The 144,179-nt window shown below is 41.6% G+C and overlaps 2 protein-coding genes, 1 long non-coding RNA gene and 2 pseudogenes across 7 annotated transcripts; 2 read left to right on the top strand and 3 right to left on the bottom strand.

Moving 5' to 3' along the window:
- Positions 1-3,221: 3,221 nt before the first annotated feature.
- On the top strand, positions 3,222-45,756 carry CHMP3 (charged multivesicular body protein 3). Of its 2 annotated transcripts, XM_070429652.1 has the most exons (6): positions 3,222-3,363; positions 20,574-20,634; positions 27,167-27,346; positions 37,321-37,442; positions 38,719-38,833; positions 45,240-45,756. In XM_070429652.1, exons 1-6 carry the CDS (start codon positions 3,319-3,321, stop codon positions 45,383-45,385), a joined length of 669 nt encoding a protein of 222 aa, XP_070285753.1. In that variant the 5' UTR covers positions 3,222-3,318; the 3' UTR covers positions 45,386-45,756. The 2 variants fall into 2 exon arrangements, with proteins under 2 accessions (XP_070285753.1, XP_070285754.1); XM_070429653.1 differs by lacking the exon at positions 20,574-20,634 and having other exon boundaries at positions 3,262-3,363.
- On the bottom strand, positions 11,179-14,060 carry LOC139019582 (zinc finger CCHC-type and RNA-binding motif-containing protein 1 pseudogene; annotated as a pseudogene).
- Positions 19,340-19,690, bottom strand: LOC139019494 (small ribosomal subunit protein uS9-like; annotated as a pseudogene).
- Positions 45,757-52,782: 7,026 nt separating the features above from the next.
- On the top strand, positions 52,783-100,509 carry LOC139020070 (uncharacterized). 2 transcript variants are annotated; one of them, XR_011473185.1, is made up of 4 exons: positions 52,783-52,860; positions 93,025-93,097; positions 96,683-96,795; positions 99,099-100,509. It is a non-coding gene; the product is annotated as an uncharacterized lncRNA (long non-coding RNA). The 2 variants fall into 2 exon arrangements; XR_011473186.1 differs by lacking the exon at positions 52,783-52,860 and adding an exon at positions 92,246-92,386.
- Positions 78,628-139,122, bottom strand: KDM3A (lysine demethylase 3A). Of its 3 annotated transcripts, none has more exons than XM_070429646.1 (26): positions 139,031-139,122; positions 138,309-138,524; positions 131,494-131,649; positions 129,953-130,063; positions 125,904-126,006; positions 124,821-124,945; positions 124,505-124,577; positions 124,306-124,394; positions 117,262-117,425; positions 115,124-115,641; positions 111,102-111,306; positions 107,320-107,534; positions 103,444-103,596; positions 103,212-103,307; positions 102,721-102,848; positions 98,832-99,027; positions 96,714-96,886; positions 96,109-96,345; positions 93,955-94,126; positions 90,655-90,742; positions 89,869-89,999; positions 82,515-82,634; positions 82,297-82,436; positions 80,263-80,439; positions 80,046-80,180; positions 78,628-79,325 (listed from the first exon to the last, which is right to left on the bottom strand). In XM_070429646.1, exons 2-26 carry the CDS (start codon positions 138,492-138,494, stop codon positions 79,227-79,229), a joined length of 3,990 nt encoding a protein of 1,329 aa, XP_070285747.1. In that variant the 5' UTR covers positions 138,495-138,524; positions 139,031-139,122; the 3' UTR covers positions 78,628-79,226. The 3 variants fall into 3 exon arrangements, with proteins under 3 accessions (XP_070285747.1, XP_070285748.1, XP_070285750.1); XM_070429647.1 differs by having other exon boundaries at positions 103,444-103,591; positions 107,363-107,534; XM_070429649.1 differs by lacking the exons at positions 78,628-79,325; positions 80,046-80,180; positions 80,263-80,439; positions 82,297-82,436; positions 82,515-82,634 and adding an exon at positions 83,886-84,034.
- Positions 139,123-144,179: the final 5,057 nt, after the last annotated feature.

Raw genomic sequence — 144,179 nt, 5'->3', positions numbered from 1 at the left:
GTTCTTCTTCTTAATATTTAGAGTTTTGTACATTTGTAGTAATTTGTAGTTTTGTTTATTACCATCATTTTTATTTATCACCACTGTTTTTCTCACTGGATTGTATGAGTTTCTTTTTTGTTCACTGAAGTTTCCCTAGTCTGAAACATAGTAGACATTCAATAAATACCACTGACTAACTGGAAGTCCAGTGTTCTCCTACCTGAAAAATTGCTGATTTATAGTTCATTCTCAAAAAAACAGAACCCTCAAGAGAGAGAAGGTAGGAAGGGAGAAAGGAAGGAAGGTGGGGAAGTAGCAGGAAGAGAGACAATTGTATGGAAAATGAACAAAGGATACAAAGAGGCAATTCATAGAACAAATTAAAATAGCCAACAAATATACAAAAAGATGCTCATTTAGAAATGAAAATTAAAAATAATATTTTTAATAATCATTGTTAGCAAGGATTTAGGTAAGAGGGTGCTCTTATACACTGTTGGTAGTTCAAAACTGTGTCTATACTTATAATTTAATAGGAAAAAAATTGAAACCACTTAACATCATCCAGTAGAGAAATTATTACATTTTACTACATTCCTGCTATGGAATCCTTTAGCTATAGACATTAACAACAATGAAAATCCACGTAAAAAATTTTTTTAAAAAGGAGATTGCAGCCCTAACCGGTTTGGCTCAGTGGATAGAGCGTCGGCCTGTGGACTGAAGGGTCCCAGGTTCGATTCCGGTCAAGGGCACCAAAAAAAAAAAAAAAAAAAGGAGATTGCAGAACAATATGTATAATCATCCAATTAAATAAAAGTATATTCTCCAAAGAAAAAGGTTTCAAAGGATTCACACCAACCATTTATAATCATAATATATAATATTTTTTAAAGGTAAGAGTTCCTTCTTATATTTTTATTGATTTCAGAAAGGAAGGGAGGAGAGAGATATAGAAACATCAGTGAGAGAGAATCATTGATTTGCTGCCTCCTGCAGCCACCTATTGGGAATCCCTGCAATCTGGGCATGTGCCTTTGACAGGAACCAAACCCAGGACCCTTCAGTCCACAGGCCAAAACTCTATCCACAGAGTCAAACCAGCTAGGGCATCATCCTTACAAATAAAAGCCTAAACGGTCATCGTGCCGTGATGCCCTCATACTGTCACAAGATGGCTGCGCACACAGCGGGTGTATGCAGGTGGGTGGGGCTGGGCTTGACGCTGTCAGGGAGCCTGCCTGGGAGTCCCACCTCCTCCCGGCTCCCCGTGGCAGGGAGGCAGGACCCCTGGCTCCAGCCTACTTCTTTGGGGCAATCCATTGAGGAGCCCCGGATGGGTGGGTGGGGCCTACCTCTTTGGGGCGATCGATCATGGGGCTCGTGCATTGTGACAGGGCACAGGCCAGGCTGGGGGACCCTCCCCCCGAGTGCACAAATTTTGTGCACCAGGCCTCTAGTAATATATAATACTAGAGGCCCGGTGCATGGATTCATGCACCAGTGGGGTCCTTTGGCCTGGCCTGTGGGGAATGGGGCACAACTGGCTCTCCAAAATACCCCAAGGGGTCCCAGATTGCAAGAGGGCAGAGGCCGGGCAAGGAGCCCCACCATTGCATGATCAGGGCCGGGGAGGGACCACAGGAGGGCTCCAGGGTGTGTCCACCCCATCTCCCCCAGTCCCGATCAGCCGGACCCTAGCAGCAAGCTAACCTACTGGTCGGAGCATCTGCCCCCTGGTGGTTAGTACGTGTCATAGCGACTGGTCGAACGGTTGGAGGGACAATTAGCATATTAGGCTTTTATATGTATAGATATTAACTAGTTGGTGTGAATCCTTTGAGACCTTTACCTGTGAGGAAGTATAAATGGGGGGGTTTACTTTTTACAATAAATATATACTGCTATTTTGAAAAGAACTTTATTGAGTATGATTGACATAAACTGGACGTATTAAGTGTCCAGTTTGTTTTGACATCATATACATCTGTGAAACCAACACCACAGTTAAGATAATGTTTATCATCCGTAAAAGCTTCCTTTTGTCTCATTGCAATTCCTCCTCCTTTTCCAAGCCAACTCATCTCCTAGCAACCACTGATTTACTTTCTGTCACTATAGTTTCCATTTTCTGGAATACTATATAAATGAAATCACATACATTATAGACTTTTTTTTCAGGCTTCTTTCACTCAACATAATTATTTTGAGGTTCATCCATGTTGATGCATGTATCAAAAGCTTGGTCTTTTTACTGCTGAGTTGTATTCCATTGTATGAATCTATCATAATTGGTTTTATCCATTCACCTGTTGATGGACATTTGAATTATTTTTAGTTCTTGTCTACTACAAATAAAGAAGCTATGAACACTGTGTACAAGTCTTTGTAAGGCCATATAATTTTTCTCCTCTTGGGTAAATAGCTAGCAGTGGAATGACTTAAGATAGGTTTATGTTTAGTATTTTAAGAAGTTCCAAAGTGCTTTCAAAGTGGTTGTACCGTATTGTATTTCCATGAGATGGTATGGGGTTGCCGCACTAAATGAGTGGTCTCTTCACCATCATGAAGTGAGGTAATGACTAACCATCAGCTTACCCGTGTAGTTCAACCAGAGACTGGCCAACTAGAAGGGGTCTAGACCTTTTTAGTCTCGGATTCTTCTGAGAATCTGGTAAAGGTCACAGTAGGAACACACACACGTTATCATCCACGTTTGAAATGGCTACGGCCTGAGTAAAAGCTGGGATACTTGGGATGGAAAGCAAAAGGCTGGAGTTCAGTGTGTTGGAAAGCTTACAATCGCTGGGAACTGGTAAGAAGGGGAAAGAGAAGATGATGCCCAGGTTTTAGGGACCAGGTGATGGAGGTGACTACAGAGGGGAGGAGTAGCTCTGCAGGTCGCTGCCTGTGAGTTGCCTACGGGACACAAGGAGAAGATGTTTGGAAAGTGGTGGTCATTGTACCTTGTCTGGGCGGAGATCCAGATTTCCGTCACAACATCCAGGTGCAGGTGAACTACTGGGAGCAGCTGTAATCACCAGGTGTGGTCAATAAATTCCTACCTTTCAGATGACTCCCTTCTACAACGCACGGAAAAACACCTCCTTCGCCGCCTCCCTTAAGAAAGCCCCGCCCAGAATTGCGCAATCGCGTCAATCTTCTGGACAAAGCGCCGCCTGACCGTGTTGCGCATGCGCACTGCCCTAACTGCGGCCGCTCCCTTCTCTGGGCGTCGGTCTCCTTCCCTCTCACGGCCCCGCCCAGGCGGCTGCCCGTGACCTGCCTGGGCGCAGGGAACGAAAAGCCTGAAGGGGCAAGACGAGTTCATTAACCATGGGGCTGTTTGGAAAAACCCAGGAGAAGCCGCCCAAAGAGCTGGTAAGGGCCACGGTGGCGGCAAAGGAAGGGGTGGATTTGCGTGGGGCGCAGTGGAGTTGGTACAGCGACTGGACACTCTGCCACCCCGAATGGCCAGGTACCACTGGGCCGCCATTTCCGGGGCTTCCCACTCGACTGAGGGGCGGGAGGAAGCGTCTCTAAGGAGACGGCTGTGGCCTAAGAGAGCCCGCTACTCAGCACTCACAACTCAAGGGCGCCGAGGGCCGGAGTGAGTGTCGCTCAGCCTCGGCACAGGGCGCGGAGGCAGCCGCGTAGCCCTCACCCTGAAACCCCTTCCCGGCTCTCGTTGGTTCAGTCCCGCCCGGACCCTTTCCCGGGCGCAGGCCCCGCCCTCCTACTTCCGCCGGCAGCCAGCCCTCGGACCTCTCGCGCGAAGATCCCGGACACTGCCGACCCTTCCCCGCCTGCTCTGCTTCGAGGAGGGCTATGTTTTCCCCTTCCCCTGCCCGATGGCATCACGTTGTCCCGACACAACCATTACAGCAGAACTGGGCCCGGAAGGTTGGTCCCGAAGATCGCTGACCCTGGCTTTGAATTCTGATCTGCCTGTTCACTTAGATACAGGGTACTGGGTAACAGTGCCCTGCAGGGTCCAGTCCACCTCAGTGTGAATCCTGCTTCCCCACGTATCAGACTTGCCGATCTGTTCAAAGGTCACTGTTCTGTGCCTTCGTCTTGAGAGTCATTGAAGGTGAGAGGATGTGAGAGGCCCGCTACCTCCGCACTCTAATGCTTGTTACTTTAGTCGTGCTGGCGAGGGTTCATTCTTTATAAACGTTACAGCTTACTGTTATCTAAGTGCAGACCAGTAGCACCAACGTCACCCAAGAGCTTCTTGGGAAACTCGAGTCCTACCCAAGACCTGATGAGTAATCATTTGAATTCTGACAAGATCCCTAAAGTCCTTTATTTAATAAATCATCTCACCCGTTCCTCTCTGGCAGGCACATTTTTTAAAATATATATATTTTATTGAATTTTTTACAGAGAGGAAGGGAAAGGATAGAGAGTTAGGAACATCGTTGAGAGAGAAACATCGATCAGCTGCCTCCTGCACATCTCCTACTGGGGATGTGACCGCAACCAAGGTACATGCCCTTGACCGGGATCGAACCCGGGACCCTTCAGTCCGCCGAGGCTCTCTCCGCTGAGCCAAGCCGGTCAGGGCTGGCAGGCACATTTTAAAAACCAATGTGCATCATGAAGTTGCTGGCGTGTGGTGTGTTCATTTTTGTTATATATTTTAATCACCGATCATAGAACAGTAGGTACTCAATAAATATTAATTTCCTCAGGAATTACTCCTTGTAAATACTGTTTTACTCCCTGTGAAATAAAAATTGTGGAGCTTACATGAGGTAAGAGTGTATTGCACTTGCCAGTATAGAGCACTACCAGTATATAGATGCACATTTTGTGGCATGTCTGTATTATAAGACACTTGTTATTTTAGAAGTGTATTTTTGATTTTAGGAAAAGGTCATTAACCTTCATTGTTTGGCCTTAGCTTTGCCATTATAAAATGAGATACGATTCTGGGGAAACAGACTCATTACTATTAAACTGATCTTTAGCTTATGCATTATTTGCATAACACTTAGGCTATTTTTAGGTGATAAATGTAATTGCTGAGAACATGATGTCAGTAAACTGTTCCAGTGAGTTAACCTACCTTGAAAAATAAGTTAACACTAGAAAAATATCAAAATTGATGCAAATTTTTAAAAAATTTGCATGCCAAAGGGCGATTATAAAGATGAAATAGACAGCCACGGAAATTACCAAGCAAGTAAGATAAGCATTACAAGAACAAGTCTGGATTGGGTACCACATATATAGTTACAGGAATTCAAGAATTGGAGTGATCACCCCCACACTGGGGTAATCAGAAATGATTTGGCCCTCCACTGTCATGTTTTCCACACACCTCTGGCCTGTGTGAGTTGGTTCTTGACTATTTAGTATTAGATTTTTTACTTTAACTGGTGCTGGACATAGTCTGCCCAGCATTTTCTTCAAATTCCTCTTCACAATACTCCAAGCTTCCCTTTCAGTTCTGATTATATCTTGTTCGAATTTGTCAGAAGAGTGCCTGTGTTTACTTTAGGTTCAGCTTCTACTAAGCCCTCTTTATGCCTTATGACTTATGACCAAGCAAAGTGTTTTGTCACCTGCCGCAGTTATTCAGCATAGAGTTTGTAATTCCAGAAAGTGCCAGTAGAGCAGGGATGAGAAACGCTTTTTTCTCTGTAGAGCTGCTGACACACAGACACTGTACTGGGAGCTGTATATGAATAAGAAAACAGGTAATGTCTGATATTTTAGTTTTTGGTTGTTGGTGTTTTTTTTAAGAGGGAGAAGGAAAAAAATCATACGTTCAACTTTATAAAAGAAGCTAGGTGCCCGACCGGTGTGGCTCAGTGGTTGAGCATTGACCTATGAACCAGGAAGGCACGGTTCGATTCCCGGTGTGGGCCATGTAGGAGGCAGACGATCAATGATTCTCTCTCATTGATGTTTCTATGTCTCTATCCTTCTCCCTTCCTCTCTGAAATCAATAAAAAAAATATTTAAAAAATAAAATAAAAGAAGGTAGGTAAAAATTTTAAAACAAAATAAGAATATTGACAGAGAAGAAAAGTTAGAGAAAAAAGGAGATAATTTACTAAAGGCTATAGTCTCAACTGGGCACCTTTTGAGTTAGTATAAATTCATGGTACCCTTTCCACTGGGGACTGGAAGATGCGGGCATGCGATCTTGGTCCTAGCACAGGAAAAACAGGCAAGGTGTAGTCATGCCACACCATCATGGTTTTCATTTAGGTCTTAAGTCAGGTAACAAGTTAGGTCAGGCAAGTAAGAAAATTATGGGTGATGGTCCCAGAGCTCTGATACAGTGTGCAGCTCAGAGTAGGTGCTAAGTACTAGTAAATATTGAGTGATGAATGAGTATCAGAATAAGAGTAAGTAAGGTTTAAAGTCAAGCAATCCTAAAATGAGTAGTGTTCAAGGGACACTCGGAGGAACATTAGCTACACAAGAAGCCTTACAGACTAAAGTCTTTTTCCCCAGGCATCTCAGACACTTTGATGAAGACATCCTCGTAGTGAAACTTGTCCTGTCTTAAAAAAGTGTTCAAGCTGACTAGATTGGGCCTGCTGAGGATGAAGGAACCTTGTAATTCATTTAGAAACCAGTCACTCTTGTGGGATGGGAAGCAAGAAGACATGAGATTGTACTGGAAAGAGATACTTCTTGGAGTTGAGGTTCTGTTGGAAAATTGCTGTTTTTACTCGGGGGCTTCACTGATTTAGCCTTTGGGTAGAGTTGTCTCCTTCCATGGCATCAGAATTCTGAAATCGTATTATTAACTTATGACTTAGACTGGGTCGTGATTCGTGGTTGTGGGGCACTAATCATAAAAGGGAAGAAAATGAGAAGGGAATATGGAGAAAAAGATAAAGTTTCACTCAGTTTATACAACAAACATTTTGTTTGTTTTTCCTCCTTTTTAAATGTTTATTTTGGTATGCATTGGGTGGGTACCAGGTTTATAAAACTGTATGAGAACTTCAAAGAATACCACATTAACTTATATTTTAGGTTAAATACAGCAACAAGGAATAATAGAAGTATAAGATCTGTGATGTCACAGTGGAGGGAGTGATTAACTGTTCAGAGTGGGGAAGTGATTAACTGGTCAGGCAGGGTATCAGGTCTTGTCATAAGAGGTGTAGCTAGGTGGATGGGTTGGTGTAGGATAGGAAAGGGGAGGCAGTCCAAGCAAAGTTAACTGCATATATAAGGAGGAACCAGAAAAAACGTTTGGAGTGGTTGGAAGAAGAGATACTGTTATATGGAGTGGGATGCAGGAGTGAGGGAGAGGTAAGTTAGAGGGCAGGTTAGCAAAGGGCCGTGTGCCGTGCCTATGGGGAGCATTCAGTGATTTGGAGTAAGAATTGGAGGGAAGAGACTTAGGTATGGAGGCCAGTTAATGACCCTGCTGAGAGATGATGCGGATTTACAACTAAGTGAAAATGGGGATAGAGAGGATAAGGATGAGTTTTAGAAATATTTAGGATATACAGTTAGAATTTGCTCATCTATTGGATGTGGGATGAGTGCAAAAATTACTGTTAGGTTTCTATTTAATCCCACCCTTAATCAAACCTACCTTCCCTCTGAGTGTCCGTACCATGAACTGAACTTGAGATAATTCAGGAAAAGAGCAGGTTTCATGGAATGGTGATGGGTGGAGGGGGAGGAGCCACAAAGCTCAGTTTTAGGCAGAATTCAGGAGATGAGGGAAGACATTAGAGAGTGGGTTATCCTGGGAAAATATATTTCTTTTCTACTTTGCCTACTCGGCAAAAGTGTAAGCTTGAGAGAAAGGATCATGTTTTTCTTTGTTGTCCACTGGGTCAGCATAGTGTTGAACTCTCTTAATAAGAATAAAGTGCCTATCAAATATTGGTTTGATGAACTGAAGTGCAGCTGGGGAGAGAATATGTGTACACATTTGAAGTACAGCCTAGTTGACCATCTCCTGTGTACCCATCTGAGAGTGATCAGAATAGGCAAACTCTGGCCTGAATTCACTTGTATTTGTTGCTTTCGGCTAATTTCTAGTTTTACATATGTTTTAAATCTTGAAGGATACACAAAATCCTAGTTTATAGAGATTGCCTTTAGGGAGAGGAGCTGGATAAGTGAGGGTCAAAAGTGGGAGAACAACTTAATTGTCACTATATATTCTCTTGGTCCCCTGCTGTAACAAAATACCATAGGCTGGGTAGTTTATTCACAGCGTACATTTATCACAGTTCTGGAGGCTAGGAAGCCCAGGATCAAGGCACCCACAGATTTGGTGTCTATCGAAGACCGCATTCCTAGTTCATAGACCGCCATCTTTTCACGGTATCCTCACATGGCAGGAGGAGGAGTCAAGCTTCTGGGGTCTCTTTCATAAGGGCACTAAACCTTTTCATGAGGGTTCTACTGTTGTGACCTAATTACTTCCCAAAGGCCCTCCTCCAAATACCATCACATATGGGGATTAAGTTTCTTTTTTTCTATTTTAAAACAATTTTTTATTTTTCAACTAGAGGCCCAGTACACGAAATTTGTGCACTCGGGGAGGGGGGCGGTCCCTCAGCCCAGCCTGCACCCGCTCGCAGTCTGGGAACCCTCGGGGGATGTCCAGCTGACAGCATAGGCCCACTCGTCAGTTGAACATCCTTAGCGCTGCTGCGGAGGTGGGACAGCCACTGCCACTGCGCTCACCAGCCGTGAACCCAGCTTCTGGCTCACTGACCACCATGGGGCAGCTTTGGCATTGAGCGTCTGCCCGCTGGTGGTCAGTGCATGTCATAGCGACCAGTCATTCTGCCGTTCGTTCGATTTGCATATTAGCCTTTTATTATATAGGATTATAGTTGACATCTGTACTCATAAAAGGGTAATGTGCTAATTAGACCAGACATCCTTCCAGACAAAGCCATAGTGGCGGGTGCTAAGGCAGAGGCAGTTAGGGGCTATCAGGCCAGCAGGGGAGAGCATTTAGGGGGCGATCAGGCCGGCAGGGGAACAGTTAGGGGGCGATCAGGCAGGCAGGCAGAGAGGGTTAGGGATGATCAGGCAGGCAGGCAGAGGCGGTCAGGGGTGATCAAGCAAGCAGGCAGAGGCGGTTAGGGGCGATCAAACCAGCAGGCAGAGGCAATTAGGGGCGATCAGACCAGCAGGCAGAGGCAGTTAGGGGCGATCAGACCAGCAGGCAGAGGCAGTTAGGGGCGATCAGGCCAACAGGGGAGCAGTTAGGGGTAACAGGCTGGCAGGCAGGCAAGAGGTTAGGAGCCAGCTCCCAGATTGCGAGAGGGATGTCTGACTGAAGTTGGACATCCCCCGAGGGGTCCCAGATTGGAGAGGGTGCAGGCTGGGCTGAGGGACAAGTGTGCAGTAAACCAGATTCGGGCCAACAGTGCCCCAGCAACAACATAACCCACACCCGAAGTGGAATCGTGCAGCCCCCATGAGGAATCGGGCTCTCTCCTCTTTGGTTCTGGGGTTTGTCACTGGTTCAGGTCTGCTGCCAAGTCACTGAGTTCGCAGCTCCTCTGTTGAGTGTCTGCTCTCTGGTGGTCAATGCGCGTCATATCTGTCGGCCGGTCAGCCAGTCGCTTAGCCTTTGATATATATAGATTACGTGTAACAGGATATTGTAAAAACTAAGTTATGAAATTTTTATTAAAATGTTTCTTACATTCCGTTATATTGGCTGGGCCACAAAAATATTCATCATGGGCCACATGTGGCCCTGGGCCACGAGTTTGACATGCTTGCCCTAAAGAGATCCTCTAATTCCTAATGCAGTGGTTGAGAAACTGAGAATTTGAGTAGAGCTTTTGACAAATGCTGTGGTTAGAAGATTCAAAAATTAGAGTTCACCAAGGATAAGGGACTCAGGTAAATCTCAGGGTTTTGGTTGAGACTGTGATACACCTTAGCAGTAACAGTGAGCAGGAAATAAACCGACCTTCACAGACTGAAGTCCAGTTTCAAATTATCTCTATCCTTGATTGGATTCATTAAGCTTAATTAAGAACCTGTTGCCAGTGCTCTTAGGTTAGATGTTTACCAGAAGCAAATGTAAGTCTTGTTTGGAAGAAGAATGACGTCATCCAGAGACAGATTAGCCAGCCAATTTTCATATACAATGTTCAGAATTCAACTTTAAAGAAAAAAAGATGTTGATTGATAGGAAGTCTTTATATATTCTGGATACTATTAGGGTTGCTGAAGGAGGAACGCATGAGGCCAAAGTGGTAAGGGTTCTAAGTTTATTAGGTCCTCTTGATACCAGATGGGCTGAGCCCCCCAAATGGTGCCAGCACCCAGGGATGGGGAGTCAGAGGTTTTTAAAGGACTCTACACGGGCTTTTTCTGGGCGGAGAACTCTGCAGGTCCGGATCCTGGGAAGGTCTGGAGAGGAGAGATAATGGTATAGCAAGTGGCATATGGTTTTAGCAAGTGGAATGTGGTCTAAGCAAAAGAGAATGTCTGTTGTGAAGTAGCTTAAAGGTCTGTTCCCTTGGGAGAGGGTATTGATTCAATTATTTAGTCAGACCTATGAACCAGAAGGCCACGGTTTGATTGCTGATTCTAGTCAGGGCACATGCCCAGGTTGTGGGCTCTATCCCCATTGGGTGTGTGCAGGAGGCAGCCAGTCAATGATTCTCCCTCATCAGAGATGTTTCTCTCTCTCCCATTTGGGGGTCCGTCCCTAGGGGATCGCCTTTGGGGACACCTCTGCCCAGATGGAGTTGTATATGCTTCCAATAAACTTGCACATTTTTATTAAAGAAGCCTTTAGTCTGCGAGTTTAATCTTCAAACTTCATAGGGCAAGGACCCACTGAGGAAAAGTCTGTACCCCAAACCCCACATTTCAAGATGTAAATAAACTTTTATAATGAATTCTCAAATCTTTTTAATACCTTTTTCTTGGTATGAAAATAGCATTACTATGATAGTATTGTTTTTTATTTTTATTTAAATCAACTTGAATATTAATGGTTATTAGCAAATCTTGATTTTTATTACTCTGTTAAAGCAAGATAGAAATGTGATACTTTAAATATTCTTTTCAATTTCCTATGAGCTAATTTATAGTAAAAAATTATTTGGTACTAGGTGTTTTTACACTCAGATTCTAAAAGTAATCTTTAGTCCCAACCAAACTTCGTACTCCAAAATTTTAAAAATTTCTTGTATTGATATTTATACAATAAATATAATTTTAATCACTAAGTTCTTTCTCATTCCTGAAATATGTGCTTTTCTTTATCCTTGGGCATCTTGAATCATCTGATGAATAATTTCTTCTTCTAGTTCAGGAATTTTTTCTTTCTTTTTTTTCTTTATTCTTTGGAGGTACATGTTCTCCAAGCATATTTTTAGGACAGGCATAATTTAAGTGTCTACTTTCCTCACACTTAAAACACTTCGATTTATAAAAAATAGTTTTGTCTTTGGATCAGCTCAGCTGCTCTTCCATTGTCAATAGCAAATCTTGCTTTTATCACTCCTCCAAATAACTGTTTGTTTGATTATTGCCCTGGTACAATTTTGTGCAGAATCTTTTTCTAAACAAAATAAAGGCAACCCTTTACTCTTCCTGGTGTCTTTGCTTCATTATAGTAACCTTTATAACTTTGCCAAACTTGAAAAATTCGGGGTATAAGACATTGTTTGTCAGGGAAAAGGGCAAGTAGATACATTGTGATTTTTCTTGGAGCCCATCCACCACTGTTTCTTCAGGTGGGGCTGGCAGAGAGATCAGAAGAGCTGGAGTCCTCAGCTCAGTGGGGGCTCAGCCCTGCCTATTCCTTGCCCCTACAGTGGCCTTGGCATCACCAACACTGGAAGGGCTTGGGCACTGCAGATGAAAAGGTAGCAGCAACAATGCCTTTTCCTGGCTCTTCTGGCAATTTTGTTGTTGTTGTTTTTATTGATTTCAGAGAAAGGAATGGAGAAGGAAAGAGAGATAAAAACATCAATGATGAGAAAGAATCATTGGTCGGCTGCCTTCTGCATGCTCCCTACTGGGGATTGAGCCCACAATCCGGGCATGTGCCCTGACTCGGAATTGAACCATGACCTCTTGGTTCATGGGTCAACACTCAACCACTGAGCCACACTGGCCAGACTCTCCTGGTAGTTTGTTATTGTTTTTTGTACCTTTGTGAGGAACTCCAGAACTGTTTTTTATAGTAGCGTCACCATTTTATAGTCCCACCAGAAATATACAAGTGTTCAGTTATAAAACTGAAACAATTTGGGTTCACCATTGAACCCAAATTGTTTTGAAGTTTGGGGTGATTGTCTAACAGAGGAGAGAATATGAATGTTCCAAATATTTCAAGATAGAGTTTAATGAAAATATTTCTTCCCAACAAGGATGATTTAAAGCAGCTTATGAACCTGGATTTTTCATAATCCTTTTAAAAATGTATTTAAATATTTGTACATAATATAAAATTCAAAAAGCAGCAGATTTAATATAGAGTAAAAAGTAAATCTTGCCCAGCTGGTGTGGCTCGGAGGTTGAGCGTCAATCTATGAACCAGGAGGTCATGGTTCGATTCCTGGTCAGGGCACATGCCCAGGCTGTGGGCTACCGATCAATGATTCTCTCTCATCATTGATGTTTCTGACTCTCCCTCTTTCTTCCTCTCTGAAATCAATAAAAATATATATATTTTAAAAAATGAATCTTGTCCTGGCCAGTGTGGCTCAGTTGGTTGGAGCATTGTTTCGTACACCAAAAGGTCGCAGCTTTGAAATCCCATTGGGAGGCAACTGATTGATATTTCTCTCTTACATCAATGTGTGTGTGTGTGTCTCCTCCCTCTCACTAAAATCAATAAAAACATATTCTCGGGTGAAGATTAAAAAGTAAATCTCCCTTTCACTCCTATTTACAAATTATTTAATTTCCATTCTTGAAAGCAGCCTAATTTCTTATGTATTCTTCCATTGATATTCTGTAATACATGAACATATTAATATCTTTATATCTCTTCTACCTCCTGCTCTTCCTCTCCTTCCCTCTTTCTTTTCTCCTCTTCCTTTCTTTCCTCATTTTCTCCTTTTAACATAAGTAATGTCATTCATTACACGTTCATTACTTTGCTATTTTCACTTATATTTTGAGAATTAATTCCATTGGTAGTCCTTATTGTATTGCCTTTTTCTCTTTAGAACATATTTTCATTTATGGAAATTCTCTAATATGTTTAATAATCTCCTGTTGACATACACACTTTGAATATAATTATAAAGGCAGTGTTTATTAAAATACATTTTATTTTCATTGACAGTTATTTATTAGCTGTTAAAGTGTAAACATTTTTTTGGGACACCCTGTATATTTGGGTAATTTCTTGTCTTGCTATTGCATTTTTATAAAAGTAATTTCACCTTTGTCATCTATTAGATTGAATACTCACCTCTTAAGGAGTATGAGCAGTTAAATAGTATAATGATTAATTTTAAGACAAGCATTTCTCTATGAATTTTCTTTTAAGCTTCTGGATTCATTTAATCTCATAACCTCAAATTAAAAGGCAAACTGTTGTCCCTGGCCAGTTTCTCAGTGGTTAGAGTGCCAGCCCTCGGACCAAAGGGGTTTCGGGTTTGATTCCCGGTGAAGGGCATGTACCTGGGTTGCAGGTTTGATCCCCAGCCCTGGTTAGGGTGCATGTGGGAGGTAACCAAACGATGTGTCTCTCTCACATAGATGTTTCTCTCTCTCCCTCTCCTTCCCTCCTTCCCTCCCACTGTCTAAAAAATTAATGGAAAAAGTATCCTCAGGTGAGGGTTAACAACAACAACAAAAAAAGGCAAACTGTTAAGTAGCTATAATCATAAACAGATGCAATAAGGTAGTTTCTTATTTCTTTGAATTAGACTTTTCTCAATACTGGTAAACATGTAAAACCAAATATGGAAATACATTGGATGCTAAGGTTGATATAACATTATAACAACTAATTTAAAGTTTTATCTTTCGTGAGGACAGATTATTCTCATTTATTAATATTAGTAAAAGTTTTAATACAAATCTACATGATTAAATGTGGTATTAACATAATACTTCTTATATCTGTAGAGTACCATGTTAGACATATTTGAAAGATTCTGCTACTGAAAACATGCTTAAGGGCACTAGTTCATTCTGTCTCATTTTAAGATTTAAATTTCAATTGTGAAACTTACCCTAGGCATTGTTCCTAGAATTCTAGTAGCTGCTACTACAGTTTGGTGCCTTGCTTCCAGTAGATTCGCTATCCTTAGCAATTGAAAGTAGAAGCAATGGAGCCAATCGGTTTTTTTTCCATGAAAAAAAATCTAAACTACACTTATATTTAGCTGTATAAGAAACAAGATTAGGAGTACTAGTAACTCAGTGCCTTATAATTCACTGCCTTATATGTGAGGATTACTGGAATTTAAGTAGCTTTACCCATCAAAGTTACTTGTTCAGTCAAAAATTATTTAACCAAATCCATTTTTTGTACTCCATCCATTAGTCTGTAACTTCATTGCACTCTTTTATTTAGTCCCTTAGTGGCTTTTGTTTTCACTCAACATAAAATGACACAGCGCCTCCTCCACCTACATAGTGGATAGCCATATTGCTCCCTTAGACTTCTTCAGGTTTCTGCTCAAAAGTCACCTTAGCAGTTGATCTTTCATCACCCTATATAGAATAGCAATCCTCCCCCAACTGCCCTCCTCTTATTTTTCTTGCTTTATTTTCTCCCTAACCCTCATTTTCTGGCATAGTACATACATTTACATGTTTATTTGCTTATTGTCTTTATTTTCTTCTCATCAGAATGTAAGTTCTTAAGGTGAACTCTTTCTTTTGTCTTCTATTATATCACTAACACAACAGTGCCTGGCACATAGCAATTGCTCAGTAAACATTTGAATGAATGTATGAACCTTGGATTTCCTTTCCTGCCATTTCTGAAAGTTCTACTTAGATCATAACATTGTCTTTAAATGTCTTCATATATCAGCTGAAAGAATTTTGAGTACTCGTGTGCTGTCTCATACAGTTGTAAATTAGTATTTTATATTTTTTATTATAAGTTTAAATAGAGTTACATAACATGTCATTTTTGACATGCTATAAATATGCTGTTTAAATAAAATTGTTGCGTCAATCTGTTAAAAGTATCTTGGCAATTTGATTCCCATCAATACTTATTGAAAATATATAGGGTGTCCCAAAATTCATGCAAGATTTGAATTTTGTGTGAGCAATAACCAACAACAACAGCAACAAATAAAAGCCTAATTTTACTTGGTTTATTGAATCAGATTCTAATATCTGTTGCCCTTTGATTTAAATCCCTTCAATTTGATAAGCATTACCAAGTACCAGTTATTGCCCAGGATCAGGGACAATGAAGACTACGGCTTTGCGTATGTGCCAGCAAAGCCGTGGAGGCCATTTACCTGATGTGCTATTCCATACATAACCCTATACTGTATACTTTATGAATCAATAAAAAATTTACAATTTTTCATTATAAACCTGTGTTTTCTATCGAAATTACTTCTTGCATGAATTTTGGGACACCCTATACATGCACAAGTTTTTATTTATAGTTAGACATTTTATATTATTCTTTTTCTCCTTGAAAGGAGACTTTCCATTTATTTCCATTCTACTTTCACCACATAGGTTTCTTCTAATGTAATACTTTTATGCTTGAAATAAGGTAGTAATTCTATTATTCTTGTAATAAAGATATGTACATTTCTTTAATGATAAAAGCACTCAAAATAGGAAAAAGGGGACCTTTTTAACATAATAAAAAACATTTATGAAAAACTATAGCTAACATTTTACTAAATTGTAAAAGACTGAAAGCTTTTTTCTAAAATTAGGAACAAGACAGAGATATCTGTTTTTGCCACTACTATTCAACATTGTACTAGAAGTCCTAGCCAGAGCAATTGGGCAAGAAAAATAAAAGGCATTCATTTTGAAAAGGAAGAAGTAAAACTATGTATTTGCAGATGACATGATTCCATATATAGAAAACTTCAGAAATTCTAGTGATAAGTGAATTAAGAGAAGTTGCAGGTTTCACAATATCAGGGTTTGTTTGTTTTTTAACACTAGCAATAAACATTTCTAAAAGAAAATAAGGAATACATTTAACCTAGAAAGCAAAGCATTTGTACACTGATAACTGGAAGAAAATTCAAATTTTTGGATTGCAAGACTTAGTATTGCTAAGATAGAAGTACCAGCCAAAGTGATCTTTAGATTCAGTGTCATGCCTATCAAAATTCCAAGTCTGTTTCTTGCAGAAATAGGAAAGTGTAATCTTTAAATTTATATGGAATACAACAGACTCCGAATAACCACAACAGTAATGAAAATGAAAATGAAAAACAAATTTGGACAGCTCCATCATAAAGACCCATAGACTAGAATTGAGATTTCAGAAGTGAACCCATACACCTACAGCCATTTGATTTTCTACAAGAGTGCGAGACCATCCAATGGAGGTAGAATAGTAAATGGTGCTGAGACAAGTGGATATCCATGTGCAAAGGAATGGAGCTGGATCCCTACCTCACTCCAAATATAAAAACTTAAAATGGATCAAAAACCTAAATTAAAGTCTTTGACATAAAACCATAAAGCTCTTAGAAGAAAATATAGGGGTAGATCTTCATGACCTCCTCCTATCTGACAATGGATTCTTAGCTATGACACCAAAAGCACAAACCACAAAAGAAAAAACATACAAATTAGTATTCATAATTAAAAGCTTTTGTGCATAAAAGAGCATTATCAAGTAAGTGAAAAGATAACTTACAGAATGGGAGAGAATATTTGCAAATTATATATCTGATAAAATTCTAATATATAAAGAAGCTAATAACAAAAAGACAACTGAACTTTAAAAAATATAGAAGACATGAATAGTCTTTTCTCCATAGGAGATACTAGTACACAACTGGTCAACAAGCACACAAAGAGATACTCAACTTCCTTGGTCATTAAGGAAATGAAAATCAAACCACATTGAGGTACTGCTTAACAGGTCCAGCAGTTTGACTATAGTAAAAAATATTGGAAGATAAGTGTCAGCAAGGATATGGAGAAATAAGAGCCCTTGCATATTGTTGGAGGGACTGTAAAATGATGAAGACCCTTTAAAAAACAGCGTTGGCGTTCCTAGAAAAGATAAACATAGAATAATCATATGACCCAGCAATTTCACCCATAGGTATATACCCCCCAAAATTGAAAATAGGCACTCAAATACTTGTACAAAATGTTCATAGTGGCATTATTTACAGTAACCAAAAGATGGAAGCAACCCAAATGTCTATCAACAGATGAATGGATAAACAAGTTGTAGTATATACATACGTCAGTCATAGAAGAGAACTGAAGTATTGGTACATCCTATCTAAGAATAGACAAACATGGTAATTGACCATACCTTCGCTACGCCTCCCATTGGCTAATCAGCACGATATGCAAATTAACCCAACCAAGATGGCAGCCGGCAGCCATGCAGCTGAAGCGAGCAGGAGGCTTGCTTGCTCCAGTGATGGAGGAAGCCAAGGTTCCCCACCTGCCGCGGCCTGGCTCTGCGCGGCCTGGCTCTGAGCTCTGAAAGCAACAAAGTTTCAATTATAGAAGCTAAACAAACCCCAGATACCTGCTTTCAGCAGGCCGTGGCCACAGAGCTGGAGCAAGCAGGAGCCTCTCGGCTCTCAGCTCCAGTGACAGCAACAAAGTTTCAACTATAGGAGGTAAATAAATCCCAGAATTAAAAAAAAAAAAAAAAAAGGAGAGGCTGGGAGCTTCAGTCGCCAGCCAGCCTGAAAATGGCCCTCAGCCCCTAACCCAGACTGACCAGGCACCCCAGTGGGGACCCCCACCCTAAAGGGGGTGTGGCCATCCTGAAAACAGCCATCAGTCCCTCATCCAGGCTGGCCAGGCACCCCAGTGGGGACCCCCACCCTGAAGGGGGTGTGACCAGCTGCAAACAGCCATCATCCCCTCATCCAGGCTGGCCAGGCACCCAAGCGGGACCCTCACCCTGATCCGGGACACCCTTCAGGGCAAACCAGCCGGCCCCCACCTGTGCACCAGGCCTCTATCCTATATAGTAAAAGGGTAATATGCAAACTGACCCTAACAACAGAAAAACTGGAATGGCTGGTCACTATGATACACACTGACTACCTGGGGGCAGATGTTCAATGCAGGAGCTGCCCTCTGGTGGTCAGTGCACTCCCACATGGGGGAGCTCTGCTCAGCCACAAGCCAGGCTGATGGCTGCCAGTACAGCGGTGGTGGTGGGAGCCTCTCCTGCCTCCTCAGCAGCGCTAAGGATGTCCGACTGCAGCTTAGGCCTGCTCCCCACTGGCAAGTGGACATCCCCCGAGGGCTGCCAGGCTGCCAGAGGAATGTCTGATTGCCATCTTAGGCCCAATCCCCCAGGGAGCAGGCCTAAGCCAGCAGGTGGTCATCCCCCGAGGGGTCCCAGACTGCGAGAAGGCACAGGCTGGGCTGAGGGACCCCCCCCCCAGTGCACAAATTTTTGTGCGCCAGGCCTCTAGTGTTATATATGACATGGATGAGCCTCAAAAACAGTATATTGAATGCAAGAAGCCAGGTATAAAAGGTTACAAATGGTATGATTCCTTTAAATAAAATACTCAAAATAAGCAGATCAAAAGAGATAAAAAGCCAGTTAGTGGTTGCAAAGGAATGGGGGAAAGGGGACATAGGAAGAGATTATTTAAAGGGCTTTAAAAAATATAGAAGAAAAATGTAGAAATGTTTTCTTTAGACATGTTGAAAAAGTTTTGAGACTGGGGAGAGTTGGTAATTGCACAACATTGTGAAGGCACGAAATACCGCTGAATTGTACTCTTTAAAATAGCTAATTGTGATATGTGAATTTCACTTAAAAACGTATATATAAACCTAATGTTAAAGTTTCTTATATTGTATAACCAAACAGCTTTAAGTGCTTTAATATTTCTTATGGGTGGAGTTACTATCATTGTTGTATAATGAATGTTTTACAGATTTTGTTAAATAATGATTTTAATTAAATCATTAAGAGTCAAATTTATTGGAAATACATCTTCTCTTAATAGTATGGATTTTTTTAGTGCCATGTAGTTCATGTATCCATGGATGAAGGCTGAAGAGTTCAACATCAATTTTATTCCTGTTTATTTCATTATTATTGTTATTATTTTTAACCTTAACTCTCACAACCATTTTTATTAGAAAGGTGAATCCTGATCTTCATGATGGGCTTTTTGATAGAATTTCTGGTAGTGATCATGGGCACCAGGGTTCCTGAACTCTTGGGGTTTGCTGTGGAGGCAGGCAGCTACCAGAATGGTCTGGTCGTACTGGATGAGAATGTCTTTGATCTCCTTCTTGGAAGCCTATCCACATGTTTTTGGTAATAGGCCACCAGGGCTTTGGAGGTGGACTGGCCGATTGCATAAGTCTGGGCCACGTGACCACCACCCTTCCCCTGGACACAGCCAGCTCATTGTTCCTTGCCCAGAGGCAGAGCAGGCTCCAGTAGCTTGTGTTGCAGGGTGTGGTTGGATCATGTTCAGGGAGCACCCATTCATCTAACGAGGCAGGTGCCCTGTTTGCCATGTGCCAGGGCTCTGGCAGTTTTCTTGTGTCCTAAGACCTGCCCCAACTGCAGAGGACCCTCGGATGGCATGGCTGCAGGTGTACATGAGATATCCTCATTGTGAGGCGCTGCAAGCAGAAAAAAAGTCCTATTTCATGTTTTGTTAGACATAAGATCTGAGAAACATTGTTAATATAAATAAGTAGATGGTAATGGACATTTTGTTACGTCTGTGTCACTCAGTTCTTTGAATTTCTATGTCATATGCCAAAAAAACCAAACACACATAGTGTGATTTACTGTAAAATTTAGTTGTAGTGATTTATCAGTTTATAATTCAAATTTTCCTTCAATTTTTTTGAAACTGAAGAATTGGAAAACACTAAGCTTGCATAAGAATTTGATAATCATTAGAGTCAGTCATTTTCACTACTGCCTCAACACTTATACCAGTATTTCCAGTTGCCCTTATATTTACTGCTTTAGGGATTTTGCCTCTCAGGGAAATATATCAAGGTAATAAGACACATAGGCTAGAGGACTATCTTTCTTTTGTGAAATGAAAAGGCATTGTTAAAAGGGAAAAGGAGAAGGTGAACTCCGTGACACAGGCAGAGCAGTGTTTGAAATAATTATCTGTAGGAGTTGAAAATCTGATACCCTTAAAACCTATCTATACCCATGCAACTCTTGCAAAATCTTTATGTACCTGCAGGGTACTGAACTCTCTCTGCGATTTTGTATAAAATGCTTTTTACTGCCTACCTTCAGATAGGAATCTTTGAATAGCTTGGGACTTCTATGTACTGTGATTAAATAGATGAAAAATGGAATTTGCCCTAAAACTCTTTTTTGAAAATGGCTTTATTTATTTTGTACTGGAATAAATGTAGAATTAATATAAAATTCTTTAAAATTTGGTGAATTAGGAGGTTGGCTTCTCTTATAATTCCTTTTCTAAAATCTTTCCCAGGTCAATGAGTGGTCATTGAAGATAAGAAAGGAAATAAGAGTTGTTGACAGGCAAATAAGAGGTAAATTATCATTTTATGTCTCCTGTTCCCTCACTCCCTTAGTGTATTTTGCATTAGTTCATAAAAATAAGCTGCTTCAAAACATAGTTGATTCTTATATTATTTATAATTATTCTATTTTGCTTTCTAATAATTATAAGAAAAACTAATCCTAATGAACTCAAAGAAACTTCCTATTTTGTTAGAACTAAATCTTTCTCTGGCCTGGAATTCAGCTATTCAAGGGAGAGGGGTCATGTTCATTCATTTCTGATTTTCTAGAGCTCAGTGTTGGAAACAAAGCAGGTGCTCACATACTGTGGTAGACAGAATAATGTCCTCCCAAAGATGTCCACAGTTTAATCCCCACAGCCTGGGAATATGTTACTTTACGTGGCAAAAGAGAATGTGCAGATGCGATTAAATTAAGGCTCTTGAAGTAGGGAGATAATCCTGGGTTATCTGGGTGGGCCCAATTTAATCACCAAGTCCTTATAAGACGGAAGCAGTATGTTGAGGAAAGTGAGAGGAAAAGAGATGTGACCACAGTACCAGGTATTGGAGTGATGTATTTTGAACATGGAGGAACAGGCCATGCGCCAAAGAACACAGTTGGCCTCTGGAAGCTAGAAAAGACAGGGAAGTACACAGTCCTTCCAACACATTGATTTTTCAGACTCCTAACCACCAGAATTATAGAAGAATAAATGTGTTGTTTTGAGCCATCTTATCTAATAAAAAAGAAACATGCAAATTGACCATACCTCAGCTACACACAAGCCACACCCACAAGCCAATCAGGAGCAACTATGCAAATAAACCCAACCAAGATGGCAGTGGCCATGGAGCTGGAGCAAACAGGAGGCTTGCGTTGCCCCTGGCGATGGAGGAAGCCAAGTTTCCCGCCTGCCCTGGCTGGCTGTGGGCTCCGCTCAAAGCTACAAAGTTTCAATTATAGAAGATAAACAAATCTCAGATACCTGCTTCCAGCCGCTGTGGCCTCCGCTCAAGAAGAGTCTGGGAGCCTGGGTTGCCCAGGGCCGTGGCCAGCCTGCAAACAGCCATCAGCCCCTCACCTGGGGTGGCCAGGACCCCAGCGGGACCCCCACCCTGAAGGGGGTGTGTCCAGCCTGAAAATGGCCCTCAGCCCCTCACCCAGGCTGGCCACACCCTCATGGGGTGAGGGTCCACGCTGGGGGTTTGGCCAGCCTGCAAACAGCCATCAGCCCCTCACCAAGGCTGGCCAGGCACCCCAGCGGGACCCCCCATCCTAAAGGGGTGTGGCCAGCCTGAACACAGCCCTCAGCCCCTCACCTAGGCTGGCCAGGCACCTCAGTGGGGACCCCCACCTTGAAGGGGGTTTGGCCAGCCTACAGACAGCCCTCAGCCCCTCACCCTGGATGACCACGCCCCCCCAGTGGGGACCCTCACCCCATGGGGGCGTGGCCAGCCTGCAAACCACCACAGGCCCCTTGCCCAGGCCGCCCCACGCCCCACAGGAACTCCCACCCTGATCCGGGACACCCTCAGGGCAAACTAGCTGACCCCCACCTGTGCACCAGGCCTCTATCTAAACTAATAAAAAGGGTAATATGTTAATTAGACTGGGAGACCTTCAAGGAGACCTTCTGGACATTCTTCTGGACAAAGCCATGGTGGCGGGGCTGAGGTAGAGGCAGTTAGAGGCCAAGAGGGGAGGGCAGTTGTGGGTGATCAGGCTGGTGGAGGGCGGGGCCATTGGGGGTAAGCAGACCAGCAGGGGGGCCAGTTGGGGGCAAGCAGACCATCAGTGGGGGTCAGTTGGAGGTGATCAGGACAGTGGGGGGTGCAGTTTGGAGTGAGCAGGCCAGCAGGGGGGCAAATGGGGGCGAGCAGGCCAGTGGGGAGGGGAGGTGGGAGTGAGCAGGCCAGCAGGGGGTGCAGTTGGGGGTGATCAGGCTGGCAGGGGGCATTTGGGGGCAAGCAGGCCGGCGGCGGGGGGCAGTTGGGGGTGAGCAGGCCGGCAGGCAGGCAGGTGAGTGGTTAGGAGCCAGCAGCCCCCAGATTGCGAGAGGGATGTCCGACTGCCTGTTAAGGCCTGATCCCTGTAAACCAGCAGTGGGACATTCTTCGAGGGGTCCCAGATTGGAGAGGGTGCAGGCCAGGCTGAGAACACCCCCTCCCCCATGCATGAATTTTGTGCACCAGGCCACTAGTTAATAATAAAGAACTAAAGAAAACTCTACTTATAAAGGAACTAGAGGCCTGGTGCACGAAATTCGTGCATGGAGGGGGTGTCCCTCAGCCCAGCCTGCACTCTCTCCAATCTGAGACCCCTCAAGGGATGTCCAACTGCCCGTTTAGGCCCGATCCTGGTGGGATCGGGCCTAAACGGGCAGTTGGACATCCCTCTCACAATCCAGGACTACTGACTTCCAACCGCATGCCTGCCTGCCTGCCTGATCATTCCCTAACCACTCCCCTGCCAGCCTGATCGACGCCTAACTGCACCCCTGCCGGCCCAATTCTGCCCTCCACTGCCAGCCTGGTCACCCCTAACTGCCCTCCCTGCCGGCCTGGTCGCCCCTAACTGTCCTCCCCTGCAGGCCTGGTTGTTCCCAACTGCCCTCCCCTGCTAGCCAGGTTGCCCCCAACTGCCTTCCCCTGCAGGCCTGGTCCCTCCCAACTGCCCTCCCCTGCAGGCCTGATCACCCACAACCACCCTCCCCTGCTGGCCATCTTGTGTGTTGGAGTGATGGTCAATTTGCACATTACTTCTTTATTAGATAGGATGATTTTATGGAATGCAAATTAAATAAACTGTTAAATAAGTAAGGAATGTAATTCCATTTTCACTACTCTAAGCATGGCTGTAAATTGAGAAAATATATTTATAAGTAAATTGTTGTCGGGTACCACTTAAAATTAAGGTGACTTGCAAAGAGATAATGACATTTAAAACTTTTATGATTTTTAACACTTTCATGATTGGAGTAAAATTAATACCATAAAAATATCCCAATGTCACCTTCTTAAAAAAAGAATTGGAGAGGGGAATTCCATTCCCAGCCACAATGGAGTGAGGGATTCAGACTTGCACTCTCATTGTAAGTAAAGAATTGGACAAAGTCTATGAAACCCAAGTTTGCAAACATTGGACAACTGGCAATGCAGAATTTTGATCACTGAGAGAAGGGAAACAAAGGGAGAGAGCCCTAATATGTATGTCCCTGATTTTCTGCCTGGAGCAACTTTCTGGACCATACATAGTACGTGGAAGGGGATTCTAAGCAGAGCATGGTGGTCTCACTGAGTTGGGGAAACAGATCGGGGATCAGGGAGGCTGCAGTGGCTGGACTTTGTGTATCAGAAAGAAGGGCATTGCCCAGATAAAGAGCCCCACACATCTGCATGGGGTCTCATTGAGTCTCTGGCTGAATACTGTGCCCTGTATACTTAGAATGAGATTTCAAGTGGTTGGGCAAAGAACAATTACTGAGGACGGAACAAACTACTAGGAAGCTATAGGCTAAACAAGTCCCAGCACTAACAAGGAATTGAGAGATGGTAGACTTCTGATCCCTCACAGTAATAAGACCTTTTTGAACATCTGGTACAGTTCATAGAGACCCCAGAAGGGCTATGTCTTGATATTAAGGCTACATAGCCCTAGATTAAAGGCCGCCATAAGTCCATAGCAACAGCTTAAATTCAAGTCTTGAAACCTGATCTGCAGGCAATTTAACTGTCTTCCAAATAAAGCTGCTCTTTACAAGAAGAACAAAAAATTTAGACACTTAGCAATTACTGGGAAGAAGCAGGACAGTGGGAATCAAAATCAGGAAATATAAATAGACTAAAAAAAAACACAATGATCTAAAGCAGACAAGAATTTTAGACAGCTTGATCCCCAGTGGGGGGTGTTCAGGAGGCAGCCAATCAATGATTCTCTCTCTCATCATTGATGCTTCGGTCTCTCTTTCCTTCTCCCTTTCTCTCTGAAATAAATAAAAAAAATATATATATATATATATATAAAGTTAAAAAAAAAAGAGCAAACTGGAACTTCTAGAAATAAAAGATCTGAAATAAAAATAAAATAAAAATGTCACTGAATGGGTTTAATAAGCAGATTAGACACTACAGAAAACAAGATCAGTGAATTGAAGATACCAATGCAAACTTTTAAAACTATAGTACAGAGAGGAAAAAAATTTTAAATATATTTTTATTGAATTCAGAGAGGAAAGGAGAGGGAGAGAGAGATAGAGGGAGAATTGTCGACCAGCTACCTCCTACAAACCCCACACTGGGGACCAAGCCTGCAACCCAGGCATGTGCCCTGACCAGGAATCATACCATGACCTGGTTCATAGATTGATGCTTAACCATTGAGCTACACTGGCCAGGCGAGAGGAAAAAGTTTTTTTTTTAAAGAATGAACCTGTGGAACAATATCAAGTGGTCCAACATGTAATTTGAGTCTCAGAAGGAGAGGAGTCAGATAAAATGATAACTGATGAATACTGCAAACACAGAGATACAAACAATTCTTCAAACAGGCTCAACACAAAACCATACCAAGGCATATCACAATTTAGATCATTCATGTTGCCTCTCTGAGATGAACACAGCCTGCCCCCCCCCCCAACTATAAAGGAAATAATATACATATTGAGGCAGAAAAGTATAAATAAGAAAGTTAAAATCACCCTGAAATCCTATCAGCGGTTCTCAACCTGTGGGTCGTGACCCCTGAAAATACATCCTGCATATCAGATATTTACATTACGATTCATAACAGTAGCAAAATTACAGTTATGAAGTAGCAACAAAAATAATTTTATGGTTGGGGGTCACCACAACATGAGGAACTGTATTAAAGGGTCGCGGCATTAGGAAGGTTGAGAACCATTGAGAGAGAGCATGTTGGTGATCATCCCTTCCAGATATATGTCTGTCTATAGTTGCAGTTATACACAAGCATTTGTTTATAAATGGATTATAATATTCTTGTTGCTGCTTTATTTATTTCTTACAGTAAAATATAACAAAATTGACAATTTTAACTATTAAGTGTACAGTTCAGTAACATTAAGTCTATTCACATTGCTATGTAACCATCAGCACTCTTTATCTCCAGAACTAATCTTTCATCCCATACTGAACTCTGTACCATTAAGCAGTAACTCTCCATTTCCCCCTCTCCCATATTCCCTGGTAACCACTGTTCTACCTTCTGTCTCTATAATTTGACTGTTATGTTACCTCATAAGAGTGGAATCAAACAATATTTTTCTTTGAATTTGGGTTATTTTACTTACCATAATGCTTTTAAGATTCATCCATGTAATAACATATATCAGAATTTCCTTTTTAAAACTGAATAATATTCTATTGTATGTATGTACTTCATTTTGTTTATTGATCTATCAATGGACATCTGGGTTATTTCACCTTTTGGCTGTTGTGAATATGCTGTTATGAACATGAGTGTACAATTATCTGTTTGAGTCCCTGCTTTAAATTCTTTTGTGTATATACCCCAAAAATGGATCAAATAGTAATTCTGTATTTAAATTTTGAAAAACTGTAGTGTTTTCCACAGGACTGTACCATTTTACATTTTTAACATCCAGGACTAAGATTCAAAGCAACCACATAAAAAGAATATAGAAGAAAGTCACTGTGCATGCCCAGGGAAAGATGCAGACTCTGAAAAGACCTGAGAAGTCTAAGTTTACACCTCAAGCTGATTCTCAGCACAGATATCCTATGACAATAAAAGTTTTAAAGATAGCAAATTCGGGGGAAGTGATAGAATTTCAGGAGTTATGTGATGATTCAAATGTCCCATTTTCAACAACAACAACAAAAAATCACAAGGCATACAAAGAAACCTAAAGTATTGTCCATTCAACAGTAAGTAAATCAGCAGAAATTGTTCCTGAGAAAGACTAGATGACAGATTTACTAAACAAAGACTTTAACACAGCCATCTTAAAGAGGTGTAAAGTAAGATGTGGACAAAATTAAGAAAAGTATGTATGAACAAAATGGGAATATCACTAAATGATAGAAAACATGAAAAGAAACCAAAAAGAAATGCAGCAGCTTAAAGGAATAATAATTGAAATGAAAAATTTGCTAGACTTATTTTTTTTTTTAAATATGTTTTTATTGATTTCAGAGAGGAAGGGAGAGGGAGAAGGAAACACTAATGATGAGAGAAAATTATTGATCAGCTGCCTCCTGCATGCCCCACATTGGGGATTGAACCCACAACCTGGGCATGTGCCCTGACTGGGAATTGAACCATGACCTCTGGTTCATAGGTTGACACTCAACTACTGAGCCACACTGGCCAGGCAACTTTTGCTTTTACTCTTAAATTACTTTAACATTGTATCTGGAAATAACAAATACCCATCACATTAATTAGCTTACTTTTGTTTATATTCTCCTAACTGTTTTCCTATTTAACATACATTTTTAGATCTCAATAAGAACAGATTTGAGAACCAATAATTAAGGGGTTTACCTTTAATTTTTTGTTGTTTTGCTTTAAATTTAGATATTCAAAGAGAAGAAGAAAAAGTGAAACGATCTGTGAAAGATGCTGCCAAGAAGGGTCAGAAAGATGTATGTGTGGTCCTGGCCAAGGAAATGATCAGGTCAAGGAAGGCTGTAAGCAAGCTCTATGCATCCAAAGCTCACATGAACTCTGTACTCATGGGGATGAAGAACCAGCTGGGTAAGAAGGCCATTGCCTAGCCGAAACCGGTTTGGCTCAGTGGATAGAGCGTCGGCCTGCGGACTGAAAGGTCCCAGGTTCGATTCCGGCCAAGGGCATGTACCTGGGTTGCGGGCACATCCCCAGTGGGAGATGTGCAGGAGGCAGCTGATCGATGTTTCTCACTCATCGATATTTCTAACTCTCTATCTCTCTCCCTTCCTCTCTGTAAAAAATCAATAAAATATATTTTTTTAAAAAAAGAAGGCCATTGCCTTACCACCACCTAGTCAAAACAAGAAGCGAGAAAGAGAGAAACATTTGTTTCCTCCTGTATACCTCCCCAACTGGGATCGAACCCACAACCCAGGCATGTACCCTGACTGGGAATTGAACCTGCAACCTTTTGGTGCATGGGATGACGCTCCAACCAACTGAGCCACCTGGCCAGGGCTTTAATTTTTATTTTATTTTTATCATTGTCTTAGTTTGGGTGTTATATAAAATGCAAAATATTACTATCATTAGTTTTATTGTTACTTTTCTTTTTGCCAGTGTTGTTGAAGTAATGGCAGTCTACACATAAAACTGCTTTGTTTAAAAGTTAGAATGTGCCTGGCTGGTGTGGCTCAGTGGTTGAGCATCGACCTATGAACCAGGAGGTCAGGGTTCGATTCCTGGTCAGGGCACATGCTTGTGTTTTAGGCTCAGCTCCCGGTAGAGGGAGTGCAGGAGGCAGCCAATCAATGATTTTCTCTCATCATTGATGTGTCTATCTTTCCCTTTCTCTCTGAAATCAATAAAGATAATATTTTTTAAAAAGTCAGAATGTAGGAGGGGATAAGGACATATTTGTAATACCTTAACTAATAAAGAATTAAAAAAAAAAAGTCAGAATGTATTTCCTCATGTCAGTGGTTCCCAAACTTATTTGGCCTACCGCCCCCTTTCCAGAAAAAATATTACTCAGCCCCTGGAAATTAATTTTTTTAAAATTTTAATAGCAGTTACTCATCACCCCCAAATGCACCTGTGGCCATCACCACCCCCCTGGATCGCTGCAGCGCCCACCGAGGGGCGGTAGCGCCCACTTTGGGAATCACTGCCTCAAGTGAACAGTGTTATAGAGTGACCTGAGAGTTGAGTCATAGTTAAACTTTGCATCCAGTTGGTTTCTGTTCTTACTTAATTTCTGTTAAGTGAAGACATCCTAATGCAGAACTATAGTTGCTCAGAATGGCAGCAAGTGACTGTCAGAAATCTATACTTAGTATGGGCTCAGAAATTATGGAGAAATTTTTCTCTAAAGAGTATTGTCAACTCTCTGTCAGATACTACATTGATGAGCACATCACACTCAAAAGTTAGAAGACTGAATTTTCATTTTAAAGGCTGGTTCCAAATTAGTACCTAATCCATTATTTGATTGTATTTAGCTCTGAAGGTATTTCTTTACATTCAGTTTTAATTTAACACTTTGATGTAGCTTTTAAATACTACTATGTTTAATGACTACCTCATCAGTTTCTTTCTCCAGATACTGGCGAAAATAATCATGGGTTGGGAAAGAGTAAAAATATGACAAACTCTTTGTACCACATCTTTTTAACTTTTTTTAAAAATATATTTTATTGATTTTTTACAAAGAGGAAGGGAGAGGGACAGAGAGTTAGAAACATCGATCAGCTGCGTCCTGCACACTTCCTACTGGGTATGTGCCCGCAACCAAGGTACATGCTCTTGGCCGGAATCGAACCTGGGACCCTTGAGTCTGCAGGCCGACGCTCTACCCACTGAGCCAAACCGTCCAGGGCCACATCTTTTTAACTTTTAAAAACTGTTATTTCAGCCCTAGAGTAATGTATTTAGGCTTGTTCAATACCAGATATATCACTTATCTCTATGCCTTTGAACAAACCAAGTGTTCAGTACCGTGAAGAAATAGTTTAATCTTATGTCATTTAAAAATATATATATTTTTATTGATTTCAGAGAGAAAGGGAGAGGGAGAGAGAGATAGAAACATCAATCAATGATGAGAGAAAATCATCGATTGGCTGCCTCCTACAACCCCTTATTGGGGATTGAGCCCATAAACTAGGCATGTACCCTGGCCAGGAATTGAACTGTGACCTCCTGGTTTATAGGTCAGTGCTCACCACTGAGCCACACAGGTTGGGCTTATCTGTCATTTTGAAAGCTCAAGTAAAATACTCTTGCCTTTTACAGCCAGCTTTGAACGTTTCATGTTTATTCCCTATTTTCATATTCCCTATTTTTATGCAACATGCTGAAAAGATGCATGTTCAGTTGACCATGAGAAACTTATTTTAAATTTTTTCATTATTTTTGTTACTGAATCAATATCAGAAAACATTTTGCTTATTGTGCCTTCTCTTCCCTACCCCACCTAGGAATTCAGCACTGTATGCATAGTCTCTTTTTTTCCCCAATTGCAAAGTAAAAGTATACAGGATAGTATAGTAGATACTATGTACCTATTGCCTAGAACCAATAAAATTTGATATTTTGTTATATTTGCCCCTTTAATATACCTTTCCAATTCCATTCCCTTCTCTCTCAACCTCCCTAGAGGAAACCAGTATCATGAATCTTAAAACTTGTATAAATGGTATTATACTATATATACCATTCGGTATCTTTGTACCATGTACCATTGTACTTTTGAAATATACTCAATGATAAATACGTACTTTAACTAGTGGATGGTATTCCATTATATGGGTGTATCATATTTTATTTTTGTTTCCCCCATTGATGAGCATTTAGGCTATTTCCAGTTTTTGCTGTTACTAACAGTGCTGCTGTGAATGTCTTTTCACTCTTGCGCACGTCAAGTGGTTTCTTTAGGACAGTTATATACGCAGAGTGGAATAGCTGGATTTAAGTTATTCTAGAATTGCAAAATTACTCTCTACAGAGGTTTTACTAATATATATATCCACTGAGCCAAACCGGCTAGGGCAGGGGTGGGCAAACTTTTTGACTCGAGGGCCACAATGGGTTCTTAAACTGGACCGGAGGGCCGGAACAAAAGCATGGATGGAGTGTTTGTGTGAACTAATATAAATTCCAAGTAAACATCATTACATAAAAGGGTACGGTCTTTTTTTTTTTTTAGTTTTATTCATTTCAAACGGGCCGGATCCGGCCCGCGGGCAGTAGTTTGCCCACGGCTGGGCTAGGGTAAGAAGGCAGTTTTTATAGCTATTAAAAGCAAGAGTTCTTAGAGACACGTTCAAATTGAGATGCGCTGTGGCTACGGAGCAGATAAAATGCAGTGGGAGTTCATAGGAAAAGTATTTGGGGGAGAATCAGGGAGGCAGCTGAGTAGAGGAACTAGGGTGCAGGTGAAGTATTTCAAGCTGTGTTCAGCCAACAGCACTTGATTCAGTTTGATGAGAGTGCATTAAGGGGAGCAGTGGGAGGTAACGCTGCAAAGGTAATTTGGAGTCAAGCTGAGAGTTAAGCTGAGGAATTGTGATTTCATTTCCTAGGCAGTGGAGAGCCTTGGCACACGTAAGCACAGGCTGCAGATGCAGCAGGTGGGGCAGTGGGACCTGGGAGGTAGTGGGCAGAGCCTGAGTAGTCAGTCCACTGGGATGGCCTGGAAGAGAGGGCGAGAGGAGGAACCGTTCTGCATGCAGGGTAAACGGACTTGGTGAAGGTGTAAACAAGCCGGAGATGCGCCAAACCCCTGAACTTGGAAAGACTGCAGGGCCATTAAGACACTGGAAACCTAGGGAGAGTGAGAGGCCTGGGAGGAAAGGAGATTCTGTTGGGCTGTTCAGATCACTGGATGAGGGTCACCTGGCTTCCCCAGCACCAATGTGCTGCCTGGTGAGAGGAACCCCCAGGGAGAGAATTGAGAGGGTTTATAATAGGGTGTTGCTTGTTGATGAATTAAATACAGCAGAGAAGGTACGTGAGGGTAGGACTTGGGACAGGCAAGAGGGAGGAGTCTACATTTAGGGAGTGAGAAAGGAGGAAACCAGAAATGGTGTAATGAGAGTTCCTGAGCGGTCTTGCTTCAAATGTGCCCTCCCCCCTCCCCCCAGGCCTGTTGCTGCTTTGAAAACCCACCATTTGATGCAGTCGTTCCTTTTCCTAAAATGCAGTTGTTAAAATGCAGATGTCCCTGGGAGGGTGATATGCTAAGCCTTGTCAGCTATGAATACGTTGTCATGATCAGATGCTTTCCAGGTGAAGCTTTCTGACAGCAGCTTCCCACAGAATAAGACAGATGATGAGTGTGTTTTGATTGAGAGGAGAAAGTGAAGAGAGATGTTCAAAGGTGGGGCAAGAAATAGAATTACCATATCATCTGGCAATTCCACTGCTGGGTGTCCACTCAAAAGGATTGAAAGCAGGGATTCAGACAGGTAATTGTGCACCCATGTTCCTAGCAGCGTATTCACAATGTGCAAAAGGTAAAGGCAGCCTGATGTCCACTGAAGAATGAAGAGATAAAATGTGATTTATACAAAAAATTGAATATTCTTCATCTTTAACACACATTACAAATGGCTACACCTTGAAGGCATGTGAAGTGAAATACACCTGTCACAAAAGGACAGATATAGCGGCATAGATAAACACCTGAAATTGCTGCCTCGCACAACCACTTCAAAAATACAACTTAAAGACAAACGGACATCATCCAGAACCACAGGAAGGCTGGCTGAGAGGAAATTCTACAACTAGAAGGAAAGAGAAAAGCACACTGAGACTCAGAGGAGGTGCGGAAGTAAAGTGCAGAGGTACGGAGGCGCACGAGGCAAGGGCTGGCAACTGAGGACGTGGCGCATGCGGACAGGGCTGGCAGCTGAGGATATGGTTGTCTTTTTCATTCGGGAGGGAGGCACAAGCTCTCGACTGCTCTGAACTCCAGTTCCAGGCGAGTCTCTGGGGACCCAGACTCATACGGGGAGAAACTGGACTGTCTGGCGGGCAGAACTCAAGGGCAGCCTTTTTTTTTAGCGAGGGACACTGAGATCCGGGACCTCTTAGGGCAGGACTGAGGATCAGCTATAGTTGTTTGCTCCACCCTGTTGATTCCCTGAGACCCAGCCCCACCCAAGCTGTGCACAGAGGCTTTTGCATATGAATGGTCTGGCCCTTTGCAATCTAAAAGTACCTAACAAACATCAGCTGGATCAGAGAGACCCAGAACATCCAAAAGAAGGCCCAAGGCCCCACAGCAGCTTGCATTGCTTCACAGCTGGGCCTCATTTGGGCACCTCCAAATCCCAAACAAATAAGAGGAATCTGCAGATCTCTCCATAGCTCCTGCTGGGTAACCTCAGGCAGAGGCTAAATTAGCACCTCCTTAGAGATCCAAGAACCAGTGTACCCAGTGGTCAGAGTGGGACCATCCAGATTACAACTCCTCAGATCAATAAGGGACACACTCAGGAGGAAGACTCAGTGAGCACCAAAGCCCCACTGAAGCAAGTCTTGCCCCAGAAGGGTGTCTCCAGCACAGAAGTTCTCCCACCGCAGACACAGCTGATTCTCACAGCCAATTGGCCTGGAGGTCAATTCCTCCCAGTGATACCTACAGCAATCAAAGCTTAACTACAACAAGACTGTGCACAAAGCCCACAAAGGGGTGCACCAAGAGTGTCCACCTCAGGTAATTTGGGAGGCTGAGCCACTGGGCCCTATAGGACACCTAGCACAGAAAGCCACTCTACCAACACAGGGAAGCATAAAAAATGCAGAGACAAAGAAACAGGACACAAATGACAGAAATGGAGGAAAGCAAATGACTGGATATAGAGTTCAAAACCACGGTTATAAGGTTTTTCAAGAATTTTCTAGAAACCGCCAATAAATTTAGTGAGACCCTCGATAAATCTAGTGAGACCCTCGAGGATATGAAAAAGGACCAACTAGACATTAAGCATACACTGACTGAAATAAAGAATATTATACAGAGATCCAACAGCAGACTAGAGGATCGCAAGAATCAAGTCAAAGATTTGAAATACGAAGAAGCAAAAAACACCCAACCAGAAAAACAAAAAGAAAAAAGGATCCAAAAATATGAAGATAGTGTAAGGAGCCTCTGGGACAACTTCAAGCATACCAACATCTGAATTATGGGGGTGCCAGAAGAAGAGAGAGAGCAAGATACTGAAAACCTATTTGAAGAAATAATGACAGAAAACTTCCCCTACCTGGTGAAAGAAATAGACTTACAAGTCCTGGAAGCGCAGAGAACCCCAAACAAAAGGAATCCAAAGAGGACCACACCAAGACACATCATCATTAAAATGCCAAGAGCAAAAGACAAAGAGAAAATCTTAAAAGCAGCAAGAGAAAAACAGTCAGTTACCTACAAGGGAGTACCCATAAGATTGTCAGCTGATTTCTCAACAGAAACTATGCAGGCCAGAAGGGAGTGGCAAGAAATATTCAAAGTGATGAATACCAAGAACCTACAACCAAGATTACTTTATCCAGCAAAGCTATCATTCAGAATTGAAGGTCAGATAAAGAGCTTCACAGATAAGAAAAAGCTAAAGGAGTTCATCACCACCAAACCAGTATTATATGAAATGCTGAAAGGTATTCTTTAAGAAGAAGAAGGAGAAGGAGAAGGAGAAGGAGAGGGAGGGGGAGGGGGGAGGGGGAGGGGGAGGAGGAGGAGGTAAAGATAAAAATTATGAACAAGAAATACATATCTATCAACAAGTGAATCTAAAAATCAAGTGAATAAATAATCTGATGAACAGAATAAACTGGTGAATATAATAGAATAAGGGGCATAGAAAGGGAGTGGACTGACAATTCTAGGGGGGGAAGGGGTGTGGGAGGTGCGGGAAGAGACTGGACAAAAATTGTACACCTATGGATGAGGACAGGATTGGGGGGGGCGTTTAAAGGCAGAGTGTGGGCTGGGAACCGGGTGGAGGGGAGCTATGGGGAGAAAAAGAGGAACAACTGTAATCTGAACAATGAAGATTTTTTTTAAAAAAAGGACAAATACTATGATTCCATTCCTATCAGGTACCTAAAATACTCAAATTCATAAAGAGAGAAAGTGTAATGGTGGCGCCAGGAGTTGGAGGGAGGAGGGAGATAGGAAGTTAAAAGTTAATGGTACAGAATTTCTGTTTGGGAAGTTTGAGGAAAGTTCTGGAGAGATAGTGGTGATGGTGTACAACGTGAATGTACTTAATGTCATCAAACTGTACAGTTAAAACAGTAAAAGTTATGCTATAAATGTTTTGCCACTAAGCCCTTGAGTGCTGGGGGCAGAGTGTCTAGAGGGGCAGTAAAGGGAGGGCCAGACAGGGCAGCACCTCTCCTAGGCACCTGTTGTGATTTTCTTCTCTCTTGCTTTGTTTCATTCCATGCTTTGATTGGAGTACTTGAAAGTGAGTGTACAAAGTGTGGATCTTTGAGGTGAAACATCACATTTGTGAAATTTAAACTGATTTGTTGATCAAAGCACATTTTTAATAATTTATTAGTATTTTTAACTTAAAAGTTACGTAGGCTTGCTGTAACTTTAATTCCAGTTGCAGTAGCTCTTCTGGCTTAGTCAGTGATTCCCAGTGGGCGGCAGGTTTGCCCTTCAGGGGACGTTGGGCAGATTTGAGACATTTTTGGTTGTCAGAACTGGGGAAGGAGGAATGTTGCTATTGGCATTTAGAGGGTAGAAGCCAGGGATGCTGCTAAACATCCTAGAATGTATAAAGCAGCCAATACAATAAACAAATACACAAAATAAAAAGTGAATGTTCACCAATTCCCCTGTCTCTGCCTCAGCCCTCTTACCCACCAGTAACCACAGGGACTGTTATGCAGCTTGCTTTTTTCAGTCTAACAGTTTGTCATTTTAACAGGAACAGACTTTTCTCTTTATTTGGCATTAAACATTTAACTGTCTTCTAGCATATGAAAGATTAAAATTCAGTTTTTTTAAGGCTTGCTGAGCAATAATCTTCTAAAATAAATATGTATCTATGTTATGTATTGTCCATTGTCCATAGTAGTGTTTATTTAGTGGTTTTAAATGTTTTTCTTCAAAAGTTTTACAAATTCAAATTTTATAGTGCATAATAATTATCTTTTTCCAATAAAATTATTTTCCCTTGAACAAACAAAATACAACACTGAAATGTTTTAAAGGGTTAGAAACAACCACCTCCCTAACAAATTGATGGTTTCCATTTGTTTCATATTCAGTTTTAGTTGTTAATCTTATGAATGCTGCTTTTATGCAGCTGTAAATAGTGTGTAAGAACACACAGCTGGCATTGAAGTGAGAGTGGCACAAGGGGGTCGTTCCTCTAAAAGGTTAAAGTCCTGTCCCTTTAGCACCTAGATAATCAGAAAGCTACATTCTCACACTCCTCCCACCTTAGCTTTGATTCCCATAGAAATGCCTTTACTGAGCTATGTTTTGATAGTATTCCTTTGCTTTATTTAATGGAAAATAATCAGCCATATTAAGAATATTTCTATAACCTCTATACAGTTACCTATACAGTCAGTAAAGATCGTGATCATGTCATCATTTTAGAACCTACTGGTGGGAAAAAAATTATCTTTCTCATCATTGATGTCCTTCCTCTCTGAAATCAATAAAAATATATATTAAAATTTTTTTTAAATCAACAAATAAATGCTGAGGAGGATGTGGAGAAAAGCAAACTCTTGTGCAGCCACTGTGGTTAACTGTGGAAGTCCCTCAAAATACTAAAAATAGACTGTCATACCACCCAGCAATTACACTTCTGGATATATATATACACACAAAGAAAACAAAAACACTAATTCGAAGAAAAGATATACACAGCCCTGTGTTCATTGCAGTATTATTTATAACTAGAGGCCCAGTGCACGAAATTCGTGCACGGGGGGGGGGGGGGGGGGGTCCCTCAGCCTGGCCTGCACCCTCTCCAATCTGGGATCCCTCTCGCAATCCAGAACCACTGGCTCCTAAGCGCTCACCTGCCCGCCTGCCTGATGGCCCTAACTGCTCTCCCCTGCTGGCCTGATCCCCCTAACTGCTCTCCCCTCCTGGCCTGATCCCACTAACTGCCTAACTGCTCTCCCCTGCTGGCCTGATCCCCCTAACTGCTCTCCCCTCCTGGCCTGATCCCCCTAACTGCCTATCTGCTCTCCCCTCCTGGCATGATCCCCCTAACTGCCCATCTGCTCTCCCTTCCTCTCCGCACCTTCAGACCCAGGGCGGGCAGTGCAGTGTGCCTGGTGCGCCTCCACTGGGGGCACGGGGAGGAAGGGACACCCCCCCCCCCCCCCCCCCCCCCGCACAGGGGCAGCCTCATGTCCCGGTGGCGCAAGTCCCTGCCCCCATTCCCACCCACCAGCTCCACTGTGCTCGAAGCCTGTTGAACGGTCTTGACTGGGACATCATTAGCAACCTAGGTATCAGTAGGTGAATGGATAAAAAAGAATTGGTATGTGATACATAGATATGCATATGATCTCAGAATACAGACAGTTTTTCCCTAGCAAGGAACTGTAACCATCTTACGTTGACACGCACATATACTCACTGTCTCTTTTCCTGATTTCTCTCATTTTCCTGACATCCAGCAGCAGGTTCCTCACAGAGCGGCTGTAGTCCACATGCTGGTTTGTAAAGAGCACTACGTGGGTAGCCTAAAGCCTTGTTTTCCAGTGTGACCCTGGCCAGGTCCAGAGCTATTCCTCACATGTGTGACTCACCTGGATGCCGTGGTCACTCCTGGCCGGCTTCCTTCCCTAAGGTCAGCTGCAGGCCTTCGGGTCCCTCTCCGCACTGGCCAGTTGATGTGCATGCTCAGTGTTAGCAAGGTAGCACACAGCTTAGGAAAGTCAGTTCCTTGTGTATTCCGCAGATACATTAATGGCTTTGGAAATTCACATACTACTGTTTCCTTAGAATGGCTTGTCATTTTACTCTCTTTTTTTCATCCTGTGGTCCCTTCTATTGAGTAGTCCTTCTCTTTCAGCGGTTTTGCGAGTGGCTGGTTCCCTGCAGAAGAGCACAGAAGTGATGAAGGCCATGCAGACTCTCGTGAAGATCCCAGAAATCCAGGCCACCATGCGGGAGCTGTCCAAAGAGATGATGAAGGTGACCTGGGGCTAACCCTGCATCCCGAGAAGTGTCATGCTCAGCAGGTGGCAGAGGCTTGGGCTGGGTTGGGCAGGAATGGGCAGACCACTGTGGCCAGATACTGAGGACAGAGGAACAGCAGTTAATATCAGTTGAAACCACCTGAGCTGAGCATGGCAGAGGCTGGGTCAGATTGCCAGAGTGCCCCTTAGAGGAAGTGAAAGTGTACCCAGACCTCAGGGGAGGTTGGGACCCAGGGAACGGGAACCTGGGGTTTACAGGCTCCGACAGGAATACAGAGACAAGAAGAGCCCAGGTTCCTCCATCTGCTCCAGGGGAATGTTAGAGAAGCTGGCATGGGGGGTCGTTCCTCCCTCGCCAGCAAACTTTTGGTAATTTTTTTTCTGTGAAGGGCCAGATATTAAATGTAATTTCTATTTTGTGGGCCATATATCTTTGTTACAACTACTCAACACTGCTTTGTAGTGTAAAAGCAGCCATACATAATATGTAAACAACTGAGAGTTACTGTGTTCCAATAAAACTTTATTTACAAAAGCAGAGAGTACACTGATTGCAATCTGAGGGCTGTGGTTGGCTGGTGCCCGTTAGACTAGAGAAGGAGAGGCTGAAAACCAATTAGAAAGCAGTGAACACCTGCCATCCCAGGACTGGGGCCTTGCAAGGACCTTGCTGCTGGACAGGGCTCAGGAGGGTGTTGTTACTGAGCCCTCTGCCAGCCATTGGTGCATCCCACATTCTGTCCTCTCAAGCCCACCCAGCGACCCTGTGAGGTAGGTGTTTTATCCCCTTTTACACAGGAGGAACCTGAATCTTGAAGTTGCCAAGTAACTTACAAGTAATGTTGGTAGTAAGTGGCAGATCTGGGCTTGTCTGACCTTATCACCTGAGCTGCCTCAGAGGAAGTGGTGTAGGAAGTGTCTTGTGCAGGTGTTTGCCAAGACAGGTCGGGACACTCAGGCATCTGTCTGCAAGTTGTTCCCCAAGCACCGCCGTTGTAGTGTGGGGTGCTTTGTGAAGCTCTGCCGATAGCAGTGAGAGGCCCACCTCCAAGCTTAGTGCTAAATTTGGAGAAGAGGTTCCTTTTCGCCCTTTGCCTTTTGGCAGAGAGGGCAGCATCCAGGGTTTCCTGTGGCCAACAGTCTTGTGTGTTAGCCCGCAGAAGGGTGGACTGGCCTGGGAGACACTGAAGTTCACTGGGCACTTGCCCTTAAAGGTATCTTTTGAGAACAGATTTAACTGTTGGAAGTGACCTGGTTTATTCTGTGTTTAGGCAGGGATCATAGAAGAGATGTTGGAGGACACTTTTGAAAGCATGGAAGACCAGGAAGAAATGGAAGAAGAAGCAGAAATGGAAATTGACAAAATTCTGTTTGAAATTACAGCAGGTATGACCCTGACATTCATCCCTTCTCACCTCGTTTTATGGCCATTCTTCCTGCATTCACTAAATTAGCTAATAGCTTTTTCTTTAGGCTATAACTTCCTTACTTCTACATTTTTAATTTTAGATTGTGCAAGTTATTTCTTGAAAAATAAGCACATTATCTATAAACATCTTTTTTAAGACACAGAAATAAAGAGTTCTTTTAATTCCTAGAGTTTTCAAAGGTGAAAGGTGAAGTATTGGTGTCAAAAACTGCATTTGGGAGTTTGAATTGGTATAGAATTTCTAACTAACTGACCTAGATTGACTTCTGGTAGTTTACTCTAGTAATTAAAGATGGCTGAATGATTTAACTCAAGGATGTCTGTAGTAGTCTTGTTTATAATATTGAAAAGTTCTAAACAAGTTAAATGCCTAATAACAGAATATTGGTTAAGTCAAGTATGTTATATATGTTTTAATGGAATACATTATAGTTGTGATAGGTAATGTAGAAATAAATATATTAGTGACATGTAAATATGTTCACTATGCTTTATGTGAGAAAAACCTATGGAAATACACATTTTTATGTAAAAGTCACATCTATAGAAAAATAATAGTTATCTCTGAGTGATGGTTAATGAGGTTTATTTGGTTTTTTTCCCTGTTCTTTTTTAAAGTTATTTTTCTTTTTTTTTTTTTTTTCTTTTTTTTTCATTTAAATAATCTGTTTTTATTTATTTTTTTTTTTAATTAAATCTTTATTGTTCAGATTATTACATTTGTTCCTCTTTTTTCCCCCCATAACTCCCCTCCTTCCAGCTCCCACCCCACCCTCCACCCTCACTCCCCACCCACTGTGTTCATCCATAGGTGCATGATTTTTGTCCAGTCACTTCCCGCATCTCCCACACCCCTTTTTCCCCCAAGAATAGTCAGTCTATTCCCTTTCTATGTCCCTGATTCTATTATAATCACCAGTTCATTCTGTACATCAGGTTATTTATTCACTTGATTCTTAGATTCATTTGTTGATAGATGCATGTTTGTTGTTCATAATTTGTATCTTTACCTTTTTCTTCTTCTTCCTCTTCTTAAAGGATACCTTTCAGCATTTCATATAATACTGGTTTGGCGGTGATGAACTCCTTTAGCTTTTCCTTATCTGTGAAGCTCTTTATCTGACCTTCAATTCTGAATGATAGCTTTGCTGGATAAAGTAATCTTGGTTGTAGGTTCTTGGTATTCAGCACTTTGAAAATTTCTTGCCATTCCCTTCTGGCCTGCAAAGTTTCTGTTGAGAAATCAGCTGACAGTCGTATGGGTACTCCCTTGTAGGTAATTGAGCCTCTTTCTCTTGCTGCTTTTAAGATTTTCTCTTTGTCTTTTGCTCTTGGCATTTTAATGATGATGTGTCTTGGTGTGGTCCTCTTTGGATTCCTTTTGTTTGGGGTTCTCTGCGCTTCTTGGACCTGTAAGTCCATTTCTTTCACCAGGTGGGGGAAGTTTTCTGCCATTATTTCTTGAAATAGGTTTTCAATATCTTGCTGTCTCTCATCTTCTGGCACTCCAATGACTCTGATATTAGACCGCTTAAAGCTGTCCCAGAGGCTCCTTACACTATCTTCACACTTTCGGATTCTTTTTTCATTTTGCTTTTCCAATTGGGTGTTTTTTGTCGAATCTTTGGTTTGATTATTGTACTCCTCTGGTCTGCTATTGGGTATAATATTCTTTATTTCAGTCCGTGTATGCTTACTTTCTAATTTCTTTATCGTAGCATCGAGGGTCTCATTAGTTTTCGTGAGGTTCTGCACAAATTTATGGCAAGCCCTCAAAATTGCGATTCTTAGCTCCATATCCTCCATTTCTGTCATGTTTTTTTGTCTCCGCATCTTTTATGCTTTCTTGGTGCACCCCCTTGTGGTCTCTGTGCGCAGTCTTGTTCTAGCCAAGCCTTAATTGTTGTAGTTAACACTAGAGGGATTTGACCCTCAGGCCGACTGGCTATAGGAATCAGCTGTGCGGAAAAGTCTGTCTTCTGGGGAGGCGCTAATCCAGCCTTTGCCTGAGGCGATCGGCAAATGGCTGTGCGCAGGCTTTGGGCGGGGCGGGATCAACAGGGCGGGCGGAGGGAGCAGTTATGGCCACGCTCAGTCCCGTTCCCAGAGGCTCTGCTTCTCAGAACCCCGGCAGCCGCTGCAAACCTCGGAGAGAAAGCTGCCCTCAGGTTCCAACTGATGCCGGGTAATCCCGCTTCTCCCGTTTGAGTCTGGGTCCCTAGAGACTCGCCCGGATCTGGAGCCCAGAGTCTGAGACTCACTCCCGACAGAAAACGACAACCGTGCCCTCAGCCACCAGCCCGCTTTCGCGCGCACCTCGGTACCTTTGTATTTTCCACACTGCGCCGCCTCTGAGCCTCGATTTGCTGTTCTCTTTCCTTCTAGTTGTAGAGTCTCTCTTCAGCCAGCCTTCCTGTGGTTCTGGGTGATGTCCGTTCAGTCTTTTAGTTGTATTTTTGAAATGGTTGTTTGCGGCAGCGGTCTCCGGTGTTTACCTACGCCGCCATCTTGGTCGACTCCTAAAGTTATTTTTCACTTACAGTTGACATATAATATTATATTAGTTTCAGGTATACAACATAGTGATTAGACAATTGTATCCCTTTGAAGTGATTACCCTGATAAGTCTAGTACCCACCTGACACAATACATACATATATACATTTTTTAAAATTTCACTTATTGATATTGTTAGTGAGAAGGGAAAGGAGAAAGAGAAACATTGATTTGTTGTTCCATCTATTTAGGCATTCATTGATTAATTCTTGTATGTGTCCTGATTAGAGATCAAACCCATAACCTTGGTGTATTGGGATAACTCGCTAACTAACTGAGCTGCCCGGCCAGGGCACATATATAGTATTAACTATATTCCCTATGCTGTACTTTATATTCCTGTGACTATTTTTATAACTGGTAGTTTATACTTTATAATGACTTTCACCCATCTGCCCAACCCTTCTCTCATCTGTATCTATGAGTTTGTTTCTGTTTTGTTTGTTCATGTACTTTGTTTTTTACATTCCACGCATAAATGGAATCATGTGGTATTTGTCTTTCTCTGTATGACTTATTTCACTTAGTATAATACCCTCCAGGTCCATCCATGTTGTTGTGAATAGTAAGATTTCATTCTTTTTTATGGCCATTGTATGTATGTACCACATCTTCTTTATCCAGTCATGTATTGATGGACACTTAGGTGGCTTCCATATCTCGCCTGTTGTGTGTGAAATGACCTCTTTGTCTTTTATGATAGCCTTGGTTTTAAAGTCTTACTTTGTCTGATATAAGTATTGCTACTCCCAGCTTTTTTTAAATTTACATGAAATACCTTTTTCCATCTCTTTATTTGCAGTCTGTGTGTGTCTTTCCATCTAAAGTGGGTCTCTGTTGGCAGCATATATTGCCTTGTTTTCCAGATCACTGATTTGATCCTCTGCTTCATTTAATCTGCTATAGATTCTCACTAGTATATTCTTTCCCTGCTTCATCTAATCTGCTGTAGATTCCCTCTAGTATATTCGTTCCAGTTACTGTATTTTTCAGTTCTGACTTTTTATTTATTTTTTATTTTATTTTAATTTTTTATTGACTTTTTAAATATATTTTCAATCTATATCCTTTTTTCTGTTTTTATCTCTTTGTTGAAGTTCTCAGTGAGTTCATCTATTTTTCTCCCAAATTCATTGAGCATTTTTATAACCAATGTTTTGTGCTCTGTGTCTTGTAGATTGCTTGTCTCCATTTCTTTTAATTCTTTTTCTGAAGTTTTGTCCTAGTGTTTCCTTGGGGGCATGTTTTTTGTCTCCTCATTTTGGCTGACTCCCTGTGTTTGTTTCTGTGTATTATGTAGATCTGCTAGGTCTCCCAGTCTTGACAGAGTGAAGTTACATAGAAAGTGTCCTGTGTGGCTCATTGACACAGTCTCCTTGGTCATCTAAGCCAGGTGCTTCAGGTCCCCTTCGTGGGTTGTAGTTGAGGCCCGAATGCTGCCAGCATGTCCGCGGTTTGGTTTGACCCTCAGGCTGACTGGCTGTGAGTGCTGCCGCCAGTATAATGGACGAGGTGTGGTGCAGGGCTGACCCCACAGAGCTGGAGTCACTTTGGTGGGCTCTGGGGCCAGCCAAGTCTGACCCTAGGGTGTGTCAGTGGTGGAGCCGTTTGGTTCGGACTCTGGTCTGATCTGAAGCTGGCCACTAGGTTTGTTGGGTGTGAGGCCTCTTAGGAGTGGCTCTGGTGCAGGCCAAGGTCAGCCACCACTTGTGCTGGGCTTGGGACGACTTGGTAGGAGCTAAAGTGATCTGCACTTGTGTTGGTTTGGGAGGTGTTTGAGAGAGGCCACACTGAACCAAGGCTGGCTGCCACTTGTGCCAGGCTTGTGACCCTATGCTGGGCACTACGAGGTGAGCTCAGCCAGCTGCGACGCGTGCCTGCCTGGCTATGGCTGCTTAGTTGGAGCTACTCCATAGGCCACAACTGGCTCCACTTATGTCAGGCTTGGGGCCACCTGATAGGAGTTACAGTGTATGTGGAGACTCTTACCACTTGTGCTGGTCTTAGGAGACAATGCATGCTGAGCCAGCCATCACATGTGTGGGGTTTGTGGACCTTTGAAAAAGTCTGCAGTGCAAGTCTGTGGCGCCCACTACTCATGTGAGGTGTGCAGATTTAGGGGAAAGTCTGTAAATAGAGCTTAGGTGGGCTGCTTGTGTGAAAGAGCTGCTGGAAGGGGCTCAGACCAGGCAAGGGACTTGGGTGGGGCAGGGTTTTGGTATCACCAAGGCAGGGTGAGCGGTGTTGTTATTCAATTTAAACGAGAGAACAAATTTGGTACCTTCCAGTATCAACCCCTGGGGAGAGTTGCCTTCTCCCCTATCCCTCCAGCTCTTTCCCTGAAATGAGTCAGTTTAGTTCCTTCCCACATGCCCCTCCTCCCCATATGTCCCTGACGCTTTTCCAGCCACTGCCCCTGTGCTGGAACTTAGAGCCAGTGAGTTTGTGAACGAGTCAGTCTGTGTGGGCCCCACACAATCAGTACCTCAGTCTCTAGTGGCCCTTCGTGTTTCTCAGAAGCAACCCCTGCTCATCTTCACAGCCAGATATTATGGGCACTTCCCTTCCCAGCACTGGAAAGTCTGGTTTGTGGCTGAGTTCCCTCACTCTCCAGGGGGACCTCTGCAGCCGAGATACCCCTCCCATTTCTTTTCTTTTTTAAAAATATGTTTTGAGAGAGAGAGAGAGGGATAGAAACATCGATGAGAGAGAAACATCAACATCAATCAGCAGCTGCCTCTTGCAAGCTCCACACTGGGGATCAAGCCTGCAACCTGGGCATGTGCCCTGACTGGGAATCAAACCGGTCACCTCTTGCTGCATGGGTCGACGCTCAACCTCTGAGCCACACTGGCTAGCGGTTCCCTCCGTTTCTTAATTGCCACACCGTGCTTGTGAGATCCGCCCATTTCACATCAGTTCAGCTGGGTGTGAATTCTGTTCAGCTAGTCTTCAGGGGGTTCTCAGTGATGGTTCTATAATTCTCTTGTAGTTTTGATGTGATTGTGGGAGGAGGTGAGTACAGCATCTACTCTGCCATCTTGATCAGAAGTTGAGTTTTTAATCTTTTTTTTTACTTCTGGATTTTCTGAGTTTTATGTTTGATAAATATATATAAAATTGGTGAGATTTAATTTTTGTTTATTAATTTGTTTTAATTTGTTGGGGGAGAGAGGAGTAGTTACTCCATATTCCAGAAAAACATTTTTTGAAGATTTAGAAATAATTTAGTTAGATTTGAAATCTTCATGAATCTTGAAAATTAAGTATTCAATAGTGTTTAGGAATTTAGATCAAGAGCTTCAGAACCAAAATTCTTTTATTTTATTTTATTTTATTTTTTTCATCATCATTTATCTCCTCTGTGCCCTCTTCCACCTCTCCTACCCCCTCCCCCACAATCACTATCACCACACTGGTGTCCATGTCCATGAGGTGTCTCTCTCTCTCTCTCTCTCTCTCTCTCTCTCTCTCTCTCTCTCTCTCTCTCTCCCTTAGTCCCTCCATCGCCTCTGCCCCTGCCACCAGATCTGTTTGCCTGCTTTTATGAGTCTGTCCCTATTGTGCTTGGTAGTTCAGTTTGTTCATTCAGAACCAAAATTTTTAAAATCAAAATCTTTATGGTTATTACGACTTTGGTGTCATTACAGTTGGTATTTGCACATTTGTCATCATGAGCCAAACCTCACCAAAACAGCTTGTTTCATTGCCCCTTCTCTGTCAGACTGACCCTGGCATGAAAAGCGGGAAGAGGATGGACCATGGCTAAGCCAATGTGTTGTTGATCTGCTCCCTGTTTCTTTTCAGGGGCCTTGGGCAAAGCACCTAGTAAAGTGACTGATGCCCTTCCAGAGCCTGAACCTCCAGGAGCCACGGCTGCCTCAGAGGAGGAGGAGGAAGAGGAGGAGGTGCTGGAGGCCATGCAGTCGCGGCTGGCCACACTCCGCAGCTAGGGCCGCCCAGCTGTGCCCGAAGCTCTTCCATGGACCGCCCGCCAGGTGTGCGCACACTCCGCTGAACGGCCGCTATTTATGTATCTCTTGCACTACACCTCTGTGAGGAAGCTTTGCATTCTGGAGAAGGTTTTCTTCACTCTCTGCAGAGGTTTTGGGGTCTCAAAGGATTGTTCTGGGGACGTGCTATAATAAATGCATCATTTACAGGAGTAGAAACAGAAGAATCCTTTCGGAGGTAGGGCAAAGAATTTGGTCTCCTCGCAAAACACTTCTGAGAATAGAGTTCATTGCCTGATATGGAGGACTCTACATTTTTTTTGTCTGTAAAACACTATATGAATGGATTTTAATAAATGTCTGCTTTAACACTTGGTCTCCTTTTAGGTTGTCATGTGCAATGAACTTTCCAGGTGTTTGCTCTTCCAAATTATTTCATAATGGAAGTAATTTGGAAAGAGAGCATAAGACTTGGAAGCTCAGGAGAAGGGCTTCTCCCCTGTAGATGCTTCTCCCCAGCCTTCACAGACGTAGCGTGGGAGCCACTGTGCGCTTTTTGCCATCTGTTTAACTAAAAAGATGCTTGGAGATTATGACCCTTTGTCCTGTTTCAGTGGCTGTTTAACGTCCTGAAGGATATGTAGAGGGAGGGAAGGTGGGCTTTTCTTCCCTTCCTTCCCATTGCAAGTTGTATCCAGTGCAAAGAGCGATGAGATTAGGACTTTTTCAGATTGCCTGATCCTGCTTTGAGCTGATTGTCTTGGGTGCATGGGATATGGGTCTACCCATAAGTGCTTTCTCTAAGCCAGGGCTGACCAGGGAGAGACATGGTGTGGCCATGCATTATAATCAACTCTCACACATCTGAAATATTCCTGTGTTACATGTATAAATAATTCAGGAGCAGTTTATATTTGTGTTTGACAGTTTATAAAGCTCTTCGTTTGACACGTGATCTCACTCAGTCTTCACAAATAAGAAAAAGAGCTCACCTTGCACAGGATGCAACCCAGATCCCTGTGGTCCAGTCCTATGTATAGTAAACCAGACGGGAAGAAACCCAACCACTCATCACAGGTTGGTTTTTGTAGATTGTATAGAGAAATCCTGAAGTTTCAGATGTCGCTGCAGTGAGGCCGTAGTCTCGTCATGCAAAATGGAAATGTTGAATCCAGGGACCATCCTATTACTCTTGATTTTATCTTCAGGATCCACTTTGTTTTTTAAGTAAACATTTTTTAGAGCAGTTTCAGGTTCATATCACAATGACTGGGAAATACAGCATTCCCATATACCTCCTGCCCCAACCCATGCACAGACTTCCCACTTGTGTATTCACATCCCACACCACAGAAGTACATTTGTTACATTAGTAATGGCTTTTTGCCATTACTAATATGCATGTAAGTTTTCTTTATGTCTTTTGATGGCTTGGTAGGTCATTTCTTTTTATTGCTGAATTTCCATTGTTTGGATGTATCACACTATCCATTCATCTACTGAAGGACATCTTGGTTGCTTTCGAGTTTTGGCAATTATGAATAAAGCTGTAAATGTCCATGTGCAGGTTTTGGTGTGGGTATATGTTTCAACTCATTTGGGTAAATACCAAGGAGCACAACTTCTGGATCACATGGTAAGAGTATGTTTAGTTTTATAAGAAACTGCCAAACTGTCTTCCAAAGTGGCTGTACCATTTTGCATTCCTACCAACAATGTACGAGAGTTCCTGTTGCTCTACATTCTTACCAGCTTTGGTGGTGGTGGTGTTTTGGGTTTTGACCGTTCTAACAACTGTGTAGTGGTATCTCACTTTTAATTTGCAATTGTCTAATGACATGATGTTGAATATCTGTTCATGTGTTTTGTGGTTTTTTTTGCCATCTGCAGATCTTCTTTGGAGAGGGGTCTGTTTAGATCTTTTACTCATTTTTCTTTCTTTTATTTTTCTCCATAACCCCCCCCACACACACACACACACACACAATTACCACACTGTTGTCCATGTCCATGAATTCTTTCTCCCTCTCTTTTTTTTTCTTTTTTGCTCAAACCCTCTGCCCATTTTTTACTAGTAATTGGGTTGTTCGTTTCCTTATTGAGTTTTAAGAGTCCTTTGTGTACTTGGGGTAATAGTTCTTTATCACATGTGTGTTTTGCCAGTATTTTCTCCCAATCTCTGGCTTCTCATCTGATTCTCTTCACATTGTCTTTCACAGAGCAGAAGTTCTTCATTTTACTGAAGTCCAACTTAGCAATTATTTTTTCATGATTGTGCCTTTGGTATTGTGTTGTAAAAGTCCTTACCATACCCAGGGTCACCTACATTTTCTCCTGTGTTATATTCTAGGAGTTTTATAGTTTTGTATTTTACATTTAGGTCTGTGATCCATTTTGATTTAATTCTCATGAATAATTTAAGGTCTTTGTCCAGTTGTTCCAGTGCCATTTGTTGAAAAGACTCTCTGTGCTGCATTTTATTATCCTTGCTCCTTTGTCAAAGACCAGTTTGCTATATTTATGTGGGCCATTAAGGGCTCTCTTTTACTTCATTGATGTATTTGCCTATTCTTTTACCAATACCACACTGTGTTTTTACTTTCCACTCTGTTGATTCATGTAACTTTACAGTAAATGTTGAAGTCAGATCAAGTGCTCCAGCTTTGTTTTTCCCCTTCAGTATTGTGTCAGGTATTCTGTCTTTTACCTCTTCAAACAGTAGAATTGATTTGTCAACATCCACAAATTTACTTGCTGGTATTGGGATTGGGATTGCATTTAAGTCCATAAATCAAATTGAGAAGCACTAACTTGTTGACAGGATATTGTTTTATGATTGCATTTGTCTGGCGAGTTTACTCACAGCATGATATTGGCGTTAAATGCTCATAATCCCTGGGCATTTTGGATATTATGTGGATAGTCAGAATTTATCCAGGTGGGTGGATGGACAGTCAGAATAAATAATAACCACTGTTCCAGCCATTCAAGTAAAAGGGTCTAAATGTAGGGCCTGTTTTAATTGTTTAAAGGGGTTCTGTGTTCTTCATTCCTGCTTTGAGGCCAGGGAAGTACAATGTTGGCTCAGTGTCATGTTAATATTCCATTTCCCCTCAGTACTCTATTGGACATATTGGAAATGAAGGTGAGCCAGATCCTCTCTGGCCCTGGAAGGATCCACAAGCCAGGAAGGGAAAGAGTGATGTAAACAACTGCAATAAAAGTTTTCCTCTGTGCTCAGGCCCTCCAAGGGCGCTCAGAATAGCATTCCACAGCACCAACTCATTTGTTTATTTTTAAACACAACTTACTTGGTAAAAATCACTGTCTAGCTTGTGGTAGTCACTCAGCAGTTCACTCTAGGTAGATGGTAACCTCTCCCCCTGTCATCTATCAGCGATGATAGCTGTTAGCACCCACGGCTCACATGGACTTAGGCCTCTTGTCTTGCATATTTCCAGGTGTGTCTCATTACTCCTGGAGAGAAGGGGTTATGACTCATTTGTTCTCAATTGGTACTCGTCATGCCTGCCTCTTCACCTCTCCCTTGCACCCAGCTATGAAAACAACTGTAAAACATCATAAAGCTTTCAAAGCTCTGAAGAACTGGGACTGTTTTTCTTGTCCTACCCTAGTGACAGATGCTCTTCAAATGCTAATACGTGTTACCAGTTAGCAAGGCTCTTAAGTGAAATAAACTTTGGAAATGTTTGGTTAAAGTAAACATAAATCAGGTTTCTTTATACAACTTTTCAGAGCCTTTCATATGCTTTTTCCAAATGTATTTGATCCAAACAGTTTCTTTTGAGATAGCAGAATTAACATTTTCTAGCTACTGAGCCATTTAAAAAATACAAGCCTTTAAACCACAGTAGGGAAATATCTATTTTTAAGCTAAGAAAATTCTACACATAATTTTAGTTTTAAAAAATGTTTATAGAATGATGTCAGCAAAATTATGGAGTAGACAACTCCAAACACTCAGCCCTCCAAAGAAACATTGAGAAAAAAACAGCCAACCAATTTTGTCAGAACTCTGGAAAGCAAAAAATTTACACTATCCAAATGAATACTGTATTAAGGAAAAAAGAAACTTAAAAACAAAGCCGGTGGCATCTTTACTTGTCCTTGCCGCATCTGTTTCCAAGCTTGGCAGCAGTCTGGAAAGCAGCAGCCCACATTATCAGCATGGAGCCCTGGTTCCTAATTCCAGAGGAACGGAGCAGACCTTATTCACAAATTATGTTTGCCTACCCTAACCTGTCCAGGGTCATTCTGAACAACTAACATAAGGTGCTCACCTTTGGTTTGCCTATCTTGGAACTTGGGGTGGAAAAGCAGCAGTCATTGCTTTAAAACATGTTAAGGAAATTTTTAAAATGCTCCCTCGGGGGAGCATGTCCTTGCCATTTCCTCCCCCCTTCCCCCACAGGCACACATCTCCTAAACTCCCAGGGACCCCAAAAGCTTCCAATTAGGGGAGCAATGGGCAGTGGCAGCTCATCCCAAGCTAACCCCCTACACCTGTCTCCAAGGCCCCCTTTTCTCTGACTTCCCTGTTGCTTCTATGTTAATAAGCTTTAATAAGCATCCCATCTGAGTGTGCTTTTGCTGTGGCCAATAAGTTTTTGCTGAAAAAAACACAAACAAATGAAAATATACTGGGAGGAAAAACCAGGCAGAGGGTTTCTTTGGGATACTAAAGTATTCACAAGCATCAGTGTATACTGGGGAATTTAGAAAGCCACATGCATGCCAGGACAGGAAATAGGCTCAGAAAAACCTGAGAAGTCCCTAAACATTCACCATGGCTAATCTACAGGCTGTGAGGTAGAATCATGAATGTCTGGTTAAGTGTTTAAAGATTGTCCCAGCACAGAGTCAGTCCATAAATACAGGGACAGGTGGTATTGATGGTTTTTTTAAGGTCCTGGCATTCAAGGAAATCTCAAAACACTGGCTGGCTGAACACAGCTAGTCCTTTAACCAGCAGACCCCGGGTAGGGAAGAGAGTCTAAAAAAATTTTACAGAAACCATGCCTGAGGAAGCCCAGACATTGTACTTCCTAGACAAAGACTTGAAACCATCTGTTTTCAATATGCTCAAGAGGTAAAGAAAATCAGGAAAACAATGTGTGAACAAAATGAGAATATCAATAGAGAATTTTAGAAAGGAACCACAGAGCCCTGGCCAAGTGGCTCCATTGGTTGGAGTGTCGTCCCATACACCAAAAAGTTATAGGTTTGATCCCTGGTCAGGACATGTATAAGAGGCAGCTGATCAATGTTTCTCTCTCTCAAAATCAATGGAAACATTTTGTGAAAATTAAAAAAAAAAAAAAGGAACCACAAATTCTGGAACGAAAACATACAATAACTGAAATGAAGAAAAAAAAATACACTAGCCCTAGCTGATTTGGCTCAATGGATAGAGCGTCAGCCTGTAGACTGAAGGGTCCTGGGTTTGATTCCGGTCAAGGGCACATGCCTGGGTTGGAGGCTCGATCCCTAGTAGGGGGTATACAGGAGGCAGCCCATCAATGATTCTCATCATTGATGTTTCTATCTCTCCCTCTCCCTTCCTCTCTGAAATCATATTTTTTAAAAAAATACACCAGAGGAGCTCATCATCAGATTTGAGTAGGCTGAAGAAACGATCAGTGAACTGAATGTATAATAATTTAAATGATCCAGACCAAGGAGCAGAAAGAAAAATGAAGAGTGGGCATAGTCTAAAGGACTTGTGGGAGACCATAAAGCTCACCAACATATGCATTATGGGAGTTCCAGAAGAAGATGAGAGAGAAAGGAGCAGAAATAGTACTTGAAGATACAATGGCTAAAAACCTCCCATATCTGAAAGATACGAATCTACAAATGCAAGAAACTCATCAAATTCAAGCAGGATAAAATAAAAGGGATCCACACTGAGATAAGTGTAGTCAAGTTGTTGAACAATAGAGACAAAGAGAAAATCTTGAAAGCAGAAGAGAAGCAACTTCTCATGTACAAGGGATCTTTAATAAGTTTAACCACTATTTTCTTGTAAGAAATATTTGTTAAATTGATTGGGGTGACATTGGTCAACATGAATATATAGGTTTCAGGTGTGGGCTTCTATCTTGAGATCTGCATATTGCACCATGTGTCCACCACCCAAAGTCAAATCTGTCACCATATATTAGGACCCCCTTCTCCTCCAACCCCTTTGAGCAATGTTTAAGGGATTAATAATTTTCTCTGCTGCTACTGTAACTAAAGAAGCCAACAAAACAGCCCAGAGAACTAGCCAATTTTCAGAGGAGAGGCCTTCAAAGAACTTTGAAGACATGGCCAAATTTGGCACAAGTATTTCTTTTCATGGCAACATTTGACTGCCCACCACATGGCATCAGGTGGTTTTGTTACAGGATTCAGGGCAGGAGGAATAGGGAAAGGAAGAGAGATAGGAAAGTTAAAACAAGGCCAAACAGTGCAGGTAATTTGCAGCCAGCTTGCAACTTACAAGCCGTTATCCTTCCCAGTCAGGGACACAAAGCAAATGGTTTAAAAAAAAAAAATCTCCCCAAGGAGAGAATACAGAAAGGGAGGGAGGAAGGGGAAAGGAAAAAAGGGCAGTTTTACTCCCTAAGCAGAGAAGCCAGCAGTCTCAAGATAAAGTTGCCAGGTGTTTCTCATGAATTCTGGGAAGGCCACAACAAAGTAAAAAAAGGGGGGGGGGGGGGGGGGGAGGGGGACCTTGAGGCTTAATCTGTACCAAAATGTTCAGCAGAGGAATTTTGAGACCTATAGACAGGAGGGTATATAACACCTTGTAAACCCCCCCCACCCCCCGCCCCAACAAAACAAAACAAAAACAAAAGCTGGCTCTTCAGATGACCTGAGAACCCGTTTGCGCTTCTTAAGCCAGGTGTATAGTTTGGCTTGCTTTGCTTTTTCAATAACGGTGCATGCTTCAATTGCCAATTGATAGATTGGCTTTTCACTACTCGAAGTCTCGTATAAATTCATTTATGTCAGAAGACAAGGATCGAGGGTGGGAACAGCTCTCTCCCACTGACCCAGAGGGCTGTCCTTAGGGGTAGCACCCCTCTGGTGCCCGTGAGAGGTGCCTGTAGCAGGTATGGGTCCCCATAACGCCCTCCGACTGGAGAGGCACCTTTCCGGTACCCAGCTGCCCTACGGTACCCCTCCCCAGCTATGTTCTTGGAAACCAGTGAGAGAGCCCGCGAAGGTGCAAGGCAGAGGGCACGGGGCTGGGGGACGGGCTCGCGCGTGCGCAGTGGTGCTGCCGGCTGGCCACCCAGCGCGGAGGCGGGGTCTCCGGTTGCGCACCGTGCAGGGCGGCCCCGCACGCCTGGCCCTGGACGGGCGCGCCCCCGGAGCGGAGAGCAGGTCCTGCGGCGCCTCGTGTCTGCTGTCACGCACAGGAGGACGGAGCTTCTGCTGGGCATCGCGCTGCTCGCCCACCTCCTGTGAGTGAGCGCGGCGGCCGAGTGAGCCTCACTCGTCCCCGGGAGGCGGGGCGGGGGGCGGCGGGCTGTGTGCGTCCCCGGTGGTGGCCCGGCAGCCCGGTCTCCCTCCCCGCCGGGACCTGCGCTTCCTGCTCCCACCCTTTTCCGGGGGCTTCGGACTCTCGCCCTTGCCACTTTGCGGCAAAGCAGCCGTCTAACTTGGGCGAAGACCCTCGACCGGTTCGGTCCGGCGCGGAGACCGGGGGTCCCGGAGCAGGGCCCTTGCCCCGGAGCGCAGTGACCGCGGGGCCCCCGCGGCAGAGCGCTGCCGTCCTTGGCCAGCCCCGCGCACCGCGGCCTCAGCCCACGGCCCCTACTTTCCTTTCCCCGACGCGCGGGACTGCCGTCCCCTTCGCTCCCGGAGCGGCCGGTGACACCTGGGGACGTGCGCGGCCGTGCCGTGGGTTAAGTAGGATAAACTGCTGTTGCCGACGGCAGGGCCCCCGCTGCACTGTTTGCTCGGCAGGAAAATCACTCGGCATTTAACTGTTGGGGAGCCCAGTGTTGCGGGCCCCGCAGACCCGTGGCAGCTCCCAGGTGTGCGGGCGCGCAGGGCTCCCAGTCCTGGCCGGATGGGCAGGCGCTTCCATGTGTGCGGTTTGGGATGCTTAGGACTGTATTTATATACTACTGAAAGGAAATTCGTATCATTAAAGCTAGATTGCTGTAACTTTAAGGTGTTACTTATAATCACTAAGGTAACTACTAAAATATAACTAAAAATACACAAAAAAGGAAAGAAAAAGGGGAGCAAAATGGTACAGCACAAACTTTTAACTGAATGTTAACTAAATTTGAAAAGAGGTAGTAATGAAGGAATTGGACATAAAGCATATACAGAAAACAAGTAGCTAAGCAGGAGAAGTAAGCCCTTCTTATTGAGAAATTAAATATAAATTGAGCTCCCCAAGTAAAAGGCAGAGATTGGGAGAATGAATAAGTAAAACAAAATCCAGGTATATGCTGACGCAATTTAGATACAAAGACACAAAAGACTGAAAATAACAAAATGGAAAAAGATACTCCATGGGAATAATAATCAAAAGAGAGCCAGGGTGTTTACATTATTATCAGACAAAATAGGTTTTAAATAAAAAAGATTACAAGTAAAGGAGATTAAGTATTGACTAAAGGGTGGATCCATCAAGCGGACATAATATATGCACCTAACAACAGAGCGCCAGGATATATAAGGCAAAGATGGTCAGAACTGAAGAGGGAAATAGTTCTACAATGATATAACTTTCAGTAATTAACAGAATAGCCAAGCACACAATTAATAAGGAAATTGAGGACTAGAACAACACTAGATACTCAGAACACACACAGAATACATCCAACAACAGCAGATTACACATTGTTCTCAAATGTAATATTCTCCAGGATAAACTATATGCACAACCACAAAACAAGTCTCAAGAAATTTTAAAAGATTGAAATCATACTAAATATCTTTTCTGACCACACACACACACACACACACACACACGAAACTAGAAATCGGTAACATGGGAACTGGAAAACTCACAAATATGTGAAATTAAAATACACAAATGAAGGGAGGAAAAATAAAGTGAGGAAATACACACACACACACAACAACAACAACAACAACAATCCCAAGGATCAAGAAAAAAAATTACAATGATAATTTGGAGAAGAATGAAAATAAAAAGACAACAAGCCAAAATATAGGGATGCAGCAAAAATAACTGTAAATGCCTACATTAAAAAAGACCTCAAATCAGTAATCTAACTGTACACTTTAAGGAAGTAAATAAAGAAGATAAGCTGGAAGGAAGAAAATAAAAACATTAGAATGAAATTGGAAATAGAAAAATAGAGAAAATCAACAAAACCCAAAGATGGTTTTATGAAAAGTTCAACAAAACTTATCTTTAGCTAGATTGATTATGAGGAGGAGGAGAGACAGAAGGAGAGAGCAAGAAGATTCAAATTACAAAAAGCAGAGGGGACATTACTACCAACTTCATACGAATTCAAAGGATTATAAGAAACAACTATATGCCAAAAACTTGAATAACCAGGTGAAATGGGCAAATCCCTAGAAACACACCAACTACCAAAAGCGAAGAACGGAAACTCTGAATAGACCTATAACAAGTAAGGAGACAATTAGTAATTAAAAAAAACAAAAAACACAAAACTCCCAAAAAAGAAAACGTCAGTATCAGATGACTTCCCTGGTAAATTCCACCAAGTGTTGAAAGAATTAGTGCCAATCTTTTGTAAACTGCCCCCCAAAAAACTGAATAAGAGGGAACATTACCTAATCCATTCTATAGCACCAGCAAATATCTCAATACCAAAGTCAAAGGTACTACAAGAAAATAAGACTATAAATATCCTTTATGGGTATGGCTGCAAAAAATCCTCAACAAAATACCAGAAAACTAAATCCAGTGGCATATTAAAAGGATTGTATACTGTGACCCAGTGAGATTTATCCCAGGAACGCAAGGGTGGTTCACCATATGAAAATCAAGCAGAGTGCTATATCATACTGACAGAACAAGGGAGGGAACACTTGGTCATCTCAATTGACGCAAAAGAGGCATGTCACATAATCCAACACATTTTAGGAAAGAAAACACTAAACTTCCTCAACATGACACAAGACATCTGGAAATGACACAGCTAACATCTCAACAGTGAGAAACTGAAAGCTTTCCCCCTTAGGATCATAACACAAGGATGTCTGTTTTCACTACTTTTACTCAACATGAAACTGGAAGTTCCAGCCCAGGGCAGTTAGGCAAGGTAAAGAAATTAAAGGCACTCAGATTGAAAAGGAAAATAAATAATTATCTCTTTTCACAGATGACACGATTTTACATAGAAAACGCTAAAATTTACGTGTATGCGAGTGCGCACCCACACACACCCACAACTATTGGAATTGATAAATTTGGCAAAGTTGCAGGATACAAAATCATGCAAAAATCAATTGCATTTCTATAGCAGTGAACAACCCGAAAAAATTAAGAAAACAATTCCACTTCCCAAACAATATAACACTTAGGAGTAAATTTAACCAAGGAGGCACAAGACTTGATCACTGAAAATTAAAAGTTAATTTTGAAAGAAATTAGAGAAGATACCAGTAGGTGATTTTTTAAACAATATATAAATGCATCAAGTCACACACATCTTAAACATATACTATGTTATATCTCTATGAAGGGGGTGGGCAGGAAGACACCAATAAATGGAAAGATATGTTCATGGATCACAAGACTTAATTTTAATATTGGTAAGATGACAATACTATTGGAAGCAATATATCCTATACTAGAGGCCCGGTGCATGAAATTTGTGCATGGGTAGGGTCCCTAGGCCTGGCTGGCAATCAGGGCTGATCTGTAGGGCGACTGGCAGGGTGGTTGGGGGGGCCCCCCGCTGGCACCTGCCTTGGCTGGCCTGGGGCCTGTGGGCTGGGGGCAGCTCCTGTGTTGAGCGTCTGCCCCTTGGTGGTCAGTGCACATCATAGCGACCGGTCGTTTCACCATTCAGTCAATTTGCATATTAGACTTTTATTATATAGTATAATAAAGTGGTAGTATGCAAATTGACCCTCACATCCTCACAAGATGGCTGCCTACAACCAGGCCAGCAGGGGGGCAGTAAGAGGTGATCAGGCCAGCATGCAGAGGCAGTGAGGAGTGACCAGGCAGGCAGGCAGGTGAGCGATTTGGAGCCAGTGGTCCAGGATTGTGAGAGGGATGTCTGGCTGCCGGTTTAGGCCCGATCCGGGGATAGGCAGTCAGACATCCCCTGAGGGGTCCCAGATTGGAGAGGGTGCAGGCTGGGCTGAGGGGACTCCCCCCCCTCCCCCCCATGCACTTATTTCGTGCACTGGGCCTCTGGTATATATATTGTTTCAGTGTAATCTATGTCAAGAGCCAGATGACTTTTTTTTTTTTCAGAAATAAAAAACCCGAACATGAATATGGAATTTAAAGGGACCCTGAATCCAAAACAATCCAAAAAAGAAGAACAAAGTTAGAGGACTCCATTCTTGATTTCAAATGAATCAAAACAGTGCTGTGCTGTCAGAGGATGGATATATACCTATAGATATAAAGAGCCAGGGTCCGTAACGTCCACAACACCCTAAGGCTCCACCAAACACCGGAAGTCAGTGCTGGGTTGCCGTGTGGATCAGTAGTTAGAGTGTCCCCCCACGCACCAAAGGGTCATGGGTTCGATTCCAGGTGAGGGCACATACACAGGTTGTGGGTTCCATCCCTGTCGGATTGCTTTGATCAATGTTTCTCTTTCTCTTTCCCTCTCCCTTCCTCTCTCTCTAGAATCAATGAAAAAAACATATCCTTAGAGGAGGACTTAAAAAGAAAAAAAATGCTGGTTTGGTTCAGTGGATAGTGCTTCTGCAGGCTGACTGAAAGGTACCAGGTTGGATTCTGATCAAGGGCACGTACCTGGGTTGCAGGCTCAATCCGGGGCCCTGGTCGGGGATTCAGCAAGAGGCAACCAATTGATGTCTCTCATGTTAGTTTCTGTCTTTCTCCCTCCCTTCCACTCTGTAAAAAAAAAAAAAATCAATGCAAAAATGTCCTCAGGTGAGGATTAACCAAAACAAACAAACCCCCATCCCCAGTGTGGTTATTGAAGGAGCATCTGAAGTATTTGTTGAATGAACGGGAAGGGATGGGACTTCTCTTTCTAACTGTTTTAGCAACTCTGCAAGCCAGAGATTTATTTTTTATTTTAATTTTCATTGATTGATTAGAGAGAGGACGGGGGCGAGAGAAACACCAGTGTGTTCTTCCACTTATTATGCTCTTTGGTTGCTTCTTGTCTGTGCCCTGACCAGGGATGCAACCCGCAACCTTGCTGCATCAGGAGGAGGTTCTAACCCACTGCACCGCGTGCTGTCAGGGCCCCTCAATGAAACCTCTGGGTGCCCTGGCCCCTGCTGTGGGTCGGAGCTCCTCTGCCACAGCAAAGGTTTGGGTTCATTCTGTCAGGGCACCTACTTAGGTTTCGGGTTTGATCCCCGGTCGGGGCTGACTGCTGCTCAGGAAGTGACCGAGGACCGTTGAGGTCCGTGTGCTCTCGTCATTCGGTGGGGAGCTGGGGTTCCATTGCCGACCTGGCCGACTCTGATCCCCACTACCTCAGTCCTCCATCGAGGACTTCAACTATGGCAGCTGCGTGGCCTCCACCAGCGTACACATCCGCATGGGTAGGTCGCCCTCTCCGTGGCTCTGTAGGCCTGACTGCTGCGCCTCCCTTTGGAGCTCCTGGGCCGGAGCCGAGCGCCCGTCCTGTGCAGGGCTCAGAGGGGAGAGCCACCCCAGGGAGGCCTCCTAGCTGGGTGCTGAGAAAACGAAACCGGAGCCCTTCCTCCTTGAACGCTGTCGTCTTCGGTGTAGAAAGGGACAGACGAAAGCCTCAGGAGCCTTACTGGGGCATCTTTAAGGGAAGATGTTATTTTTTTTTTGGTGAAAATAAGTTAATTGTGTAATAAATATTGTGTAATCATTGTGATTTATTGTGTAATCATTGTGATTACACAATAACCTGCATTGAGTTATCTGCTGGGATGTTTGTGCTTTAGGGCATGTGAACGCGTTTTATTTTGTTTGACACAGCCTCATGTCCTCGGCCTCATGTGGCACACAGCCACGCCCACCCGCTCCTGCTGGTCATTACCCTGAGGGCATCCCTGATAATTAGCATATTCCTCTATTATTATATAGGATATGGATGAAATTTAAAAGCATTATGCTAAGTGAAGGAAGGCAAAGATAAAGATTGTATGATCCCACTTATATGAAAAATCTAGAATTTATAAATTTGTAGAAATGGATTAGAGGTTCCCAGGGTTTTCGGGTAAAGGGGGTTATTCTTTCATGGGTATAGAGTTTCTGTTTGGGATAAAAAATTTTAGAAATAGAAAATTTTAGAAATAGATAATGGTGATGGTTAACAGACTTGTGAATGACACTTAATTGTACACTCAAATATGGTTAAAATAGCATTTTAAAAAATATATATTTTATTGATTTTTTACAGAGAGGAAGGGAGAAGGATAGAGAGTTAGAAACATCGATGAGAGAGAAACATCGATCAGCCGCCTCCTGCACACCCCCTACTGGGGATGTGCCTGCAACCAAGGTACATGCCCTTGACCGGAATCGAACCTGGGACCTTTCAGTCCCCAGGCCGACGCTCTATCCACTGAGCCAAACCAGTTTCGGCAAAATAGCATTTTATGTTATATATATTTACAACAAAAATAGTAAAATAATACTTAAAATCTATTTTTACTTTTTTTTTCTTCATGTTTTGAAACATTTATTTTTTATCTATATTTTCTTGTCTACCCGTGTCTCTTACCTTTAGGTTTATGTGTGATTCTTCATAGATGTTTCTTTTTTTTTAAATTAAATCTTTATTGTTCAGATTATTACATTTATTCCTCTTTTTCCCCCCCATAACTCCCCTCTACCCAGTTCCCACCCCACCCTTGGCCTTCACTCCCCACCCACTGTCCTCATCCATAGGTGCACGATTTTTGTCCAGGCTCTTCCCGCACCCCCCACACCCCTTTCCCCCCCAAGAATAGTCAGTCCATTCCCTTTCTATGCCCCTGATTCTATTATAATCACCAGTTCATTCTGTTCATCAGATTATTTATTCACTTGATTTTTAGATTCACTTGTTGATAGATGTGTATTTGTTGTTCATAATTTGTATCTTTACCTTTTTCTTCTTCTTCCTCTTCTTAAAGGATATCTTTCAGCATTTCATATAATACTGGTTTGGTGGTGATGAACTCCTTTAGCTTTTTCTTATCTGTGAAGCTCTTTTTCTGACCTTCAATTCTGAATGATAGCTTTGCTGGGTAAAGTAATCTTGGTTGTAGGTTCTTGGTATTCATCACTTTGAATATTTCTTGCCACTGCCTTCTGGCCTGCAAAGTTTCTGTTGAGAAATCAGCTGACAGTCGTATGGGTACTCCCTTGTAGGTAACTGACTGTCTTTCTCTTGCTACTTTTAAGATTCTCTCTTTGTCTTTTGCTCTTGGCATTTTAATTATGATGTGTCTTGGTGTGGTCCTCTTTGGATTCCTTTTGTTTGGGGTTCTCTGTGCTTCCTGGACTCGTAAGTCTATTTCTTTCACCAGGTAGGGGAAGTTTTCTGTCATTATTTCTTCAAATAGGTTTTCAATATCTTGCTCTCTCTCTTCTGGCACCCCTATAATTCGGATGTTGGTATGCTTGAAGCTGTCCCAGAGGCTCCTTACACTATCTTCATATTTTTGGATTCTTTTTTCATTTTGCTTTTCCGGTTGGGTGTTTTTTGCATCTTTGTATTTCAAATCTCTAACTTGATTCTTGCGATCCTCTGGTCTGCTGTTGGGAGTCTGTATAATATTCTTTATTTCAGTCAGTGTATGCTTAATTTCTAGTTGGTCCTTTATCACAACATCGAGGGTCTCACTAGATTTCTTGAGGATCTCACTACATTTATCGGTGGTCTCACCAGTCTTTTCGAGGGTCTTACTAAATTTATCGGCAGCTTCTAGACAGTTCTTGAAAAACCTTAAAAGTGTGGTTTTGAACTCTATATCCAGCAGTTTGCTTTCCTCCATTTCTCTCATTTGTGTCCTGTTTCTTTGTCTCCACATTTTTTATGCTTCCTTGTCTTGATAAAGTGGTTTTCTGTGCTGAGTGTCCTCTAGGGCCCAGTGGCTCAGCCTCCCCAATTACCTGAGGAGGACACTCTTGGTGCACCCCCTTATGGGCTTTGTGCACAGTCTTGTTGTAGTTAAGCCTCGATTGTTGTAAGTAACACTGGGAGGGGTTGACTTCCAGGCAAATTGGCTGTGAGAATCAGCTGTGTCTGCAGTGGGAGAACTTCTGTCCTGGAGCTCTAGGGAGGTGCTAATCTAGCCTCTGCCTGAGGCTATCCAGCAAACGCCTCTGTGCAAGGCTTGGGCAGGGTGGGTCCCAGGGGATCAACAGGGCGGGCGGATCGAGCAGTTATGGCTGCTCTCAGCCCTGCCTTCAGAGGCCCCGCTTCTCAGTGTCCCAGCAATTGCTGCAAGTATCTCCAAGAGAAAGCTGCCCTCAAGTCCCGACCGATGCCAGACAGTTCCGCTTCTCCTGTATCTGTCTAGGTCCCCAGAGACTCGCCCGGAACTGGAGCTCAGAGCCTGAGACTCCATCCCGATTGAAAAAGACAACCGCGCCCTCAGCAGTCAGCCCGCTCCGCGTGCACCTCTGTACCTTAGTATTTTACTTCCGCACTGTGCCTCCTCTGAGTCTTGGTATGCTTTTCTCTTTCCTTCTAGTTGTAGAATTTCCACTCAGCCAGCCTTCCCATGGTTCTGGATGATGTCCACTCCATCTTTTAGTTGTATTTTTGAAGTGGTTGTGCGAGGCAGCAAACTCTGGTGTTTACCTATGCCGCCATCTTGGTTTCCTCCCTATTTTTACTTTTCTAAATAAACTTTTTGGCATGTTTGAAATGGTCATATGGATTTTTAAACTTTTAATATGTAAATATTCTGATACTAAGCTAGCTTTGTATCCTTTAATTATTTTTTACCTTTTTTTATACACTGCTGCATTTGAACTTGCCAATATTTTATCTAGGATTTTTGCAAGTACGTTTATACATAATATTGGTCTATATCAGGGGTGGGCAAACTTTTTTACTCGAGGGCCACAATGGGTTCTTAAACTGGACTGGAGGGCCGGAACAAAAGCATGGATGGAGTGTTTGTGTGAACTAATATAAATTCAAAGTAAACATCATTACATAAAAGGGTACGGTTTTTTTTTTTTTTTAGATTTATTCATTTCAAATGTAGTTTGCCCACGGCTGGTTTGTATGTTCTTTTTTGTGCTTTTGTATGATTTTGGTGTCAATTATACTAAGCCTTATAAAATCCATTGAATAATTTTCTCTTCTCTTGATTATATTGCATAAAATAAAGACTGTTTTCTAAGTTTAGTACAAACTCATTTGTAAAATTGTTTGTGGCTGGTGCTTTTGGGGGGATTAGGATGGTGCAGATATTTTTGACTAAAAGTTCAGTTATTTTATTTTATTTTTTAATATATATTTTATTGATTTTTTACAGAGGAAGGGAGAGGGATAAAGAGTCAGAAACATCGATGAGAGACAAACATCGATCAGCTGCCTCCTGCATACCCATTACTGTGGATGTGCCCGCAACCAAGGTACATGCCCTTGACCAGAATCAAACCTGGGACCCTTGAGTCCACAGGCCGAGGCTCTATCCACTGAGCCAAACTGGTTAGGGCAAAATTCAGTTATTTTAATAATATCTAGACATCAGATTCAATTTTAATAATTATTTTCCCAGAATAATGTCCACTTTGTTTTAAAATTGATTTAAATAAACATTAAAATAATTCTCTACCATATTTATAGTTTCATTCCTAATATTGTTCATTTGTATTTTTCCCTTAATAAGTCTTGGAGAAGTTTACCTAGTTTACTAATTTTTTCAAACTCAGCTTTTGATATTGATAATTTCCATTGTTTGATTTCTGCTTTTTACAAAATTAAGTCTTTTATTGTTGAAAGTATTACATATGTCCCCCTTCCCCCCTCATTAACCCCTTCTAGCCCGCCTCTGCCTCCTGCTCCAGGCCTTCACCACCCTATTGTCTGTGTCCATGGGTTATGTATACATGCATACAAGTTCTTTGGTTGATCTCGTCCCACCCACCTACCCTTCCCCACCTTCCCTATGAGATTTCACAGTCTGTTCTGTGCTTCTGTGTCTCTGGAACTGTTTTGTTCATCAGTTTATTTTCTTCATTAGATTCCACATAAGAGTGAGATCATGTGATACTTGTCTTTCTCTTGACTGGCTTATTTCGCTCAGCATAATATGGTACTCTCCAGGTCCCTCCATGCTGTCTCAAAGGGTAAGAGATCCTTTTTTATTACTGCTGCATAGTATTGCATGGTATAGATGTGCCACAGCTTTTTTATCCATTCATATACTGATAGGCACTGGGCTGTTTCCAGATCTTAGCTATTGTAAATTGTGCTGTTATGAACTTAGGGGTGCATATATTTTTTCTGATTGATTCCTAGAAGTGGGATCACTGGGTCAAATGGCAGTTCCATATTTCTTTGAGGAAACTCCATACTGTTTTCTATACTGGCTGCACCAACCTGCATTTCCGCCAGTGTACTAAGGTTCCCTTTTCTCCACATCTTCTCCAGCACTTGTTTGTTGATTTATTGATGGTAGCCATTCTGACAGGTGTGAGGTGATACCTTATTGTCATTTTAATTTGCATCTCTCATCATCAGTGACTTTAAGCATTTTTTCTTATATCTCTTGGCCATCTGTATGTCCATTTTGGAGAAGTGTCTATTTAGGTCCTTTGTCCCTTTTTTAATTGGGTTGTTTGTCTTCCTTTTGTTAAGTTGTATGAATTCCTTATATTTGGGAAATTAACCCTTTATCAGATGTATCATTGCCAAATATGTTCTCCCATGCAGTGGGCTCCCTTTTCATTTTGTTGATGGTTTCTTTTGCTGTGCAGGAGCTTTTATTTTTATGTCATCCCACTTGTTTATTTTCTCCTTAGTTTCCTTTGCTTTAGGAGATGTATGTGTAAACATATTGCTATGAGAGATGTCTGGGATTTTGCTGCCTATGGTTTTTTTCTAGGATTTTTATGGTTTCATGACTTACAGTTAAGTCTTTTATCCATTTTGAGTTTATTCTTGTGTATGGTGTAAGTTGGTGGTCATTTCATTGTTTTGCATGTATCTGTCCAATTTTCCTAATACCATTTATTGAAGAGACTATCTTGACTCCATTGTATGCTCTTGCCTCCTTTGTCAAATATTAATTGAGTGTAATGGCTTGGGTTGATTTCTGGGGTCTCTGTTCTGTTCCATTGATCTTATATGCCTGTTCTTGTGCCAGTACCAGTCTGTTTTTTTGTTTGTGTGGTTTTTTAAAATATATTTTTATGGATTTCAGAGAGGAAGAGAGGAGAGATAGAAACATCAATAATGAGAGAGAAACATTGATTGGCTGCCTCCTGCACGACCCCCACTGGGGACCGAGCCCGCAACCGGGGCATGTGCCCTTGAATGGAATCGAACACAGGACCCTTCAGTCTGTAGGCCTACACTCTATCCACTGAGCCAAAACAGCTAGGGCAGTACTGGGCTGTTTTGATTACAGTGGCTTTGAAGTATAACTTGATATCTGGTATTGTGATTCCTCCAGCTTTGTTCTTTTTTTCTTTTTAATATATTTTATTGATTTTTACAGAGAGGAAGGGAGAGGGATAGAGAGTTAGAAACATCGATGAGAGAGAAACATCGATCAGCTGCCTCCTGCACACTCCCTACTGGGTATGTGCCTGCAACCAAGGTACATGCCCTTTTTTTTTTTTTTTTTTTTTTTTTTTTTTAAATTCATAGAAATGATTTTTATTTCATGTGAGGATTTTCACTTCATAGACAGGATTGTGAATTCATAGACAGGAATGTGACCTCATAGAGAGGATTTTTAATACATGCGGGGATTTTCACTCCATAGACAGGATCGTGACTTCATATACATGATTGTGACTTCATAGACAGGATTGTTACTTCATAGATAGGATTGTGACTTCATAGACAGACGGAGACTTCATATACAGGATTGTAACTTCATAGACAGGATTGTTACCTCATAGGGGATAGTTACTTCATAGGGGGATTTTGACTTCATAGACAGGAATTTGACTTCATACACAGTATTGTGACTTCATACACAGGATTTTGACTCCATAGACAGAATTGTAACTTCATAGACAGGATTGTGACATCATACACAGGATTGGGACTTCATAGACAGGATTCTGACTTCATAGACAGGATTGTGACTTCATAGACAGGATTTTGACTTCATAAACAGGATTTCAAGTTCGTAGAAAGGATTTTTAATTCCTGTGGGGATTTTCACTTCATAAACAGGATTGTTACTTCATCGACAGGATTGTTACTTCATAGACAGATTGTGACTTCATAGAGAGGATTGTTACTTCATGGGGGGATTTTCACTTCATAGACAGGTTCGTGGCTTCATATACAGGATTGTATCCATAGACAGCATTATTACTTCATAGACAGGGTTCTGATTTCATAGAGAGGATTTTGACTTCATAGACAAATGGTGACTTCATAATCAGGATTGTGACCTCATAGACAGGATTGTTGCTTCATGAGGCATAGTTATTTAGTAGGTGGATTGTGACTTCATAGACAGAATTGTGACCTCATAGAAATGATTGTGACTTCATAGACAGTATTGTGACTTCATAGACAGGATTGTGAATTCATAGACAGGATTGTGACCTCATGGACAGGATTGGGACTTCATAGACAGGATTGTGACTTCATAGACAGGATTGTGACTTCATAGACAGGATTGTGACTTCATAGACAGGATTTTAAGTTCGTAGAAAGGATTTTTAATTCCTGTGGGGATTTTCACTTCATAAACAGGATTGTTACTTCATAGACACGATTGTGACTTCATAGACACATGGTGACTTCATAGACAGGATTGTGACTTCATAGAGAGGATGTTTACATCATGGGGGGATTTTCACTTCATAGACAGGTTCCTGGATTCGTATACAGGATTGTGACTTCATAGACAGGATTGTGACTTCATAGAGAGGATGTTTACATCATGGGGGGATTTTCACTTCATAGACAGGTTCCTGGATTCGTATACAGGATTGTCACTTCATAGACAGGATTGTGACTTCATAGAGAGGATGTTTACATCATGGGGGGATTTTCACTTCATAGACAGGTTCCTGGATTCGTATACAGGATTGTCACTTCATAGACAGGATTGTTATTTCATAGACGGGATTGTGACTTCATACACAGATGGTGACTTCATAGACAGGATTGTTGCTTCATGGGGCATAGTTATTTAATAGGGGGGTTGTGAATTCATAGACAGGATTGTGACTTCATAGACAGGATTGTTACTTCATAGACAGGATTGTTACTTCATAGACAGGATGGTTACTTCATAGGGGATAGTTACTTCATGGGGTTATTGTTACTTCATAGACAGGGTTTTGACTTCATAGACAGGATCGATACTTTAAGGGGGATTTTCACTTCATAGGCAGGATTGTGACTTCATAGACAGGATTTTAAGTTTATAGAAAGGATTTTAAATTCATGTGGGGATTTTCACTTCATGGACAGGATTGTTAATTCATAGACAAGAAGGTGACTTCGTAGACTGATTGTTACTTCATTGGGGATAGATACTTCAGGGGTTATTGTTACTTCATAGACAGGGTTTTGACTTCATAGACAGGATTGATACTTCCTGGGGGGATTTTCACTTCATAGACAGGTTTGTGACTTCTAAGAAAGGATTGTCACTTCATAGACAGGATTGTGACTTCATAGACAGGATTGTTGCTTCATGAGGCATAGTTATTTAGTAGGTGGATTGTGACTTCATAGACAGAATTGTGACCTCATAGAAATGATTGTGACTTCATAGACAGTATTATGACTTCATAGACAGGATTTTGACTTCATAAACAGGATTTTAAGTTCGTAGAAAGGATTTTTAATTCCTGTGGGGATTTTCACTTCATAAACAGGATTGTTACTTCATAGACAGGATTGTGTCTTCATAGACACATGGTGACTTCATAGACAGGATTGTGACTTCATAGACAGGATTTTAAATTCATAGAAAGGATTTTTATTTCATGTGGTGATTTTCACTTTATAGTCAGGATTGTGAATTCATTGATAGGATTGTTACTTCATAGACAGGATTTTGACTTCATGGTCAAGAATGTAATTTCTCGGCGATTTGTAACTTCATAGACAGGATTGTGACTTTATTGAGAGGATTGTTACTTCATGGGGGGATTTTCACTTCATAGAAAGGACCGTGACTTCCTATACAGGATTGTGACTCCATATACAGCATTATTACTTCATAGACAGGATTGTGACTTCATACACAGAGGGTGACTTCATAAACAGGATTGTGACTTCATAGACAGGATTGTTACTTCATAGGGGATAGTTACTTCATAGGGTGGGTGTGACTTCATAGACAGGATTTTGAATTCAGAGACAGGATTGTGACATCAAGACAGGATTGTGACTTCATAGACAGGATTGTAACTTCATACACAGGATTGTGACTTCATAAACAGGACTGTGACTTCATATACAGGATTGTTACATCATACACAGGATTTTGACATCATAAACAAGACTGTTACTTCATAGTTAGCATTGTGACTTCATAGACAGAATTGTTACTTCATGGCGGGATTTTCACTTCATGGACAGGATTGATACTTCATAGACAGGATTGTGACATCATAGAGAGGATGTTTACATCATGGGGGGATTTTCACTTCATAGACAGGTTCGTGGATTCGTATACAGGATTGTCACTTCATAGGCAGGATTGTTATTTCATAGAAAGATGGTGACTTCCTAAACAGGATTGTGACTTCATAGACAGCATTGTTGCTTCATGGGGCATAGTTATTTAATAGGGGGTTTTGAATTCATAGACAGGTTTGTGACTTCATAGACAGGATTGTGACTTCAGAGACAGCATTGTGACTTCAAGACAGGATTGTGACTTCATAGACAGGATTGTAAATTCATACACAGGATTGTGACTTCATAGGCAGGATTGTGACTTCATATACAGGATTGTTACATCATACACAGGATTGTGACATCATAACCAAGTCGGTTACTTCATAGTTAGCATTGTGACTTCATAGACAGAATTGTTACTTCAGGGCGGGTTATTCACTTCATGGACTGGATTGATACTTCATAGACAGGATTGTGACATCATGCACAGGATTGTGACATCATAGACAGGATTCTTACTTCATAGAAAGAATTTTAAATTCATAGAAAGGATTTTTAATTCATGTGGGGATTTTCAGTTCATAGACAGGATGGTAATTTCATAGACAGGATTGTTACTTCATAGACAGGATTGTGACTTCATAGATAGATGGTGACTTCATAGACAGGATTGTGACTTCATAGACAGGATTGTTGATTCATGGGGCATAGTTATTTAATAGGGGGGTTGTGACTTCCTAGAAAGGATTGTGACCTCATAGACAGAATTGTGACTTTATAGATAGGATTGTGACTTCATAGACATGAGTGTGACTTCATAGACAGGATTGTGACTTCATATACAGGATTGTGACTTCATAGACAGGATTGTTAACTTCATAGACAGGATTTTGAATTCATTGTCAAGATTGTAATTTCAGGGTGATTTGTAACATCATAGACAGGATTGTGACTTCATAGAGAGGATTGATACTTCAGGGGAGATTTTCACTTCATAGACAGGATGGTGACTTCATATACAGGATTGTGACTCCATAGACAGGATTATTGCTTCATAGACAGAATTGTGACTTCATAGGGAGATGGTGACTTCATAAACAGGATTGTGACTTTATAGACAGGATTGTGACTTCATAGACAGGATAGTGACTTCATAGACAGGATTGTGACTTCACAGACAGGATTGTTACCTCATAGACAGGATTTTGAATTCATTGTCAAGATTGTAATTTTAGGGCGATTTGTAACATCATAGACAGGATTGTAACTTCATAGAGAGGATTGTTACTTCATGGGGGGATTTTCACTTCCTAGACAGGATGGTGACTTCATATACAGGATTGTGACCCAATAGACAGGATTATTACTTCATAGACAGGATTGTGACTTCATAGGGAAATGGTGACTTCATAAACAGGATTGTGACTTTATAGACAGGATTGTTACTTCATAGACAGGATTGTGACTTCATAGACAGGATTGTGACTTCATAGACAGGATTGTTACTTCATAGACAGGATTGTGACTTCATAGACAGAATTGTTACCTCAAAGACAGGATTTTGAATTCACAGAAAGGATTTTTATTTCATGTGGGGATTTTCACTTCATAGACAGGATAGTGACTTCATTGACAGGATTGTTACTTCATAGACAGGATTTTAAATTCATAGAAAGTATTTTTATTTCATGTAGCGATTTTCAATTCATAGACATGATTGTGACTTCATAAACAGGACTATTATTTCACAGTCAGGATTGTGATTTCATAGACAGGCATGATACTTCATGGGGGGATTTTCACTTCTTAGACAGTATCGTGACTCATACACCGAATTGTGACTTCATAGACAATATTGTTACTTCATGGACAGGATTGTGACTTCATAGACAGGATTATTACTTCATAGAACGGATTGCTAATTCACAGACAGGCATGATACTTCATGGGGGGATTTTCACTTCATATACAGGATTTTCACTTCATAGAGAGGATTGTTACTTCATAGACAGGATTGTGACTTCATAGACAGGATTGTGACTTCAGAGAAAGATGGTGACTTCATAGTTGGGATTGTGACTTCATAGACAGGATTGTGACTACATAGACACTATTGTGATTCATGGGACATAGTTATTTAATAGGGGGGTTGTGACTTCATAGACAGGGTTGTGACCTCATGGAAGGGATTGTGACTTCATAGACAGGATTGTTATATTATACACAGGATTATGACTTCATAAACAAGACTGTTACTTCATAGTAAGCATTGTGACTTCATAGACAGAATTGCTACTTCATGGTGGGATTTTCACATCATGGACAGGATTGTTACTTCATATACAGGATTGTGATTTCATAGAGGGGATTGTTACTTCATGGGGGGATTTTCACTTCCTAGACAGGATTGTTACTTCATAGACAGGATTGTGACTTCATAGACAGATAGTGACTTCATAAACAGGATTGTGACATCACAGACAGGATTGTGACCTCTTTTGATAGGACTGTGACTTCATAGACAGTATTGTGACTTCATAGACAGGATTGTGACATCATGCACAGGATTGTGACATCATAGACAGGATTGTTACTTCATAGAAAGAATTTTAAATTCATAGAAAGGATTTTTAATTCATGTGGGGATTTTCAATTCATAGACAGGATAGTAATTTTATAGACAGGATTGTTACTTCATAGACAGGATTGTGACTTCATAGATAGATGGTGACTTCATAGACAGGATTGTGACTTCATAGACAGGATTGTTTCTTCATAGACAGGATTTTGAATTCATTGTCAACATTGTAATTTCAGGGCGATTTGTAACATCATAGAATTGTGACTTCATAGAGAGGATTGATACTTCACGGGGAGATTTTCACTTCATAGACAGGATGGTGACTTCATATACAGGATTGTGACTCCATAGACAGGATTATTACTTCATAGACAGAATTGTGACTTCATAGGGAGATGGTGACTTCATAAACAGGATTGTGACTTTATAGACAGCATTGTGACTTCATAGACAGGATTCTGACTTCATAGACAGGATTCTGACTTCATAGACAGAATTGTTACCTCATAGACAGGATTTTGAATTCATTGTCAAGATTGTAATTTCAGGGCGATTTGTAACATCATAGACAGGATTGTGATTTCATAGAGGGGATTGTTACTTCATGGGGGGATTTTCACTTCCTAGACAGGATTGTTACTTCATAGACAGGATTGTGACTTCATAGACAGATAGTGACTTCATAAACAGGATTGTGACATCACAGACAGGATTGTGACCTCTTTTGATAGGACTGTGACTTCATAGACAGTATTGTGACTTCATAGACAGGATTGTGACATCATGCACAGGATTGTGACATCATAGACAGGATTGTTACTTCATAGAAAGAATTTTAAATTCATAGAAAGGATTTTTAATTCATGTGGGGATTTTCAATTCATAGACAGGATAGTAATTTTATAGACAGGATTGTTACTTCATAGACAGGATTGTGACTTCATAGATAGATGGTGACTTCATAGACAGGATTGTGACTTCATAGACAGGATTGTTTCTTCATAGACAGGATTTTGAATTCATTGTCAACATTGTAATTTCAGGGCGATTTGTAACATCATAGAATTGTGACTTCATAGAGAGGATTGATACTTCACGGGGAGATTTTCACTTCATAGACAGGATGGTGACTTCATATACAGGATTGTGACTCCATAGACAGGATTATTACTTCATAGACAGAATTGTGACTTCATAGGGAGATGGTGACTTCATAAACAGGATTGTGACTTTATAGACAGCATTGTGACTTCATAGACAGGATTCTGACTTCATAGACAGGATTCTGACTTCATAGACAGAATTGTTACCTCATAGACAGGATTTTGAATTCATTGTCAAGATTGTAATTTCAGGGCGATTTGTAACATCATAGACAGGATTGTGACTTCATAGAGAGGATTGTTACTTCATGGGGGGATTTTCACTTCCTAGACAGCATTGTGACTTCATACACAGGATTGTGACTTCATAGACACAATTGTTATTCATAGACAGATTTGTTACTTCATAGACAGGATTGTGACTTCATAGACAGGTTTGAGACTGCATAGACACTATTGTTGATTCATGGGACATAGTTATTTAATAGGGGGTTTGTGACTTCATAGACAGGGTTGTGACCTCATAGAAGGGATTGTGACTTCATAGAAAGGATTGTGACTTCAAAGAAGGTACATGCCCTTGACTGGAATTGAACCTGGGACCCTTTAATCCGTAGGCCGACGCTCTATCCACTGAGCCAAACCAATAAGGGCTGTTCTTTTTTTCTTAAGATTGATGCAGCTATTCAGGCTCTTTTTTGGTTCTATATACATTTTTGGAGTATTTGTTCTAGATCTGTGAAATATGCTGTTGGTATTTTAATAGGGATTGCATTGACACTAGATTGCTTGGGCAGTATGGACATTTTAATGTTAATTCTACCAATCCATGAACACGATATACTGTTCCACTTGTTTATATCTTCCTCTGTCTCTTTTTTCAACATCCTGTAGTTTTCCAAGTATAAGTCTTTTACCTCCTTGGTTAAATTTATTCCTAGGTATCTTAATTTTTTTCTTTTTCTTTCTTTTTTTAAAAATATATCTTTATTGATTTCAGAGAGGAAGGGAGCGGTAGGGAGAGGAAGAGTGAGATAGAAACATCAATGATGAGAGGGAATAATTGATTGACTGCCTCCTGCAGGCCCCCTACTGGGGATTGAGCCTGCAACCTGGACATGTGCCCTTGGCGAGAATTAAACCCTGGATCCTTCAGTCCACAGTCTGATGCTCTATCCACTGAGCCAAACCAGCTAAGGCTAGGTATATTAATTTTTTTGTTGCAGTGGTAAATGGAATTTTTTTTTTAGTTCTTTCTGAGAATTCATTATTGGTTTATGGAAATGCCATTGATTTCTGGGTGTTGATTTTGTATCCTGCTACATTGCCAAAATCATTTATTAAAATCTAGTTTTTTTGTGGAGTCTTTAGAGTTCTCTATGTACAGTATCATGTCATCTGTGAATAATGAGTTTTACTTCCTCCTTTCCAGTTTGTGTGCCTTATATGTTTTCTTCTTGTCTGATCTCTGTTGCTAGGACTTCCAATACTGTGTTGAATAAGAGTGGTGAAAGTGGACATCCCTGTCTTATTTCTGTCCTTACGGGAAATGGTTTTAGTTTTTGCCCATTAAGTATGTTGTTGGCTGTAGTTTGTCAAATATGGCCTTTATTATGTTGAGGTATGATCCCTCTATTCCCACTTTGCTGAGTTTTTATAAAAAACTAGAGGCCCAGTGTACGAAATTCATGCACTGGTAGGGTCCCTAGGCCTGGCCGGCGATCAGGGCTTATCGGGGCCTTCCAGCTGCCAGCTGGGGCCTTCCCTGACTGCCAGCTATTGGCCGGGGCCTTTCTTCATTCTGCGCCGCCCCCTGGTGGTCAGCGTATATCATAGTGAGTGATCAGTCTCCCAAATTCCCATGGGGACAATTTGCATATTAGGCTTTATACACATAGACTAGAGGCCCAGTGCACGAAATTCGTGCATGGGTAGGGGGGTCCCTCAGCCCTGCCTTCACACTCTTGCAATCCAGGACCCCTCGGGAGATGTCCCACTGCAGGTTTAGGACCGATGATTGGGTACAAACTGGCAGTTGGACATCCCTCTCACAATTCGGGACTCTGGCCCCTAACCACTCGCCTGCCTGCCTGATTGTCCCTAACCACTCTGCTGCCTGCCTGATCACCCCTAACCAACTCTGCCTTGGCCCCGGCTGCCGCGGCTTCGTCCAGAATGATGTCCAAAAGGTCGTTCAGCTGTCCAGTCTAATTAGCATATTATGCTTTTATTATTATAGATGGGTGTTGGATTTTGTCAAATGTTCTTTCTGCATTTATTAATATGATCATGTGATTTTTGTCTTTCAACTTGTTTATGTGATGTATCACATTTATTGGTTTTTGAATATTGTACCAACCTTGCATCCCTGGAATAAATCCCACTTGGTCATGGTGTATGATCTTTTTAATATATTGCCATATCCAATTTGCTAATATTTTGTTGAGGGTTTTAGCATCTATGTTCATCAGGGATATTTGCCTGTATTTCTCTTTCTTTGTAGTGTCTTTATCTGCTTTTGGAATTAGGATAATGCTGGCCTCATAAAAAGAGTTTGGAAGTGTTTCTTCCTCTTGGATTTTTTGGAATATTTTGAGGAAGATAGGTGTTAATTCTTCTTTAAATGTTTGGTTAAACTTCCCTGTGAAGCCATTTGGACCAAGGCTTTTGTTTGGTGAGTGGGAGTTTTTTGATTACTGCTTCAATTTCCTTAATTGTATTGGCCTATTCATGTTTTCTCATTCTTCCTGACTCAGTTTTGGAAGATTGTATTCTTCTAGAAATGTGTCCATTTCATCCATTGTCCAGCTTGTTGGCATATAGTTGCTCATAGTATTTTCTTACAATCCTTTGTATTTTTAAAAAAATATTTTTATTGACTTCAGAGAGGAAGGGAGAGGGAGAAAGAGATAGAAATATCAATGATGAGAATCATTGATCGGCTGTCTCCTGCATGCTCCCTACTGGGGATCAAACCCACAACCTGGGCATGTGCCCTGACTGTGAATTGAACTATGAACTCCTGGTTCATAGTTTGATGCTCAACCATTGAGCCACACTGACTGTGCGAGGAACAACTCTTTTTATTGTTAACTGATAATCAAACTGTATCTTTTATAAATATCATATAGTCAAGTCTTTTGTATAATCCAGTCTTTACATTATAACTGGAATGGAAAAATCCCATTTGTTCATTCTTTTCTGCTTTTTAAATCAATTAATAAGAATGTCTCATTTTTTTGCATGTATCTGTCTAATTTTCCCAACACCATTTATTGAAGAGATTGTCTTGACTCCATTGTATGTTCTTGTCTCATTTGTCAAATATTAATTGAACATAGTGGTTTGGGTCAATTTCTGGGTTCTCTATTCTATTCCATTGATCTATATGTCTGTTCTTGTGCCAGTACCAGGCAGTTTACACCATACACAAAAACTCAAAATGGATAAAGGACTTCAACATAAGACGGGAAACCATAAAAATACTAGACGAATCCATAGGCAGCAAAATCTCAGACATATGCCGAAGCAATTTCTTCACCGATACAGCTCCTAAAGAGAAACTAAAGAGAAAATAAATGGGACTACATCAAAATATAAAGTTTTTGCACAACAAAAGAAACCATAAAGAAAACAACAAGAAAGCCCACTGCGTGGGAAAACATATTTGCCAGTGTATCACCGATAAGGGTTTAATCTCCAACATTTACAGGGAACTCATACAACTTAACAAAAGGAAGATAAACAACCCAATCAAAAAATGGGCAACGGACCTAAATATATATTTTTTGAAAGAGGACATAAGGAAGGTCAGGAGACATATGAAAACATGCTCAAAGTCATTAATCATCCGAGAGATACAAATCAAAACGACAATGAGGTATCATCTCACACCTGTCAGAATGGCTATCATCAACAAATCAACAAATGACAAGTGCTGGCGAGGATGCGGAGAAAAAGGAACCCTGTGCACTGCTGGTGGGAATGCAGACTGGTGCAGCCACTGTGGAGAACAGTATGGAGTTTCCTCAAAAAACTAGAAATGGAACTCCCATTTGACCCAGTGATCCCATTTCTAGGAATATATTCCAAGAAACTAGAAACACCAATCAGAAAGGATACATGCACCCCTATGTTCATAGCAGCACAATTTACAATAGCTAAGATTTGGAAACGCCTAAATGCCCATCAGCAGATGATTGGATTAAAAAACTGGTACATTTACACAATGAAATACGACGCTGCTGTAAAAAAGAAGGAATTCTTACCATTTGCAACAGCATGGATGGAACTGGAGAGCATTATATTAAGTGAAATAAGCCAGTCAGAGAAAGATAAATATCACATGATCTCACTCATTTATGGAATCTCTCTCTATATATAGCGGTAATATGCAAATTGTCGGTTACAGCGTCACAGTAATGACTATTCAACAGGCTGCGTGCAGCGAGGGGCAGGTTTGTGTGCACAACCTGTCACCAGGAGATGCATGGAGCACCTCTAGGTTCTCTCCCCCCCGCCCCCCCAAACCCCCGCTCCCATGGGTGGTGGCGGCGGCTCGTTCCCACCTCCCGCAGAAGCGTCGCAGCTCGCTCCTGCCTCCCGTGGAAGCAGCTCGAGACCCTCCTGGCTCCCACAGAAGGAGTGTGGCTCCCGCCAGCTCCCGCGGGTGCACTCCGGCTCCTGCTGGCTCCTACAGGTGCACTGTGGCTCCCGCCGGCTACTGCGGAAGTGGTGGGTGGCCTACTACATGTGATATCACGCGCTGGTCCACTAGTAATAGTATAATGAACAACATAAACTGATGAACAAAAACAGATCAAGAAACAGAAGCATCGATCAGACCGTCAAACCTCAGAGGGAAGGTAGGGAAGGGTTGGGGTAAGGGGGAAAGATCAACCAAAGGACTTGTATGCATGCATATAAGCCCAACCAATGGACACAGACAATGGGGGTGAGGGCATAAGTGGGGGTTCGAGGGGTGGGTGGGCAATGGGGCAGTAAGGGCACATATGTAATACCTTAATAAAGAAAAAAAATTTTTTTTAAATGTCATTTTCTCATTCAACTCCAAGTCCTTTTCCTACTTAATTTTTGTTTTGGTAAAACATGCATACATACAATTGACTGTTTTAACCATTTTTTAAAATATATATTTCAGTGGTAGTGCATTTACAGTGTACACTGTTCAACCATCACCACCATCTATCTATAGAACTTTTTCATCATCCCAAACATAAACTCTGTACCCATTAAAAAATAATTCCCAGTTCCCCTTCCTCCTGCTCCAGTAACCATCATTCTACTTTCTTTTTTAAAAATTGATTTCAGAGAGGAATGGAGAGTGATAAAGATAAAAACATCAATGATGAGCTGAGAATCATTGATCAACTGCCTCCTGCACACCCCCTACTTGGGATCCAGCCTGTCAACGGGCATGTGCCCTTGACTGGAATTGAACCTGGGACCCTTAAGTCCACAGGCTGACAGTATCCACTGAGCCAAACCAGCTAGGGCAGCCGTGGGCAAACTACGGCCCACGGGCATCCGGCCCGTTTGAAATGAATAAAACTAAAAAAAAAAAAAAAAAAAAAAGACTGTGCCCTTTTATATAATGATGTTTACTTTGAGTTTATATTAGTTCACACAAACACTCCATCCATGCTTTTGTTCCGGCCCTCCGGTCCAGTTTAAGAACCCATTGTGGCCCTCGAGTCAAAAAGTTTGCCCACCCCTGAGCTAGTGCCATCATTCTACTTTCTGGTTCTATGAAACTTGACTATTCTAGGAATATGATTATTCATAGAATTATACAGAACTTGTGCTTTTGTATGGGGGCATACTTAGTCTATTTTCAAGATTCATCCAATTTTGTATCCTGAGTCAAAATTTCCTTTTTTTGAAAAATATTCCATTGTATGTATATGCTATTTTGTTTTTTCATTCATCTCTTGATGGAATTTTGGGTTGTTTCACAAAGGTGTACAAGTATCTGTTTGAATTCTTGCTTTCAGTTCTTTTTTAGTGTATACCCAGGAGTGAAACTGCTGGGTCATATGTTAATCCTGTTTAACTTTTGGAGGAGCTTTACCTAGACTTCTAAAAAATACCTTTTCATACCACTTTTGTTTAATTTTACCCAGGAGTTTACAATGTCCCTTGTATACCATTTTTTCCCCTTGCATTATGTGGCTTAATTTTCTTCCCTAAGTATATTGTTTTTTAAAAAAATGTTTTTATTGATTTCAGGGAGAGGGAGAGAGGAACATCAATGAGAAGAGAGAATCACCGATCAGCTGTCTCCTGCATGCCCCCTACTGGGGATCGAACCCAGCAACCCACGCATGTGCCCTGATTGGGAATCGAACCATAACCTCCCGATTCATGGGTCAACACTGGCTGGGCCCTAAGAATATCTTTAAAAGTTTCTTCAGCAAGAGCCTGAAAATAAACTTGTGCTTTTTTTGTTGTTGTTTAAAGATGTCTGTAAAAAACAGGGAAGAGAATTTTGCTGTGTCCAGACTGTGCTGGCAGCCATCAGCCTGGCTTGTGGCTGAACAGAGCTCTCCCTGTGGGAGCGCACTGACCACCAGGGGCAGCTCCTGCATTGAGCATCTGCCCCCAGATGGTCAGTGTGTGTCATAGTGACCAGTCATTCCCAGTTGTTCTGCTGTTGGGGTCAATTTGCATATTACCCTTTTGTTGTATAGGATAGAGGCCTGGTGCACGGGTGGGGGCTGGCTGGTCTGCCCTGAAGGGTGCCCCGGATCAGGGTGGGGTCTCCCACTGGGGTGCCTGGCCAGCCTGGGTGAGGGGCTGATGGCTGTTTGCAGGCTGGTCAAGCCCCCCAGTGGGGCCCTCACCCCATGGGGGTGTGGCCAGCCTGGGTGAGGGGCTGAGGGCCGTTTTCAGGCTGTCCACACCCCCCCAGTGACCCAAGCTCCCAGCCTCTCCTTTTTTTTTTTCAGCACCTCCTTGAGCAGAGGCCAGGGCGGGCTGGAAGCAGGTATCTGGGATTTATCTTCTATAATTGAAACTTTGTAGCCTTGAGCGGAGCCCAGGGCTGGCCAGGGCAGGCAGGAAGCTTGGCTTCCTGCATCGCCGGGGACAACCTAAGCCTCCTCCTTGCTCCAGTTCTGTGGCTGCCGCCATCTTGGTTGGGTTAATTTGCATACTCGCTCCTGATTGGCTGGTGGGCGTAGCGGAGTGGCAGAGTGATGGTTAGTTTGCATCTTTCTCTTTTATTAGTGTAGATTACTGTCCTAAAACTATCCTAATAATTTCATTTTTATTTTTAAACTCTTGCATCATGAAGGGCCAAAAGAGACAAAGTATTTTGATCATCTTTACAGAATCATTTAACCAGTCACGATTTGTTTTGTTGTTAATTCCCACTTCTAAATTTAGTTTGTTGGTGGTGTTTCTTTGCAAAATTGTGACAGGGTTTCCATCTAGCTGGGAGAAACTTATTTCCATGTTAGCATTGTAATAATCATGGGAAACCATTACAGCATCTCATTTCTTGCTTTTAGTATGAATTCCCAGAGCAATTTTTTACATGTATAACATTTGATGAAAGGTATGTAGAATGCCAATAAACAGTCAAAATATTATATGAATACTTTAATGCAAAATGCTCAACACTTAATATTAGCAAAGCTCCATTTAAATTAAAATTCCATTTAACTAAAGATGGTTAACCCCAAGAATTGTACAGTAGTTGGTTTGTTATATAATGCCAGTCCTGATTCAAAAGAGCAAGAATCGCATTGTTAGCTGTCATTTCCTCCGTTGCTTTTCTAAACCCTAAGGGTTAGGGGAGGGGATACTCAGACAGACACAGAACAAAATACAACCCAAATAAACTGCACAGTTGTTCCTAATAGTTTTAACCCATTTTGACTAAGCTGTCCAAGCAAACAGCTAGAGTCATAACTGGAGTATTGTTCCAGAGCTGAGAAGAGGTTTTTATTTTTACAGCTTGGTAGTTCTGCACTAGGTGAGAAGTCACAGTTGAAGGATGCATGTTCTGTAAATAGTAACTACATATACACATTTAGTGTCTGTAAACACTAGGAATATACATTAGACAGTACCCTCACCAGGTACAGTTTAAAAAAGATGAGGTAACATGAATCTCAAAGTCCACAGGAATCCTGCCTGAAGAGTTTGAACAGCTGCCAGTATTCACCTCCAATGCACAGGGCTCAGGGCGTCTCCAGGACCCTCGGTTTGCTGAAGCTGGATTCCCCAGCCTTCAGCATAGCAACTGCATCTTTGACTGCATGGTAGATAACATTCTTCACCTAAAGGAACAAAAGGAGGTATGGTCAGTTTGCTGTTAAATCTAAAACCTGTTACTAAAAACAAACTTTTCCTACCAGTTTCCATACCATTCTCTCAGAATTTAAAACTCAATATTCACTATGAAATGTCAGTACTGGAAAGGTCCCCGGGCTCTTTTAGGCCCATATTTCACACATTTTAAACCCATGCCTCCTTTGAAGAACTTTAAAGACCCCTTTTGTAGGCTTTGATGCCATGTGGCCCTGCCCCTGGCAAGTGCAGGGAGAGGCAAGTTCAAAGGTACAGTTTTATTTTTCAGTTTGTTTTCCCCTGGTTTTGAAACATGAAATTATGTTACTTGGTTGACTATTAAAAGCCCTTAAAAAAACGTAGCCTCTTAGGCCCTCTCTGGGTCCCAGAGATTCTGTTCTGCTCTATCCAAGGGTGAGAGTATTGCAGCACTAAAAGTCTGTGTTCAAGACCCCTGCGTGGCAGCTCAGCCAGGATCGTTAAGTCAGATCTATTCCCTTTTAACACTAAAGACTTTCTCTCCAGACAGTCCCTTACAGACCAAGCAGAGATTTCCTGCTTGTTCCTCCTCTGCCTAAGTAGACAATGAAATTCAAAATAAAGCAGTTCATCAAATCACTGGACCAAGTGTGAGTTCACTAATTTTATAAGGTAAGTAATGGGCCATGAAGCCAGAGTCAGCCAATGCCAGGAATCAGTGCTAGTTTTACCTGTAATTTATCTTCATGATTAGTATGGGTCTGTGACAGGTAACGGAATTCCTGAGTAAGCCAGAAGCAGTGTTTCACATGCTCTGGGGAAACAAAATCTTCAGCCACTTTGATACAGCTATATAAGTTATGAACCTGAAAAACACCAAGCCACATCAGTCACACACACAGAAGTTCTTAGTAAAACCAGAAAAAAGGACAAAGTACTGGTTCTTGCCTGATGTGGAGCTCCTGCTGGGATAAACACCACATCCCCAAGAAACTGTACAATAGCCCAGCCTTGAACTCCGTACTCTTGATGAAGACGCTTCCTTAGGGATCGGTCTAAATACCAGCTCTGATCATGAATGGGATCATGGTCTGCTGGGTTTTCTTGACCTTGCTCTTCTGATACCTAGAATATATTAAAAACATTATGAAACTGAGCAATATGCTAAGGCCCATTGAAGGCATTCCTCCCCTCGAACCATGTGGGCAGTCAGTAACTGTCATATAGGCCTTCTTTATATAAGTGCCCTATTAGCAAAGATGTGTAGTCCTCAAAGACAGTAAGTAAAGGAATGAAGGAAAGACTGAAAAAAAATGAGGCTTCCCTTCTATCATTTCCTGTAAACAGACCGGCAGCTTCTGTATATGTGTATGTGTATATATAATTAATCTGAGGATATTTTTTCACTGATTTTTAGAGAGAGTGGAAGGAAGGGGAAGAGACAGAGATACATTGGTTGGTAGCCTCCCACATGCTCCCCAACCAGGGAAGGGGATCGAGCCTGCAACTGAGGTACATGCCCTGGACAGGAGTCAAACCCAGGACTCTCAGTCCACTGAGCCAAACCAGCTAGGGCAGCCTGTATACTTTTATAAATACAAATTCGGAAAATATTTTGGTGTAGACCAGTGGTCGGCAAACTGCGGCTCTCTGGCCCCTTGAGTGTGGCTCTTGCACAAAATACCGACTTCTGCGCATGGGCCACGAAGTTTCAATCGCACTGTACATGCGCGTCCGCATGTGGTATTTTGTGGAAGAGCCACACTCAAGGGGCCAAAGAGCCACATGTGGCTCTCGAGCCACAGTTTGCCGACCACGGGTCTAGACTTTTAAATATAAGTTGGCCCAAGCTCCATTTTGCAGATAATAAACACCTGTATAATCTGAATTATGAAATAGTCACCAAGATAGCTGTAGATTAAATTTGTTTATTCCAGATCAGACAGCACAGACTAAGGGTGATACTATTAAAAGAAACAATATGGTGATTAGCAGGTTTTCTTGAAGAGTCAAATGATCCTTAGCCAGAAACACTTTGATTCAAAGAAATGTTGTTAAGGGCTAGGAGTATTCATATCCATTGTTCATGAATTGCTGGAGGATATCAACCACAGATATCTGAGCTGCCACCAGCAGCCTCATGGCCAACCAGGTTAAAAACTGAATACACCCATCTTTCCAGCTGCCTAGAACTTCCACAGATAGCCCTTTGTGAGTAACTGCCAAGTAGACTCAGAAACTTCAAAACCACTCCATCTCTTTCCAGTGACCCTTCACAAGCTAATAGCCACAAGCAGGGCTGGAGGCCTTCTTGACCTGCTTCTATGTGAAGGCAGACAAAACCAACAGGGTCTTTTTTAACTCACTCAGAACATGGAACCAAGGGCCAAGGGATGATACACAACTTGTGAAGTTCTTAGATTTTCAAGGCAATAAAAACAAATTACATGCTATGAGATAGTCAGAGGAAGTAACTTATAAAGAGCACAAAAAATTCCAAACACACTATAATATAAAACACTATAATATAAAAGTCAGGGGCTCTTCTTTTCAGAGGTGTCAGCCTAATCATTTAGAAATCCTGTTTCTTAGCAACCAGCTTCAGCCTGTCCAATCTGACAGGCACAGATTTAACCTTTGAGGTTGTGATAATTCCCCAGTAACCCAGTCAGTTCTTGAACATGTAGTAATTTATATTGCTACTAGAGGCCCGTTGCACGAAATTCATGCACGGATAGGGTCCCTAGGCCTGACCAGCAATCAGGGCCCATCTGTGGGACAACCCGCGGGGCACCTGCCTTGGCTGGCCTGGGGCCTGCAGGCTGGGGGCAGCTCCTGCATTGAGCATCTGCCCCCTGGTGGTCAGTGCGCATCATAGTGACAGGTCGTTCCGCCATTCAGTCGATTTACATATCAGACTTTTATTATATAGGATAGGATTCCCCATGCCTCTCTTTACATGCCATAGGGTAAGGAGCACACCTTTTTAAGGAATTCTCGTATCTTCTCCGTGTCCTTAGCAGCATATATGTGCCAGAGAGCCCCTGGTTTCTCTTTTCCTTCAATAAATCGCTTTATTGTGAGTTCATCAGAGTCTCCATCTTGAATAGTTTTAAGGACTTCTGGAGTAAGAGAAAGCAAACATTAGCACACAGTCTCCAGCTGGAAGAGTGAGCCCCACTTTTACTTCAGCACCCTACCTTCTTCTTGGTCACACTGTCCTTTTGGAATTCCCACATAGACCATGACATTAGCTGCATCAGATACATCTAAGTGAAGATTTGTTGTTCCATATTTCCGATCTTCTGGAGTAATTAATCCTGCAAACAGAAAATGCCTTTAAATATACTAAAGGTAACAAAGGCTGACAGTCTTTCCTAATCCCTGGAGGGTACCTGGTCACGAAATTTAAAAGATGCTTCTCTAATCATGTAAAAGTGAGAGAACAATATTTAATAGTAGAGGCCTGGTGCACGGATTCATGCACCAGTGGGGTCCCTCAGCCTGGCCTGTGCCCTCTCACAATCCGGGACCCAACTGGGGGATGTCAGAGTGATGGTTTCGGCCTGATCCCTGCAGGCCAGGGCCAACATCCTCCAAGGATGTAGTAATGTGCAAAGTGGCAGGCAGCCGGGGAGGAGCCTGGGCCGGGCACTGCACTGCACTGCTGCAGCAGCACTCACCAGCCGTGTGAACCTAGTGTCTGATGGCCTATCAGTCAGCTGAGTGGTGCTCCCTGGAGCACACTGACCACCAGGGGGCAGCTCCTGCATCAAGTGTCTGCCCCCTGGTGGTCAGTGTGCATCATAGCAACTGGTCAAACAGTTGTTCAGTTGCTTAGACTTTTATATATATAAACTAGAGGCTTGGTGCACGAATTCATGCATGGGTGGGGTCCAGTGGGCCCACCCTGATCAAGGCCGATTGGGCTGGGCCGGCTGGGGGGAGGGGCCATGGGCAGTTGGCCGGTGGCCCCACTCCCTGTTCGAATGGTCGAGGGGACAATTTGCATATTAGCCTTTTATTATATAGGATTATTTTATCCTTTCAACTATGAAAGAAAATCATTTCTTATTAAATATTTAACCATAAATAAAATAAAACAAGTATAATAAACCCTCTCCTAATACAAGGGCTTTGGTTTCTAGTGATAGTCAAAAAGTCCCTGACAGACCCTTCTGCTGAGAATAACTAAAAATCCTGGATCCAACAATTGGGAAAATAATTTTTTAAAAAATGAATCACTGTGCTAGCAAGAAAAGATAATAAGCCAAAACTAGAAAGCAGAGCACGGCCAATGCTAGCAGGGGAGTGGAGCCACAAAAGCACACTGAGGAGTCATGGCTCAGAAACCCAATCTTTAACAAATGACCACTCTTTAATGATGTTTGTGGTAAGGTATAAGGTGTTTGAAAGTGAACACATTTTTATTTTCTTCAATCCCTAACTGCTTCCTCTGGATAGAAATAAGTTTGTCACAGGAAAAGCTTTTCTAGAACAATGCTGCCATCTACTGGAATCTAGATCTGCTGCCAAGCTATTTCAGTAAGAAGAGAATTTACAGTCAAACCTCGAATCTTGACTTTCTCCCATCTGAACGATTTGGTTCTCCACCAACTTGTTCACACAAAAAAGTCTTGGTTGTCAAACAAGTTCCAACGTTCTCCACCTGACAATCCTGTCTTGTTGATACATCAGCATGATGAAAAGCATCTCATCTCTCAGACCACAAAGGACAGAATGCGAGTCAGTTTACCATGCCGTGAATATTTTCCTGCTTGTTGGTTTTTGCTTTTGTTGCTGGTAAAATGGACACTTAGCACAATTTTAAAACATAAAGAGGCCATCAAGTGTGCTGATGTTGCTAAGGGTGTGAAAAGTACTCACAAAACAAGGGATCACAGGCAACTAAAGAGGTAGAAAACCTGTTGTTGATTTGGCCAAAGAAAGCAGTCAGCTAGTGACAGCATTTTGGAGGCAGTGATATGTGAACCAGCGAAGATGCTTCAGCCCTGGAACAAGTGCTGAAAATGATTCATTTAAGGCTAGGAGGGGGTGATTCGATAAATTAAAAAGTGCTTGTATATAGAATGAACAGTACATTAGACATGTACTGTATATAAGAAAGGTTAAAATGGGGAATCATTTGGGGGTCTGGAATGAATTCAATTTACACTCTTCTAAGTGATTTGGTTTTCAAACAAATGGCTTCTCAGCCTTTTGGAATGAATGAAATTTGAGAACCAAGGTTCCACTGTATTTTGAAAACTCAGATGACCACTTCTACCCTTTGAAGCTTCATTTCAATAAAACATGGATAATCATATTATGCAACATTACACCATTTACTTCTGTGGAAAATGCTTAATTCATGTAAACCCCTACTGTGAACAGAGTATCCCGAGATCCTGACCATCCAGCTACTTTGAAGGGCTTGAGTGAAGTGAACTCACTTAGGTAACATGATATGAGCCTCAGATATATTCAGAGCTCTCTAATCTGAGACCTGAGCAGCAAGGGGAATAAATAAGCAAGGGGACTTCTGCCTGTGTGTCCTCTCTCCCACAGACCATTGTCACGCCAGGCTGGCAGAACTATCTTGGGCATCTAGTCGGTGGGAGTTTCCCCAACCCTGCTCCTGGTGTTGCTCTGGGCTGACTCCAAACACTTGCTCCCCACAAAATATGCCTCTGAAGGACATGGAAAAGATGCCAAAGACTGTCCTTTCTTCAAGAGGCCTGCCATCCCTTCCTCAAGTTTGAGAGATTAGTGTTGGAAGTAATTATGGGAGGAAGAAATAAAAAAATCAAACTTACGAAACAACCTGAAAAATGGGAGTCAAATAATATAAAACACTACAAATTCACTGAATGATTCAAACAACTGAAATTTCATTCAACAATAAATTGATAAACCACCCTTTCAAAATGGCCAACTATAACAAAACAAACCTGAACAAAGACCCTACATAAAATAGGTCAACAGAAGTAGCTGAAATTGTAGAAACCAATCTCAATCCTGAGCAATCTTTATTGGACAGTTTATCAAGTCATGGCCAGGGAATAAAAACCCAATTCAAAGGGTACTTTAAATACTAACTTAAGTAACTACTTATCCACCAACATAGAACATTACATTGAAGAGTAGATGTTAAAACAGCTGGAATGCTTGTAGAATGACCTGAATGTCCAGCAACACTGAAATGACTAATAAAATTCCATTCATTCAATAATGTACCATGCAACTCTAGGGTGTCCCAAAATTCACGCAAGATTTGAATTTTGCGTGAGCATTAACAACAACAACAACAACAAAAAAAATGAAAGCCTAATTTTACTTGGTTTATTGAATCAGATTCTAATATCTATTGCCCTTTGATTTCAATCCCTTCAATTTGATAAGCATTACCAAGTACCAATTATGGCCCAGGAGCAGGGACAATGAAGACCAGTGAAGACCACGGCTTTGCGGATGTGCCAGCAAAGCCGTGGAGGCCATTTACCTGATGTGCTATTCCATACATAACCCTATACTGTATACTTTATGAATCAATAAAAAATTTACAATTTTAAATTATAAATCTGTGTTTTCTATCAAAATTACTTCTTGCGTGAATTTTGGGACACCCTATATTAAACGTTATCTTACCAAAGATGACTAAGGACTAATATGGTAGAGTGAAGTCAGCATCATGGTGGAGTGAGAAGACTCCTTTGTTTCTCCCCTTAAATTTACAAGTAGGATGACTATAACTCAACAAAAGATACTCACCCCCCTTCACGCTCAACGCACAAACACGCCTGGAAGATCCACCCATTGAAACATCTCAAGATGGGGCAGAATGGAATGAGTAGGGGAGACGGGATTGGGGGAACGGATAGCAAGGGTGGTTGCACATAGAGTTGGGTGCCTACCATGGTTCCAATGAGTTCAGAAGCCAAAACGGGGGCAGGGAGGGAGTCAGACTGAAACCCTCACACTATAGCCTGGATTGTATAAGGGACAGAAGAAGTAGAACTCTGAGAAAAATTATCTCCCTTCTCTCTTTCCCATCCTAGCAACCCTGGTAGAGGTGGTTGGGAAGCTTAAAACAATGCAGCACTGCCAACAGCCATTATTGGAATGAGGACAGAACCATGTTAAACTTGTCTTCACAGGCCCACCTATCCAGGCAGAGACTGGTGAAAAAAGATGAGAAGCCCAGACAGTGCGAGTACCCACAGCAGATGCTGGCAGGGGGGGCGAAGCCACAAGATCACACACTTGTCTCCCATGCCCAGTTCATCCAGCAGAGCCCATTAGAGGCAGTGGAGACACCTCCAAAATAACACAGCGGGGTCAGTGATCATTAGTAAAAAGGTAGTGCTAGGAGCTCACTAAACCAGTTCTATACCACCCACCATAAACCCATAACCACAGTGGTAGTGCCCCATAACCAAGATGAGCTGTTCACAGTGAATATGTAGCACTTTCCTTAACCAAAGTGGCGCTGCTTCACCTCAAGAGGAAAAAAACAAAACAGAACAAAAACACCTTGTACTGTAACACCATCTGCTGGAAAAAAATAGAAGTACCCTACCCATCACGTCTCTAAATTATTGAGAATAAAACAGCACCTAAACAAAAGAACTCATATCTCAAATGCACAGGCAGATAAATAATGTTAAATACCTTGAACAACCACAGTAACATGGAAGTACAGAAAGAAAATTAAATGTCTCCTCACATTAAACTCAAAGTCATGGGAGAATGTGACTTAAATGACAAGAGAATTTAAGATTGCAGTTGTGAAGAAGCTCAATGAGATACAAGAGAACTCAGAAAGGCAGTTCAATGAACTCAGGAAGAAAATTAGTGAACAAAAGCAGCACTTTACCAAAGAGACTGAAACTATAAAAGCAAACCAAATAGAAATTCTGGAACTGAAAAACTCAATAAATGAGATGAAGAATGCATTAGAGAGCACTGGAAACAAAGCAAACCAGATGGAAGAGAAAATTAGTAAGCTCAAAGATAGGAACTTAGAAATGACCCAGGAGAAAGAAGAGAACTAAAAGTTAAAAAAAAAAAAAAAAAAGGAAAGAAAAAAAGAACTTGCCCTGGTCAGTATGTCTCAGTTGGTTGAATGTCGACCTATGTACCAAGAGGTCACTGATTCAATTCCCAGTCAGGGCACATGCCCGGGTTGTAGGCTCGATTCTCAGTAGGGAGCATGGAGGAAGCAGCTTATCGATGTTTCTCTCTCATTGATGTTTCTCTCTCCCTTCCTCTCTCTCTAAAATCAATCAAAAAAAAAAACCATTTTAAAAAAGAACTATGATAATTATCTGATTCCATAGAAAGAGCAATATAAGGATAATGGGTATACCAGATGGAGAAAAGGAGAAAGGAACACAGAACCTACTCAAAGAAATAGTTAATGAGAACTTCCCAAGCCTTAGGAAACATATGTCAAATAGCCAAAACAATCTTGAGAAAACAGACAAAGTTGGAAGTATCACACTACCTGATATCAAACTATAGTACAAGTCAGACAGAGAAAGACAGATATCATATGGTTTCACTTAAATGTGAAATCTAAAAAACAAAATAAATGAAAAAGAAAACAAACTCATAGATACAAAGTGATGGTTACCATACCATACTTTAGGAAGCAAACAATTTTTTTTTCATGAATGGAAGAGGATTGGGGGGCTAGGTAAAAAAGGTGAAAGGGCCTGGCCGGTGTGGCTCAATGGTTAAATGTCAACCAATGAGCCAGGAGGCCGTGGTTCGATTCCCTGGTTGGGGCACATGTCCAGGTTGTGAGCTCAATCCCCAGTGTGGGGCTTGCAAGAGGCAGCAGATCGATGATTCTCGCTCTCATTATTGATGTTTCTATCACTCTCTCCCTCTCCTTTCCTCTCTGAAATAAAAAAAAAGGGTGAAGGATTAAGAAGTACAAATTTGTAGATACAAAATAGTCATGGATATTAAAGCTCAGCATAGGGAATATAGTCAGTAATCTATCTATATATATAAAAGCCTAAGTGACTGGCCAATCAGCTGGAGCTGTCCCCTGGTGGTCAGTGCACTCCCACAGCAGGAGCACCGCTCAGCTAAAAGATGGGCACCAAACGCCGGGCTCATGGCTGGTGAGTGCAGCTAGAGCTCTGTGAGCCTCTCCTGCGGACACTCCCCCTGGGTGCCAGAGTGGTGGCGGCACCAGGCGCAGCGGGGCTGGGATGTACGGGAGCAGCGAGGATAGTGGGCTGGAACCTGACAAGCTGGCGGGTAAGGCCTGGCTGCGGCAGTGTGTAAGTCCACTGATCCCCGTGGGCGACTTTGAGGGACCCCACTGGTGCACGAATCCGTGCACTGGGCCTCTAGTATTATAGTAACTATGTATGGTGTCAGGTGAGTAGTACATAAACTTATCAAGAGGATTACTTTGTAAGTTATATTAAAACTAGAGGCCCAGTGCACAAAATCCATGCACTTGCCGGGGGTGGTCCCTCAGCCTGCGCCCTCTCATTGTCCGGGAGCCCTTGGGGGATGTCCAACTGACGGCTTAGGCCCGCTCCCTGGGAAGCGGACCTAAGCCATCAGTTGGATATCCTTAGCGCTGTCGTGGAGGCGTGAGAGGCTCCTGCCACCACCACTGCACTCGTCATCCGTGAGCCCAGCTTCTGGCTGAGCGGTGGTCCCCCTGTGGGAGCGCACTGATCACCAGGGGGCAGTTCCTGCATTGAGCACTTGCCCTTTGGTGGTCAGTGCGCATCATAGTAACTGATCGTTCTGCCATTCAGTCGATTTACATATTAGTCTTCTATTATATAGGACTAGAGGCCCAGTGCACGAATTTGTGCACGGGTGGGGTCCCTCAGCCTGGCCGGCAATCAAGGCCTATGCGGGGGAGGGGTAGGCCGGCAGAGGGGAGAAGCCATGGAAGTTTGGCCAGCTGGCCTCCCCAATGGGGGCCGATTGAGGGGGCTGGGTGGCCAGGGGGGAGGGGCCGCAGAAGGTTGGCTGTGGGAGCGCACTGACCACCAGGGGGCAGCTCCTGCATTGAGCGTCTGCCCCCTGGTGGTCAGTGTGCATCATAGCGACTGGACGACTGGTCAGTCCGATCATTCTGTCGTAATGGTCACTTAGGCTTTTATATATATAGATATCTAACCACTGTGCAGTACATCTGAAATTAATATGGAATGCCAACTGAATTTGAAAAAAAATAAAGTACACTTGAAATATGTTTTTAACCAATGTTACCCCAATAAACTCAATTTTAAAATTTTGGAAAGGGCTATTAAACTACATGATTTTATAATGTATTAGATATAGAAGAGAAAAATAAAAAATTGCATATGCCCAACAACTACAATTCTGAAAAGAAAATACACAAACATTTGGCCAGGAATGAAAGGAAATATGCAAAAACGAAGCCTACTGCTGTGTTAAGTGTTGGGGTTACACATATTTTTCATCCACCCCAACCAAAAAAAAAAATCAATTTTCCAAACATTTTAATTTGCTCTATTCCATTATAATTTTTTCAAGTCATTTCCTCCTTACCGTAAGCATTATACATCTTGGGACCCAGATCTGGCCTAACAAAGTAGTTTGGCAGCCTAGAGGCCAAGTTCAGTTTGCCATCTCTCCGTGTGTACTCCGGCAGTGGAATGTTGGCCATCAGATCATCAAACCTGGTACAAAACAAAGAATTTGAAAAATAAAGGTGCCTTTCTAATTCATTATTATATGATTTGTTCCTTCTACACAAAAGGAACAAACAAAAATACCTGGCTCATGAAGATGGAGACAGCTGAACGTTAACAATATTCAAAATCAGAATTATAAAGGTTATAATTCTTCCTTCCTTCACCACAAAAATGTATCAAAATGATCTGGAGTATCTCAGACAAAAGATCTGAGCAACGAATTTTCTGGACACTTGGATTTATTCATTCATTAGTTCTGAGGATACTTTTCAAGGTTCAAGCTCAAATCAGGAAAACAAATCTACCAATCCAGCTGCTCATTGTCTAACGCAAGACATGACTGTCTCACACGGAACCATGCAGGTCTGATCTCACTACTGCCTCAAATTCAGCACTTGCACACTTGGCAGAGCACTGCCGGGAAAACACGCGGAGCTTTCATTAACCAGATCTAAACCTCAGTAACTTACCTCACTTAGAAACACACATCTTCAAAGTTTAAAGAGCAGAGATGAAAACTCAGCCCCAGTAAAACCATGGCAACTTTCATATTTCCCTGAGAACTATTTTCTCACACCATCTCAAAAAAGAATTTATTCTACCAAGTCAAGGACTGAACCATTTACCCCCACAGTCATACCTGGAAGGCATCATATCTCTAAAATCTTCTCCTGGTGGCCAGTCCTTAAGTTTCAACACCATCGGTTCTTTTTCATTTTTCAATCGGTCTGAAAAACAACCAGAATAACTAAATTGCTCCTATTAACTAAAACATAGACCAAAATAAAAGGCAAATTAGCATTTTATGCTTAACAATGCAAATAAAATTTATCACTGTAAAATTTCATAGCCTGATACATTTTGTATATAAATATTTTTAATATTCTCATCCATCAATTGCTAACTTTTCTACAGTGCCAAGAAATCCATCCATACCTAGGAGGCAGCAAGAGGTAGCAAAATAAATATCACCAACTCATTTGTATCAGGGCCCTATCTTTTCTAGATGCTTATTAAATTACTACTCATTCTTTGAGATTTCAGCCACTCCCCTTTGCCCATTACATCTAGGTGGTGTTTGACAGTTGTCCCTCTCACTCAGATTCAGTCTCCTCTTGCATACAAAGTTCTGGAAGAAGTGAGCAGCTCCGCAATGAATAAGCAGCAATGCACCTTAACAATCGAAGACCACCGGGGGCGGGGGGGCGGGGGAGGAACGGGACCATTTTCTGAGGCTAGCATGAAATAGAAATGACTTGTCCGGCCAGCGTGGCTCAGTGGTTGAGTGTTGACCTATGAACCAGGGGGTCACAGTTCAATCCCTGGTCAGGGCACATGCCCAGGTTGTAGGCTCGATCCCTAGTAGGAGGTATGCAGGAGGCAGCCTATCAATGATTCTCTCCCATCATTGATGTTTCTCTCTCTTTCCCTTCCTCTCTGAAAACAGTAAAAAAAATATTTTTAAAAAAGAATTAGAAATGACTTGTTTTATTCAGAGAGACTGAAACTGATTTTCTGTCCAGGGAGACCTAGGGCCAAAAGGGCCCACTCTCTGCCCCACCCGGGCAGATACACATAGAGTTTAATGAGAACTATTTTTGGGTGATAGAACTACTACCTGTTGCAGATAATGCCAAGGAACCAAGACCCAAGGAGCTCTCATTGGAAGAGATATATTTATAATTATGATTAACAGCAATGACAACCACTATTGCACTTCTTGCTGTGTTCTAGTCTCTGCTAAGTGTTTTATTGATTTTTTACAGAGAGGAAGGGAGAGGGATAGAGAGTTAGAAACATCGATGGGAGAGAAACATCAATCAGCTGCCTCCTGCACACCCCCTACTGGGGATGTGCCTGCAACCAAGGTACATGCCCTTGACCGGAATCGAACCTGGGACCTTTCAGTCCGCAGGCTGGCGCTCTATCCACTGAGCCATACCGGTTAGGGCTATCTTTTTTTTTTTTAATATATTTTATTGATTTTTTACAGAGAGGAAGGGAGAGGAATAGAGAGTTAGAAGCATCGATGAGAGAGAAACATCGATCAGCTGCCTCCTGCACACCCCCTACTGGGGATGTGCCAGCAACCAAGGTACATGCCCTTGACTGGAATCGAACCTGGGACCTTTCAGTCCGCAGGCTGACGCTCTATCCACTGAGCCAAACCAGTCAGGGCCTTTTTTTTTTTTTTTTAATTATTATTGTTTAATAAGGTAAATAAACCTGAAGGTGCCAGGGATTAATGATTTAATCCTTGCAACTAAACACAATATCGAAATGAGATTAAGCCCTTTTTAATATTCTCAATTTTAGATGAGGAAATTGACAGATGTCCAAGGGCATCCAGCAGAATTGGAACTGCAACCCAGGTTTGACTTCAGAGCTTGTACTCTTAAGGGCTAAGATTTGTAAAATGTTTTAGTCAACCAAACACTGTTCCATAACCTAGTTTAAACAGGTGCACTCGGGGCAATAGAGACAGGAAATCACAGGGAACAGGATATGTTCAGACACCAGCAGCACTTCAGTGTGGGTGGCACGCTGCGGGTATGCAGCAGGAACATCACATGGAAAAGGCAAGTTTCAGTTGACTCTGGAAAGTTTGAGCCCCAGAAAAATCAAATCTGGCTCATATAACAGTAAGTACATATCCAGTCAGGATTTGAACTCAGGCCTAACTGGATGGCACGCTGTGGTAGCTGTATCACCAGATCTCTTTCAAAGAACTTGCTGCCAAGACACAGCTGTAGGGTCTGCCTCAGCTGCAAAGAGCTGTCTCACCAGGTTACTGCCCTTCCCAGGCACCAGGATCTAGAAACTGAGGGAGGAGGGGGTAAAGAGTGGTGGCGAAGGCCCTGACATCCCCCACTTCAGCCCAATCTGTGACAATGAGGGGCAATATTTGCTCCAGAACTCCCTGCCATACTGGCTGAAGCTTTGTTGAGTCTGCCTTGCAGCTGACTCCTTCTCATGCCAGTCCTTCTTCCCACCTCCCTCTCCATTTCAGATAAATATCTTCCGTCTGAAACTCCCATCTTAGCATCTACCTATGGAAAATCCCATCAGGTCTTATATAAGAGGTAAGTATAACTTTATTATAAAGTCTGTGAAAGTATGGGCCATGATCTATAAATGTGGGTAACAGGAAATAAGGTAGCAGGAGAGTAAAATATGAAAGCATGTCTAAAAAGAATGAGTTATGAATGAGCATACTTGAATTACTGAGTCTGAAGAATGAACTGGCCAAATCTTCCAGCAGAGATGGGGGCCTGGTGTCCCACTGCTGTGCTGATGGGAACCACAGGGCCTGGTGTGCACTTCATGTTCTTGGAAACAGTTTACAGATTGGCCAATCACAGAAAGGGCCACTTCAGCACAGGCCGCGCTAGCCTTCTTATTGCTACAATCCCTGCTCACCCACATGGAGTAAACAGTGACCACGAGACCCTGTATGAAATGAATTCACATTCCCTGGCACCTTCAGGTCTATTTACCTTATTAAACAATAATAATTATTGTATCCTCAGTAGGGGGTGTGCAGGAGGCAGCTGATCGATGTTTCTCTCCCATTGATGTTTCTAACTCTTTATCTCTCTCCCTTCCTCTCTGTAAAAAAATCAATAAAATATATTTAAAAAAAAAAAAAAGATAGATGAAGGTGAGACACACACAACCACCAGCCATGAGTCCTAAGCCCTGGCTTTGTGGGTACCCTCTTGCTGGGCACAAGTGGAAGCACCTGAAGGATAGAAACTACAAAATGAACTTGTCTAACTTCAAAAATATAAACTTTGAAAAAGAAATGGGAAGAGAAGATACTAATTTTAAACTTTAAATCCTGGAAAATGCTGTTGCCACTAAAGTGTCTCAGATTCCTGCTCTTCCTATGCCCCTCCTTTCAAACCCTCAACACCCCTGAAAGATCTTTAATACATACTTGGAACATCTTCAAATCCATCCCAGAAATCTCCTACTGTGGCTCCTGTGATGATTTCATTGGTCCTGCAATTAACTAGGTCGACTTCCTGACCTCCAAATTCTTTCCTGAAGGATTCAGGTTTCCAAAGTTCAGTGTTCAATTTGTGATGCACTCCTGACACCATCACTGGCTAAAGAAGAGAACGAAGACTTTAGTTTGAACTCCTCCTGCTCTGACCCCACACCTGTGGCAGCTACTGGCTTGGTCTCTATAGGTCATTTTATCTCAGACCCCGAAGTGCCAGCTTACACTTCTGAGCTCCCACAGCATTTCCTGTCTTCATCACTCATCTGTTCTACACATCCCTTGCTCTCAAACTACCTCAGTAAGCTTCTTAGGGCAGTGGTTGGCAAACTGCGGTTTGCGAGCCACATGCGGCTCTTTGGCCCCTTGAGTGTGGCTCTTCCACAAAATACCACGTGCGGGTGCGTATGTACAGTGCGATTGAAACTTCGTGGCCCATGCGCAGAAGTCGGTATTTTGTGGAAGAGCCTCACTCAAGGGGCCAAAGAGCCGCATGTGGCTCACGAGCCGCAGTTTGCCGACCACTGTTCTAGGGGCAAGGACTCCACTCCCAGTATTCACAGACTACCAGTGCCAAGGCTCAGGGCAGGCAGAAGATGTGGTAAGACAAAGGCCAGCAGGAGAGTCCGGTCTACAGAGGGCACAGCCACTGGCTTCCAACCTGTTGTTGCTAGGCAGGAATATAGACCTGAGGTTGCCAAGTCCTTTAGTTATCTAAGACAAGCCAGAAATCCTGAACTTTGTGAAATCTGACTAAAATATTGGCAATCAGTTCAATTTAAAAAAATTATGTTATTCATGCTCTTGGTCTAAATTCAGTCTGCTAGTGTCGTCATGAGCAAATCTTAGTACACAGGGCTGAAAAAAATTTTTAGAATTTTTTTGTTAAATATATACATTTTTCTGTATGGCAATTTCCTAGCCTTGTCCAAGAAGGAAGTATTCCTTTAGTGAGGACTCCATTTAGCCCAGAAAAAAAGCCAAAGATTCAGAAAACAAAAACCAAAACAAGAAAGCAGAGGAGCAGGTGTACATAGCCATTCACCTCCTAAACTATCAACCAAAACTTAAGATGCAGTGCACTGGCTAGTATTTCTCAGTGGTTAGAGTATCAGCCCGGCACTGAAGGGTCTTGGGTTTGATTCCTGGTCAAGGGTATGTACCTGGGTTGTGGGCTCAGTCTCTGCCCTCGGTCGGGGTGCAAGTGGGAGGCAACCAGTCAATGTGTCTCTCTCACATTATTCTCTATCTCTCTCTGTATCTCTTCCTCCCACCCTCCTTTCCACTCTCTCTGAAAAAAAGCAATGGAAAAAAAAAATCCTTGGATAAGAATTTTAAAAAAACTTTAAAAAAAAAAAAAATTAAGATGGAGCAATGCTGCCCTGTAAAGCAGACCCCTTGGGAGACTACACATCAATTACAAGATGAACCACCTGGCTCTGGTCCACCTAAAACTGCCTTCAGCACAAGGTTTTAATTCATGAAAAAGGGATACATGATTGTCATAGTTTGTCTAATCCCCCAAATCCCATAAGCCTCCTTGTCATATTCCACTTCTGTTGAGATTTATCACATAAGAATAACTGAGTCCAGGTGCTCTCATCAAAAATCCAGTGACTAGCCCTAGCCAGTTTGGCTCAGTGGATAGAGCGTTGGCCCAAGGACTAAAGGGTCTGGGTTCAATTCCGGTCAAGGGCACGTACTTCAATTGCAGGCTGGATCCTCAGCCCCAGTCAGAGCATGTGCGGGAGGGCAACCAATCAATGTCTCTCTCTCACATTGATGTTTCTCTCTGTGTGTTTCTCCGCTTCCCTTCCCCTTTTCAAAATCAATGAAAACATATCCTCAGGAAAGGATTAACAACAAAAAATTCAATGACTAGTCAGAAGCAATCAAAACCTCACAAGCCATACTACTCTGCCTTAATAACATTCACCCTAAATAATAAAGTACAAAAACAGGAGATAAAGTATATACTACTTCTAATTGGGGAGAGGGGTGGTAGAAGGTGGGGGGGATGTCAGAGTCTGCCAAAGGTACCAAGAAGGGGGATCTGAACTGGGCTGGGGGAGCAGAGGACCCTCTTACCTGCCCTTGTTTCCAACACTCCCTAAACACATTCCAGTTGCTCTTGTTATTGGGATCTTGCAGGCACAGTAAGCGATTGTCACATAGCCAGTAGTGAGGAGTGTCAAAGCCCAGAATGCTGGGCTTGATCGTCAGTCCTTGAGGTCTCTTAGATAAATCAGAGGAAGTCTTATTTTGCACTAAAGAGGCAAAGATGTCATCAAGGATTTTTGGTGTATTCTTGAGTCCATTTTCTGTCTGAATTTGAGAAAGAATACAAGTCTTAAATGTCATTCCCTACCATCAAAAACTCATTCCTATAGTGGTAGGACAAGTATACATCACATATGCAGAAAACAGTCCAAGCCAGGACCCCAAGACAAAAAGGTAAGTCTCCTTCCCCCACTTGACATCACAACTCACAGAAGTGGGGATAGGAGAAAGTGTAACAGGAGAAAATTGCCCAGCCCAGTATTATAACCCTGTGAAGCCCACCTGCCAATCACACAGCCTTCTGTACCCATGAAGAAAAGCCTAGGGTTCATTTCTACTTTCTGTTTCAATTTTTCTGGTCTCATCTATTCACCTTTACTAGGCGGAGTACAAACAACAAAACAAATGCATACCTTTCCCGTAGAGGAATTCAAGAGATTTCGGAGGAAACCAGAACTGTTGTTGCTTACAGGTGTCAAAATCGTGCTGTTAAAGGTATGGAGGACTGTGCTGGACTTGCTCAAAGGAGGCAGGGGTGGAAGGCATTTGATTTCATTCTTTAAAGTTGGCATCATTGGTTGTTTTTCTAAAAATAAAAAACATCCAAATGGAAAAGCATTCTGAAATAAAATCTCTTAGTAGTCCTCTATTAAAATTACTTTGGAACCTGTTTTCATTTACTAGAACAAAAAAAAACTCAACAGGATAAATACTGACATTATTATTTTTTAAAAAATATATTTTATTGATTTTTTACAGAGAGGAAGGGAGAGAGATAGAGAGCTAGAAACATCGATGAGAGAGAAACATCGATCAGCTGCCTCCTGCACATCTCCCACTGGGGATGTGCCCGCAACCCAGGTACATGCCCTTGACCGGAATCGAACCTGGGACCTCTCAGTCCGCAGGCCGACGCTCTATCCACTGAGCCAAACCGGTTTTGGCGTAATGACATTATTTAGACAAGGCTTCCCAACTGGTATTAAATAACAAAGATCCAATTCCAGGGGATACATGGTAAATGATGTATATATTTTTTTTGAGTTTTAGAGGACATTTATTAAAGCTGGAGACAATAAAACAAGGAAGAGCTGGGGAAATGAGCCTAGGCTGGTCTGCGTTGGCTCACTAATAAGTCAGAGAAAAGGGGGCCTTAGGAACAGGCTCAGGGGGTTTGCCCAGGATAAACTGCCACTGCCCATTGCTGCCCTGGTTGCAAGCCTTGTAGGGACCCTTAGAGTTTAGGAGATGCACGCCTGTGGGGAAAGAAGGAGAGAAGACAAGAGGGTGCTCCTGAGAAGGAGGGAGGAGGAGGGGAGGCTAAACGGTATTTTTTAAACTTCTGTTTTCTATTTGTTTGTTCCTGGTATACAAAATACAATTGATTTTTATAAATTAACAATGTAACTAGCAACCATGATAGAAATGTTTATTAAATATATGCTTTTTGATTTTTCACATGTATAATTAGATTGTTTGCAGATATCAACAGCTTTATCTCTTTCTTTCCAATTCTAATATCTTCTTGTTTGCCTTAATGCAATAGCCAGAATTTCCAGCACAAGGTTTAATAAAATAGTGATAGCAGGTATGTTTGTCTCTTTCCTGAACACAGAGGAACACTGTAAAAAAAACCTATTCAACCAATTAAAAAAATTCAATCACTATTTATGATGATTGATGTCAGTTTTATTGTAGAAGCTCATTATAGTAAGTACTAGAGGCCCAATGCACGAAATTTGTGCAAGAGTAGGCCTTCCTTCCCCTGGCTGCCGGCACCGGCTTCCCTCTGGCACCCAGGAACCCGGCTTCCCTCACAGGCCCCGCTTCATCCAGAAGGACGTCCGGTCTAATTAGTATATTACACTTTTATAATTATAGATATTCCCTTCTGTTCCTAAGATTTAAAAAAATCATGAACAAGTATTGAATTTTCCTACTTTTCTTTGTCTCATAATTTTTCTTGTACTTTTTGAATGTTAAACTACACCTGCATTTCTGATGCCCTTGTTCATGCTGTGTAAGTCCTTTATTGATGGTACTGAATTCTATCCACTTAAATTTTGTTTAGGATCTTTGCATGAAAGAAACTGACCTGCAATTTTTCTTTCTTTTAACATAAACAGAAAGCAGAATCATGTACATTTCTAATCTAACTACCTGATTCCAAAGGCCATATTCTTTACACTATCATCAAGCATAGATGAAAAAGCACAGATAAAGAAAAATAAAACTGAAGCCAGAACACTGAACATTAGACAAAATAAGATCTGTATATAGGATAAGAATAGGAAGGCAAAAAAGTCTCAATCTCCACCTAACTTACCGTCTATCATCAGCAGTAGCTGTCCTTGCTGGTGCTGCATTTTGAAAACATTTGCACGTGTGTCAGGTCTCACGGTGACTATAGGGAACCACTTTCCCTTCTACACGACCTCTAACTACTCTGTTCTCACAGCAGCTAAGGCTGCCCAGTCCCTCCCCAAATGGACTAGTTCCCAGGAACCCACAGGAAAGGAGGGAACGCTCACCCTTATTTTCCTTGTTGACATTTCCACCTGTCAGGTCGGCCAGCCAGTTTAAAGGAGAAGTGCTGCTGGGACAGGCTGGCTTGATGCTGCTGGCCGGCTTGGAGGCGGCTCCCCCACCCATGGCCACTGGCTCCACCACCGAGGGGTTCTGTTGGAGCATGGTTCCAAGAGTTGGTTTTTCTCCAACTAAGGAAATCTGAATATAAAAGGAGAATTTTACACAAGCTGAAAAATTAAGTTTTCCTTTTCTTATCTTCTTCCTAACAGCTCACCAGTAAGAGTGACAAATACCCAAAACAAAGCCCAGTAACAGCCCTAGACATCACCATGGCTGCAGTAATCTTGCAATAACAGAACAGAACTATAAGGTAGGGGAGACTTTAATTTTTTAGCTTTTATGTATCACTAGTGAAACATTAAGATATGCTAAGAATGTAAATACAGCAAAATATTCCACCCACAGCCCTTTATCTCCCACCTCAGTTATACATTATCCTTAGTGCTCCATCTACCATGTTGCTTTAATTTTTTTTTTAAATATATCTTTATTGATTTCAGAGAGAAAGGGAGAGGGAAAGAGAGATAGAAACATCAATCATGCGAGAATCACTGATTGGCTGCCTCCTACATGTCCCCCTACAGGGGATCACGCCTGCAACCCAAGCATGTGCCCTTGACTGGAATAGAACCTGAGACCCTTCAGCCCGCAGGCTGACACTCTATCCACTGAGCCAAACCAGTTAGGGCTACCATGTTGCTTTAAAATGACCAGTTTGTGCCAATCTCCCCAGTGAACTCACCCTAGTATCTGGAATAGACACTCAAAACAGGGCTGCTGAATGAATGAGTACAGGAGGCAGGGTAGGAAAGGTATAGCTATGATTTCAGAAGGAAACAGGAAGTAGAGAAAACGCCCTTGATTTAGCATAGTGGAATGGGCTTTTAAATGTAGTGATCGGGAGAATCGAAGATGGCGGCATAGGTAAAACACCGGAGACTGCCGCCGTGGACAACCACTTCAAAAATACAACTAAAAGTCGGAGCGGACATCAACCAGAACCATGGGAAGGCTGGCTGAGGAGAGTCTCTTCAACTAGAAGCAAAAACAACAGCATTCCGACGCTCAGCGGAGGCGCAGTGTGGAAAATTTAAAGCTGATTTCCACCGCCAGTCGGCCTGTTGGTCAAATCCCTCTAGTGTTAACTACAACAATTAAGGCTTCGCTAGAACAAGACTGCGCACAGAGACCACAAGGGGGTGCACCAAGAAAGCATAAAAGATGCGGAGACAAAAAAACATGACAGAAATGGAGGATATGGAGCTAAGAATCGCAATTTTGAGGGCTTGCCATAAATTTGTGCAGAGCCTCACGAAAACTAATGAGACCCTCGATGCTACGATAAAGAAATTAGAAAGTAAGCATACACGGACTGAAATAAAGAATATTATACCCAATAGCAGACCAGAGGAGTGCAAGAATCAAACCAAAGATTCGACAAAAAACACCCAATTGGAAAAGCATAATGAAAAAAGAATCCGAAAATGTGAAGATAGTGTAAGGAGCCTCTGGGACAGCTTTAAGCGGACTAATATCAGAGTCATTGGAGTCCCAGAAGATGAGAGACAGCAAGATATTGAAAACCTATTTCAAGAAATAATGGCAGAAAACTTCCCCCACCTGGTGAAAGAAATGGACTTACAGGTCCAAGAAGCGCAGAGAACCCCAAACAAAAGGAATCCAAAGAGGACCACACCAAGACACATCATCATTAAAATGCCAAGAGCAAAAGACAAAGAGAGAATCTTAAAAGCAGCAAGAGAAAGAGGCTCAATTACCTACAAGGGAATACCCATACGACTGTCAGCTGATTTCTCAACAGAAACTTTGCAGGCCAGAAGGGAATGGCAAGAAATATTCAAAGTGCTGAATACCAAGAACCTACAACCAAGATTACTTTATCCAGCAAAGCTATCATTCAGAATTGAAGGTCAGATAAAGAGCTTCACAGATAAGGAAAAACTAAAGGAGTTCATCACCGCCAAACCAGTATTATATGAAATGCTGAAAGGTATCCTTTAAGAAGAGGAAGAAGAAAAAGGTAAAGATACAAATTATGAACAACAAATATGCATCTATCAACAAATGAATCTAAGAATCAAGTGAATAAATAACCTGATGTACAGAATGAACTGGTGACTATAATGAATCAGGGACATAGAAAGGGAATGGACTGACTATTCTTGGGGGGGAAAGGGGAATGGGAGATTTGGGAAGAGACTGGACAAAAATCATGCACCTATGGATGAGGACAGTGGGTGGGGAGTGAGGGTGGAGGGTGGGGTGGGAGCTGGAAGGAGGGGAGTTATGGGAAAAAAGAGGAACAAATGTAATAATCTGAACAATAAAGATTTAAAAAAAAAAAAAAATGTAGTGATCATCTCTTAAAAGAAGTCGAACAAACAGAAGAAAAAAACCTGGAAAGAGCACACCACTTATCTTTCTGTTACTTAAAAATCTGCCTTGACAGCTCAACTGGGGAAGTTATACACACATACATACATGGAGGAGGAAAAGAATAGTCAAATCCGTGTTTGATCTCAGCCCTCCCTTTACATGTGATATGATTCTGTGATGTCCAATTATTGGTATTGTTCATTATTCCTCGACTAGAGGCCCAGTGCACAAAAATTTGTGCACTGGGGGTGGGGGGTTTCCTCAGACTGGCCTGTGCCCTCTTGCAGTCCGTGAGTCCTCAGGGGATGTCTGACTGACTGCTTAGGCCCCCTCCTGGAGGGTGCATAAGCCGAAGTCTGGCCTCCCTCTGTGGGAGGCAACCTGGAAGGCTGATCAGGGGACAGCCCGCTCTCCCCCCCCCCCCCCCCCCATCTCCATCTCCTCCCTCTGCCTGCTGGCACGCGCCTTGGCTGGCCTGGTGCCACCTGCTTGCCGGCCTAGCCCCCTGCCAACCGGCAGTTCCACTGTTTGGTTGATTTGCATATTATGCTTTTATTATACAGTGGGGCCTTGACTTATGAGTTTAATTCGTTCTGAGACCGAGCTCATTAAGGAGCTCGTTAACTCAAATTACTCTATCAACTCAATGCAAAAAATCAGCTGAGAGACAGTTGGTATCTCAAAAAACTCGTTAGTCGGGACACTCGTAAGTCAAGGCCCCACTGTATAGGATTACTGATGAGGAAGTTGAAGCCCATATAAACAAGTTAATTTGAGCCAAAGTTATGCAACTAGAAAGTGGCAGGGGAAAAAAATTCAAATTTAGTTCTGACTCCAGAATCAAAACTCTTCTATCCATGCTGCCTTTTATGTAAATGTAAAACACTTTGATTATTTAAACACAATATGGAATAATGGGCTGAGGGAGAGGAAGGAAGATGGGGAGAGAGGATGTGATGGTGGAGATGAAGGGTATGCCTCTAGGAAGAGCATCAGCACCAAGAAAATGTACATTTTTTATGCTGAGTATGGGTACATAAAGATTAATTTCAATATTTCCTTCAACTCTTCACATACATTACAGGTAAAATATACTTAGTAATTTAAAACATTTTAGAGCTTATCTGAAACTCTTTAACTCTGCAAAGTATGAGAAGTTTTTAAAAACCCATATAAATTCAATAGTAACTTATTAGGTAGACTATAATAGAAGAGTTTTTTGCTTTTTCAAGAAACAAAAATTAAAAACCTACTAAAAGTTCCATGATAGTAATGTGAAAAGTGAGAATGGGTCTATGAAGTGGCACATGAAACATGAATTCTCTTTCCACAGACAGTGTCCCCATATTCCTTTCAAATATACAGAAATTCTTGGGTTATTTGAAAGCAGACAGACAACAATAAGGACGGTGAATCTAGCATAAACAGTAATACCTGTTTTATGTCTTCCTTTGAGGCTGGCTTGGAAAAGAGTTTGAATTGCCTGTTTGAACAGGGACAATTTGCCTTTATTCCCCATTTTGCTCGTACAGAATGAACAATGTCTCCAACTTCATAGAGGGCTAAAAAAAAGGGCACAGGCAAACATCTGAACATGGATGTCACGTATTTTCAATCTCAACATGACAAAGCAGACGCTGACGTTTTTGTCAGGATGACTTTTTTTTTAACATGCTTACAAGTCCTCCTTTTCATCCTGCTAAGTATGCCTTCCCCCAAATGTACCATTTCCTTTCCTTCCACAAAACTATTTACAAGACTTTAATCACAAAGTTTTGGGGACATTATTTTACAAATTTCTGGACAATTTATGGTACACTCTAAAATAAAGTTAGCATATAATATACTATACAAAGTAAAATGAAATCACCTTTGAGCTAACCAAAACAAGGTGGAAAAAAAAATCATTACACCATGTAAAATACCTTTTCCAGGGATGATCTGTGTAGGCATCAGGTTCTCTGGTTCATGGATTTGACTCTTCACACACCTTATCCAAGAGAAAGTCTTGTAGGCAGAACCTGCAAATAACTGATTTGAGTAACTGATCTCATGGACTCTGGCCCCAAATACCTCAGGAATCCATCACCACTAACCAATAAAAGGATTAATCTAAGGGTGTTAAGGGGTCTGGAGGAGAATCAAGTCAATCCTCACCCTGCTGGAAATTTTTCCTCTTCATCCGGTAGCAATCCACACACACTCCAAATCCACACCGAGGACACACCCAGTGCAAGTTGAAGATGGTGGTGTCACACACATCGCACATTTCTCGAACACCTCTGACAGCTCGCTTCCAAGCAACCTGTCCTACAAAAATCAATAAATCACTTAGTCTTGGGAAAAGAGGGCTTATGAAATATAACTTGAAGGGGAAGGGAGCTGATGTTACTCCTCCCTCTGACTGGAGTTCCCATTAGTTCTGTTCAACACCCAGAGCTCATCTCAACTCCACCCCACCCACAGGCCTCTTCACACCATAAGCAGTTGGGGGGTGCAGTTTTACCCCCTAGGAGATACTCAGGCTCTGCACCCCTGCCCTCCCACCCTTCAATGAGCTCTGCATACCACTGATGTGAGTTAAGTGCACTGAATAAATCAATAAAAAAAGAAAATAGTAGCGGTTACACTGGAGTTCAGACACAGGTATCACACTACAGTGGTTCTTCATGTTTAGGGTCATGAGGCCCTTTGAGAATCTGAAGGCAGCATGGACCATGCTTTCTCCAAAGGAAAAACAAATTGACTCAGATACACAAACGCAACATTTGGCATAATCTCAGGTTAAGCACAGATGTCCTGAATCCACACAGTCTGCCCATTAAAAACCCCAGGGTGCTTAGGGAAACGGGAGGGAGATGCACATTAATTTAGTGGGGGCACAATAGTCCATAGTTCCTTCATGGGACAGAAACTTGATTTTGTTAGTGCCAGGAGTGATGTGGACACCCAAGACTGACTCATACTAACCAAAATATCCAACAGATGTATATATATAAAAGCCCAGTGGCTGGAATGGCAGAACAACCAGAATGACTGGTGGCTATGATGTACACTGCGGCAGCCAACCAGCCTGATCCAGGCCCTGATTGTGCGCCACCCCCCCCCCCCCCGCCCCCGCCCCCAGTGCCCCTGTCTGGCCCTGCCCTCGATCGGCCCCCCAACACCCCAACCGGGGGTAAGGCCAGCTGGCCAACTGCCCACAGACCCTCCCCCATGCAGGCCCAGCCCAATGGGTCCTCATCAGGGTGGGCCAGCCCGACCCCACCCATGCAGGATTTCGTGCACCAGGCCTCTAGTTAAGGCATAATCCAGAATTCTACAAAGTACCATTCCCCATTCCAATGACCAAGCCCTGATAATGGGGGAAGGGCCTTCCAGAAATGGGCAGGACATATAACCTGCTCCCCACCTATGCAGAAATGCCAGATCGGATGATCAAATCAAGTATTAGAAAGTTTCAAGGAGTATAAGCAGAGAAAGGACATTTTCTGGGTCAGACAAAAGCCCAATGTCTCTTTTCTGTGTGTCTCCCTCTCCTGAACAAGACTGGATCAATACTGCCACATGCTTGTTCTATGGAGAGCATTTCCCGCCCCCTCCCCCCAAGTCCAGTTTGTGGTTAATTTATTCATTCTTCAGACTGACCACAATGCAATGACCAACTTCATTTTGCACTGAATTAATCCAATTGCTGAGTGAACTTCTGCCATTTCATTATAACGCAATAGCTCACTGTATAATACACAGAGCTTTAAGCATTTTGCAAATGAGATTTTATGAACGTCACCTTGGTCACTTGCATTAGACTGTTTTATTAGAGAACATTCTTGGATCTCTGAGCCACCATTTAATGATTTTTTGTCACTGAAAAGACAAAGTAAAAGTATAAACGTTGAGCTCAGCCTCCTAATCTCAGGATAAGAGTAATCCCTCTGGGAACATCTTGTGGCATCTTTCAGTATCACTCAAAGTGAGTTCCTCTCTCCAACTGACCAGCTGGTTAGAGGAAGTAAAAAGGAACAGAAGACTCAAACAAACAAAAAGGAAAGGTTAATCACATTTAAATCTTCAAGGACAGAGTTTCTTAATTATGCCTATTTCTGTATGAAAAAAAAAATGCATTTTCCAGATGACTCACCTACAGCAAAGAAAAAACATCAGTTGCTTTAAACAGCTCTGATGATTTGAGAATGAAGTACTAATATGTTCCAAAGAAGTGTTTCTGTATTTCAATCATTATATGCCACCTTCTAGATCAGCAGTCGCCAATCTTTCAGACCGCATGGACCACCAGTGGTCCGCAGACCACTGGTTGGTGACCGCTGTTCTAGATCACTTAAAATTTTTTTCTTTAAATCTACTACTTTTACTTAAATGTACATAATAAAGGCACTTTGTATGTCTACCGGAAAGAGAAAACCATCATCACATGCCTTAAATAGAAGATTACGAGAAAACAACAACAAGATTCTTTATTAGAGTCTCTGCTACCCAAACAGAATAGAGTGATTCTAAAGCTGCTCTTCTCTTCAGCATGACTTTGGCTGTCCCAGGGCTCACAATTCCATCTCCCCACCTGAATTCCTGCTCCTCGGAATGCCCCATTCCTTGGGCTCTGAGATGCAATAGTGTCAATACCTGTCGAATAAATTATTTTCATTCTTAAGCTAGCTTCAGCTAGTTTCTGGTACCTACAACTAAAAATCTTTTTAAAAAAAAATATATTTTATTGATTTTTTACAGAGAGGAAGGGAGAGGGATAGAGAATCAGAAACATCGATCAGCCGCCTCCTGCACACCTCCTACTGGGGGTGTGCCCGCAAGCAAGGCACATGCCCCCGACCGGAATCGAACCTGGGACCCTTCAGTCCGCAGGCCGACCCTCTATCCACTGAGCCAAACCAGTCAGGGCTACAACTAAAAATCTTAAGACTATATGGGTAGATGCTTGCATTGAAACATTATTTGCCTATGCCAGTGGTTCTCAACCTTCCTAATGCCGTGACCCTTTAATACAGTTCCTCATGTTGTGGTGATCCCCAGTTTCATTGTTACAAATTGAACATAATTAAAGCATAGTGATTAATCACAAAAACAATATGTAATTACATATGTGTTTTCCGATGGTCTTAGGCGACCCCTGTGAAAGGGTCGTTCGACCCCCCAAAGAGGTCGCGACCCACAGGTTGAGAACTGCTGGCCTATGCAAAGTCTGAAAAGCTACCCACCAGAGGAATGGAAAGGTTTCACTTGCAACTCTCAACCACTTGGGAAAGAAAAATGATGGAAGAAAAGTGAGACTTAACAGACAGATGCCCCTTGGTGCTTCTGGCTGGATACTTCTGTTTTACAGGGGGACATGGACAGACAGAGGTGTGCTGTCCTCCCAGATGTCATACCCTGACATGTTATGAAGGAGCTCTGGCTCTAATGTGTCACCCACACTGATTGATTCCTATGGTTCACTGGGCTGCCTGATAAATGTGAGAGTGGAGGCCACCTGCACATACCCATATGGAACCTCCACCTATTTCCTTAAAACCTTGCCTCTAACAGAATCATTTTCATCCGAGTTTGTTCCCATTCTCATTACTGGGACCCAACACCCCAGACTGATTCAGCAGGTCTTGGGTAGAACCTGTCTATTGTAATTTTCTTTGAAATGTATTCATAATTAAGAACCTTTGTCTTAAAGTAAACCATCCTGAAGCCTCAACCCCTTTTGGTAAGCCCACACTGCTGATCATTGTGCAAATTCCAAAACCACTTCATCTTTACCTTTCCTAACTAAAAAGGAGCTCTACTCCTTTGGTAATCACCCCCAAGTAAACCCCCCCAGATAGGTAACTGGCTCTGATGAAGCCAACAGGTAAAATCTGTTACAAAAGGAAAAATACAACCTCATTATGCCAAAGTCATCTAAACTTTGGGGTTTAGAAAATGAAACCTAAGCAATTAGGACTTAGGTGCCATTCAGGAACAAAAATCAAGTTGGACTCAAAAATCCTATCCACTAAGAGATGCTCTTACTGTGTGGCTCAATAGTTGACATAGCTTCCTTTTCAGAAATCACCATTTGACAGAAGTGGTCTCCAATGTTGGCCAGGATATACTTTGCTGTGTCCAAATCAATCCCCACCACGTTCTTGTTTATAGGCAACCACAAGCCAATTGCTTCACTGTCATACTTGTTTGGAGTTAAGAAACCTTCTACCCGCAACACACCATGTTTGTTGAATTTTAACCTAGAAGAAGTAGAGAAAAAACAGGTGCATTTCACATACACACAAAATTAATTTACAATTTACAGTTACTAATTCAACCAAATTCCTTCCCAGTTTTCTATAATCTGCATGGCTAATTACAGCCAATTGTTATTTGGCAATGTCAGTAGAAAGATAAGAAAAATATTCCCAAAAGACATGGTAGGGAACACCTGCCAGACTTGGGGGCAAGAATAATCACAAGTCACCAGAGAAGTAAAATGACCAACAGAAGGTGGTAAATTATCTGATCAGATCTGAATACAAATATTGCTTCAAGAAAAATGCTCAGCAAGGGAAGGCTAACCCTGGACAGTCACTGAAACCATGACCACGTAGGTATTTGGCACTCATATGAATCCTAGCTGCTAATTAGGGTGCAAGCTCCCAGAATGAGCGGCAGTGTTAAGGTGGGCCTCAGTACCTAAGAGAGAGGAGTAGTGAAAGGCAGAATACTTTCTCAGTATTCTCGTTCAATATTTTTGACACCTGAACGTTTTTTCTAAGCTATGTGTTGGTTTTTAATTTATTTTAAATACAACATTAAATGTCAATCTATTTGGAGACACATAGAAGTAGATAGATAACCATAGTGAAATAGAATATAATAGGTAAAACAATCATTAAATTTTATAGGAACCAGAGGTTTGTGTGGCTAATGTAAAGATAAAAATAGTAACTAAACTTGACCTTGCAATAAAAAGGTAGACATTAGGTAAGGGAAGGCATGGCAAGGAAACAGGGACCTGGATTTCACTAGTCACCAACAGTTATGAAAACTCAAGTCTGTGAGACACATGAAGTTGTATTTTAGAAAAACCATTTGCCCCCCTGGCCGGCTTGGCTCAGTGGATAGAGGTTCAGCCTGCGGACTGAAGGGTCCCAGGTTCGATTCCGGCCAAGAGCACGTGGCTGGGTTGTGGGCTCAATCCCCAGTAGGGGACGTGCAGGAGGCAGCCTATCGATGATTCTCTCTTATCACTCGTGTTTCTCTCTTTCTCTCCTTCCCCCTTCCTCTCTGAAATCAATAAAGAAATATATTTAAAAAACAAAACAACAACAAAAAAACCATTTGCCTAGAAGAGCATAGAATGAACTGAAAATACACTGGAAGTTGCATAAGAGATGCAAGCTTATTTTTAAGCAGTCCAAAGGAGATATGCAAGTTTTTAACTGATAGCTTAAATTAGAGATAGTCATTATACCAAAAAATGAATTTAAAAGCCATTTCAAAAGGGAAGGAGATGGCAAACTGGGCTTTATCACCGGGACCCTACCCTACCCCCTCCTATTTTGTCTGCAGAAGAAGTTAATGAGAAACAAACTTGATGAGAAAGCTTGTGATAGCCTCAATCTTCACTGTAAACATTGGGGGGTGGGGAGAATGTTTTTTTAATTATTATCTTCTTTTTAACCAAAGAAATGAGTTTGTTCTAGTTCTACTAGATTGGCTTCTACTATGTAACATTAAGTAAAAGCACTTTCCCCTTCAAAGAGGTCAAAAATGGGAAAACAGCCGGTCAGTGTGGCTCAGTGGATGAGCACTGACCTATCTTAACCAGGAGGTCAAGTTTCAATTCCCTGTGGGAGCACATGCCCAGGTTTCGGGTTTGATCCCCTGTGTGGGGGTGGTGGGAGGTGGTGGTGCAGGAAGTAGCCAATCAATTATTCTCTCTCATCATTGATGTTTCTCTTTCTCCCTCTCCCTTTCTTTCTCTGAAATCAATAAAAATATATTAAAGATCATCTATAGCCAGAACAAACTGCTCATTTATATATATAAAAAAAGCAAAAACGAAACTAAAAATAAGACATGGCTGCCTATCTTCACTCAGGATAAAAAATTTAAAGAAAATCAATATATAAAAATGAAGTTTTTGTCTATAAAATTGGAGATTTAAAAAAAAAGATATGCCTCTTCTTACTGACAAAGGTACACAGAGACAGGCATGCTCAAACCCTACCAGTGGGCATGGATGCAGGTGCAACCTTCCTGCAGGGCAATGTGGCAGAACACATGTATCAAAGCCTTAAAATATGCACACCTAGCCTGGTATTACCACTTTCAGTAATCCTTCCAAAGTAAATAATCAGAAATGTGAACAAGGAAATGATCATTTCTACATTATTTTTAGTGGCAAAAAATATAAAATAATCTTAATACCAACAAGGGAATTGGCTAAGTGAATTACCAAACAATGTTATTATGGGTTCTTACATAGTTATTCAAAAATACTTGCAGAAAAATGTTAACATGATCAAGTGGTTCCTACTATGGAAAGTATTGGGAAAGTAAGATTCAACATAGTATATAGAAGCATAGCTTGGAGATATTGTGAGTTCTATTCCAGACCACCATGATAAAGCAAATATTGCAGTAAAGCAAGTCACACAATTTTTTTTCCAGTGCACATAAAAGGTATGTTTACATTATACTGACGTCTATTAAGTGTGCAATAACATTTTGTCTAAAATATATGTACCACTATGTTCATAGCAGCATTAGTTACAATAGCTAAAATCTTGGAACAGCCCAAGTGTCCATCATTAGATGAGTGGATAAAAAAGGTGTGGTACACTTACAGAATGGAATACTATGCCACTGTAAAAAAGGATCACTTATTCTTTGAGACAGCATGGATGGACCTGGAGATTATTATGTTAAGCAAAATAAGCCAGTCAGGGAAAGACAAATATCACATGAGCTCACTTATATGTGGAATCTAATGAATAAAATAGGTCTAGAGGCCTGGATACATGGAACAGACTGACAGATCTCAGAGGGGAGAGGGGTGAGGGGGGCGGGAAGAGATTAACCAAAGAACTTACTGCATATAATATGCATTGCCCATGGACACAGACAACAGTGTGGAGAAGGCCTGGAGTGGGGCAGGGGCTGGGTGGAGGGGGACAAAGCGGGGGAAATGGGGGACATATGTAATACTGTCAACAATTTAAAAAAATACTTTATTTCTAAAAATGCTAACCATTATCTGAGCCTGTTGGAAAAATGGTGCCAATATACTTGCTTGACTTAGGGTTGCCACAAACCTTCAATTTGTAGCAAAGAAAGAAAGAAAGAGAGAGAGAGAGAGAGAGGGAGAGAGAAGGAAGGGAGGGAAGGAAGGAGGGGAGGGGAGGGGAGGGGAAGGGAGGGGAGAGGAGAGGAGAGGAGAGGAAGGCAAAATCTGTGGAGTGCAATAAAATGAGGTAGCCTGTACAATACACTACATAAGTATGCTTAAGTGTATTTATGACGATATAAACATGAAAATGCATTGAAAAGTTAACAGTAGTTATTTGTAGTGGTTTTCCAGAACCTTCAGCATTTTTCTGTTTGTTACTTTTAGAAATAGAAGTTTGTATTTTTAGGCTTCTTTGCTTTAAAAAAATTTACAAGGGAGAATATGAAGGAAATAATCTTCAGTAAGGTCTAGATTTCCAAACCAGAGATTAAAAATAGTATCTCTACTCTTTATAGTTCTAGACGAGGGCGGGGGGATATGCTATTGGGCCCAGGTTAGCTGAGCTTCGCCCCAGACGCCTCACCTTCTAAAGTGAAAGAAGCGACAAAACACAGGCGAATCTTTCTGTTGTTCCTTATCCTTGCGGAGACTGTCCAAGCGACACTCCCGGCACTTGGGCAGCTGTGCGACAATGTTCATGCAGGAGTCATCCTGTACGAAGGCCTCACCGCTCTGCTGCAGCTTCTTGACTTTAGCTGGGTCTGTCAAAACAGACTTCCTGGATGGTGCTAGCAAAACAAAAGATTAAGAAAACAGGACCTCAAATTTTTAAAAAATCACATCAATATGCTACTGATTTCTATTCAAAAGGCCCGTTTTCCCAAAGGGAAAACTCCTCAATAACTGGTTCAATTGTCATTTCTAAAAATAGCTTAACAGAAGACAACTATGAAGACAATTAGAAAAGTTTTGCCTTCTTTATAATACTCATCTGGTGAACCAATTTGGCCAACTAAAACCCCAAATTTAACTCACAGTTCCAAGCAGTGTATACTTTTATTCACCATCCTAAGTAAGAGAAATATTTCAGGAAGATTTTTCCAAATCAGATACTTAATTCACACTCACTGCAATATTAGCAATGCACAGAGATAGGTTTACCTCAACAAACACAACACTGTATAAAAGTCATTTTACACACCCCAAAAAAGACTGGCTTAAGATGTGTTCTCTGCAAAAGCTAGCCATGTGAAACCAATAGAAAAGACCTTTTCTCAGGGCCCAAGAGAGCTGAGAAAAGGGAGGTAGATTCTTAGGCAAATAAATTTTTTATTACCAAACAAATAAATGAAAATGAAAAAACCCCAAAAACTCCTCTTAGGGAATCAGTCTAGAGATGGGTGGGAGAGCGTAGTAGTCTTGAGAGGAAATTGAAAGATCTCAAACCAAAGAAGCTTTAAATAAATAAGCATCTTTAATAATTATCCTAGAAGTGATCTAACCCTACCTCACTTTTAAAGCAGACCTAGAGCTCACTGTAAAACACTAAATGGATGTTGTCAGGCTTCGATTCCTTAAATACTATTATTCAGTTATAGTGAAAGGGAAGATAAAGTAAGAAAGGAAAGAAAATAAAGAGATCAGTAGTTCAAGCATGGAATTTTAATTACTTAGGTATTGAAATGGAATCATCCTTTGAATTGGACCAGGTTTTCACAAACCATGGGCAAAGAGCCCAAAGGTTATCTTATCTGTTCTGTCCTGGCTTAAAAGAGGAAATATCTAGAAGTAAGCAAGTTGAGCGATCTAAATCTAGCTCTCTATTGAGGAAAGCAATAGTTGATCCTATCAGTGATTCTCAGTTCAAAGCAGAGCCAAGGGGAAAAAAGCAAGGCGAGCTTCAGAGGACCCAGACATCTATCTGACAGAAGAACAGGCAGCTCTTCACCCCCAGTTTGCTTTAGCTCCTAAGCAGAGCAAGGGTGCAAGAAAGAGGAACAGTTTCTAAATGGGTCTTTCCATACCCACAAGCAACACAAATGAAAATAACAGAGATCCCAGAGATCCTGGTAGGCTTCTGATAACACCCAGGCCTCAGCCAGAAGTCCCAGTAGATGGGATGCACCAGGATATGACTATGTTTTTCATTCTCTTAAAATCACTTTAGCCCTGACCAGTGTGCTCAGTGGTTAGAGCAGTGGTTTGCATACCCAAGGGTCACCGGTTTGATTCCCAGTCATGGGCACGTACCTGGGTTGCTGTTCCATCCCGCCCGCCCGCGGCCCGCGGCCCGCGGCCCCCCCCCGCCCCCCGCCCCCCCCCCCCCCAGCTGTGGAGAGGCAACCGACTTATGTGTCTCTCTCATGTTGATGTTTCTCTCTTTCCCCTCCCGCCCTCTCATCCATTCTCTCTAAAATAAAAATCAATGAAAAAAATATCCTCGGATGATCCTTAGATATTAACAACTAAAATCCTATATAATAAAAGCGTAGTATGCAAAGTGTCCCCTCGACTGGGAAGTCGTCCGGGAGTTCAACCAGGCAGTGGGGCCAGCGGGGGTGGGGGGGTGGGGAGGGAAGGAGGCCCCTGCTGGTAGCAGCCATGGCAGGAAGGGAGTGAGTACCTAGCCAGCAGCTGGCAGCCGCTAGGGACCCTACCAGTGCATGAATTTCATGTACTGGGCCTAAGGTAATAAAATAAAATCACTTTAGGTGGGGCATAGTTGCACAACATACTGAGTAAGACAAAGCTGGATTCCTAATTCACTTATGTACCTATAATTCTGCTTACCAGTGCTGAATTTTTATTGTTTGTTCACATAGTATTAAAATACTTTGCCTCAAAAACTAGATAAATGTGAGAGCTGATAACTCAAAAAGAATGAAGAGTCCTAGCCAGTTGCTCAGTGGATAGAGTATCAGCCTGAGGATTGAAGGGTCCCTGGTTCAATGTTGATCAAGGACACATACTTCCATTGCAGGCTCAATCCTCAGCCCTAGTTGGGGTGCGTGCAGGAGGCAACCAATCAATGTGTCTCTCTCACATCCATGTTTTTCTATCTCTTCCCCTCCCTTCCACTCTCTCTAAAATTCAATGGAAAAATATCCTCCGGTGAGGATTAACAACGAAACAAAAAGGAATAAAGAAATAGAACAAGGATATGGTTATGAATATTAACTTTCTTTTGGAAATTACACAACTCCTGAGAACAGTATACTCTTATGCAATTAATTTTATGCAAATTAATAGTTATATTAACTTCCTCCTCAAGAATGAAGATGATTTAGAAGTACCACAGGAAAAGAAAGTTCTTTTTCTAGCCCTCCAATTCTATATCAAAAAGACCCACAGTTCAATCCATCCATCTTGCCTTATAGTTTCAGAGGCCTGCAGTAAAAGCTAGAGTGTGGATATACTCATTTTTTATGTATCCAAATGAATAGTGTTTTGTAAAAGTTATCAAAACCCACACTAATTTTCCCACACAGCTGACAATTATCAAAGGCATTTTTAACTTGTAATAGCTCTGAACCTTTGACACACTGAAGCCATTTAGTTCTCTTATAAGAGAGCTTCTGATAAACCATCATTGAAATGCATCCTCAAACTTAATATAAGTAATGAAATACAGTGTGCCATTTTCTCTACAGTAACAGTATTCAGTTTTAAAGTGTGGGTGCAGCAGGGCATTGTTCTTAAGCCAACAGACTCTGCAGGGTGGTTTGGCCCTATTCTTAGCATCTTGAACTAAATATCCCTTTTTTAGAGGTAGTGATGCAATTCTCTATCTTTTAAAAAAATTTCAGATCTGAACTACCTATGTGAGCATAAAGTATCAATCACCTCTTCCACTTTCACCTGAATGTCATAGAAACATGTGTTTGGCCCTAACCGGTTTGGCTCAGTGGATAGAGCTTCAGCCCACGGACTCAAGGATCCCAGGTTCGATTCCGGTCAAGGGCATGTACCTTGGTTTTGAGCACATCCCCAGTGGGGGGTGTGCAGGAGGCAGCTGATAGATGTTTCTCTCTCATCAATGTTTCTAACTCTCTATCCCACTCCCTTCCTCTCTGGAAAAAAAAAAAAAAAAAAAAAAAATCAATAAAATATATATATATATATATATATATATATATATTTTTTTTTTTTTTTTAAAGAAAGATGTGTTAGGCTGGAGATAAAGTCATTATCAGAGTATTTTAGATTTTGTTCCAAATTATTTTCTTACAACCAAAAATTGGGAATCACCTCATTACCCATATAAAGGATCCAGTTAAGTCATATGGTAAGTGCCTAAAATGGAATCCTTACAGCCTTTAAGATGCTGATAGACACCTACACTAATCCACAGGGTAAAGTTGTTAATATAAAGCCATGTAAAAGCTTATCTTGTATTTTCACATACATGGAACCAGGTCCAACAAAATATTAACAGTAATCATTTCTGAGATAATTTTGGAATTTCACTTCTTTGGACTTTTCTGATTGCATGAACTTTTTCTACAATCATTTTCATATTTTTCCTTGTAAGGCAAGATGAAATTATATATATCCACTACCATCTCTTACCCTAGAGACCAATAAAGATATGGAAAAAACACTCACCATTCTGGGTTTTATTGTTGCTTCTTGTACAGTAGCTTTCATTATCTACGCCTCCTGAAGATTCCTTTAAATTCTGTGACTGGCAACCTAAAGTTGAAGGTTCTACCTTTTTCTCCACACAACTACTAGGGCTCTCACCATTGATAACTGCTTTCTCTTCTAGCTTAGCTGAAAGGGGTTTAGATGTGCAAGGGGCAGGTTCAAGGTGCTTCTGCAGTTCAGGAGCCTTGGCACTTTCCACTTCTGCCACAGAAGCAGCGTTAGTAGGTACGCTTGCCTTCAGAAGGCTGGTTGATGCTTGTTGAACAGAGTCCAGCCTGTGTTCCTGATCAGCGCTGGTCTTCAGCTGGGTACCACTACCTTTCGCTTCATTCAGGGTTTCCAAGTCTCCAGTTCCAACCTGAGAGGACTCTGAAGAGAGCAGCCCTACTGCGCAGACATCAGGTTTTGTTCTCAGTGCATCAGGCTTCGTATTTAGACAGGAAGAAACTACTTCTGGCAAACTCTGTTTATGGCATCTGAAAAGAATAATGTAGAAAACCAATATCTTAGGCCTCTTTTATCTGTCCCCTACCAAAAACAATTCTGCGGTTCCCGAAGGCAGTGGGTGGCAAACTGCGGCTCACGAGCCACATGCGGCTCTTTGGTCCCTTGAGTGTGGCTCTTCCACAAAATACCACGTGCGGGCGCGCACGTACAGTGCGACTGAAACTTCGTGGCCCATGCGCAGAAGTCGGGCCAAGAGAAAACTACTTACATTAGAAAATTCAAGATAGGTTTCTGTGATCTAGAGTTAAAAGTTATCGGTCAATGGCTCTGCAAAAATATCTTAAACATTAAGAAAAATACAACCTTAAATCCTATCTGCATATTCTCATGAGTCCTGAAGTACTTCAAGTTAGTTCTACTTCTTACAGCATAATGAATCTGAGCTGTCCCTCTAAACCACCAGCAGCACAAAACCCTATCCTGCTATGAACATCTAACCAGCCCCAACACTGGATAATTTTTTTAAAAACATGTTTTTATTGATTTTTAGATAGAGAAGGGAGAGACAGAAACATCGATGAGAGACACACATTGATTGGCTGCCTTCTGCATGCCCCCCTACTGGGAATTGAGCCCACAACCCAGGCATGTGCCCTAACCGGGAATCAAACCCAGGGCCTCTTGGTCCATGGGACAACGCTCAATCCACTGAGCCACACAAGCTGGGCAACACTGGATAATTTCACTGTTATGTGATCCATATTCAGGACCCAAAGTGAAGAGACAATTGATTACTTCCTTGTTCACAGATGATTTGGCAATCCTCCACCCCCAATCTTTATAGGGGTACCCTTAAAGAACTTTTTGTTTCTCTGAAATTCACCCTAAAGTTCTTAGTATTCCCTCCTTCTACTTGGAAGACTGCTCCCCCTTCCATCTAACTGTTATGTGGTCATCATCCAAGCTCTAGCCCATGGAGCCCTCTCTCCTCCCAGCGAGTGATGTGCTCAAGCACTCTCCCACCTTTCTGCAGCGGTCTTCCAAACCTACCACTCCCTGACCCACATCTTAAGTCTTTACCAACCGCCTGCACTCCACCACTCTTACTAAAAGAGATCCTTCCCTTAAAACTCTTCTCTGTTAACCCATTGTCACATCTCTCAGCCATACCTGGGGTCTGGGGCGATGAGAATTATTCACTGTAAGCATGTCTCCCTCTTTTCCACACTCCTGTGGACCCCAGATTTCCACATAAACTAATCTGCTCTTTTCTTTGAAAGCAGACATCTAGTCTACCCCTATCTGTACTATTGCAATTGACCATTCTCACTGTATCAAGTCAACAAAGTTGCTCTTTCTTCATACCCCTTCATTTCTGTAATGTTTTCTACGTTGTTCTGCACGCCTGATACCTTTTCACTTCTGAAGGCATCTGAAAAGTTAGGAAACTCAAATAAAAAACGTCGCTGGACAACCTAAATGTAATGAATGGCAGGACAAATTTTAGCTATCCTAATTTTCTGTCTATGAAGCTCTGATGTGGAAAAGGCTTGCCACCTGAGCAATGTAAGCTCAAGTAGGAAGAACCATGGCTAAAGTAGGTTTTCTTCTTATGATTAAACATCTTTCACAGGTAACAGATCACTTACCCTGGAGGAAGTTTGGCTCCAAGGTTAGGTGGAGAACTGGCAGCGTGGGGAGCACTCTGCTGTCTTGGGTCCTTACTAGGCGGAGTTGCTGCAGTGCAGCCAAGTAGTATATCCTTAAAAACTGCTGTGCGAACAGACTGTATAGGACACACACTGGGAGAAGCCTAAAAGATACCAAACCAACAGATATTAAAAGGAAAAGTCCCTCGTTGGGGAAATACAAAGTGCTAGCAAGATTCAATTTTATTTGTTTGATTTAGTATTAACCAGTGTAATAACTACACCAGAAAAAAGAACACAGGAGAACAAGTGATAAATCACAAAATTAAGGATTTATATCTGAAGGCTGTTAATTAAATCACTCTGGTTTTTCACAAAACTTGTCTTCCTATAAAACGTAAGGACAGAACTTTTTTCACAGACCTCTGACTCATTATGTGAAGAAAATGCAGCCATGTGGCAATTACTTCAATAATGCAATGCACAGAAGTGAGCTTTTAACAGTCTTTAAATGGTGGCAACTTCACATGTATTCAGTGTAATATTGTTTGAGTGCCCACCACGCACTTACTGTGTAGGCTGGCAGGAGACCAGACCACATAGGACTCTTGTAGGCAGTGTGCCTACTGGATACCAATATAAGCCTTTACAATGCAGTAAAGGTTGAGGACATGATTCTTGTTCTTATGTGGCTCATCAACTCACAAAGGTCATCCCATGCTGCAAAAAATACCAAGTCAGGCTGTGGGACAGGCTGGGACACACATCTCCTTCCCTTCCCATGTAGTGTTTTATCTTTACAAAACTGTAAGTAATGAACCCACTTCTTCCTAGTTTGTACTATTCACAAAAATAAACCTCCCACCATGAGAAGAGAAGGAAGAAAATGAAACTCAACTCCAGACAACTAGTTTATGGCTAACCCAGGTGAAACCCATTCACCATCTTCACCAGCCTCAAGTCATGTGCCCTCTCAATCCTGTCTCTTTCATAACAGCGACCTTCATGTTTACCTTACCCCAAACCTAAACTTGAAGAATCGTCAAAGTTTCTTCTTCTAGTCTTTAACCTCCAGATGTAGAACAACTTTCCTTAGTAAGTTTTTTAAACCTCACAATCCTGAATAGATTTATTTACATGTAGTCTAGTCATGAACCCTTTTCTCAGACATTTACTCTGGAGACCTTGAAAAGACTGTCTAGTCCAGGGGTCGGCAAACTTTTTGACTCGAGGGCCACAATAGGTTCTTAAACTGGACCGGAGGGCCAGAACAAAAGCATGGATGGAGTGTTTGTGTGAACTAATATAAATTCAAAGTAAACATCATTACATACAAGGGAACAGTCTTTTTTTTTTTTAGTTTTATTCATTTCAAATGGGCCGGATCCAGCCCGAGGGCCGTAGTTTGCCCCCGGCTGGTCTAGTATATGCTAAACAGGAATATTAAAAAAAAAAAAAAAAAAGAATGTGCTTAATCACTATCAAAGTTCGGCATACCGTCAGACTATTTTAAAGTACTAAATTATCTGATCGGACACTGTACTATTTAGTCCAATCAATTCTGGCAAACTATTAGTTCAGTGCTCCCCAGAAGGATTTTTGGGGGAGGCTTTGTCTATTATAAGAATATCTTTGGGCCAGTCAAATTTACTTCTTTAGACCTCAGTTTCCTAATCCTTAAAATGAGGAAATTAGATAGTTTATTCCCAAAGTCCTTTTCAACTCTATAATTCTCCTATTAAAGATCAGCCTCCCATTCCGAAACCGGTTTGCTCAGTGGATAGAGCGTCGGCCTGCGGACTGAAGGGTCCCAGGTTCGATTCCGGTCAAGGGCATGTACTTGGGTTGCGGGCGCATCCCCAGTAGGAGATGTGCAGGAGGCAGCTGATCGATGTTTCTAACTCTCTATCTCTCTCCCTTCCTCTCTGTAAAAAATCAATAAAACATATTTAAAAAAAAAAAAAAAAAAAAGATCAGCCTCCCAGAGTTTAACTGCCTTGTCATTTCAAAATGCTTATTCAAGCCCAGCCAGCATTGCTCAGTGGTTGAGCATCAACCTATTAACCACAAGGTCACAGTTTGATTCCTAGTCAGGGCACATGCCCGGGCTGCGGGCTCCATCCTCAGTGTGGGGCGTATAGGAGGCAGCTGATCAATGATTCTCTCTTATCACTGATGTTTCTCTCTCTTCCTCTCTGAAATAAAAAAATATGTATTTTAAAATGCTATCCAAGGTTCACTTTTATTAAGCATCTCCCCTCATATCCTCTTCCTTATTCTCAATTATGTTTTAGTTAATGCACTAATACAATCAATACCTTTTCTTAAATTACTCTCCTGAAAGTAACATACTTAAGAGATTTAGATTATAAACCTAGGCATAATTTTTTATTTTGTATATCCACTGAACTGCTCAAGTCAAAAAACCCTCTGCCTAATTTTCCATATCCAACCAATGAGGCAGTACATGCTGCCTCCGTGGAATCTATCCATTCCTTTCCATGCCACCACTACCACCATCTTTCCCCCGGGTTCCATGTCTCCTAACTGGCCTGACTTCCTTCCATTTTTGCCTGAACATTTTGCCCCAAATTTCTTCGACTACAGAGCAATCCTTATAAAATATGAATCAATCAGAATATGGCACTCTACTGACTACAAGAATTCTATGTGGTTTGGTCTATACCAACCCCCTCCACTCATCTCATATTCCACTTGTCCACACTGCTCCAACTACACCACCTTACTTTCTGGTTTTCAAATGTTCTAAGCTCTTTCTTGCCTGCACCTCTGTACTTGCTATTCCACCTGTCTGCATAGTTTTCAGACTGGTTCCATCCTTTTGCCCTCATATCTGCTCAATTGTCACCTCTTCAGAATCTCTGATCACCCTTTCCATAGCAGTGCCTCACAAGTCACTCCCTTACTCTTTATCATATCACCATGTTTGTATTTCTCACTGTATTAAGAATTGCAAATTAATAGTTATATTAAAATATTTATCCAATGTCAGTACCACTTTCACCACTGTGAGAGTACCTTTATTTAAATTACCTTTTTACTGTCAGTTTCTTTTCAATGTAATTTACACTCCTATGGGCAGAGACCCTGCTTATATCCACTGTTATAGCTCATAAAGCCAGCCACATAGTAGATGCTCAATGAATAAATCTGGTGTAATGCATGAGTGAATGAATGCAGCTAGCATTTAGTATTTCAAAATAGCTATAAATAATTCTTATGAGTTACCTCAAGAATCAGGCAGTTAGGACATACTAAATACTCAATAAATATTTGTTCAAAGGAAAGAGGGATGGAGGAATGGAGGGAAGGAAGGAGCAATCTGCTGTAACTCACCACACCAAGAAAAAGATTTGGAGAGGAGTGGCAACAGCGGCACAGTGGTAAAGGGTATTGGGTTTTGGTATTGGACCTTGGTTTGAATTCAGTCTCTGACCACTTCCTGGCACATTATTTAACCTAAGTTTCAGTTTCCTCAATAAAAAATGAGAGCAATGAGTTTACTCTGTAGGGCTGTGCTTTACTGCAGTACCTGGCACATTGATCAGCTGTCTAAAAGTAGAGCAACATCCTAAAACCTTTCTCAGTTCAGTCACCATGGTTAGAGTTATAGGATGCTTTTCCTTTAAGAAACAGAAGTACGTCACTCTACAGCTTTCCAAAGAGTTAGCTCAAGAGGAATAGGGCTTCAGTTCCAAAGCCCATCCTGACACCACTGCACTGGCCTGACTCGACAAGGGTCAAAGTTTCTTCTTACCTGAAGAGTTTTCCCTGAAGGTCTTCTATACCAGTCATGGCAATAGTTCCTCCCTGCCAGCAGATGAAGATAATATAATTGAGTGTTTAATGGTACTCTAAAAAGGACACTGCTGGCTCGCGCTCCTTAGCAGACTCTCCCAATTAACCAAGCAACTCTGAGGAACAGTCTGTTAGGCAGAGAAGACCTTCAAGGAGCCAGATGCTACTGGCAAACAAGTTTATCTTATCCAAAAGTACTCATCAAAGCAACCAAGAGCATCCTCTATCTATTCCCAAGCTTCTGTCATCCAAAGACCACCCTAAAAGTAACCGCTGTGCCAGTCCACACATCTGGGAAGTGCAAACACAGTGAGGCGTGTGCCATGTGTGTTACTGTGCTCATCTTTCACTCCATTAAATGAACTCTCTTTCCCCACTTCTTCCACTATCTCTCCAGCTCTCTTGAAATCTCAGCCAGGCCAATGTTTCCAAAACATGCCTGATGACAAGAATCACCCAGGATAAAAAAGAATATTTACTGAAATTCACAATATAATGTAAAGGAATCAAGGAGTATGACTTTTAATTTTAAGAAGGAGGGTGAACATCCATGAATAGACAGGGGGGTGGGGGGGAGAGAAGGAAGACAGATATCCCAAAATGTAAATAGTGAGATCTCTGAGAAGTATGATTATATGATGTTTTTTCCTTACTATGCTTTTTTAAGTTAACAAAAAATTTTTTAATGAAAATACTTTTTAAAAATGTGATCATCTTTATTTTGACAAGTGCAGTAAAAAAGGGAATAACCGTTACATGGGCTCAACATCTGAAACATGTTTTTAAAACATCAAATTCAGTTTCTCATTTTAGATGCAGAAGTTAAGACACAAATAGGTTAAGAGAGGACTTAACCCGCAGTCAAAGTGCAGGCTTTAAAACAGAACAGCCCTAGCCGGTTTGGCTCAGTGGACAGAGTGTTGGCCTGGAGGCAACCAATCGATGTGTTTCTCTCATATCAATGTTTCCTCCCTCTTTCCCTCTCTCTAAAAATCAATGGGAAATGTCCTCGGGTGAGGATTAACACACACACACACACACACACACACACACACACCAAACCAAACCAAACCAAACCAAAAAAAGCTTCTATGGTGCCCAACAATTATTCTAGTAGCATACAAACCTACTAAGGTGAACAATATGCTGAGAGAGTTAAAAAAAGACATGCTCCCTGCCCTTAAAAATATGAATCTGGTAGAGAGGATCACTTATTTTATACACACACACTCTCTCTGTCTCTCTCTCTCTCTCTCTGTCTCTCTGTCTCTCTCTGTCTCTCTCTGTCTCTCTCTCTCTCTCTCTCTCTCTCTCTCTCTCTCTCTCTCTCGGGTCCCTAGGCCTGGCCAGCGATCAGGGCAATCAGGGCCTTCTGGCTGCCAGCCTGGGCCGTCCTTCACTCTGCGCCACCGCTTGGTCGTCAGCGCAGGTCATAGCAAGCGATAGAACTCCAGGTCTCCTGGTCGAACTCTGGAGGGGACACTTTGCATATAAGGCTTTTATATATATAGATTACCACATTCCACAAGTAACTCCTTGAAGGTTATAAACTGACTTGCTCAACTACCTGTCCAAAGACTGATAAACTTGAAGAACTGGTACCTTCCCCCACAGGAGGTCCCCACTGACCCCAGTCCTACCTATATCCCAGGTTGCTTCCTCCAGGATCCATCAGGATGCCATTTGCTATTCCTTGGTCCCCTCCCCACCACATCATGTGGCTTTACTTTTCATCACGCCAACATTTATACTGATACATTCTGTGACAGGCAACACCCAATCAACTTCTTCAAACTGGCCTGTATTACCTCTACCCAAGATCACTAACAATTTATCCAATGTCAAAACCTTTCTCTTTTAGCTTCTAATGCTGTGGATTACTTGACAATATCCTCTGTGAGCTTAACTCTAAAAGGCAATAATCACTTACTTGACATCCTTACTACAGGATCTTTATCTGCTATTTCACTTTCCATGGTTTCAGTGACCTGCTATTAACCATGGTCCAAAAATATTATATGGAAAATTCCAGAAACAATTCATAAATTTTAAATTGTGCACAGTTTTGAGAAGCATAATAAAATCTTGCCCCATCCTACCCAGGGTGTGAAGCAGCCCGCTATCCAGTGTATCCACTCTGTACATGCTACCCAAATGCTGGTCACTTAGGAGTAAGGTGGGTTATCAGATCTACTGCCATTATATTGCAGTGTTTGTATTCAAGTTACCCTATTTTACTTAATAATGGGCCAAAATGCAAGAGACCCTGCCAATTTGGCTGTGCCAAAGACCAGCCATAAATGTTATCATAAGTATCTGTATAGTAAAAACATTGTATATGTATGGTTTGATATAACCCGTGGCTACGGGCATCTACTGGGTGTGTGTGTGTGTGTGTGTGTGTGTGTGTGTCTTAGAATGTATCCCTTTCAAAGAAAAGGGGGGGATTACTGTACATTACTTCATCCTTGTAAACTTTAAGGCAAAAATGAAAGGTAGTAATACTAATTTCCATAATTACCTCTTCAATCTTTACTGAACAACCTGATCAGACCTACGCACATAGAAGGAAGATAGTGGTATTAGATACTTTGATTTACAAAGTTGTTAGTCAAGTATCAAAGTTCCTGTTGCTTATATAAAGGTTTGATATTCAGGAAAGCCAATCATTCCCATATGCTCAGATTCTTGAGTGTTGTCCTAACTATTTCAGAACAGAATTAAGTCCAATACTTGAACTCACAGTGACCTTTATAGAAGACTATACTTTTTGGGGCAGAAATTATAATGACAAACCAACCACTTCCTTCAAAAAATGAGTATCCAGTCATAAATGACCAATCAAACCTTGTTATTATTGAGGAGGTAGGAGTCCTATTTCAGTACCAAATCTCAGAAATTTAAGGTTCTTGCCCTCCTCTCATTCCAGTTCTTCCAATTTCATACACAACAACTCAATTTACCTTCATAAACACCTCCATATCATGAAATTTTCAAATCTATTAAGAATTTTCAGAAAACATCAAACAAAAAATTTTTGCCCAAAAATAGTGAACCAGAAATTTATATGATCTCTACCTGCTTGAGGGTAGAAATTATGGCCAAGCTCTGGAATAGCAAAGAATAGCAGAGAGAGAAGACAGCTTTACAACCACTAAACAAGCTGGCCATGCACTGCTAGGGTTAAAGAACACTCTAGGCAAGTGACAAAATAAATCAAGTTACCTCAGAGCAAGATTTTGCTTGTTTGGAAACTATGCTTCCGTTATTCTCAGAAGACTTGCGTTTCACAGCTCCAGTTCTTGTAATATTACCTAAAATATTTAAAAATAATTAGGTTGGCTTCCCTATTTCCTTTAACATGAGGATAAAGGGGAAAGACAGGAAGAAAAAGAAAGATTTTAACCAAAGAATATTATCTTACCACATGTCACAAAGTTATCATGTACAACTTCAACATGAATCAGTGATGGATCGACAATTTTCAGTGCTGGAATCTTAAAAATAAATAAAACAAAGATAATGAAAAATTAGAAAATGCTCTGGAACATACCAGAAATTAGCTCTTTTAACATAATAGGAGCTTCTTACAAATAATTTCTTTTAAGATAATTGTGACATTTCCCTTTCTACTCTAATATTTTAACATAATAAAGGTGTTTAGCTCCTTTAAGATATCATAATTCCTTTTTATAATTACCTTCCCCTGTCATATTACATGCAATTGTCATCATCTTTACCTCCTCACAGTTGACTTGAAGAGTTTTGGATGCTGGGTTTCCATTTATAACGGTTGCGGAAAACCACTGAGTTGATGGGTCCAAGCTATAAATTTTTACTTCGGAACCAACTAAGTTTTTGTCACCTTAAAAAAAAAATAGAAATTTTAGAGCAATTTGGATTATCTTTCAACAGCACCATCATCCAAGATAATATTTTCTGAAATCGTTTATAAATGTAATAGACAAAAGTAAACATTAATAGATATTTCATAAACAAGAGAAGAAAGACATTTCTGCAAAGCTAGGAGAAAATTTAACTTTTTATTTTAAAGCTCCAGTCTCCTATTGATTTATCTTAGAGTGGCAATATATTTACTTTAGCATTTGTATCAGATCAAATAGTATCAGAAAACTCATTGAGCTCTAACTCACTGTCCTAGAAAGAGTCCTTAGAAGATCCAAAAATTCAGGAACCCCAAAAGAACTGCTAAGTCTGATAAAAAGACTTTGTGCCTGGTCAGCATGGCTCAGTAGTTGAGTGTTGAACTATGAACCAGGAGGTCTCAGTTTGATTCCCAGTCAGGTCACATGCCTGGGTAGCGGGCTTGGTCCCCAGTGTGGGGTGTGCAGGAGGCAGCCAATCAATGATTCACTCTCATCACTGATATTTCTCTCTCTCTCCCTCTTCCTTCTTCTCTGAAATCAATAAAAAATGTATATTTAAAAAAGACTTTAATTGTAAAACTGACCAAGAAACTCAACAACAGTAAATGGGAAGCTCAGGATTACCAAATTAATGTTTCCTCAATTTTATAAGACTGGAATTCCAAACATATCAAATTCCATGTCTAAATATAGCTAAACTTTTAAGATATCTAGCTTACTTCTATAGTTTTCACATAATCCCGAACGGTCCAAATTTCAGAGGCTTTAGAATATATTATAGAATACAAAGTCCTTCAATCATCTAGTTGCATGGGAGAAAGCAGCAAAGGAATTTTTAAAAAATTAGAAACTGCAATGAAAGGAGGAGTAAAAAGGGCTAAAACATAGCTTTTTTTAGAAGCTAATCATTGATCAACTCATGAACTATCCACATACCTTGTAAAAGATGGCTTTCATCCAAATGTTTCACAATCAAAGCTTGAAATTCTTTACTGACATCATGGTTGTCCATAAGGGAAAGTCGAAGACGGTTTACATCCTGAGAAATGGAGGATCATTACATTTTAACACATTGTATGTGGGCCGTTTTTGCTAATTTTTTGCGCAAATGGCAACGTTCAGTAAAATTACAATAACTTTAGTTTTACACATTTTTTTTCAATGAAACTTTTTGTGATTTACTATAAGATGTATACTGAATTATTTTTCTTAAATTTTAAACAGACAAATACTGGAAAACTCACTGGAAATTGTGTTTACCAGTCAACGTAAAACGTATAAATACGTTTTCCGTATACAATGTGTTAAGGTAACAAATAAAAAGAGTTATTGAAATTCCAGTGGATATTTTAATCAGTTTAATCAGAGAGGTTAAAGTAGTATCAATTAGCCATTTGATGGCACCAATGAACCAGACAGGTCATAGCAGGAAACCAAATGAGCACAAGACTAAGGCAGACTGAAGGGAAGTCACCCCAAGATAAGAGCAAGACAAATACTAAGAGTGGCTCAAAGCATAATTTTAAATAAAACATAACTTTGGTTATGGGAAACATAATAAGCAAACAAATGAACAGGTGAATCCATGTCCAAAACACCACGGTAAAAGACATAGAAACAGAGATCCATACTGTCAGCTCACTGACATTGCTGTTTTTAACAAATCATTTCACACAGAATCATTTAACCTAACTAGAATTCCAAATGCATTCTTTAATAGTAAAGAGGTGGAGGGTGATGATGACAAAATTTGAATGAACAGCCTAAATCTTCAGTGAGCCTGTTTTGAAACACTAAATTCTTGGCAGTGGTTCCATTTTGGGCACTATTCCAGTCTTCTGGCTTTGTGCATATACTCAGTTATGATAAATGTATACAGAAACTGTCTTTAGGAATAAGCTGCCAACCCAAACTATATTGCACAGAAGCCCTTCCAATACCAGGTTGTCATGCTTTTCTGCCACTGTGAAATGGCTAAAAATAAGTTATATTAGAAAAGGTAACTAGTCTTTTAGAGGCCATTCTGGGGAAATGCAAGTAATACTAGACTTAACATAGAGTCTTCATAAGAGCTCAACATTAATTACCAGAATGTGTCATCTGTGAGGTTTTTTTTCCCCTCATGCTACTGCAATTTCAAAAAATCTAAATGTGTTCCTACTACTATGAGACAAAACAGCACAGTAATGGGGAAAACCACAAAAGGCTAAGTTAAAATAATTCTACTCAGCTTAGGAGAGTTTTAGGCTCATCAAAAGTGCCAGAGAGTTGACCTGGACACTTTGTCTTTTTTCTTAACCACAGATAACTGAGCCAAATTCAATCCAAAAGGCAGACCTTGAGTTTCAATACCAACTTTTACATCGACTAAATGATTTTCGGGCTCTCTGTGCATTACTTAGACAAGCATCGAACTGCGGTAATCACATCCCCCAACCTAGAGTTTCACACAGAAGCCTGATGTGACCATATCATAAGGGAATGCCCTGAAGCACCAAACTTTGACCACTGTTGTCATCAATAAAAGTCACGTCACAGTCTCAATTGTTATACAAAACAGCATTCACACTGATGGCCACAGTGCATCTCCCTGAGAACAAATAAACTTCCTATCAAGATTTTTTCTTTTTCAATCTCAATAGACAAAATTATGAGTTCTATTTAACCGAAAAGCTTGAACACCTGCAAGATATAAAACAGAACTGTCCTGGAGAAAAAAATGCTAACAAGTAAAATATACTCTATCACTACGTAAAGCAAGATATATCCAGTCCCTCCTATATGTTCCTCAGTCCTTAAGAGCAAGTCATTCTTTCTTTTAAGGCAGGAAAAATATCAAGATGCCTTATCTAATATATGAAGGTAACTGGCACCTGAAGTTAAATAAAAGCATCTCCCCCTGTTCCACTTACTTAAACATTATAAAATAAGTGAGTGAACCTGTTTTCACTCACTTCTAAGATGTGGAAGTAAAAGTGAGACGAGTAGAGAAAAAAGCCAGTGTTCTGGGTTTTCCAATTCAGGGCCAGCAATAGCAATACCCATTGACCCTAGATTGCCTTTAAGCAAAATAAAGAGGGTGAATTGTTCTACAGATCACTAAATAGAAGCAGGTAAAGGGGATTATTAAGCTTTCTAAGTGACATCTAAAAGATGAATGTTATTATAAGACCAACATTATTCCCAAGGTAATGATCTGCGGAGATAAATTAATCTGTGTGTTCTTCCCCTCCTAACAATTTCGTAATAAAGAAAACAATCCCCTATGAAGAAGATACAGGAGCCTAAATATTGTGAAGAAAAAGGTGGGAATTTTACAAGCTAATTGGAAAGAACACACACACTCACACTCAGTTCTCATTATTCGTGGTAGTTATGTTCTATTAAGTCACCACAAACACTGAATTAGTGAACACTGAACCACTGCTCCTAGAGGAAAGATAGGGTTAGGTTCTTTCAAGCCTCTGGTCACAACATTTTCATCAACTGATCAATATATAACTTTGTTTTATGTGTGTTTCTGTTGTAAGATACATTATTTAGCATATATTACTGCATTATTAGCCTTGAACTCAAGACCAATAGCTTATTTAACACATGTATCTTCTCCCTAAGACAAATCACAACCTTCCTGTATTTAGGAACACTAGAGGAAACATCAGCACTTTTTTTTTTTTTTTTTTAAATTTTCACCTGAGGATATGTTTCTTGACTTCAGACAAAGAAAGGGACAGAGATAAAAAAAAAACAACATCTAGGTCAGAGAGAAATATTGATCAGGATCAAACCTGCAACCCTTTGGTGTACAGGATGGTGCTCAAACAACTGAGCCACTGACCAGGGCCAGCACTATTTTTGAGGGCCATTTTAAACAGGGAAATCATCAACAAAAAGCACCAAAATTCAGCACAAAGTATGTCTCGAAAATAGACTTTTTTACAAGAGATGAAACAAGAAGGCAGAATGCCACCTTATTTGACCTCAGTTGGGAACATGTGTCAAACAATTCAAATTTTTTGTCACTCTGGACATGTCTGTGAAAGCACCAAAGCATTGATTTTGGGGTTAGAAATATATTTTAGCAAGTAAGCAAATTCACAAATATAGAATCCATAGCTAATGAGGGCTATATACACACATATATATGTGTATATATGTGTGTATATAGATATATGTACACATAGAATGATAGTCAATCTTTTAAAAATTATTGTCCTATCGCCTAGGTGTTTCCACACACACACACACACACACACACACACACACATACACACCATTAACTGTAGTACCTTTGTCCTTCCAATTTCATACAGTAGGCACTAACCCAATGACTAATACTGAGGGATAATGCCTAACAATTATCTGTTGATGGGATGGGTTCTTTTCTCTGTTAAGATATCTGAATTGGCCTTAGCCAGTTTGGCTGTGTATTTAGAGCAGGGGTCCTCAAACTACAGCCCTCGGGCCACATGCGGCCCACTGAAAACATTTATACGGCCCGCCGGGTGTTTTTGCAGCCGGCTGTGTGCATAGGAATTTGTTCATAGTTTTTTTTTAAACTATAGTCCGGCCCTCCAACGGTCTGAGGGACAGTGAACTGGCCCCCTGTTTAAAAAGTTTGAGGACCCCTGATTTAGAGCATCAGCTGGCGGACCAAAGGGTCTCAGGATTGATTCCCGGTCAAGGGCACGTTACCTTAGTTGCAGGCTCGATTCCCAGCCCCAGTTGGGGCATGTACAGAAGGCAACCAATCAACGTGTCTCTCTCACATCAATATTTCTCTCTCTTTTTCTCTGTCCTCCCCCAATCCCTTTCACTCTCTCTAAAAAAAAAAAAATCAATGGAAAAAATATCCTCGTTTATGATTAACAACAATAAAAAAGATACCTGAATTAGAGCAATCAACATCAGTATTTTAGTTCTCATGTTAAAGGACAATTTTATAAATTCTGTTTTTAGCATTTAATAATGTTTCTGTGTTATACCTGTATCGGCTTCAAAAGGTCTTTAGAAAGAAATACTCTCTGTTGATCTCCTAAAAAGCGAATAGAAGTTACGGATCCCAAACCAGCTTTGTCCAACAGAGATTTGTATACCTAAAACAAAACAAAAGAAAACATTCTGGCATCATAACTGCTGTCAGCATAATTCTGGAAATGGGGAATGGTAATATTGCACACATGCAGGAAGAGAGAAAGCCATTAAGTTTTTTATTCACTGCAAGTATCTCGTTAACAACTATTTATGCAACCACAACAAGAGCACACAATTTTTATCCAATCAATAATTTAAACCACATACACATTCAGGAGTTATTAACATACAAGTCTGGGCCCAGAGACACATGGCTTCCCCAAATTTTATGCAAAAAATTATGTGTGCATATATTTTCCTAGAGAGACAGGACCATATTTTTAGCAAATTCTTAATAGTTGGGAGGAAAAAAAATACAAAAAGCAAGAGCAAAATACAACTTTAACCAAAACCCTGCATCTCTCAAAAATCTCTAAAAGCTGTTCTGACTCATGGGCAAACCTTCAATTTGCCAGCACAGCACACAAGGCCCTTCACAATCTAGTCAGCCTTTCAGTCATCCTCCGAGCCTTCCCACCTACCCAAATCTGCCCCTTCCACCTCACGCCCCAGCTCATGTCTCATAAAACCTCAAATGGCCTCTCCAAACATAGTGATAACTCTTTTCCTCTAACTTAATGATGTGGAAATGACACAATCATATCCTGACTGTATCTTTAGAGCCAGAGAATATTATGACCCAGGGGGAAACTTAGAGGCCATGAGATCAAGACTGGAAACCCTTCCAGGAGCCAGGCAACAGCCATTATTCAGTTCTAGCCAACGATTGTGATAAAGAACTGCCACAAGGCTCAAGTTTTGCCATATCTTATAGTTTTTTTCAAATGAAACTGGGAATCTAGATTTTTAAGTGAACATTCCATATTCTTTTTTTTTTTTAATATGTTTTTATTGATTTTTAGAGAGAGAAGAAGGGAGACAGAGAAATAGAAACATCAATGAGAAACATCATCAATTGGCTGCCTCCTGCATACCCCATACTGGGGATCGAGCCTGCAACCTGGCATGTGCCCTGACCAAGAATTGAACCAGTGACCTCCTGGTTCACAGGTCAAGGGTCAACCACTACACTCCACATTCTGAAAAGCAGATAACTAATTTAAATTTTCTTAAAACACTGTGAGGGTCAAATCAAACAGATCTGTATGTCTACTAGTTCCCGACCTTTGACCTTTGACATTCCCCACATTACTTCCATCCCTAGTTTTCAAGTGAAGAAAATAAGGCCCAAGAAGTTAAGGGCCCAGAGCTCCTAGCAGGACTAACAAAAGATCCAGGGTGCTCTTATGACTCATCTCCACTGACATATATCTATATTATTACTTTCCAGGAGGCTGAATATAGGTATCACATATGTATTTTTCTTGTTTCACTCATAATGGATGAAATGCCCTTTTCTCATTGAGTTCAATAAGCCCAAGGTTTTACTCACTATCGCAGGCCACTGTACAATTCGTTCAGAAATTTCAGGACACTTTCGTTCCGCCAAAACCAAGTTATGCTCTACTAAAAATGCTCTCCTCAGAAGGCCGTAGACTTCTATCCATCTTCTCTTCCTCCAAGATTCCCCATCAAACTCCACACACACCTAGACAAACAGAGTGGGGAAAAAGTAGATTTGATTAACAAAAATAAACAGAAAAAATGCTCAAGTTGAATTATACCCTTTTTATTCTACTCAAATATCTGAACGCACTGTTCCCCTTTCCTGCTCTTACTTTTCTTCACACAATAAACTATCCAGAATGGATCAAGCTCTGGCTCCCAAACCACTTTGGGAAGCAGAAATCAAGGGCTTTGAGGGCGAATCCCTGCCCCCAAAGCTACCTCTCAGAATCCCACAAAGCACAGAACCCCCATGTAGAAGGTTCTTACATATGTTAATTAGACATCAGAGTTTAGAATTAAAGACAAATTTAAAAGAAGTACTAATTGCTTAGCACTGTAACTCTATGTTGACATTGTTTGTGAGCTTAAGATGACTCCCCATGACCACAATCCACCACTTGCTTTTGAATTCCCCTGGTATCAGTAGGATTTAGCACAAGACCTAATAGATGGATGGCACAGCCTCAGAAATCCCTTTCAATTGAATAAGCTGGGAAATTTACCCTAGCATCTAAGACTACTTTGCTAAATAGACAAACAAATAATTGATAAATGATCCCAGAGTTTTCCAGGACTACCTCTAGCTTCTTATATGAAAGTTAAACTACAGTGGAAATACCATTTTCCAAATGATTGTGAAAATTTCTGCCTCAGACCTGCAAAATATGTTTTAACCCTAAAGCTAAAACCCTTACAATTTGTATATTTTAAGACATAAAAAAAAAATTCACTCCAAAAGTGGGTCTCTCACCCATAAATAGAAACGTTCACAAAACCTTTGATATAAATATATCAAAACACCCTAACTTACTTATTAACCCATTATGAATACGCTACCCCTTAATTTATTCTAAACTTTTTAATGGGTTGGGGATTTTTTTGTATTTTAATTTATATACAATAGACTTCCTCAATATTTGGTGTAATAGTCACTATTTCTATTTGACTTAAAATTCTTCCTCTTACTAAAAAGGCCTTTCATTTTTTTATTTCAAGTAATTAGTTAATAATTCTAGCCAAAACCGGTTTGGCTCAGTGGATAGAGCGTCGGCCTGCAGACTGAAAGGTCCCAGGTTCGATTCCGGTCAAGGGCATGTACCTGGGTTGCGGGCACATCCCCAGTGGGAGATGTGCAGGAGGCAGCTGGTCGATGTTTCTCTCTCATCGATGTTTCTAACTCTCTATCTCTCTCCCTTCCTCTCTGTAAAAAAATCAATAAAATATATTAAAAAAAAAAAATTTTATAGCACTGTTCATAACTTCAGACAGTATCTCCCTTTTTAACCTTTAACTTAAAAAAAGTTTAGATAACTTCCATTTATCTGTCAGAACCAAATTAAGAAGTCCTTTTCTCAAAGAAGTCCAAGAGAGGCTTCCTTGCTAACTGTACTCAAAACACTGTACTTTTCCTTCCCAGCACTTACCCACATTTTGAATTATTGATTTGTGGTTACCTGATTGACATGTTATAAATTCTAATAGGTCAAAGTCTATGTCAGCTTTTACTTACCACTGTGTTTCACTGGTATCAGTCCCAAGTCACTACTCAAAGACTTGCTGAATAAATTTCTCTCTGAATTAGGCTCTTACCTTCTGTTCTCTCACCCATTTAGAAGGGAGGAAGTTCCTGACTGACATACTGTTAGTCCCTATCCCAAACCTTCCCCAGTTTTATGGTTATCAATGAAATTGAAGACCTACCCCAAACCCCAGCCTCCTAACAAAATGTGCATCCCTAACTTCCCAAGCAACTTCCCCCAAGAAACTGCCTGTCTTCTTCATATGGCAGGCTTTTAACCTTGTAGTTATTAGAGAATAAGTGCAAATATGTAAATACTATTATGCGACAAGGCTCCATGGGCTCTCTCTTTGGTTCTATGTATTCCATCCATCACTATAACCAACCAAATGATCCTTTCACAGAGGTGGTCAAAGACTGCCCATCTTCCTTTATTTCTATTTTCCTAGCCACAGATTCAGGACCTCTGATATCTCCTCTTCTGACCCATATCACATCAACCTCAAACCCAAGCTAGCTTTGGATGACAGTTTTCCCATCACAGTGGAACAAATTTCAGAAACAGAGAGCTCTGGTTTGCATCCTAGCTATATTCAAGTTTTCTTAGAATGAATTTAGGAGCATAAAATAAAATATATAGGATTACAAAGGAAACCAATTAACCTACACCCCAGGTTAAGAACCCTTGCTTAGAGCAGATTTTTGTGTATGACCTGCTGCTCTCCCATACTTCCGGCAGTACTGGAATAAATACTCATATGATTTAAACAAACAAACCTTGCTTAAATCAAAGCTCTCTGAGTCATGTTTTGCTAGTTTAAAAATGAAAGTACTAACACCTACCCTTCACTGCATTGCTAGGTAGATTTTAAAGACAATTTATATAAAGTATCTGGCAAGGAGGTGAGGTAGTTTGAAGACCCCTGTGATAATTCAAATCTTAATTTATCTTAATTAATCATAACTCCTTCAGTTAGGAATGGAGGAGAGAGGATCTTCAATATCATTATCTAACATATAACCCAAAATTTAGACAGGGTCTCTCTTTACATCCTAATTTTTAAATGATTTGAAAATAAAATTTAGTTCCTTAAAAATAATTTAGTTTATGACTTTGGGAGTATTAGGTTGCATTGGTCAAAAATTCACATTAACTCTGGTTTGAAAAAAAGATGACTTAAAAAAAAATATATATATATATATATAATGGTGTGGGGGGGAGTGTGGTTACAGTGGGAGTGGAAAGGACATCTGTAATACTTTCAACAATAAAGATAAGTTAATATATATGTGTATTTGTGTATAAATGTGTGTATTTACATACATATAAAATGAACCCAACAGATTGTGAGTTTTCTTCAACATTCCTTCAAAAGTTTCCTATTAAAACCACGTAGATCTTTTATTTGTGTCTGAAGATTGAGTTATATACATATATGTATATAACTATAACATGTTATATATATGTACATGTGTGTGTGTGTGTATATATATATATATATATATATATACGTCACCCCTCCTCCAAAACGTCTCTTCTGCATAAATTTACATGAAATGACATACCAGTAAGAATTCAAATCCAGGGGGAACTAAAGTGACTTGATCAAGCTCCTACAAGCTGACAGATGTAACTAGTTTTCGTTCCAAATTGTGTTCTTTCCTCCATGTTCCCTTGGTGTATCTACAAAAATGTTATTTATGCTGTCTGACTCTAAAGGCCAAAAAGAGGTCTATTAATTATAATTCTTAACCTATCATTTCCAATATTGGTATTCCAGATAAAGACAATGTCACTGCTTCATTAGATTATTTCTCTAAACTGCTTTTCCATGTAGAGATAATAATTTTATGATTCCTTCATTTACTCATTCAAATATTTTGACAAACACTACATGCCAAGCAGTGTTCTAGGTACTAAGGATATAAAGGCCAGTACAGTGGGGCCTTGACTTACGAGTGTCCCGACTAACGAGTTTTTCAAGATACGGGCCATCTCTCGGCCCATGTTTTGCTTTGAGTTGCGAGCTAAAATTCGGGTTACGAGCCAGCTTCAGATACCCCACCGCTAGTTGGTGCAGCGAACGTCACAGTGAACACCACAACATCAGCCCAGCATCACGTGTCGCACTCGTTCACTTTAGTGATTTGACATACGAGTAATTTGAGTTACGAGCTCGGTCACGGAACGAATTAAACTCGTAAGTCAAGGCCCCACTGTAAAATAAAGTGTTCTAACTTCACTCTACCTGAATATTAAAATCTAGTGTTTAAGATCTGGAGACAAACTTGGGCAAGTTATTTAACTTCTTTAAGAATCAATTTCCAACACTAAAATAATGTGATTTTACCATCTAGAATACTTGTGAGGGTTAAACAAAGTAGTATTTGCCATATAATAAGCATTCAAAGTTATTGCTTCTTCATCTGAACTTATTTGTAATGAACTAGTTACATTGTATCGAGTAAGTGACTTTGTTACAAAGTCTCGTTCAAGGTAAAACAATGTTACTAAGCCTTGACCACAATAATATCCTAACTAAGTAAGCAAATCAGTCTGGTTCTCAACCTTCCTAATGCCGCCACCCTTTAATACACTTCCTCATGTTGTGGTGACCCCCAATTTCACTGTTACAAATTGAACATAATTAAACATAATTTTCCGATGGTCTTAGGTGACCCCTGTGAAAGGATCGTTGAACCCCCAAAGGGGTTGCGACCCACAGGTTGAGAATCGCTGTCTAGACAAACCTGTACTTCTACTAATACTAAAAAGTTGGGCCAGTGCTTGAATTTCATTCATTCATATTCATTTCATGCCCCAGTCCCACCCCAAAATGAAAAATCCCGAAACCCAGGTGTAAGTAAGGATGGTCAGTGACTTAGTTTAATTCCTGCCTACATGGCATCAAGCACAATTCGGCTCTATTGTTTTAAAATTCTATGTTTTAAAACTTGGCTCTAAACTTAAGCCAATTATTTCATCTTCTATCAACTAAGGAAGGTAGCAATAAGTCATAATTAGCATAAAGACATCAAGTAGATTTGTATCTTACATGAGACTCAGTATCTTACATGAGATTCAGTTGTGAGGTCTGCAAGTAAAGCAAAAATCCAATATAAGTCAAAATTGTTCTTGAATTAAAATTCCCTGCAGTCTCCAGTTCAGGCACCTTAGTTCAATGGAAAAGACACACAGCATAACCTAGATTCAAATCCTCCTCCCTCCATCACTTAGTAACTCATTATGAAAGTCTAGACAAGACTTCTTTTCCTAATTCTATTTCCTCATCCTGAAAATGAAGATATCACCACCACCTCAAAGGTTGGAAGTTAGGGAGATGCGCAGCTTTAAAAGTATACTCATAAAGGACCCTCCTAGATTGCCTTCCCAACCCAACAGGTACTAAGTCACCCAAACACCTAGTCTCTCATCATCTTCAGAAAGAACTAAAAACTATGAAGTTTAAATTAAATGTGTCCATTCAAATCACAGAAAAACAAATGCACAAGAGAAAGTTTTATTTGGCAGGTGAAGTAAACCACAACTATGACTGAAATCTAGTACACAAAGCCCGTTTTATGGAGAAATACTATTAGCTTACAGCCAACAGGTTGACCATCTCTGCACCTCACTACATTATTTCTGTAACATCAAAACCTGGTTTGCTAGGAGTGAAACAGAGGAGAAAATCAGGGATTATGATAATTAAGAGGGTGAACTCAGAAGGCAAAACTTCCTGGTTTAGAACACAGGCTGTCAACTTTTAGATACGTGACCTTAGGCAAGATACTTAATCTCCCCACGCCCCAGAATTTCTACCTGTAAAATGGAGCAGTATCAGTACCTACCTCCAAAGAATGGCTGTAAGGGCTAAATAAAACCATGGCTATGAAGTGCTCAGCATGATTCCTGGCACGTGGTTAAATGCTCACTGGTCACTCCTCCTTTTCAACATGAGACAAGGCTCACTACATAAACTTTAAAAATATATAACCACACACCCTTTTCCCACAACCCTTTGCAAGTAATTCAGGTTTGGGCATGCATGGTCACCTTGAGAGTATTCAAATGAACGGTTTCAGAAACCAAAACATAGCCAACTGTCAATGCTAAAACTCGCTTCCCTTGTCTGAGCGGTTTCAAGAACCGGCAGAGATAATGAAATACCCATTTCCCAAGTTTAGAAATACTTTCTGTTCTGACAGTGCCTCTTCTTCCTTCACATCATCATCACTTCGCAGACTTTGTTAGGGACCCCTTTTCAGTTATTTTTGCACAAAGGAGTCTTTGTTGGTACAAAGTAGTCACACCAATACTTCTATTAGGAAGTACAATCAGAATGCATCGCTTTTTGAAAAGCTCTAACTGATAACGGTCCTGAGTGTTGTTCTGATGAAAAACCCCTGGCCGCACTTGTTGTCATTTATCTCGCTCCCCCTAACCACCAAGGTGGAATATTTCTAAACCATTCCCTCCAGCACACCACGTCAGGGGCAGCTAGCTCCACCCACCCCTCCATATATGGTCTCTCCCACACGCCCCCGCAGGCTAATCAGCACCACCAGGAACCCGCTCCTCCCCGGATCCACCATAAAAGGACAGATACCCACCCTCATCTGCATAATAGAACCAAGCTCCCCCCCCCCCCCCCCCCCCGCCGCGACACACAGACACGCACACTTTTCATCTCTAACAGGACTAAAAGTTTAAGGAGTTGGGTGAAGACATGAAGAGGAACGAACAAACAAACAAAAACCCACTGAAAGCACCTCCAAACACTAGCTTTAAATTCTCGATTCCAAACGTCACCCACTAGCCCAGCTTCATACTAACTAACACCACCACCACTCCCCCTCGCGAGACATACTCACCCCGAATGGGGCACAGCGCTGGCAACGCCGAAGCGTGTCTAGACAACCCTAAAAGCCCATGTTCAGACACCAGCAACTGGAGGCGAAACACACCTCGGCTCCACACAACCATTTCAAAACTTTCCAGGCCTCGTTTTTCCTGCACCTCCCGAGGCCAACTTTCTGATTGATCGCCCTTCCCACAAAGGGGCAGCGAGCGGGGTGCTGGCCGCGTCGGGACGCAGACCGCCGGGGCCCAGCTTTACCTTCAGGTCCTTCTTGGTGACGTCCGTGTGGGAGACGGCGCGGATGGTCCCGGAGAGCCAGGGCCACTCGGCGACGCGCCCCACGTCCCAGCCGTCGTGGCCGCCGTCGCCGCGGTCGGCGGCGGACAGACTGAGGAATCGCTTCCCCACCAGCACCGGCCAACTTTCTGCGAGCGTGAGCACCATGGTTTCCACGCCTGCAGGAAGGGCTCCTCCCTGCAAAAGCACAAAAACAAAACGCCATGGGGGCGGCAGGTGGTAGGGGGCCAGCGAGAGGCGGGCGGGGGCGGAGGGAGGGGCCCGAACCCCGCTCGCAGGGCCAGACCCCAGACGGCGGCGGAGCGGAGCAGGACCCCCTCGCCCCCGCGCCCCCACCGCACCCTCTCCGCCCCCTCCATCCCTCCCCCACAGCAAACACGGGCCCGATCGCCGCGTGACCCTCTCGCTTTCCCAAGTTTCGCTTTTCTAAAACCTTAAACCTCAACGCAGAGAGAGTATGGGGAGAAATACTGGCGGCTCAAGTGGGTCTTTTAAAGTGATCGTCCCCCTCTCAGAAAGGAAGAGGCCCCGATGCCCAGCGCCTGTCCCAGCCGGCCGAGTCCCCCCACGGTTCCGCACTTGCCCCGCCCCGACACCCCGCTTCCCGGACGCCCATACCCGGGTGCCCCTCGCCCCCGCCCGCGGCGCACGGGGCGGCAGGGCCGCGGGGTCGGCCCCCTCACCTTTCTCCCTCTGCTCCTCGCAGCCGAGGCCGCGGCACCCTCACCCCGCCTCCCTGAGTCACCCGCGGCGGCCGCTGTTTCCAACCAGCCAGCCGACTCCGGCTCTGACTTGGTTCAAGAGCTCTCACAAGACACGCACTGCCTCCCCGGCCCGCCCCCTCGGAGCCGCTGCCGCCGCTGATTGGCTCAGCCTGCGGAGCTGAGCGAGGCTCGTGGGGACAGAGCCGATCACTATTGGCCCGCGTGGCCGGGGCGGGGCTAGTGGAAAAAACAATTCCTTGGCTGCCTCCTCCCTCTGCCCTCCCCCTTTCGACTCCCGGACGACCCCCATTAGGTTAAAGTACACACAACGTAAGCGAGAGATCCCTCCGCCACAGCCATTCTTCTCAGTGGTTGCCTCTCGGAACGCAAAAAAGTCCAGCGAAATCGGTTATCAACTTTAGGGCCCAGAGAGGAACATTGCAGTGGTGCACAGAAAAGACCGAATGGCGGACCCGGGCTATTAAGCGCCTATTGTATGTGCTCCTCAAGTGCACAGGCTGTCGACCAAAGGTGGGCTTTCTACTTGGCGGAGGAATCTCACAGGAAAGGGGTGAAGGCGGTGCAGAGCCCGTGGGGGAGGAAAGAGACGGAACGTGCGGTTTCAGGCGTACTCAACTGGAGGGTGGAGCGACAGTGCTCTGGGGGCTCCTGCGCAGGCGCCTCGCGCAGCGGAGGCCGGAGCTGGGCGAAATGGCCGCCGGAGGCGCAGGCGCACGTGGTGCGGATCGTGGAATGTCTAGAGTCCGCCATTTTGAAAGAAAAATGAAGAAAGGCCTGGAGTCCCTGGGAAATGACCTACCTTAAATCTAGAGCAAAGGAGGCCATTCAGTACCATGCAGAATGGGATTTTTTTTTTTTAATGTAAAGGAAGAATGGAAAGATATCCTGAGACTTATAAATTGAAAGACTAGATTAAGACCGTAAATTATGAAGAGGCTGTGACTTTGAAGGACAGAGGAGGTGAGACGTGATTGTGTGATTTGGAAGTTGAGTTTTTTGGTTGAATGAAGAAGAAATAAAATGAAGGACTTGAAGATCTCTTCCTTTATAAAGGCTGGTACTTGACATGGCATCCCATTTAATCCTTAAGCTAATGAGTGAAGAACTTATGAAATATGAAAACTGAGAGTCAGAAAAATTTCAGAAGTGTATTTGAGATTATAGATGCAAGTTAACTCCAGGTATTGCTTTTAAACGTATAAGTTCAGAAAGGTTTATATTAGTTTTTTTTAACGAAGAACAAACACTGAAGAATTAAATTGGATTTATAATTTGCAGACCATTCGAAAGGAAGGTAGGGAGCAAAGACAACCTATCCAGTCCAACACAAGTAGAAAAATGGAAACAAGAAAAGGAAAATAGAAGTATGGTAAATAGAAGAAAATAAAATTAAAGGAGTAAGTCCAAACATTATTTACAATAAATATAAATTGGTTAATTTTACTTATAAGTTAAAAGACAATGGATTTTTAAAAAATCAGCTACAAATTAACTCCAAGAAAACTCCAACAGCACAGAAAACTTGAAAATTTTGGGCTAAAATATTTTCTAATCAAATGGTAATGGAAGGAACGCAATACAGTGGGGCCTTGACTTACGAGTGTCCCAAATAAGGAGTTTTTTGAGATATGAGCCATCTCTTGGCCGATTTTTTGCTTTGAGTTGCAAGCTAAAATTTGGGTTACAAGCCAGCTTCAGATACCCCACCGCTAGTTGGTGCAGCGAACGTCACAGTGAACGCCACTACATCAGCCCAGCATCACGTGTCTCACTCGTTCACTTTTTGATTTGACATACGAGTAATTTGAGTTACGAGCTCCTTCACTGAGCGAATTAAACTCATAAGTCAAGGCCCCATTGTATAGTGATACTAACATAATTGAAAACAAAAGCATCAAAAGAGAAAATAATTTGTGTTAAGAAAGGAAAAAGTCCATGAAGATAACTCTTGAACTATTAGGATCCTGAAAACATAGCCTAGCCTAAGCTAAGGCTAAACTGTTACAACTATGAGGAAATTTTGACAATATGTAGTCAGAGTAGAAAATATAAATATATCTATCCCAGAAATAGGCACATCAGATAGATTTTAAAATAAAGAGTATGGAGACCTTAGATTATATAATTATTCATTTGAAAAAAAGTCACTAGGGACAAGTTCTACCAAACTTCACAGAACATATAATTCCTATATTATATTCATGGTTTCAGAATTTAGGAAAGTTGTGAAGAGATCCAATGCATTTTATGAAACTTGCAAAACTCTGTTACCAAATCTGAACTAGGAAAATACAAAAAGGGACAACTATATTTCAATGACTCTTAGGAATTAAGATGGCAAATTCTTATATAAAATATCAGCAAATTAAACTTAGCAGTATATTTTTAAAACAATCACCATGATTAATTAGGATTATCATATGAATACAGGGATACTTCCAGATTAGAACATTACTATAATTTACCACAACAGCATAAAATAGAAAAATATTAACATTTAGTAGAAGCTATTGAGCATTGAGCTACCAAGGAAATGTGCCCTCAACCAGAAACAAACTTGGGACTCTTTAGTCCGAGGGCCAACCCTCAATCCACTGAGCCAAACTAGCTAAGGCCATATGTTACTTTTGAAATTTAAAGTTAATATTAAAATCCTATGAATGTAATAAACTACACTAACACTCAAGAACATTCAAAGCAATTTATTAGAACTAATACAAGAGCCAAGAAAGTGGTACAATAAAAGATCAACAAACCAAAGTCAAAAGAATTCCTATCCCATAACTTCAATTAGAGCATCTAATAGTTAAATGTTAAAAATATGGAAGCACAATAGAAAAAAGGAACCATTTATGATCATAAAACTACAGAAACTACCTAAGGAAAAAAACCATAAAATAAAATGTATATAAAAAAAATACTATAAGACTTTACTGACAGGCATAAAACAAAATTTTAAAATTCTGTCTCCTTATAAAAGATATAATTTATTTTCAAATTAAACTACAATTCCAATGAGTGAAAAAATCAAAATATAAGTATATAAATAGTTAAGAGAATACAGGATCATGTATATATAAAAATAAGTTTATGATTAACACACCATTTGAATAATAAGCTATTTAATATATACTATGGGGTCTATTGGTTATCTATTAGGGAAAAAATAACAAAGTCAGATCCCTACATCAACATTCACAATAATAAGTTATGGGTGGATCAAAGAACTAAATATAAAATATCTGGTAAAATATTTTAAGTTTCCTTTCCCCTGTCCTTCCTCTTTTGCTTTCCTTCCTCTTCCTGAGCATTTCAGTCCTAAAGCCATTAGGATTACAGAGCAAAATAGGTTTTCATCAGGAGATGCTGCCTGGCATGAAATGTTTGAGCTCAAAAAAAGGAGTGGTAGCCTGGCATGGAGAGTCAGAGTCCAAGTGGGGTGAGAAGAATAGACACACAGAAGGTCAACCCAGCACTGGATATCTAGAGCCCAAGTGAGGTAAGAAGGGCATCTGTGAATGGCGACGGCCTACTGTGGTATGGTAGAGATGGGCCAGAGTGAAGACACTGCCCACATGGGAGGTGTGGGAGGAAGCCTGGCATGGGGCATATGAGCTTGAGGAGTTTGAGGAGAGTATTCATGCAGGAACCAGCAGAGGACACTGAAAAGACCAAGATAGATCTTAGAAGGAGAATTAGGAGAGAGGTGCATCCTAGAAACAAAGCAGGAGAGAATTTCAATTTAGAGAACCATACAGAGAGGTCAAAGGATACACTGAGGTCAAGGCAGATAGAGGACTAAGCAGCAGGATATTGACTCTTCCAACAAATACAGTGGGGCCTTGACTTAGTTCGTTCAGACCGACCTCGTTAAGGAGCTTGTTAAGGAGCTCGTTAACTCAAATTACTCTGTTAACTCAATGCAAAAAATCAGCCCAGAGACCGCTGGTATCTCAAAAAACTCATTAGTCGGGACACTCTTAAGTCAAGGCCCCACTGTATATGTTAGCCTGCAGGTATTACCAGAACTCATTTCTACTGGATAGTAAAAACTGTTATCCAAGCTCCCCCATGTACATTCCAGTCAAAATCCTGCCACAAACTGAGTTTCCTTTTATCCCATGGGACCTTGAAAGTTTCCAAAGTCTTTAAGAAAGTTAGCAACTAGAAATTTGGAATAATTTTGGACCTTTGATTCCTCAACTGCAAAACAATTCAAATATAATATTTTCTGTCTAAATCTGCTTCCCTTAAATAGCACAAAATGGTGTTTGGCGTGAAAACTTAAATGTCTTATGCTATTTCTGTTAATGCTGTGCACCTGTGACAATGAAGCAAGCAGAGCATCGGCTTCTTGCTTCTTTTTCTTTATACACTTTTTCTGTTAAAAGTAATTAACATCCAGAGAAAAGCACAGATCTTAAGTGAACAGTTTCATCAGTTTTATAAGAACGTACATCCCCAAAATCCACATCCATAAAAAGACATAGAACAGGGCCTTAGCCAGGTTGGCTCAGTGGATAGAGCGTCAGTCCATGGACTGAAGGGTCCCGGGTTTGATTCTGGTCAAGGGCACAGACCTCAGTTGCAGGCTTGATCCCTGGCCCTGATCAGGGCAACCAATCGATGTGACTCTCGCACATGAATGTTTCTCTCTCTGTGTCTCTCCCCCACCCCTCCACTCTCTCTAAAAATCAATGGAAAAACATCTGCAGGTGAGGACAAACAAAAAAAGATATAGAACAGGGGTCAGCCATAGCCCACAGGCCAAATCTGGCCCAGCACCTAATTCTCTACAGACTATGAAGGATGGTTTTTACATTTTTTAATGTTTGAAAAGATACCCAGAAGAAGAATATTTTGTGACTATAAAAATTCTACAAAATTCAAATTTCAGTGCCTATAAATAAAATTAGAACACAGCTACACCCATTTGTTTATGTTTTATCTCTGGATAATTTCATATTACAATGGTAAAGTTGAGTAGTTATAACAGGGATAGTATGTCCCTCAAAGCCTAAAATATTTACTCTCCATCCCCTTACAGAAAAGGTTCACCAAACCCTGATAGAGAACCTTTCATCATGCCTGAATGTTCCTGTTTCTT

Source organism: Myotis yumanensis, unplaced genomic scaffold, assembly GCF_028538775.1.
Source record: "Myotis yumanensis isolate MYYU_CA2020_CCGP unplaced genomic scaffold, mMyoYum1.0.hap1 SCAF_11, whole genome shotgun sequence".
NCBI lineage: Eukaryota > Metazoa > Chordata > Mammalia > Chiroptera > Vespertilionidae > Myotis > Myotis yumanensis.
The sequence above is the reverse complement of the archived record's forward strand: the minus strand, read 5'-3'. Positions and strand labels throughout refer to the sequence as shown.

Excerpts from the sequence above, each read along its gene's own strand:
- CHMP3 (XM_070429652.1), top strand. The coding sequence starts at position 3,319 with ATGGGGCTGTTTGGAAAAACCCAGGAGAAGCCGCCCAAAGAGCTG. Across the intron at positions 27,347-37,320 it reads GGGGATGAAGAACCAGCTGG|CGGTTTTGCGAGTGGCTGGT; the intron begins GTAAGAAGGCCA and ends CTTCTCTTTCAG. Across the intron at positions 37,443-38,718 it reads TGTCCAAAGAGATGATGAAG|GCAGGGATCATAGAAGAGAT; the intron begins GTGACCTGGGGC and ends TTCTGTGTTTAG.
- KDM3A (XM_070429646.1), bottom strand. The coding sequence starts at position 138,494 with ATGGTGCTCACGCTCGCAGAAAGTTGGCCGGTGCTGGTGGGGAAGCGA. Across the intron at positions 82,635-89,868 it reads CAAGATGTATAATGCTTACG|GATTAATTACTCCAGAAGAT; the intron begins GTAAGGAGGAAA and ends TTCTGTTTGCAG. Across the intron at positions 80,440-82,296 it reads TACGAGAATTCCTTAAAAAG|GTATCAGAAGAGCAAGGTCA; the intron begins GTGTGCTCCTTA and ends AATATATTCTAG.